A 121,896-nucleotide genomic window follows, 5' to 3' on the forward strand; every position below is an offset into this window, starting at 1 on the left:
ACACTTGCCCTCCACGACCAGATTGATGATCTGTTTGCAGCACAAAGTAAACCCATTGGTCACTGCAACACACCCACATACAAGCACACTTGCCCCCACGACCAGACTGATGATCTGTTTGCAGCACAAAGTAAACCCATTGGTCACAGCAACACACCCACATACAAGACCAATTGCCCTCAACGACCAGACTGATAATCTGTTTGCAGCACAAAGTAAACCCATTAGACACAGCTACACACCCACATACAAGCACACTTGCCCTCAACGACCAGACTGATAATCTGTTTGCAGCACAAAGTAAACCCATTAGACACAGCTACACACACACATACAAGCACACTTGCCCTCCACGACCAGACTGATGATCTGTTTACATTACAAAGTAAACCCATTTGTCACGGCAACTCACCCAAATTCAAGCACACTTGCCCTCCACGACCAGACTGATGATCTGTTTGCATCACAAAGTAAACCCATTGGTCAATGCAACACACCCACATACAAACACACTTGCCCTCCACGACCAGACTGATGATCTGTTTGCAGCCCAAAGTAAACCCATTGGTCACTGCAACACACCCACATACAAGCACACTTGCCCTCCACGACCAGACTGATGATCTGTTTGCAGCACAAAGTAAACCCATTGGTCACAGCAACACACCCACATACAAGACCAATTGCCCTCAACGACCAGACTGATAATCTGTTTGCAGCACAAAGTAAACATATTGGTCACAGCAACACACGCACATACAAGCACACTTGCCCTCGACGACCAGACTGATGATCTGTTTGCAGCACAAAGCAAACCCATTGGTCACTGCAACACACCCACATACAAGCACACTCGCCCTCCACGACCAGACTGATGATCTGTTTGCAGCACAAAGTAAACCCATTGGTCACTGCAACACACCAACATACAAGCACACTTGCCCTCCACGACCAGACTGATGATCTGTTTGCAGCACAAAGTAAACCCATTGGTCACTGCAACACACCAACATACAAGCACACTTGCCCTCCACGACCAGACTGGTGATCTGTTTGCAGCACAAAGTAAACCAATTGGTCACTGCAACTCACCCACATTCAAGCACACTTGCCCTCCACGACCAGACTGATGATCTGTTTGCAGCACAAAGTAAACCCATTGGTCACTGCAACACACCCACATACAAGCACACTTGCCCTCCACGACCAGACTGATGATCTGTTTGCAGCACAAAGTAAACCCATTGGTCACTGCAACACACCCACATAGAAACACAATTGCCCTCCACTACCAGATTGATGATCTGTTTGCAGCACAAAGTAAACCCATTGGTCACTGCAACACACCGACATACAAGCACACTTGCCCCCCACGACCAGACTGATGATCTGTTTGCAGCACAAAGTAAACCCATTGGTCACAGCAACACACCTACATACAAGACCAATTGCCCTCAACGACCAAACTGATAATCTGTTTGCAGCACAAAGTAAACATATTGGTCACTGCAACACACGCACATACAAGCACACTTGCCCTCGACGACCAGACTGATGATCTGTTTGCAGCACAAAGCAAACCCATTGGTCACTGCAACACACCAACATACAAGCACACTTGCCCTCCACGACCAGACTGACGATCTGTTTGCAGCACAGAGTAAACCCATTGGTCACTGCAACACACCAACATACAAGCACACTTGCCCTCCACGACCAGACTGATGATCTGTTTGCAGCACAAAGTAAACCCATTAGTCACTGCAACACATCCACATACAAGCACACTTGCCCTCGTCGACCAGACTGATGATCTGTTTACATTACTAAGTAAACCCATTGGTCACTGCAACACACCCACATACAAGCACACTTGCCCTCCACGACCAGACTGGTGATCTGTTTACATTACAAAGTAAACCCATTGGTCACTGCAACACAACAACATACAAGCACACTTGCCTTCCACGACCAGATTGATGATCTGTTTGCAGCACAAAGTAAACCCATTGGTCACTGCAACACACCCACATACAAGCACACTTGCCCCCCACGACCAGACTGATGATCTGTTTGCAGCACAAAGTAAACCCATTGGTCACAGCAACACACGCACATACAAGACCAATTGCCCTCAACGACCAGACTGATAATCTGTTTGCAGCACAAAGTAAACATATTGGTCACTGCAACACACGCACATACAAGCACACTTGCCCTCGACGACCAGACTGATGATCTGTTTGCAGCACAAAGCAAACCCATTGGTCACTGCAACACACCAACATACAAGCACACTTGCCCTCCACGACCAGACTGATGATCTGTTTGCAGCACAAAGTAAACCCATTGGTCACTGCAACACACCAACATACAAGCACACTTGTCCTCCACGACCAGACTGATGATCTGTTTGCAGCACAAAGAAAACCCATTAGTCACTGCAACACATCCACATACAAGCACATTTGCCCTCGACGACCAGACTGATGATCTGTTTACATTACTAAGTAAACCCATTGGTCACTGCAACACACCCACATACAAGCACACTTGCCCTCTACGACCAGACTGATGATCTGTTTACATTACAAAGTAAACCCATTGGTCACTGCAACACAACAACATACAAGCACACTTGCCCTCCACGACCAGACTGATGATCTGTTTACATTACAAAGCAAACCCATTAGTAACTACAGTACACCCACATACAAGCACACTTGCCCTCCACGACCAGACTGATGATTTGTGTGCAGCACAAAGTAAACCCATTGGTCACTGCAACTCACCCACATTCAAGCACACTTGCCCTCCACGACCAGACTGATGATCTGTTTGCAGCACAAAGTAAACCCATTGGTCAATGCAACACACCCACATACAAGCACACTTGCCCTCCACGACCAGACTGATGATCTGTTTGCAGCACAAAGTAAACCTATTGGTCACAGCAACACACCCACATACAAGCACACTTGCCCTCCACGACCAGACTGATGATCTGTTTACATTACAAAGTAAACTCATTTGTCACGGCAACTCACCCACATTCAAGCACACTTGCCCTCCACGACCAGACTGATGATCTCTTTGCATCACAAAGTAAACCCATTGGTCAATGCAACACACCCACATACAAGCACACTTGCCCACCACGACCAGACTGATGATCTGTTTGCAGCACAAAGTAAACCCATTGGTCACTGCAACACACCCACATACAAGCACACTTGCCCTCCACGACCAGACTGATGATCTGTTTGCAGCACAAAGTAAACCCATTGGTCACAGCAACACACCCACATACAAGACCAATTGCCCTCAACGACCAGACTGATAATCTGTTTGCAGCACAAAGTAAACCAATTGGTCACTGCAACACACGCACATACAAGCACACTTGCCCTCCACGACCAGACTGATGATCTGTTTGCAGCACAAAGTAAACCCATTGGTCACTGCAACACACCAACATACAAGCACACTTGCCCTCCACGACCAGACTGATGATATGTTTACATTACAAAGTAAACCCATTGGTCACTACAACTCACCCACATTCAAGCACACTTGCCCTCGACGACCAGACTGATGATCTGTTTACATTACTAAGTAAACCCATTGGTCACTGCAACACACCCACATACAAGCACACTTGCCCTCTACGACCAGACTGATGATCTGTTTACATTACAAAGTAAACCCATTGGTCACTGCAACACAACATCATACAAGCACACTTGCCCTCCACGACCAGACTGATGATCTGTTTACATTACAAAGCAAACCCATTGGTAACTACAGTACACCCACATACAAGCACACTTGCCCTCCACGACCAGACTGATGATCTGTGTGCAGCACAAAGTAAACCCATTGGTCACTGCAACTCACCCACATTCAAGCACACTTGCCCTCCACGACCAGACTGATGATCTGTTTGCAGCACAAAGTAAACCCATTGGTCAATGCAACACACCCACATACAAGCACACTTGCCCTCCACGACCAGACTGATGATCTGTTTGCAGCACAAAGTAAACCTATTGGTCACAGCAACACACCCACATACAAGCACACTTGCCCTCCACGACCAGACTGATGATCTGTTTACATTACAAAGTAAACTCATTTGTCACGGCAACTCACCCACATTCAAGCACACTTGCCCTCCACGACCAGACTGATGATCTCTTTGCATCACAAAGTAAACCCATTGGTCAATGCAACACACCAACATACAAGCACACTTGTCCTCCACGACCAGACTGATGATCTGTTTGCAGCACAAAGTAAACCCATTAGTCACTGCAACACATCCACATACAAGCACACTTGCCCTCGACGACCAGACTTATGATCTGTTTACATTACTAAGTAAACCCATTGGTCACTGCAACACACCCACATACAAGCACACTTGCCCTCTACGACCAGACTGATGATCTGTTTACATTACAAAGTAAACCCATTGGTCACTGCAACACAACAACATACAAGCACACTTGCCCTCCACGACCAGACTGATGATCTGTTTACATTACAAAGCAAACCCATTGGTAACTACAGTACACCCACATACAAGCACACTTGCCCTCCACGACCAGACTGATGATCTGTGTGCAGCACAAAGTAAACCCATTGGTCACTGCAACTCACCCACATTCAAGCACACTTGCCCTCCACGACCAGACTGATGATCTGTTTGCAGCACAAAGTAAACCCATTGGTCAATGCAACACACCCACATACAAGCACACTTGCCCTCCACGACCAGACTGATGATCTGTTTGCAGCACAAAGTAAACCTATTGGTCACAGCAACACACCCACATACAAGCACACTTGCCCTCCACGACCAGACTGATGATCTGTTTACATTACAAAGTAAACTCATTTGTCACGGCAACTCACCCACATTCAAGCACACTTGCCCTCCACGACCAGACTGATGATCTCTTTGCATCACAAAGTAAACCCATTGGTCAATGCAACACACCCACATACAAGCACACTTGCCCTCCACGACCAGACTGATGATCTGTTTGCAGCACAAAGTAAACCCATTGGTCACTGCAACACACCCACATACAAGCACACTTGCCCTCCACGACCAGACTGATGATCTGTTTGCAGCACAATGTAAACCCATTGGTCACAGCAACACACCCACATACAAGACCAATTGCCCTCAACGACCAGACTGATAATCTGTTTGCAGCACAAAGTAAACCAATTGGTCACTGCAATACACGCACATACAAGCACACTTGCCCTCGACGACCAGACTGATGATCTGTTTGCAGCAAAAAGCAAACCCATTGGTCACTGCAACACACACACATACAAGCACACTTGCCCTCCACGACCAGACTGATGATCTGTTTGCAGCACAAAGTAAACCCATTGGTCACGGCAACTCACCCACATTCAAGCACACTTGCCCTCCACGACCAGACTGATGATCTGTTTACATTACAAAGTAAACCCATTGGTCACAGCAACACACCCACATACAAGACCAATTGCCCTCAACGACCAGACTGATAATCTGTTTGCAGCACAAAGTAAACCCATTGGTAACTACAGTACACCCACATACAAGCACACTTGCCCTCTACGACCAGACTGATGATCTGTTTACATTACAAAGTAAACCCATTGGTCACTGCAACACAACAACATACAAGCACACTTGCCCTCCACGACCAGACTGATGATCTGTTTACATTACAAAGCAAACCCATTGGTAACTACAGTACACCCACATACAAGCACACTTGCCCTCCACGACCAGACTGATGATCTGTGTGCAGCACAAAGTAAACCCATTGGTCACTGCAACTCACCCACATTCAAGCACACTTGCCCTCCACGACCAGACTGATGATCTGTTTGCAGCACAAAGTAAACCCATTGGTCAATGCAACACACCCACATACAAGCACACTTGCCCTAGACGACCAGACTGATGATCTGTTTGCAGCACAAAGTAAACCCATTGGTCACTGCAACACACCAACATACAAGCACACTTGCCCTCCACGACCAGACTGATGATATGTTTACATTACAAAGTAAACCCATTGGTCACTACAACTCACCCACATTCAAGCACACTTGCCCTCGACGACCAGACTGATGATCTGTTTACATTACTAAGTAAACCCATTGGTCACTGCAACACACCCACATACAAGCACACTTGCCCTCTACGACCAGACTGATGATCTGTTTACATTACAAAGTAAACCCATTGGTCACTGCAACACAACATCATACAAGCACACTTGCCCTCCACGACCAGACTGATGATCTGTTTACATTACAAAGCAAACCCATTGGTAACTACAGTACACCCACATACAAGCACACTTGCCCTCCACGACCAGACTGATGATCTGTGTGCAGCACAAAGTAAACCCATTGGTCACTGCAACTCACCCACATTCAAGCACACTTGCCCTCCACGACCAGACTGATGATCTGTTTGCAGCACAAAGTAAACCCATTGGTCAATGCAACACACCCACATACAAGCACACTTGCCCTCCACGACCAGACTGATGATCTGTTTGCAGCACAAAGTAAACCTATTGGTCACAGCAACACACCCACATACAAGCACACTTGCCCTCCACGACCAGACTGATGATCTGTTTACATTACAAAGTAAACTCATTTGTCACGGCAACTCACCCACATTCAAGCACACTTGCCCTCCACGACCAGACTGATGATCTCTTTGCATCACAAAGTAAACCCATTGGTCAATGCAACACACCAACATACAAGCACACTTGTCCTCCACGACCAGACTGATGATCTGTTTGCAGCACAAAGTAAACCCATTAGTCACTGCAACACATCCACATACAAGCACACTTGCCCTCGACGACCAGACTTATGATCTGTTTACATTACTAAGTAAACCCATTGGTCACTGCAACACACCCACATACAAGCACACTTGCCCTCTACGACCAGACTGATGATCTGTTTACATTACAAAGTAAACCCATTGGTCACTGCAACACAACAACATACAAGCACACTTGCCCTCCACGACCAGACTGATGATCTGTTTACATTACAAAGCAAACCCATTGGTAACTACAGTACACCCACATACAAGCACACTTGCCCTCCACGACCAGACTGATGATCTGTGTGCAGCACAAAGTAAACCCATTGGTCACTGCAACTCACCCACATTCAAGCACACTTGCCCTCCACGACCAGACTGATGATCTGTTTGCAGCACAAAGTAAACCCATTGGTCAATGCAACACACCCACATACAAGCACACTTGCCCTCCACGACCAGACTGATGATCTGTTTGCAGCACAAAGTAAACCTATTGGTCACAGCAACACACCCACATACAAGCACACTTGCCCTCCACGACCAGACTGATGATCTGTTTACATTACAAAGTAAACTCATTTGTCACGGCAACTCACCCACATTCAAGCACACTTGCCCTCCACGACCAGACTGATGATCTCTTTGCATCACAAAGTAAACCCATTGGTCAATGCAACACACCCACATACAAGCACACTTGCCCTCCACGACCAGACTGATGATCTGTTTGCAGCACAAAGTAAACCCATTGGTCACTGCAACACACCCACATACAAGCACACTTGCCCTCCACGACCAGACTGATGATCTGTTTGCAGCACAATGTAAACCCATTGGTCACAGCAACACACCCACATACAAGACCAATTGCCCTCAACGACCAGACTGATAATCTGTTTGCAGCACAAAGTAAACCAATTGGTCACTGCAATACACGCACATACAAGCACACTTGCCCTCGACGACCAGACTGATGATCTGTTTGCAGCAAAAAGCAAACCCATTGGTCACTGCAACACACACACATACAAGCACACTTGCCCTCCACGACCAGACTGATGATCTGTTTGCAGCACAAAGTAAACCCATTGGTCACGGCAACTCACCCACATTCAAGCACACTTGCCCTCCACGACCAGACTGATGATCTGTTTACATTACAAAGTAAACCCATTGGTCACAGCAACACACCCACATACAAGACCAATTGCCCTCAACGACCAGACTGATAATCTGTTTGCAGCACAAAGTAAACCCATTGGTAACTACAGTACACCCACATACAAGCACACTTGCCCTCTACGACCAGACTGATGATCTGTTTACATTACAAAGTAAACCCATTGGTCACTGCAACACAACAACATACAAGCACACTTGCCCTCCACGACCAGACTGATGATCTGTTTACATTACAAAGCAAACCCATTGGTAACTACAGTACACCCACATACAAGCACACTTGCCCTCCACGACCAGACTGATGATCTGTGTGCAGCACAAAGTAAACCCATTGGTCACTGCAACTCACCCACATTCAAGCACACTTGCCCTCCACGACCAGACTGATGATCTGTTTGCAGCACAAAGTAAACCCATTGGTCAATGCAACACACCCACATACAAGCACACTTGCCCTAGACGACCAGACTGATGATCTGTTTGCAGCACAAAGTAAACCTATTGGTCACAGCAACACACCCACATACAAGCACACTTGCCCTCCACGACCAGACTGATGATCTGTTTACATTACAAAGTAAACTCATTTGTCACGGCAACTCACCCACATTCAAGCACACTTGCCCTCCACGACCAGACTGATGATCTCTTTGCATCACAAAGTAAACCCATTGGTCAATGCAACACACCCACATACAAGCACTATTGCCCTCCACGACCAGACTGATGATCTGTTTGCAGCACAAAGTAAACCCATTGGTCACTGCAACACACCCACATACAAGCACACTTGCCCTCCACGACCAGACTGATGATCTGTTTGCAGCACAAAGTAAACCCATTGGTCACAGCAACACACCCACATACAAGACCAATTGCCATCAATGACCAGACTGATAATCTGTTTGCAGCACAAAGTAAACCATTTGGTCACTGCAACACACGCACATATAAGCACACTTGACCTCGACGACCAGACTGATGATCTGTTTGCAGCACAAAGCAAACCCATTGGTCATTGCAACACACCCACATACAAGCACACTTGCCCTCCACGACCAGACTGATGATCTGTTTGCAGCACAAAGTAAACCCATTAGTCACTGCAACACATCCACATACAAGCACACTTGCCCTCCACGACCAGACTGATGATCTGTTTGCAGCACAAAGTAAACCCATTGGTCACTGCAACACACCCACATACAAACACACTTGCCCTCCACGACCAGATTGATGATCTGTTTACATTACAAAGTAAACCCATTGCTCACTGCAACACACCCACATACAAGCACACTTGCCCTTGACGACCAAACTGATGATCTGTTTGCAGCACAAAGTAAACCCATTGGTCACTGCAACACACCCACATACAAGCACACTTGCCCTCCACGACCAGACTGATGATCTGTTTGCAGCACAAAGTAAACCCATTGGTCACTACAACACACCCACACACAAGCACACTTGCCCCCCACGACCAGACTGATGAGCTGTTTGCAGCACAAAGTAAACCCATTGGTCACAGCAACACACCCACATACAAGACCAATTGCCCTCAACGACCAGACTAATAATCTGTTTGCAGCACAAAGTAAACCTTTTGGTCACTGCAACACACGCACATACAAGCACACTTGACCTCGACGACCAGACTGATGATCTGTTTGCAGCACAAAGCAAACCCATTGGTCACTGCAACACACCCACATACAAGCACACTTGCCCTCCACGACCAGACTGATGATCTGTTTGCAGCACAAAGTAAACCCATTGGTCACTGCAACACACCAACATATAAGCACACTTGCCCTCCACGACCAGACTGATGATCTGTTTGCAGCACAAAGTAAACCCATTAGTCACTGCAACACATCCACATACAAGCACACTTGCCCTCCACGACCAGACTGATGATCTGTTTGCAGCACAAAGTAAACCCATTGGTCACTGCAACACACCCACATACAAACACACTTGCCCTCCACGACCAGATTGATGATCTGTTTACATTACAAAGTAAACCCATTGCTCACTGCAACACACCCACATACAAGCACACTTGCCCTTGACGACCAAAGTGATGATCTGTTTGCAGCACAAAGTAAACCCATTGGTCACTGCAACACACCCACATACAAGCACACTTGCCCTCCACGACCAGACTGATGATCTGTTTACATTACAAAGTAAACCCATTTGTCACGGCAACTCACCCACATTCAAGCACACTTGCCCTCCACGACCAGACTGATGATCTCTTTGCATCACAAAGTAAACCCATTGGTCAATGCAACACACCCACATACAAGCACACTTGCCCTCCTCGACCAGACTGATGATCTGTTTGCAGCACAAAGTAAACCCATTGGTCACTGCAACACAACAACATACAAGCACACTTGCCCTCCACGACCAGACTGATGATCTGTTTACATTACAAAGCAAACCCATTGGTAACTACAGTACACCCACATACAAGCACACTTGCCCTCCACGACCAGACTAATGATCTGTGTGCAGCACAAAGTAAACCCATTGGTCACTGCAACTCTCCCACATTCAAGCACACTTGCCCTCCACGACCAGACTGATGATCTGTTTGCAGCACAAAGTAAACCCATTGGTCAATGCAACACACCCACATACAAGCACACTTGCCCTCCACGACCAGACTGATGATCTGTTTGCAGCACAAAGTAAACCTATTGGTCACAGCAACACACCCACATACAAGCACACTTGCCCTCCACGACCAGACTGATGATCTGTTTACATTACAAAGTAAACTCATTTGTCACGGCAACTCACCCACATTCAAGCACACTTGCCCTCCACGACCAGACTGATGATCTCTTTGCATCACAAAGTAAACCCATTGGTCAATGCAACACACCAACATACAAGCACACTTGTCCTCCACGACCAGACTGATGATCTGTTTGCAGCACAAAGTAAACCCATTAGTCACTGCAACACATCCACATACAAGCACACTTGCCCTCGACGACCAGACTTATGATCTGTTTACATTACTAAGTAAACCCATTGGTCACTGCAACACACCCACATACAAGCGCACTTGCCCTCTACGACCAGACTGATGATCTGTTTACATTACAAAGTAAACCCATTGGTCACTGCAACACAACAACATACAAGCACACTTGCCCTCCACGACCAGACTGATGATCTGTTTACATTACAAAGCAAACCCATTGGTAACTACAGTACACCCACATACAAGCACACTTGCCCTCCACGACCAGACTGATGATCTGTGTGCAGCACAAAGTAAACCCATTGGTCACTGCAACTCACCCACATTCAAGCACACTTGCCCTCCACGACCAGACTGATGATCTGTTTGCAGCACAAAGTAAACCCATTGGTCAATGCAACACACCCACATACAAGCACACTTGCCCTCCACGACCAGACTGATGATCTGTTTGCAGCACAAAGTAAACCTATTGGTCACAGCAACACACCCACATACAAGCACACTTGCCCTCCACGACCAGACTGATGATCTGTTTACATTACAAAGTAAACTCATTTGTCACGGCAACTCACCCACATTCAAGCACACTTGCCCTCCACGACCAGACTGATGATCTCTTTGCATCACAAAGTAAACCCATTGGTCAATGCAACACACCCACATACAAGCACACTTGCCCTCCACGACCAGACTGATGATCTGTTTGCAGCACAAAGTAAACCCATTGGTCACTGCAACACACCCACATACAAGCACACTTGCCCTCCACGACCAGACTGATGATCTGTTTGCAGCACAATGTAAACCCATTGGTCACAGCAACACACCCACATACAAGACCAATTGCCCTCAACGACCAGACTGATAATCTGTTTGCAGCACAAAGTAAACCAATTGGTCACTGCAATACACGCACATACAAGCACACTTGCCCTCGACGACCAGACTGATGATCTGTTTGCAGCAAAAAGCAAACCCATTGGTCACTGCAACACACACACATACAAGCACACTTGCCCTCCACGACCAGACTGATGATCTGTTTGCAGCACAAAGTAAACCCATTGGTCACGGCAACTCACCCACATTCAAGCACACTTGCCCTCCACGACCAGACTGATGATCTGTTTACATTACAAAGTAAACCCATTGGTCACAGCAACACACCCACATACAAGACCAATTGCCCTCAACGACCAGACTGATAATCTGTTTGCAGCACAAAGTAAACCCATTGGTAACTACAGTACACCCACATACAAGCACACTTGCCCTCTACGACCAGACTGATGATCTGTTTACATTACAAAGTAAACCCATTGGTCACTGCAACACAACAACATACAAGCACACTTGCCCTCCACGACCAGACTGATGATCTGTTTACATTACAAAGCAAACCCATTGGTAACTACAGTACACCCACATACAAGCACACTTGCCCTCCACGACCAGACTGATGATCTGTGTGCAGCACAAAGTAAACCCATTGGTCACTGCAACTCACCCACATTCAAGCACACTTGCCCTCCACGACCAGACTGATGATCTGTTTGCAGCACAAAGTAAACCCATTGGTCAATGCAACACACCCACATACAAGCACACTTGCCCTAGACGACCAGACTGATGATCTGTTTGCAGCACAAAGTAAACCTATTGGTCACAGCAACACACCCACATACAAGCACACTTGCCCTCCACGACCAGACTGATGATCTGTTTACATTACAAAGTAAACTCATTTGTCACGGCAACTCACCCACATTCAAGCACACTTGCCCTCCACGACCAGACTGATGATCTCTTTGCATCACAAAGTAAACCCATTGGTCAATGCAACACACCCACATACAAGCACTATTGCCCTCCACGACCAGACTGATGATCTGTTTGCAGCACAAAGTAAACCCATTGGTCACTGCAACACACCCACATACAAGCACACTTGCCCTCCACGACCAGACTGATGATCTGTTTGCAGCACAAAGTAAACCCATTGGTCACAGCAACACACCCACATACAAGACCAATTGCCATCAATGACCAGACTGATAATCTGTTTGCAGCACAAAGTAAACCATTTGGTCACTGCAACACACGCACATACAAGCACACTTGACCTCGACGACCAGACTGATGATCTGTTTGCAGCACAAAGCAAACCCATTGGTCATTGCAACACACCCACATACAAGCACACTTGCCCTCCACGACCAGACTGATGATCTGTTTGCAGCACAAAGTAAACCCATTAGTCACTGCAACACATCCACATACAAGCACACTTGCCCTCCACGACCAGACTGATGATCTGTTTGCAGCACAAAGTAAACCCATTGGTCACTGCAACACACCCACATACAAACACACTTGCCCTCCACGACCAGATTGATGATCTGTTTACATTACAAAGTAAACCCATTGCTCACTGCAACACACCCACATACAAGCACACTTGCCCTTGACGACCAAACTGATGATCTGTTTGCAGCACAAAGTAAACCCATTGGTCACTGCAACACACCCACATACAAGCACACTTGCCCTCCACGACCAGACTGATGATCTGTTTGCAGCACAAAGTAAACCCATTGGTCACTACAACACACCCACACACAAGCACACTTGCCCCCCACGACCAGACTGATGAGCTGTTTGCAGCACAAAGTAAACCCATTGGTCACAGCAACACACCCACATACAAGACCAATTGCCCTCAACGACCAGACTGATAATCTGTTTGCAGCACAAAGTAAACCTTTTGGTCACTGCAACACACGCACATACAAGCACACTTGACCTCGACGACCAGACTGATGATCTGTTTGCAGCACAAAGCAAACCCATTGGTCACTGCAACACACCCACATACAAGCACACTTGCCCTCCACGACCAGACTGATGATCTGTTTGCAGCACAAAGTAAACCCATTGGTCACTGCAACACACCAACATATAAGCACACTTGCCCTCCACGACCAGACTGATGATCTGTTTGCAGCACAAAGTAAACCCATTAGTCACTGCAACACATCCACATACAAGCACACTTGCCCTCCACGACCAGACTGATGATCTGTTTGCAGCACAAAGTAAACCCATTGGTCACTGCAACACACCCACATACAAACACACTTGCCCTCCACGACCAGATTGATGATCTGATTACATTACAAAGTAAACCCATTGCTCACTGCAACACACCCACATACAAGCACACTTGCCCTTGACGACCAAAGTGATGATCTGTTTGCAGCACAAAGTAAACCCATTGGTCACTGCAACACACCCACATACAAGCACACTTGCCCTCCACGACCAGACTGATGATCTGTTTACATTACAAAGTAAACCCATTTGTCACGGCAACTCACCCACATTCAAGCACACTTGCCCTCCACGACCAGACTGATGATCTCTTTGCATCACAAAGTAAACCCATTGGTCAATGCAACACACCCACATACAAGCACACTTGCCCTCCTCGACCAGACTGATGATCTGTTTGCAGCACAAAGTAAACCCATTGGTCACTGCAACACACCCACATACAAGCACACTTGCCCTCCACGACCAGACTGATGATCTGTTTGCAGCACATAGTAAACCCATTGGTCACAGCAACACACCCACATACAAGACCAATTGCCCTCAATGACCAGACTGATAATCTGTTTGCAGCACAAAGTAAACCTTTTGGTCACTGCAACACACGCACATACAAGCACACTTGACCTCGACGACCAGACTGATGATCTGTTTGCAGCACAAAGCAAACCCATTGGTCATTGCAACACACCCACATACAAGCACACTTGACCTCCACGACCAGACTGATGATCTGTTTGCAGCACAAAGTAAACCCATTGGTCACTGCAACACACCAACATACAAGCACACTTGCCCTCCACGACCAGACTGATGATCTGTTTGCAGCACAAAGTAAACCCATTGGTCACTGCAACACACCCACATACAAACACACTTGCCCTCCACGACCAGATTGATGATCTGTTTACATTACAAAGTAAACCCATTGCTCACTGCAACACACCCACATACAAGCACACTTGCCCTTGACGACCAAACTGATGATCTGTTTGCAGCACAAAGTAAACCCATTGGTCACTGCAACACACCCACATACAAGCACACTTGCCCTCCACGACCAGACTGATGATCTGTTTGCAGCACAAAGTAAACCCATTGGTCACAGCATCACACCCACATACAAGACCAATTGCCCTCAACGACCAGACTGATAATCTGTTTGCAGCACAAAGTAAACCAATTGGTCACTGCAACAGACGCACATACAAGCACACTTGCCCTCGACGACCAGACTGATGATCTGTTTGCAGCACAAAGCAAACCCATTGGTCACTGCAACACACACACATACAAGCACACTTGCCCTCCACGACCAGACTGATGATCTGTTTGCAGCACAAAGTAAACCCATTGGTCACTGCAACACACCAACATACAAGCACACTTGCCCTCCACGACCAGACTGATGATCTGTTTACATTACAAAGTAAACCCATTGGTCACTGCAACTCACCCACATTCAAGCACACTTGCCCTCCACGACCAGACTGATGATCTGTTTGAAGCACAAAGTAAACTCATTGGTCACTGCAACACACCCACATACAAGCACACTTGCCCTCCACGACCAGACTGATGATCTGTTTGCAGGACAAAGTAAAGCCATTTGTCACTGCAACACACCCACATACAAGCACACTTGCCCTCCACGACCAGACTGATGATCTGTTTGCAGCACAAAGTAAACCCATTAGTCACAGCAACACACCCACATACAAGACCAATTGCCAGCAACGACCAGACTGATAATCTGTTTGCAGCACAAAGTAAACCTTTTGGTCACTGCAACACACACACATACAAGCACACTTGCCCTCGACGACCAGACTGATGATCTGTTTGCAGCACAAAGTAAACCCATTGGTCACTGCAACACACCAACATACAAGCACACTTGCCCTAAACGACCAGACTGATGACCTGTTTGCAGCACAAAGTAAACCCATTAGTCACTGCAACACATCCACATACAAGCACACTTGCCCTCGACGACCAGACTGATGATCTGTTTACATTACTAAGTAAACCAATTGGTCACTGCAACACACCCACATACAAGCACACTTGCCCTCCACGACCAGACTGATGATCTGTTTACATTACAAATTAAAGCCATTGGTCACTGCAACACACCCACACACAAGCACACTTGCCCTCCACGACCAGACTGATAATCTGTTTGCAGCACAAAGTAAACCAATTGGTCACTGCAACAGACGCACATACAAGCACACTTGCCCTCGACGACCAGACTGATGATCTGTTTGCAGCACAAAGCAAACCCATTGGTCACTGCAACACACACACATACAAGCACACTTGCCCTCCACGACCAGACTGATGATCTGTTTGCAGCACAAAGTAAACCCATTGGTCACTGCAACACACCAACATACAAGCACACTTGCCCTCCACGACCAGACTGATGATCTGTTTACATTACAAAGTAAACCCATTGGTCACTGCAACTCACCCACATTCAAGCACACTTGCCCTCCACGACCAGACTGATGATCTGTTTGAAGCACAAAGTAAACTCATTGGTCACTGCAACACACCCACATACAAGCACACTTGCCCTCCACGACCAGACTGATGATCTGTTTGCAGGACAAAGTAAAGCCATTTGTCACTGCAACACACCCACATACAAGCACACTTGCCCTCCACGACCAGACTGATGATCTGTTTGCAGCACAAAGTAAACCCATTAGTCACAGCAACACACCCACATACAAGACCAATTGCCAGCAACGACCAGACTGATAATCTGTTTGCAGCACAAAGTAAACCTTTTGGTCACTGCAACACACACACATACAAGCACACTTGCCCTCGACGACCAGACTGATGATCTGTTTGCAGCACAAAGTAAACCCATTGGTCACTGCAACACACCAACATACAAGCACACTTGCCCTAAACGACCAGACTGATGACCTGTTTGCAGCACAAAGTAAACCCATTAGTCACTGCAACACATCCACATACAAGCACACTTGCCCTCGACGACCAGACTGATGATCTGTTTACATTACTAAGTAAACCAATTGGTCACTGCAACACACCCACATACAAGCACACTTGCCCTCCACGACCAGACTGATGATCTGTTTACATTACAAATTAAAGCCATTGGTCACTGCAACACACCCACACACAAGCACACTTGCCCCCCCACGACCAGACTGATGAGCTGTTTGCAGCACAAAGTAAACCCATTGGTCACAGCAACACACCCACATACAAGACCAATTGCCCTCAACGACCAGACTGATAATCTGTTTGCAGCACAAAGTAAACCAATTGGTCACTGCAACACACGCACATACAAGCACACTTGCCCTCGACGACCAGACTGATGATCTGTTTGCAGCACAAAGCAAACCCATTGGTCACTGCAACACACACACATACAAGCACACTTGCCCTCGACGACCAGACTGATGATCTGTTTGCAGCACAAAGTAAACCCATTGGTCACTGCAACACACCAACATACAAGCACACTTGCCCTCCACGACCAGACTGATGATCTGTTTACATTACAAAGTAAACCCATTGGTCACTGCAACTCACCCACATTCAAGCACACTTGCCCTCCACGACCAGACTGATGATCTGTTTACATTACTAAGTAAACCCATTGGTCACTGCAACACACCCACATACAAGCACACTTGCCCTCTACGACCAGACTGATGATCTGTTTACATTACAAAGTAAACCCATTGGTCACTGCAACACAACAACATACAAGCACACTTGCCCTCCACGACCAGACTGATGATCTGTTTACATTACAAAGCAAACCCATTGGTAACTACAGTACACCCACATACAAGCACACTTGCCCTCCACGACCAGACTGATGATCTGTGTGCAGCACAAAGTAAACCCATTGGTCACTGCAACTCACCCACATTCAAGCACACTTGCCCTCCACGACCAGACTGATGATCTGTTTGCAGCACAAAGTAAACCCATTGGTCAATGCAACACACCCACATACAAGCACACTTGCCCTCCACGACCAGACTGATGATCTGTTTGCAGCACAAAGTAAACCTATTGGTCACAGCAACACACCCACATACAAGCACACTTGCCCTCCACGACCAGACTGATGATCTGTTTACATTACAAAGTAAACTCATTTGTCACGGCAACTCACCCACATTCAAGCACACTTGCCCTCCACGACCAGACTGATGATCTCTTTGCATCACAAAGTAAACCCATTGGTCAATGCAACACACCCACATACAAGCACACTTGCCCTCCACGACCAGACTGATGATCTGTTTGCAGCACAAAGTAAACCCATTGGTCACTGCAACACACCCACATACAAGCACACTTGCCCTCCACGACCAGACTGATGATCTGTTTGCAGCACAAAGTAAACCCATTGGTCACAGCAACACACCCACATACAAGACCAATTGCCCTCAATGACCAGACTGATAATCTGTTTGCAGCACAAAGTAAACCTTTTGGTCACTGCAACACACGCACATACAAGCACACTTGACCTCGACGACCAGACTGATGATCTGTTTGCAGCACAAAGCAAACCCATTGGTCATTGCAACACACCCACATACAAGCACACTTGCCCTCCACGACCAGACTGATGATCTGTTTGCAGCACAAAGTAAACCCATTAGTCACTGCAACACATCCACATACAAGCACACTTGCCCTCCACGACCAGACTGATGATCTGTTTGCAGCACAAAGTAAACCCATTGGTCACTGCAACACACCCACATACAAACACACTTGCCCTCCACGACCAGATTGATGATCTGTTTACATTACAAAGTAAACCCATTGCTCACTGCAACACACCCACATACAAGCACACTTGCCCTTGACGACCAAACTGATGATCTGTTTGCAGCACAAAGTAAACCCATTGGTCACTGCAACACACCCACATACAAGCACACTTGCCCTCCACGACCAGACTGATGATCTGTTTGCAGCACAAAGTAAACCCATTGGTCACTACAACACACCCACACACAAGCACACTTGCCCCCCACGACCAGACTGATGAGCTGTTTGCAGCACAAAGTAAACCCATTGGTCACAGCAACACACCCACATACAAGACCAATTGCCCTCAACGACCAGACTGATAATCTGTTTGCAGCACAAAGTAAACCTTTTGGTCACTGCAACACACGCACATACAAGCACACTTGACCTCGACGACCAGACTGATGATCTGTTTGCAGCACAAAGCAAACCCATTGGTCACTGCAACACACCCACATACAAGCACACTTGCCCTCCACGACCAGACTGATGATCTGTTTGCAGCACAAAGTAAACCCATTGGTCACTGCAACACACCAACATATAAGCACACTTGCCCTCCACGACCAGACTGATGATCTGTTTGCAGCACAAAGTAAACCCATTAGTCACTGCAACACATCCACATACAAGCACACTTGCCCTCCACGACCAGACTGATGATCTGTTTGCAGCACAAAGTAAACCCATTGGTCACTGCAACACACCCACATACAAACACACTTGCCCTCCACGACCAGATTGATGATCTGTTTACATTACAAAGTAAACCCATTGCTCACTGCAACACACCCACATACAAGCACACTTGCCCTTGACGACCAAAGTGATGATCTGTTTGCAGCACAAAGTAAACCCATTGGTCACTGCAACACACCCACATACAAGCACACTTGCCCTCCACGGCCAGACTGATGATCTGTTTACATTACAAAGTAAACCCATTTGTCACGGCAACTCACCCACATTCAAGCACACTTGCCCTCCACGACCAGACTGATGATCTCTTTGCATCACAAACTAAACCCATTGGTCACTGCAACACACCCACATACAAGCACACTTGCCCTCCACGACCAGACTGATGATCTGTTTGCAGCACAAAGTAAACCCATTGGTCACAGCAACACACCCACATACAAGACCAATTGCCCTCAATGACCAGACTGATAATCTGTTTGCAGCACAAAGTAAACCTTTTGGTCACTGCAACACACGCACATACAAGCACACTTGACCTCGACGACCAGACTGATGATCTGTTTGCAGCACAAAGCAAACCCATTGGTCATTGCAACACACCCACATACAAGCACACTTGACCTCCACGACCAGACTGATGATCTGTTTGCAGCACAAAGTAAACCCATTGGTCACTGCAACACACCAACATACAAGCACACTTGCCCTCCACGACCAGACTGATGATCTGTTTGCAGCACAAAGTAAACCCATTGGTCACTGCAACACACCCACATACAAACACACTTGCCCTCCACGACCAGATTGATGATCTGTTTACATTACAAAGTAAACCCATTGCTCACTGCAACACACCCACATACAAGCACACTTGCCCTTGACGACCAGACTGATGATCTGTTTGCAGCACAAAGTAAACCCATTGGTCACTACAACACACCCACACACAAGCACACTTGCCCCCCACGACCAGACTGATGAGCTGTTTGCAGCACAAAGTAAACCCATTGGTCACAGCATCACACCCACATACAAGACCAATTGCCCTCAACGACCAGACTGATAATCTGTTTGCAGCACAAAGTAAACCAATTGGTCACTGCAACAGACGCACATACAAGCACACTTGCCCTCGACGACCAGACTGATGATCTGTTTGCAGCACAAAGCAAACCCATTGGTCACTGCAATACACACACATACAAGCACACTTGCCCTCCACGACCAGACTGATGATCTGTTTGCAGCACAAAGTAAACCCATTGGTCACTGCAACACACCAACATACAAGCACACTTGCCCTCCACGACCAGACTGATGATCTGTTTACATTACAAAGTAAACCCATTGGTCACTGCAACTCACCCACATTCAAGCACACTTGCCCTCCACGACCAGACTGATGATCTGTTTGAAGCACAAAGTAAACTCATTGGTCACTGCAACACACCCACATACATGCACACTTGCCCTCCACGACCAGACTGATGATCTCTTTGCAGCACAAAGTAAAGCCATTTGTCACTGCAACACACCCACATACAAGCACACTTGCCCTCCACGACCAGACTGATGATCTGTTTGCAGCACAAAGTAAACCCATTGGTCACAGCAACACACCCACATACAAGACCAATTGCCAGCAACGACCAGACTGATAATCTGTTTGCAGCACAAAGTAAACCTTTTGGTCACTGCCACACACACACATACAAGCACACTTGCCCTCGACGACCAGACTGATGATCTGTTTGCAGCACAAAGTAAACCCATTGGTCACTGCAACACACCAACATACAAGCACACTTGCCCTAAACGACCAGACTGATGACCTGTTTGCAGCACAAAGTAAACCCATTAGTCACTGCAACACATCCACATACAAGCACACTTGCCCTCGACGACCAGACTGATGATCTGTTTACATTACTAAGTAAACCAATTGGTCACTGCAACACACCCACATACAAGCACACTTGCCCTCCACGACCAGACTGATGATCTGTTTACATTACAAATTAAAGCCATTGGTCACTGCAACACACCCACACACAAGCACACTTGCCCCCCACGACCAGACTGATGAGCTGTTTGCAGCACAAAGTAAACCCATTGGTCACAGCAACACACCCACATACAAGACCAATTGCCCTCAACGACCAGACTGATAATCTGTTTGCAGCACAAAGTAAACCAATTGGTCACTGCAACACACGCACATTCAAGCACACTTGCCCTCGACGACCAGACTGATGATCTGTTTGCAGCACAAAGCAAACCCATTGGTCACTGCAACACACACACATACAAGCACACTTGCCCTCCACGACCAGACTGATGATCTGTTTGCAGCACAAAGTAAACCCATTGGTCACTGCAACACACCAACATACAAGCACACTTGCCCTTCACGACCAGACTGATGATCTGTTTACATTACAAAGTAAACCCATTGGTCACTGCAACTCACCCACATTCAAGCACACTTGCCCTCCACGACCAGACTGATGATCTGTTTGAAGCACAAAGTAAACTCATTGGTCACTGCATCACACCCACATACAAGCACACTTGCCCTCCACGACCAGACTGATGATCTGTTTGCAGCACAAAGTAAACCCATTTGTCACTGCAACACACCCACATACAAGCACACTTGCCCTCCACGACCAGACTGATGATCTGTTTGCAGCACAAAGTAAACCCATTGGTCACAGCAACACACCCACATACAAGACCAATTGCCAGCAACGACCAGACTGATAATCTGTTTGCAGCACAAAGTAAACCTTTTGGTCACTGCAACACACACACATACAAGCACACTTGCCCTCGACGACCAGACTGATGATCTGTTTGCAGCACAAAGCAAACCAATTGGTCACTGCAACACACCCACATACAAGCACACTTGCCCTCCACGACCAGACTGATGATCTGTTTACATTACAAATTAAAGCCATTGGTCACTGCAACACACCCACATACAAGCACACTTGCCCTCCACGACCAGACTGATGATCTGTTTACATTACTAAGTAAACCAATTGGTCACTGCAACACACCCACATACAAGCACACTTGCCCTCCACGACCAGACTGATGATCTGTTTACTTTACAAAGTAAACCCATTGGTCACTGCAACACACCCACATACAAGACCAATTGCCCTCAATGACCAGACTGATAATCTGTTTGCAGCACAAAGTAAACCTTTTGGTCACTGCAACACACGCACATACAAGCACACTTGACCTCGACGACCAGACTGATGATCTGTTTGCAGCACAAAGCAAACCCCTTGGTCACTGCAACACACCCACATACAAGCACGCTTGCCCTCCACGACCAGACTGATGATCTGTTTGCAGCACAAAGTAAACCCATTGGTCACTGCAACACACCAACATACAAGCACACTTGCCCTCCACGACCAGACTGATGATCTGTTTGCAGCACAAAGTAAACCCATTGGTCACTGCAACACACCCACATACAAACACACTTGCCCTCCACGACCAGATTGATGATCTGTTTACATTACAAAGTAAACCCATTGCTCAATGCAACACACCCACATACAAGCACACTTGCCCTTGACGACCAAACTGATGATCTGTTTGCAGCACAAAGTAAACCCATTGGTCACTGCAACACACCCACATACAAGCACACTTGCCCTCCACGACCAGACTGATGATCTGTTTGCAGCACAAAGTAATCCCATTGGTCACTACAACACACCCACATACAAGCACACTTGCCCCCCACGACCAGACTGATGATCTGTTTGCAGCACAAAGTAAACCCATTGGTCACAGCAACACACCCACATACAAGACCAATTGCCCTCAACGACCAGACTGATAATCTGTTTGCAGCACAAAGTAAACCTATTGGTCACTGCAACACACGCACATACAAGCACACTTGCCCTCGACGACCAGACTGATGATCTGTTTGCAGCACAAAGCAACCCATTGGTCACTGCAACACACACACATACAAGCACACTTGCCCTCCACGACCAGACTGATGATCTGTTTGCAGCACAAAGTAAACCCATTGGTCACTGCAACACACCAACATACAAGCACACTTGCCCTCCACGACCAGATTGATGATCTGTTTACATTACAAAGTAAACCCATTGGTGACTGCAACTTGCCCACATTCAAGCACACTTGCCCTCCACGACCAGACTGATGATCTGTTTGCAGCACAAAGTAAACCCATTGGTCACTGCAACACACCCACATACAAGCACACTTGCCCTCCACGACCAGACTGATGATCTGTTTGCAGCACAAAGTAAACCCATTTGTCACTGCAACACACCCACATACAAGCACACTTGCCCTCCACGACCAGTCTGATGATCAGTTTGCAGCACAAAGTAAACCCATTGGTCACAGCAACACACCCACATACAAGACCAATTGCCCTCAACGACCAGACTGATAATCTGTTTGCAGCACAAAGTAAACCTTTTGGTCACTGCAACACACGCACTTACAAGCACACTTGCCCTCGACGACCAGACTGATGATCTGTTTGCAGCATAAAGCAAACCCATTGGTCACTGCAACACACCCACATACAAGCACACTTGCCTTCCACGACCAGACTGATGATCTGTTTGCAGCACAAAGTAAACCCATTGGTCACTGCAACACACCAACATACAAGCACACTTGCCCTAAACGACCAGACTGATGATCTGTTTGCAGCACAAAGTAAACCCATTAGTCACTGCAACACATCCACATACAAGCACACTTGCCCTCGACGACCAGACTGATGATCTGTTTACATTACTAAGTAAACCAATTGGTCACTGCAACACACCCACATACAAGAACACTTGCCCTCCACGACCAGACTGATGATCTGTTTACATTACAAAGTAAACTCATTGGTCACTGCATCACACCCACATACAAGCACACTTGCCCTCCACGACCAGACAGATGATCTGTTTACATTACAAAGTAAACCCATTGGTCACTGCAACACACCAACATACAAGCACACTTGCCCTCCACGACCAGACTGATGATCTGTTTACATTACAAAGTAAACCCATTGGTCACTGCAACACACCCACATACAAGCACACTTGCCCTCCACGACTAGACTGATTATCTGTGTGTAGAACAAAGTAAACCCATTGGCCACTGCAACACACCCACGTACAAGCACACTTGCCACCCACGACCAGACTGATGATCTGTTTGCATCACAAAGTTAACTCATTGGTCACTGCAACACACCCACATACAAGCACACTTGCCCTCCACGACCAGACTGATGATCTGTTTACATTACAAAGTAAACCCATTGGTCACTGCAACACACCCACATACAAGCACACTTGCCCTCCACGACCAGACTGATGATCTGTGTGCAGCACAAAGTAAACCCATTGGTCACTGCAACACACACACATACAAGCACACTTGCCCTCGATGACCAAACTGATGATCTGTTTGCAGCACAAAGTAAACCCATTGGTCACTGCAACACACCCGCACACAAGCACACTTGCCCTCCACGACCAGACAGATGATCTGTTTACATTACAAAGTAAACACATTGGTCACTGCAACACACCCACATACAAGCACACTTGCCCTCGACGACCAGACTGATGATCTGTTTGCAGCAAAAAGTAAACCCATTGATCACTGCAACACATCCACATACAAGCACACTTGCCCTCGACGACCAGACTGATGATCTGTTTACATTACTAAGTAAACCAATTGGTCACTACAACACACCCACATACAAGAACACTTGCCCTCCACGACCAGACTGATGATCTGTTTACATTACAAAGTAAAGCCAATGGTCACTGCAACACACCCACTAACAAGCACACTTGCCCTCCACGACCAGACTGATGATCTGTTTGCAGCACAAAGTAAACTCATTGGTCACTGCATCACACCCACATACAAGCACACTTGCCCTCCACGACCAGACTAATGATCTGTTTACATTACAAAGTAAACCATTGGTCACTGCAACACATCCACATACAAGCACACTTGCCCTCGACGACCAGACTGATGATCTGTTTACATTACTAAGTAAACCAATTGGTCACTGCAACACACCCACATACAAGAACACTTGCCCTCCACGACCAGACTGATGATCTGTTTACATTACAAAGTAAACCCATTGGTCACTGCAACACACCCACATACAAGCACACTTGCCCTCCACGACTAGACTGATTATCTGTGTGTAGAACAAAGTAAACCCATTGGCCACTGCAACACACCCACGTACAAGCACACTTGCCACCCACGACCAGACTGATGATCTGTTTGCATCACAAAGTTAACTCATTGGTCACTGCAACACACCCACATACAAGCACACTTGCCCTCCACGACCAGACTGATGATCTGTTTACATTACAAAGTAAACCCATTGGTCACTGCAACACACCCACATACAAGCACACTTGCCCTCCACGACCAGACTGATGATCTGTGTGCAGCACAAAGTAAACCCATTGGTCACTGCAACACACACACATACAAGCACACTTGCCCTCGATGACCAAACTGATGATCTGTTTGCAGCACAAAGTAAACCCATTGGTCACTGCAACACACCCGCACACAAGCACACTTGCCCTCCACGACCAGACAGATGATCTGTTTACATTACAAAGTAAACACATTGGTCACTGCAACACACCCACATACAAGCACACTTGCCCTCGACGACCAGACTGATGATCTGTTTGCAGCAAAAAGTAAACCCATTGATCACTGCAACACATCCACATACAAGCACACTTGCCCTCGACGACCAGACTGATGATCTGTTTACATTACTAAGTAAACCAATTGGTCACTACAACACACCCACATACAAGAACACTTGCCCTCCACGACCAGACTGATGATCTGTTTACATTACAAAGTAAAGCCAATGGTCACTGCAACACACCCACTTACAAGCACACTTGCCCTCCACGACCAGACTGATGATCTGTTTGCAGCACAAAGTAAACTCATTGGTCACTGCATCACACCCACATACAAGCACACTTGCCCTCCACGACCAGACTAATGATCTGTTTACATTACAAAGTAAACCATTGGTCACTGCAACACACCCACATACAAGCACACTTGCCCTCCACGACCAGACAGATGATCTGTTTACATTACAAAGTAAACCCATTGGTCACTGCAACACACCAACATACAAGCACACTTGCCCTCCACGACCAGACTGATGATCTGTTTACATTACAAAGTAAACCCATTGGTCACTGCAACACACCCACATACAAGCACACTTGCCCTCCACGACTAGACCGATTATCTGTGTGTAGAACAAAGTAAACCCATTGGCCACTGCAACACACCCACGTACAAGCACACTTGCCACCCACGACCAGACTGATGATCTGTTTGCATCACAAAGTAAACTCATTGGTCACTGCAACACACCCACATACAAGCACACTTGCCCTCCACGACCAGACTGATGATCTGTTTACATTACAAAGTAAACCCATTGGTCACTGCAACACACCCACATACAAGCACACTTGCCCTCCACGACCAGACTGATGATCTGTGTGCAGCACAAAGTAAACCCATTGGTCACTGCAACACACACACATACAAGCACACTTGCCGTCGATGACCAAACTGATGATCTGTTTGCAGCACAAAGTAAACCCATTGGTCACTGCAACACACCCGCACACAAGGACACTTGCCCTCCACGACCAGACAGATGATCTGTTTACATTACAAAGTAAACACATTGGTCACTGCAACACACCCACATACAAGCACACTTGCCCTCCACGACCAGACTGATGATCTGTTTACATTACAAAATAAACCCATTTTTCACTGCAACACACCCACATACAAGCACACTTGCCCTCCACGACCAGACTGATGATCTGTTTGCATCATAAAGTAAACTCATTGGTCACTGCAACACACCCACATACAAGCACACTTGCCCTCCACGACCAGACTGATGATCTGTTTATATTACAAAGTAAACCCATTGGTCACTGCAACACACCCACACACAAGCACACTTGCCTTCCACGACCAGACTGATGATCTGTTTACATTACAAAGTAAACCCATTGGTCACTGCAACACACGCACATACAAGCACACTTGACCTCGACGACCAGACTGATGATCTGTTTGCAGCACAAAGCAAACCCATTGGTCACTGCAACACACCCACATACAAGCACGCTTGCCCTCCACGACCAGACTGATGATCTGTTTGCAGCACAAAGTAAACCCATTGGTCACTGCAACACACCAACATACAAGCACACTTGCCCTCCACGACCAGACTGATGATCTGTTTGCAGCACAAAGTAAACCCATTGGTCACTGCAACACACCCACATACAAACACACTTGCCCTCCACGACCAGATTGATGATCTGTTTACATTACAAAGTAAACCCATTGCTCACTGCAACACACCCACATACAAGCACACTTGCCCTTGACGACCAAACTGATGATCTGTTTGCAGCACAAAGTAAACCCATTGGTCACTGCAACACACCCACATACAAGCACACTTGCCCTCCACGACCAGACTGATGATCTGTTTGCAGCACAAAGTAATCCCATTGGTCACTACAACACACCCACATACAAGCACACTTGCCCCCCACGACCAGACTGATGATCTGTTTGCAGCACAAAGTAAACCCATTGGTCACAGCAACACACCCACATACAAGACCAATTGCCCTCAACGACCAGACTGATAATCTGTTTGCAGCACAAAGTAAACCTATTGGTCACTGCAACACACGCACATACAAGCACACTTGCCCTCGACGACCAGACTGATGATCTGTTTGCAGCACAAAGCAAACCCATTGGTCACTGCAACACACACACATACAAGCACACTTGCCCTCCACGACCAGACTGATGATCTGTTTGCAGCACAAAGTAAACCCATTGGTCACTGCAACACACCAACATACAAGCACACTTGCCCTCCACGACCAGATTGATGATCTGTTTACATTACAAAGTAAACCCATTGGTGACTGCAACTTGCCCACATTCAAGCACACTTGCCCTCCACGACCAGACTGATGATCTGTTTGCAGCACAAAGTAAACCCATTGGTCACTGCAACACACCCACATACAAGCACACTTGCCCTCCACGACCAGACTGATGATCTGTTTGCAGCACAAAGTAAACCCATTTGTCACTGCAACACACCCACATACAAGCACACTTGCCCTCCACTACCAGACTGATGATCTGTTTGCAGCACAAAGTAAACCCATTGGTCACAGCAACACACCCACATACAAGACCAATTGCCCTCAACGACCAGACTGATAATCTGTTTGCAGCACAAAGTAAACCTTTTGGTCACTGCAACACACGCACTTACAAGCACACTTGCCCTCGACGACCAGACTGATGATCTGTTTGCAGCATAAAGCAAACCCATTGGTCACTGCAACACACCCACATACAAGCACACTTGCCTTCCACGACCAGACTGATGATCTGTTTGCAGCACAAAGTAAACCCATTGGTCACTGCAACACACCAACATACAAGCACACTTGCCCTAAACGACCACACTGATGATCTGTTTGCAGCACAAAGTAAACCCATTAGTCACTGCAACACATCCACATACAAGCACACTTGCCCTCGACGACCAGACTGATGATCTGTTTACATTACTAAGTAAACCAATTGGTCACTGCAACACACCCACATACAAGAACACTTGCCCTCCACGACCAGACTGATGATCTGTTTACATTACAAAGTAAACTCATTGGTCACTGCATCACACCCACATACAAGCACACTTGCCCTCCACGACCAGACAGATGATCTGTTTACAATACAAAGTAAACCCATTGGTCACTGCAACACACCAACATACAAGCACACTTGCCCTCCACGACCAGACTGATGATCTGTTTACATTACAAAGTAAACCCATTGGTCACTGCAACACACCCACATACAAGCACACTTGCCCTCCACGACTAGACTGATTATCTGTGTGTAGAACAAAGTAAACCCATTGGCCACTGCAACACACCCACGTACAAGCACACTTGCCACCCACGACCAGATTGATGATCTGTTTACATTACAAAGTAAACCCATTGCTCACTGCAACACACCCACATACAAGCACACTTGCCCTTGACGACCAAACTGATGATCTGTTTGCAGCACAAAGTAAACCCATTGGTCACTGCAACACACCCACATACAAGCACACTTGCCCTCCACGACCAGACTGATGATCTGTTTGCAGCACAAAGTAATCCCATTGGTCACTACAACACACCCACATACAAGCACACTTGCCCCCCACGACCAGACTGATGATCTGTTTGCAGCACAAAGTAAACCCATTGGTCACAGCAACACACCCACATACAAGACCAATTGCCCTCAACGACCAGACTGATAATCTGTTTGCAGCACAAAGTAAACCTATTGGTCACTGCAACACACGCACATACAAGCACACTTGCCCTCGACGACCAGACTGATGATCTGTTTGCAGCACAAAGCAAACCCATTGGTCACTGCAACACACACACATACAAGCACACTTGCCCTCCACGACCAGACTGATGATCTGTTTGCAGCACAAAGTAAACCCATTGGTCACTGCAACACACCAACATACAAGCACACTTGCCCTCCACGACCAGATTGATGATCTGTTTACATTACAAAGTAAACCCATTGGTGACTGCAACTTGCCCACATTCAAGCACACTTGCCCTCCACGACCAGACTGATGATCTGTTTGCAGCACAAAGTAAACCCATTGGTCACTGCAACACACCCACATACAAGCACACTTGCCCTCCACGACCAGACTGATGATCTGTTTGCAGCACAAAGTAAACCCATTTGTCACTGCAACACACCCACATACAAGCACACTTGCCCTCCACTACCAGACTGATGATCTGTTTGCAGCACAAAGTAAACCCATTGGTCACAGCAACACACCCACATACAAGATCAATTGCCCTCAACGACCAGACTGATAATCTGTTTGCAGCACAAAGTAAACCTTTTGGTCACTGCAACACACGCACTTACAAGCACACTTGCCCTCGACGACCAGACTGATGATCTGTTTGCAGCATAAAGCAAACCCATTGGTCACTGCAACACACCCACATACAAGCACACTTGCCCTCCACGACCAGACTGATGATCTGTTTGCAGCACAAAGTAATCCCATTGGTCACTACAACACACCCACATACAAGCACACTTGCCCCCCACGACCAGACTGATGATCTGTTTGCAGCACAAAGTAAACCCATTGGTCACAGCAACACACCCACATACAAGACCAATTGCCCTCAACGACCAGACTGATAATCTGTTTGCAGCACAAAGTAAACCTATTGGTCACTGCAACACACGCACATACAAGCACACTTGCCCTCGACGACCAGACTGATGATCTGTTTGCAGCACAAAGCAAACCCATTGGTCACTGCAACACACACACATACAAGCACACTTGCCCTCCACGACCAGACTGATGATCTGTTTGCAGCACAAAGTAAACCCATTGGTCACTGCAACACACCAACATACAAGCACACTTGCCCTAAACGACCAGACTGATGATCTGTTTGCAGCACAAAGTAAACCCATTAGTCACTGCAACACATCCACATACAAGCACACTTGCCCTCGACGACCAGACTGATGATCTGTTTACATTACTAAGTAAACCAATTGGTCACTGCAACACACCCACATACAAGAACACTTGCCCTCCACGACCAGACTGATGATCTGTTTACATTACAAAGTAAACTCATTGGTCACTGCATCACACCCACATACAAGCACACTTGCCCTCCACGACCAGACAGATGATCTGTTTACATTACAAAGTAAACCCATTGGTCACTGCAACACACCAACATACAAGCACACTTGCCCTCCACGACCAGACTGATGATCTGTTTACATTACAAAGTAAACCCATTGGTCACTGCAACACACCCACATACAAGCACACTTGCCCTCCACGACTAGACTGATTATCTGTGTGTAGAACAAAGTAAACCCATTGGCCACTGCAACACACCCACGTACAAGCACACTTGCCACCCACGACCAGACTGATGATCTGTTTGCATCACAAAGTTAACTCATTGGTCACTGCAACACACCCACATACAAGCACACTTGCCCTCCACGACCAGACTGATGATCTGTTTACATTACAAAGTAAACCCATTGGTCACTGCAACACACCCACATACAAGCACACTTGCCCTCCACGACCAGACTGATGATCTGTGTGCAACACAAAGTAAACCCATTGGTCACTGCAACACACACACATACAAGCACACTTGCCCTCGATGACCAAACTGATGATCTGTTTGCAGCACAAAGTAAACCCATTGGTCACTGCAACACACCCGCACACAAGCACACTTGCCCTCCACGACCAGACAGATGATCTGTTTACATTACAAAGTAAACACATTGGTCACTGCAACACACCCACATACAAGCACACTTGCCCTCGACGACCAGACTGATGATCTGTTTGCAGCAAAAAGTAAACCCATTGATCACTGCAACACATCCACATACAAGCACACTTGCCCTCGACGACCAGACTGATGATCTGTTTACATTACTAAGTAAACCAATTGGTCACTACAACACACCCACATACAAGAACACTTGCCCTCCACGACCAGACTGATGATCTGTTTACATTACAAAGTAAAGCCAATGGTCACTGCAACACACCCACTTACAAGCACACTTGCCCTCCACGACCAGACTGATGATCTGTTTGCAGCACAAAGTAAACTCATTGGTCACTGCATCACACCCACATACAAGCACACTTGCCCTCCACGACCAGACTAATGATCTGTTTACATTACAAAGTAAACCATTGGTCACTGCAACACACCCACATACAAGCACACTTGCCCTCCACGACCAGACAGATGATCTGTCTACATTACAAAGTAAACCCATTGGTCACTGCAACACACCAACATACAAGCACACTTGCCCTCCACGACCAGACTGATGATCTGTTTACATTACAAAGTAAACCCATTGGTCACTGCAACACACCCACATACAAGCACACTTGCCCTCCACGACTAGACCGATTATCTGTGTGTAGAACAAAGTAAACCCATTGGCCACTGCAACACACCCACGTACAAGCACACTTGCCACCCACGACCAGACTGATGATCTGTTTGCATCACAAAGTAAACTCATTGATCACTGCAACACACCCACATACAAGCACACTTGCCCTCCACGACCAGACTGATGATCTGTGTGCAGCACAAAGTAAACCCATTGGTCACTGCAACACACCCACATACAAGCACACTTGCCCTCCACGACCAGACTGATGATCTGTTTACATTACAAAGTAAACCCATTGGTCACTGCAACACACCCACATACAAGCACACTTGCCCTCCACGACCAGACTGATGATCTGTGTGCAGCACAAAGTAAACCCATTGGTCACTGCAACACACACACATACAAGCACACTTGCCGTCGATGACCAAACTGATGATCTGTTTGCAGCACAAAGTAAACCCATTGGTCACTGCAACACACCCGCACACAAGCACACTTGCCCTCCACGACCAGACAGATGATCTGTTTACATTACAAAGTAAACACATTGGTCACTGCAACCCACCCACATACAAGCACACTTGCCCTCCACGACCAGACTGATGATCTGTTTACATTACAAAATAAACCCATTTTTCACTGCAACACACCCACATACAAGCACACTTGCCCTCCACGACCAGACTGATGATCTGTTTGCATCATAAAGTAAACTCATTGGTCACTGCAACACACCCACATACAAGCACACTTGCCCTCCACGACCAGACTGATGATCTGTTTATATTACAAAGTAAACCCATTGGTCACTGCAACATACCCACACACAAGCACACTTGCCTTCCACGACCAGACTGATGATCTGTTTACATTACAAAGTAAACCCATTGGTCACTGCAACACACCCACATACAAGCACACTTGCCCTCCACGACCAGACTGATTATCTGTGTGTAGAACAAAGCAAACCCATTGGTCACTGCAACACACCCACATACAAGCACACTTGCCACCCACGACCAGACTGATGATCTGTTTGCATCACAAAGTAAACTCATTGGTCACTGCAACACACCCACATACAAGCACACTTGCCCTCCACGACCAGACTGATGATCTTTTTACATTACAAAGTAAACGCATTGGTCACTGCAACACACCCACATACAAGCACACTTGCCCTCCACGACCAGACTGATGATCTGTGTGCAGAACAAAGTAAACCCATTGGTCACTGCAACACACCCACATACAAGCACACTTGCCCTCCACGACCAGACTGATGATCTGTTTACATTACTAAGTAAACCAATTGGTCACTGCAACACACCCACATACAAGCACACTTGCCCTCCACGACCAGACTGATGATCTGTTTACTTTACAAAGTAAACCCATTGGTCACTGCAACACACCCACATACAAGCACACTTGCCCTCCACGACCAGACTGATGATCTGTTTGCAGCACAAAGTAAACCCATTGGTCACAGCAACACACCCACATACAAGACCAATTGCCCTCAATGACCAGACTGATAATCTGTTTGCAGCACAAAGTAAACCTTTTGGTCACTGCAACACACGCACATACAAGCACACTTGACCTCGACGACCAGACTGATGATCTGTTTGCAGCACAAAGCAAACCCATTGGTCACTGCAACACACCCACATACAAGCACGCTTGCCCTCCACGACCAGACTGATGATCTGTTTGCAGCACAAAGTAAACCCATTGGTCACTGCAACACACCAACATACAAGCACACTTGCCCTCCACGACCAGACTGATGATCTGTTTGCAGCACAAAGTAAACCCATTAGTCACTGCAACACATCCACATACAAGCACACTTGCCCAACACGACCAGACTGATGATCTGTTTGCAGCACAAAGTAAACCCATTGGTCACTGCAACACACCCACATACAAACACACTTGCCCTCCACGACCAGATTGATGATCTGTTTACATTACAAAGTAAACCCATTGCTCACTGCAACACACCCACATACAAGCACACTTGCCCTTGACGACCAAACTGATGATCTGTTTGCAGCACAAAGTAAACCCATTGGTCACTGCAACACACCCACATACAAGCACACTTGCCCTCCACGACCAGACTGATGATCTGTTTGCAGCACAAAGTAATCCCATTGGTCACTACAACACACCCACATACAAGCACACTTGCCCCCCACGACCAGACTGATGATCTGTTTGCAGCACAAAGTAAACCCATTGGTCACAGCAACACACCCACATACAAGACCAATTGCCCTCAACGACCAGACTGATAATCTGTTTGCAGCACAAAGTAAACCAATTGGTCACTGCAATACACGCACATACAAGCACACTTGCCCTCGACGACCAGACTGATGATCTGTTTGCAGCACAAAGTAAACCCATTGGTCACTGCAACACACCCACATACAAGCACACTTGCCCTCCACGACCAGACTGATGATCTGTTTGCAGCACAAAGTAAACCCATTGGTCACAGCAACACACCCACATACAAGACCAATTGCCCTCAATGACCAGACTGATAATCTGTTTGCAGCACAAAGTAAACCTTTTGGTCACTGCAACACACGCACATACAAGCACACTTGACCTCGACGACCAGACTGATGAACTGGTGTGTTCTGCAATGGTTTGGCAGTAGGCTGAATATTCGTTGGAATTGGATTTCAATTAATGTTTCGGCTAGGCAAAAAATCAAGGGAAAAAGATAGAATGAACGATGGAATAAAAATGTTGATAAGCCTACTGCACGTAGCATTCCCAGCAGGTCTCCCATGCAAGTACTAACCACGCCCGATGCAGCTTAAGTTCAGTGATCGGACGAGAACTGGTGTATTCTGCAATGGTTTGGCAGTAGGCTGAATATTCGTCGGAATTGGATGTCATTTAATGCTACGGCTAGGCATTGGATGTCATTTAATGCTACGGCTAGGCAAAAAATCATGGGAAAATGTTAGTATGTAATGTGGAATAAAAATGTTGATGATCCTACTGCACGTGATATTCTCAGCCGGTCTCCCATGCAAGTACTAACCACATCCGGTGAGCTTAACTTCAGTGATCGGTCGAGAACTGGTGTATTCTGCAATGGTTTGGCAGTAGGCTGAAAATTCGTCGGAATTGGTTGACATTTAATGCTACGGCTAGGCAAGAAATCATGGGAAAAAGCTAGTATGTATGGTGGAATAAAAATGTTGATGAGCCTATTGCACGTGCTATTCTCAGCCGGTCTCCCATGCAAGTAATAACCACGTCCGGTGAGCTTAAATTCAGTGATCGGACTAGAACTGGTGTATTCTGCAATGGTTTGTCAGTAGGCTGAAAATTCGTCGGAATTGGTTAACAATTAATGCTTCGGCTAGGCAAAAAATTCCGGGCAAAAGTTAGTATGTACGGTGGAATAAAAATGGTACTGTGCCTACTGCACATGATATTCCCAGCCGGTCTCTCATGCAAGTACTGTCCACGCCCGATGAAGCTTAACTTCAGTGATCGGACGAGAACTGGTGTATTCTGAAATGGAGTGGCAGTAGGCTGAATATTCATCGGAATTGGATGTCATTTAATGCTACGGCTAGGCCAAAAATCCAGGGAAAAAGTTGGTATATACGGTAGAATCACAATGTTGATTAGCCTACTGCACGTGGTACTCCCAGCAGGTCTCCCATGCAAGTACTAACCACGCCCGATGCAGCTTAACTTCAGTGATCGGACGAGAACTTGTGTATTCTGCATTGGTTTGGTAGTAGGCTGAATATTTGTCGAATTGGATGTAATTTAGGACTTCGGCTAGGCAAACAATCCCGGGAAAAAGTTAGTATGTACGGTGGAATAAAAATGTTGATGAGCCTAATGCACGTGGTATTCCCAGCCGGTCTCCCATGCAAGTACTAACCACGCCCGATGCAGCTTAACTTCAGTGATCGGACGAGAACTGGTGTATTCTGCAATGGTTTGGCAGTAGGCTGATTATTCGTCGCAATTGGATGTCATTTAACGCTTCGGCTAAGCAAAAAATCCCGGGAAAAAGTTGCTATGTACGGTGGAATCAAAATGTTGATAAGCCTACTGCACGTGATATTCCAAGCCGGTGTCCCATGCAAGTACTAACCACGCCCGATGCAGCTTAACTTCAGTGATCGGACGAGAACTGGTGTATTCTGCAATGGTTTGGCCGTAGGCCGAATATTCGTCCGAATTGTATGTAATTTAATGCTTCGTCTAGGCAAAAAATCATGGGAAAAAGTTAGTATGTAATGTGGAATAAAAATGTTGATAAGCCTACTGCAAGTGGTTTTCCCAGCCGGTATCCCATGCAAGTACTAACCACGCCCGATGCCGCTTAACTTTAGTGATCGGACGAGAACTGGTGTATTCTGTAATGGTTTGGCAGTAGGCTGAATATTTGTCGGAATTGGATTTCAATTAATGCTTCGGCTAGGCAAAAAATCAAGGGAAAAAGATAGAATGAACGATGGAATAAAAATGTTGATAAGCCTACTGCACGTAGCATTCCCAGCAGGTCTCCCATGCAAGTACTAACCACGCCCGATGCAGCTTAAGTTCAGTGATCGGACGAGAACTGGTGTATTCTGCAATGGTTTGGCAGTAGGCTGAATATTCGTCGGAATTGGATGTCATTTAATGCTACGGCTAGGCATTGGATGTCATTTAATGCTACTGCTAGGCAAAAAATCATGGGAAAATGTTAGTATGTAATGTGGAATAAAAATGTTGATGATCCTACTGCACGTGATATTCTCAGCCGGTCTCCCATGCAAGTACTAACCACATCCGGTGAGCTTAACTTCAGTGATCGGTCGAGAACTGGTGTATTCTGCAATGGTTTGGCAGTAGGCTGAAAATTCGTCGGAATTGGTTGACATTTAATGCTACGGCTAGGCAAGAAATCATGGGAAAAAGCTAGTATGAAATGTGGAATAAAAATGTTGATGAGCCTACTGCACGTGGTATTCCCAGCCGGTCTCCCATGCAAGTACTAACCACGCCCGATGCAGCTTAACTTCAGTGATCGGACGAGAACTTGTGTATTCTGCATTGGTTTGGTAGTAGGCTGAATATTTGTCGAATTGGATGTAATTTAGGACTTCGGCTAGGCAAACAATCCCGGGAAAAAGTTAGTATGTACGGTGGAATAAAAATGTTGATGAGCCTAATGCACGTGGTATTCCCAGCCGGTCTCCCATGCAAGTACTAACCACGCCCGATGCAGCTTAACTTCAGTGATCGGACGAGAACTGGTGTATTCTGCAATGGTTTGGCAGTAGGCTGATTATTCGTCGCAATTGGATGTCATTTAACGCTTCGGCTAAGCAAAAAATCCCGGGAAAAAGTTGCTATGTACGGTGGAATCAAAATGTTGATAAGCCTACTGCACGTGATATTCCAAGCCGGTGTCCCATGCAAGTACTAACCACGCCCGATGCAGCTTAACTTCAGTGATCGGACGAGAACTGGTGTATTCTGCAATGGTTTGGCCGTAGGCCGAATATTCGTCCGAATTGTATGTAATTTAATGCTTCGTCTAGGCAAAAAATCATGGGAAAAAGTTAGTATGTAATGTGGAATAAAAATGTTGATAAGCCTACTGCAAGTGGTTTTCCCAGCCGGTATCCCATGCAAGTACTAACCACGCCCGATGCCGCTTAACTTTAGTGATCGGACGAGAACTGGTGTATTCTGTAATGGTTTGGCAGTAGGCTGAATATTTGTCGGAATTGGATTTCAATTAATGCTTCGGCTAGGCAAAAAATCAAGTGAAAAAGATAGAATGAACGATGGAATAAAAATGTTGATAAGCCTACTGCACGTAGCATTCCCAGCAGGTCTCCCATGCAAGTACTAACCACGCCCGATGCAGCTTAAGTTCAGTGATCGGACGAGAACTGGTGTATTCTGCAATGGTTTGGCAGTAGGCTGAATATTCGTCGGAATTGGATGTCATTTAATGCTACGGCTAGGCATTGGATGTCATTTAATGCTACGGCTAGGCAAAAAATCATGGGAAAATGTTAGTATGTAATGTGGAATAAAAATGTTGATGATCCTACTGCACGTGATATTCTCAGCCGGTCTCCCATGCAAGTACTAACCACATCCGGTGAGCTTAACTTCAGTGATCGGTCGAGAACTGGTGTATTCTGCAATGGTTTGGCAGTAGGCTGAAAATTCGTCGGAATTGGTTGACATTTAATGCTACGGCTAGGCAAGAAATCATGGGAAAAAGCTAGTATGTATGGTGGAATAAAAATGTTGATGAGCCTATTGCACATGCTATTCTCAGCCGGTCTCCCATGCAAGTAATAACCACGTCCGGTGAGCTTAAATTCAGTGATCGGACTAGAACTGGTGTATTCTGCATTGGTTTGTCAGTAGGCTGAAAATTCGTCGGAATTGGTTAACAATTAATGCTTCGGCTAGGCAAAAAATTCCGGGCAAAAGTTAGTATGTACGGTGGAATAAAAATGGTACTGTGCCTACTGCACATGATATTCCCAGCCGGTCTCTCATGCAAGTACTGTCCACGCCCGATGAAGCTTAACTTCAGTGATCGGACGAGAACTGGTGTATTCTGAAATGGAGTGGCAGTAGGCTGAATATTCATCGGAATTGGATGTCATTTAATGCTACGGCTAGGCCAAAAATCCAGGGAAAAAGTTGGTATATACGGTAGAATCACAATGTTGATTAGCCTACTGCACGTGGTACTCCCAGCAGGTCTCCCATGCAAGTACTAACCACGCCCGATGCAGCTTAACTTCAGTGATCGGACGAGAACTTGTGTATTCTGCATTGGTTTGGTAGTAGGCTGAATATTTGTCGAATTGGATGTAATTTAGGACTTCGGCTAGGCAAACAATCCCGGGAAAAAGTTAGTATGTACGGTGGAATAAAAATGTTGATGAGCCTAATGCACGTGGTATTCCCAGCCGGTCTCCCATGCAAGTACTAACCACGCCCGATGCAGCTTAACTTCAGTGATCGGACGAGAACTGGTGTATTCTGCAATGGTTTGGCAGTAGGCTGATTATTCGTCGCAATTGGATGTCATTTAACGCTTCGGCTAAGCAAAAAATCCCGGGAAAAAGTTGCTATGTACGGTGGAATCAAAATGTTGATAAGCCTACTGCACGTGATATTCCAAGCCGGTGTCCCATGCAAGTACTAACCACGCCCGATGCAGCTTAACTTCAGTGATCGGACGAGAACTGGTGTATTCTGCAATGGTTTGGCCGTAGGCCGAATATTCGTCCGAATTGTATGTAATTTAATGCTTCGTCTAGGCAAAAAATCATGGGAAAAAGTTAGTATGTAATGTGGAATAAAAATGTTGATAAGCCTACTGCAAGTGGTTTTCCCAGCCGGTCTCCCATGCAAGCACTAACCACGCCCGATGCCGCTTAACTTTAGTGATCGGACGAGAACTGGTGTATTCTGTAATGGTTTGGCAGTAGGCTGAATATTTGTCGGAATTGGATTTCAATTAATGCTTCGGCTAGGCAAAAAATCACGGGAAAAAGATAGTATGTATGGTGGAATAAAAATGTTGATAAGCTAACTGCACGTGGTATTCCCAGCAGGTCTCCCATGCAAGTACTAACCACGCCCGATGCAGCTTAACTTCAGTGATCGGACGAGAACTTGTGTATTCTGCATTGGTTTGGTAGTAGGCTGAATATTCGTCGAATTGGATGTAATTTAGGACTTCGGCTAGGCAAACAATCCCGGGAAAAAGTTAGTATGTACGGTGGAATAAAAATGTTGATGAGCCTAATGCACGTGGTATTCCCAGCCGGTCTCCCATGCAAGTACTAACCACGCCCGATGCAGCTTAACTTCAGTGATCGGACGAGAACTGGTGTATTCTGCAATGGTTTGGCAGTAGGCTGATTATTCGTCGCAATTGGATGTCATTTAACGCTTCGGCTAAGCAAAAAATCCCGGGAAAAAGTTGCTATGTACGGTGGAATCAAAATGTTGATAAGCCTACTGCACGTGATATTCCAAGCCGGTGTCCCATGCAAGTACTAACCACGCCCGATGCAGCTTAACTTCAGTGATCGGACGAGAACTGGTGTATTCTGCAATGGTTTGGCCGTAGGCCGAATATTCGTCCGAATTGTATGTAATTTAATGCTTCGTCTAGGCAAAAAATCATGGGAAAAAGTTAGTATGTAATGTGGAATAAAAATGTTGATAAGCCTACTGCAAGTGGTTTTCCCAGCCGGTCTCCCATGCAAGTACTAACCACGCCCAATGCCGCTTAACTTTAGTGATCGGACGAGAACTGGTGTATTCTGTAATGGTTTGGCAGTAGGCTGAATATTTGTCGGAATTGGATTTCAATTAATGCTTCGGCTAGGCAAAAAATCACGGGAAAAAGATAGTATGTATGGTGGAATAAAAATGTTGATAAGCTTACTGCACGTGGTATTCCCAGCAGGTCTCCCATGCAAGTACTAACAACGCCCGATACAGCTTAACTACAGTGATCGGACGAGAACTGCTGTATTCTGGAATAGTTTGGATGCAGGCTGAATATTCGTTGGAATTGGATGTAATTTAATACTTCGGCTAGGCAAAAAATCCTGGGAAAAAGTTAGTATGTATGGTGGAATAAAAATGTTGATGAGCCTACTGCAAGTGGTATTCCCAGCCGGTCTCCCATGCAAGTACTAACCACGCCCGATACAGTACAACTTCAGTGATAGGACGAGAACTGGTGTATTCTGCAATGGTTTGGCAGTAGGCTGAATATTCGTCCGAATTGCATGTCATTTAATGCTTCGTCTAGGCAAAAAATCATGGGAAAAAGTTAGTATGTAATGTGGAATAAAAATGTTGATGAGCCTACTGCACGTGGCATTCCCAGCCGGTCTCCCATTCAAGTACTAACCATGGCCGATGCAGATTTACTTCAGTGATCAGACGAGAACTGGTGTATTCTGCATTGGATGTCATTTAATGCTACGGCTAGGCAAAAAAAAAATTGGGGTAAAAGTTAGTATGTAATGTGGAATAAAAATGGTGATGAGCCTACTGCACATGGTATTCCCAGCCGGTCTCACATGCAAGTACTAATCATGGGAAAAAGTTAGTATGTAATGTGGAATAAAAATGTTGATGAGCCTAATGCACGTGGCATTCCCAGCCGGTCTCCCATTCAAGTACTAACCATGCCCGATGTAGCTTAACTTCAGTGATCGGACAAGAACTGGTGTGTTCTGCAATGGTTTGGCAGTAGGCTGAATATTCGTCCAAATTGCATGTCATTTAATGCTTCGTCTAGGCAAAAAATCATGGGTAAAAGTTAGTATGTAATGTGGAATAAAAATGTTGATGAGCCTACTGCACGTGGTATTCCCAGCCGGTCTCCCGTGCATGAACTAACCACGCCCAATGCGGCTTAACTTCAGTGATCGGACGAGAACTGGTGTATTCTGAAATAAAAATGTTCATCAGCCTACTGCACGTGGTATTCCCAGCCGGTCTCCCATGCAAGTACTAACCAATCCTGATGCAGCTTAACTTCAGTGATCGGACAAGAACATGTGTATTCTGCAATGGTTTGGCAGTAGGCTTAATATTCGTCGGAATTGGATGTCATTTAATGCTACGGCTAGGCATAAAATCATAGGAAAAAGGTAGTATGTAATGTGGAATAAAAATGTTGATGAGCCTACTGCACGTGGCATTCCCAGCCGGTCTCCAATTCAAGTACTTACCACGTCCAATGCAGCTTAACTTCAGTGATCGGACGAGAACTGGTGTATTCTGTAATGGTTTGGCAGTAGGCTGAATATTTGTCGGAATTGGATTTCAATTAATGCTTCGGCTAGGCAAAAAATCACGGGAAAAAGATAGTATGTATGGTGGAATAAAAATGTTGATAAGCTTACTGCACGTGGTATTCCCAGCAGGTCTCCCGTGCATGAACTAACCACGCCCAATGCGGCTTAACTTCAGTGATCGGACGAGAACTGGTGTATTCTGAAATAAAAATGTTCATCAGCCTACTGCACGTGGTATTCCCAGCCGGTCTCCCATGCAAGTACTAACCAATCCTGATGCAGCTTAACTTCAGTGATCGGACAAGAACATGTGTATTCTGCAATGGTTTGGCAGTAGGCCGAATATTCGTCCGAATTGTATGTAATTTAATGCTTCGTCTAGGCAAAAAATCATGGGAAAAAGTTAGTATGTAATGTGGAATAAAAATGTTGATAAGCCTACTGCAAGTGGTTTTCCCAGCCGGTCTCCCATGCAAGTACTAACCACGCCCGATGCCGCTTAACTTTAGTGATCGGACGAGAACTGGTGTATTCTGTAATGGTTTGGCAGTAGGCTGAATATTTGTCGGAATTGGATTTCAATTAATGCTTCGGCTAGGCAAAAAATCACGGGAAAAAGATAGTATGTATGGTGGAATAAAAATGTTGATAAGCTTACTGCACGTGGTATTCCCAGCAGGTCTCCCATGCAAGTACTAACCACGCCCGATGCAGCTTAACTTCAGTGATCGGACGAGAACTTGTGTATTCTGCATTGGTTTGGTAGTAGGCTGAATATTCGTCGAATTGGATGTAATTTAGGACTTCGGCTAGGCAAACAATCCCGGGAAAAAGTTAGTATGTACGGTGGAATAAAAATGTTGATGAGCCTAATGCACGTGGTATTCCCAGCCGGTCTCCCATGCAAGTACTAACCACGCCCGATGCAGCTTAACTTCAGTGATCGGACGAGAACTGGTGTATTCTGCAATGGTTTGGCAGTAGGCTGATTATTCGTCGCAATTGGATGTCATTTAACGCTTCGGCTAAGCAAAAAATCCCGGGAAAAAGTTGCTATGTACGGTGGAATCAAAATGTTGATAAGCCTACTGCACGTGATATTCCAAGCCGGTGTCCCATGCAAGTACTAACCACGCCCGATGCAGCTTAACTTCAGTGATCGGACGAGAACTGGTGTATTCTGCAATGGTTTGGCCGTAGGCCGAATATTCGTCCGAATTGTATGTAATTTAATGCTTCGTCTAGGCAAAAAATCATGGGAAAAAGTTAGTATGTAATGTGGAATAAAAATGTTGATAAGCCTACTGCAAGTGGTTTTCCCAGCCGGTCTCCCATGCAAGTACTAACCACGCCCGATGCCGCTTAACTTTAGTGATCGGACGAGAACTGGTGTATTCTGTAATGGTTTGGCAGTAGGCTGAATATTTGTCGGAATTGGATTTCAATTAATGCTTCGGCTAGGCAAAAAATCACGGGAAAAAGATAGTATGTATGGTGGAATAAAAATGTTGATAAGCTTACTGCACGTGGTATTCCCAGCAGGTCTCCCATGCAAGTACTAACAACGCCCGATACAGCTTAACTACAGTGATCGGACGAGAACTGCTGTATTCTGGAATAGTTTGGATGCAGGCTGAATATTCGTTGGAATTGGATGTAATTTAATACTTCGGCTAGGCAAAAAATCCTGGGAAAAAGTTAGTATGTATGGTGGAATAAAAATGTTGATGAGCCTACTGCAAGTGGTATTCCCAGCCGGTCTCCCATGCAAGTACTAACCACGCCCGATACAGTACAACTTCAGTGATAGGACGAGAACTGGTGTATTCTGCAATGGTTTGGCAGTAGGCTGAATATTCGTCCGAATTGCATGTCATTTAATGCTTCGTCTAGGCAAAAAATCATGGGAAAAAGTTAGTATGTAATGTGGAATAAAAATGTTGATGAGCCTACTGCACGTGGCATTCCCAGCCGGTCTCCCATTCAAGTACTAACCATGGCCGATGCAGATTTACTTCAGTGATCAGACGAGAACTGGTGTATTCTGCATTGGATGTCATTTAATGCTACGACTAGGCAAAAAAAAAATTGGGGTAAAAGTTAGTATGTAATGTGGAATAAAAATGGTGATGAGCCTACTGCACGTGGTATTCCCAGCCGGTCTCACATGCAAGTACTAATCATGGGAAAAAGTTAGTATGTAATGTGGAATAAAAATGTTGATGAGCCTAATGCACGTGGCATTCCCAGCCGGTCTCCCATTCAAGTACTAACCATGCCCGATGTAGCTTAACTTCAGTGATCGGACAAGAACTGGTGTGTTCTGCAATGGTTTGACAGTAGGCTGGATATTCGTCGGAATTGGATGTAATTTAATACATCGGCTAGGCAAACAATCCCGGGAAAAAGTTAGTATGTACGGTGGAATAAAAATGTTGATGAGCCTAATGCACGTGGTATTCCCAGCCGGTCTCCCATGCAAATACTAACCACGCCCGATACAGTATAACTTCAGTGATCGGACGAGAACTGGTGTATTCTGCAATGGTTTGGCAGTAGGCTGAATATTAGTCCAAATTGCATGTCATTTAATGCTTCGTCTAGGCAAAAAATCATGGGTAAAAGTTAGTATGTAATGTGGAATAAAAATGTTGATGAGCCTACTGCACGTGGTATTCCCAGCCGGTCTCCCGTGCATGAACTAACCACGCCCAATGCGGCTTAACTTCAGTGATCGGACGAGAACTGGTGTATTCTGAAATAAAAATGTTCATCAGCCTACTGCACGTGGTATTCCCAGCCGGTCTCCCATGCAAGTACTAACCAATCCTGATGCAGCTTAACTTCAGTGATCGGACAAGAACATGTGTATTCTGCAATGGTTTGGCAGTAGGCTTAATATTCGTCGGAATTGGATGTCATTTAATGCTACGGCTAGGCAAAAAATCATAGGAAAAAGGTAGTGTGTATGGTGGAATAAAAATGTTGGTAAGCTTACTGCACGTGGTATTCCCAGCAGGTCTCCCATGCAAGTACTAACCACGCCCGATACAGCTTAACTACAGTGATCGGACGAGAACTGCTGTATTCTGGAATGGTTTGGCAGCAGGCTGAATATTCGTCGGAATTGGATGTAATTTAATATTTCGGCTAGGCAAAAAATCCTGGGAAAAAGTTAGTATGTATGGTGGAATAAAAATGTTGATGAGCCTACTGCAAGTGGTATTCCCAGCCGGTCTCCCATGCAAGGGCTAACCACGCCCGATACAGCTTAACTTCAGTGAACGGACGAGAACTGGTGTATTCTGCAATAAAAAAGTTAATCAGCCTACTGCACGTGGTATTCCCAGTCCGTCTCCCATGCAAGTACTAACCACACCCGATGCAGCTTAACTTCAGTGATCGGACGAGAACTGGTGTATTACGCAATGGTTTGGCAGTAGGCTGGATATTCGTCGGAATTGGATGTAATTTAATACATCGGCTAGGCAAAAAATCCCGGAAAAAAGTTAGTATGTACGGTGGAATAAAAATGTTGATGAGCCTAATGCACGTGGTATTCCCAGCCAGTCTCCCATGCAAGTACTAACCACGCCCGATACAGTATAACTTCAGTGATCGGACGAGAACTGGTGTATTCTGCAATGGTTTGGCAGTAGGCTGAATATTCGTCCGAATTGCATGTCATTTAATGCTTCGTCTAGTCAAAAAATCATGGGAAAAAGTTAGTATGTAATGTGGAATAAAAATGTTGATGAGCCTACTGCACGTGGTATTCCCAGCCGGTCTCCCATTCAAGTACTAACCATGGCCGATGCAGATTTACTTCAGTGATCAGACGAGAACTGGTGTATTCTGCATTGGTTTGGCAGTAGGTTGAATATTCGTCGGAATTGGATGTCATTTAATGCTACGGCTAGGCAAAAAAAATGTTTGGGTAAAAGTTAGTATGTAATGTGGAATAAAAATGTTGATGAGCCTACTGCACGTGGTATTCCCAGCCGGTCTCACATGCAAGTACTAACCACGCTCGATGCAGCTTAACTTCAGTGATCGGACAAGAACTGGTGTGTTCTGCAATGGTTTGACAGTAGGCTGGACATTCGTCGGAATTGGATGTAATTTAATACATCGGCTAGGCAAACAATCCCGGGAAAAAGTTAGTATGTACGGTGGAATAAAATTGTTGAGAAGCCTACTGCACATGATATTCCCAGCCGGTCTCCCATGCAAGAACTAACCACGCCCGATGCAGCTTAACTTCAGTGATCGGACGAGAACTGGTGTATTCTGCAATGGTTTGGTAGTAGGCTGGATATTCGTCGGAATTGGATGTAATTTAATACTTCGGCTAGGCAAAAAATCCCGGAAAAAAGTTAGTATGTACGGTGGAATAAAAATGTTGATGAGCCTAATGCACGTGGTATTCCCAGCCGGTCTCCCATGCAAGTACTAACCACGCCCGATACAGTATAACTTCAGTGATGGGACGAGAACTGGTGTATTCTGCAATGGTTTGGCAGTAGGCTGAATATTCGTCCGAATTGCATGTCATTTAATGCTTCGTCTAGGCAAAAAATCATGGGAAAAAGTTAGTATGTAATGTGGAATAAAAATGTTGATGAGCCTACTGCACGTGGTATTCCCAGCCGGTCTCCCGTGCAAGAACTAACCACGCCCTATGCGGCTTAACTTCAGTGATCGGACGAGAACTGGTGTATTCTGCAATAAAAATGTTCATCAGCCTACTGCACGTGGTATTCCCAGCCGGTCTCCCATGCAAGTACAAACCATGCCTCATGCAGCTTAACTTCAGTGATCGGACAAGAACAGGTGTATTCTGCAATGGTTTGGCAGTAGGCTTAATATTCGTTGGAATTGGATGTCAATTAATGCTACGGCTAGGCAAAAAATCATAGGAAAAAGGTAGTATGTAATGTGAAATAAAAATGTTGATGAGCCTACTGCACGTGGCATTCCCAGCCGGTCTCCCATTCAAGTACTTACCACGTCCATTGCAGATTAACTTCAGTGATCGGACGAGAACTGGTGTGTTCTGCAATGGTTTGGCAGTAGGCTGAGTGTTCGTCAGAATTGGATGTCGTTTAACGCTTCGGCTAGGCAAAAAATCCCGGGAAAAAGTTAGTATGTACGGTGGAATAAAAATGTTGATGATCCTACTGCATGTAGTATTCTCAGCCGGTCTCCCTTGCAAGTACTAACCACGTCCAGTGGGCTTAACTTCAGTGATCGGAGGAGAACTGGTGTATTCTGCAATGGTTTGTCAGTAGGCTGAATATTCGTCAGAATTTGATGTAATTTAATACTTCGGCTAGTCAAAAAATCCCGGGAAAAAGTTTGTATGTATGGTGGAATAAAAATGTTGATGAGCCTAATGCACATGGTATTCCCAGCCGGTCTCCCATGCAAGTACTGACCATGGCCAATGCAGATTAACTTCAGTGATCAGACGAGAACTGGTGTATTCTGCATTGGTTTGGCAGTAGGCTGAATATTCGTCGGAATTGGATGTCATTTAATGCTACGGCTAGGCAAAAAAAAATTTTGGGTAAAAGTTAGTATGTAATGTGGAATAAAAATGTTGATGAGCCTACTGCACGTGGTATTCCCAGCCGGTCTCCCATGCAAGTACTAACCACGCCCGATGCAGCTTAACTTCAGTGATCGGAGGAGAACTGGTGTATTCCGCAATGGTTTGGCAGTAGGCTGGATATTCGTCGGAATTGGATGTAATTTAATACATCGGCTAGGCAAAAAATCCCGGAAAAAAGTTAGTATGTACGGTGGAATAAAAATGTTGATGAGCCTAATGCACGTGGTATTCCCAGCCGGTCTCCCATGCAAGTACTAACCACGCCCGATACAGTATAACTTCAGTGATCGGACGAAAACTGGTGTATTCTGCAATGGTTTGGCAGTAGGCTGAATATTCGTTCGAATTGCATGTCATTTAATGCTTCGTCTAGGCAAAAAATCATGGGAAAAAGTTAGTATGTAATGTGGAATAAAAATGTTGATGAGCCTACTGCACGTGGTATTCCCAGCCGGTCTCCCGTGCAAGAACTAACCACGCCCGATGCGGCTTTACTTCAGTGATCGGACGAGAACTGGTGTATTATGCAATAAAAAAGTTCCTCAGCCTACTGCACGTGGTATTCCCTGTCCGTCTCCCATGCAAGTACTAACCACACCCAATGCAGCTTAACTTCAGTGATCGGACGAGAACTGGTGTATTCCGCAATGGTTTGGCAGTAGGCTGGATATTCGTCAGAATTGGATGTAATTTAATACATCAGCTAGGCAAAAAATCCCGGAAAAAAGTTAGTATGTACAGTGGAATACAAATGTTGATGAGCCTAATGCACGTGGTATTCCCAGCCGGTCTCCCATGCAAGTACTAACCACGCCCGATACAGTATAACTTCTGTGATCAGACGAGAACTGGTGTATTCTGCAATGGTTTGGCAGTAGGCTGAATATTCGTCGGAATTGCATGTCATTTAATGCTTCGTCTAGGCAAAAAATCCCGGAAAAAAGTTAGTATGTACAGTGGAATAAAAATGTTGATGAGCCTACTACACGTGGTATTCCCAGCCGGTCTCCCATGCAAGTACTAACCACGCCAGATGCAGCTTAACTTCAGTGATCGGACGAGAACTGGTGTATTCTGCAATAAAAATGTTCATCAGCCTACTGCACGTGGTATTCCCAGCCGGTCTCCCATTCAAGTACTTACCACGTCCGATGCAGCTTAACTTCAGTGATCGGACGAGAACTGGTGTGTTCTGCAATGGTTTGGCAGTAGGCTGAATATTCGTCCGAATTGTATGTCATTTAATGCTACGTCTAGGCAAAAAATCATGGGAAAAAGTTAGTATGTAATGTGGAATGAAAATGTTGATGAGCCTACTGCACATGTTATTCCCAGCCGGTCTCCCATGCATGTACTAACCACGCCCGATGCAGCTTAACTTCAGTGATCGGACTTCAACTGGTGAATTATGCAATGGGTTGGCAGTAGGCTGAATATTCGTCGGAATTGGATGTCGTTTATGCTTCGGCAATGCAAAAAATCCCGCGAAAAAGTTAGTATGTACGGTGGAATAAAAATGTTGATGATCCTACTGCATGTAGTATTCTCAGCCGGTCTCCCATGCAAGTACTAACCACGTCCAGTGGGCTTAACTTCAGTGATCGGAGGAGAACTGGTGTATTCTGCAATGGTTTGTCAGTAGGCTGAATATTCGTCGGAATTTGATGTAATTTAATACTTCGGCTAGTCAAAAAATCCCGTTAAAAAGTTAGAATGTACGGTGGAATAAAAATGTTGATGAGCCTAATGCACATGGTATTCCCAGCCGGTCTCCCATGCAAGTACTAACCACGCCCGATGCAGCTTAACTTCAGCAATCGGACAAGAACTGGTGTATTCTGCAATGGTTTGGCAGTAGGCTGAATATTCGCCGGAATTGGATGTCATTTAATGCTACGGCTTGGCAAAAAATCATGGGAAAAACTTAGTATCAAATGAGGAATAAAAATGTTGATGGGCCTACTGCACATGGTATTCCCAGCCGGTCTCTCATGCAAGTACTGTCCACGCCCGATGCAGCTTAACTTCAGTGATCGGAAGAGAACTGGTGTATTCTGCAATGGAGTGGCAGTAGGCTGAATATTCGCCGGAATTGGATGTCATTTAATGCTACGGCTTGGCAAAAAATCATGGGAAAAAGTTAGTATGTAATGTGGAATAAAAATGTTGATGAGCCTACTGCACGTGATATTCTCAGCCGGTCTCCCAAGCAAGTACTAACCACGTCCGGTTAGCTTAACTTCAGTGATCAGACGAGAACTGGTGTATTTTGCAATTGTTTGGCAGTAGGCTGAATATTCGTCAGAATTGGATGTCGTTTAACGCTTTGGCTAGGCAAAAAATCCCGGGAAAAAGTTGGTATATACGGTAGAATCAAAATGTTGATAAGCCTACTGCACTTGGTACTCCCAGCAGGACTCCCATGCAAGTACTAACCACGCCCAATGCAGCTTAACTTCAGTGATCGGACGAGAACTTGTGTATTCTGCATTGGTTTGGCAGTAGGCTGAATATTCGTCGGAATTGGATGTAATTTAATACTTCGGCTAGGCAAAAAATCCCGGGAAAAAGTTAGTATGTATGGTGGAATAAAAATATTGATGAGCCTAATGCACATGGTATTCCCAGCCGGTCTCCCATGCAAGTACTGACCACGCCCGATGCAGCTTAACTTCAGTGATCGGACGCGAACTGGTGTATTCTGCAATGGTTTGGCCGTAGGCTGAATATTCGTCCGAATTGTATGTAATTTAATGCTTCGTCTAGGCAAAAAAATGATGGGAAAAAGTTAGTATGTAATGTGGAATAACAATGTTGATGAGCCTACTGCACGTGGTATTCCCAGCCGGTCTCCCGTGCAAGTACTAACCACGCCCGAAGGAGCTTAACTTCAGTGATCGGACGAGAACTGGTGTATTCTGCAATGGTTTGGCAGTAGGCTGAATATTCGTCGGAATTGGATGTAATTTAATACTTCGGCTAGGCAACAAATCCCGGGGAAAAGTTGGTATGTACGGAGGAATAAAAATGTTGATAAGCCGACTGCACGTGGTATTCCTAGCCCGTCTCCCATGCAAGTACAATCCATGCCCGATGCAGATTAACTTCAGTGATTGGACGACAACTGGTGTATTCTGCAATGGTTTGGCCGTAGGCTGAATATTCGTCCGAATTGTATGTAATTTAATGCTTCGTCTAGGCAAAAAAATGATGGGAAAAAGTTAGTATGTAATGTGGAATAAAAATGTTGATGAGCCTACTGCACGTGGCATTCCCAGCCGGTCTCCCATTCAAGTACTAACCATGGCCGATGCAGATTTACTTCAGTGATCAGACGAGAACTGGTGTATTCTGCATTGGATGTCATTTAATGCTACGGCTAGGCAAAAAAAATTTGGGGTAAAAGTTAGTATGTAATGTGGAATAAAAATGGTGATGAGCCAACTGCACGTGGTATTCCCAGCCGGTCTCACATGCAAGTACTAATCATGGGAAAAAGTTAGTATGTAATGTGGAATAAAAATGTTGATGAGCCTAATGCACGTGGCATTCCCAGCCGGTCTCCCATTCAAGTACTAACCATGCCCGATGTAGCTTAACTTCAGTGATCGGACAAGAACTGGTGTGTTCTGCAATGGTTTGACAGTAGGCTGGATATTCGTCGGAATTGGATGTAATTTAATACATCGGCTAGGCAAACAATCCCGGGAAAAATTTAGTATGTACGGTGGAATAAAAATGTTGATGAGCCTAATGCACGTGGTATTCCCAGCCGGTCTCCCATGCAAATACTAACCACGCCCGATACAGTATAACTTCAGTGATCGGACGAGAACTGGTGTATTCTGCAATGGTTTGGCAGTAGGCTGAATATTCGTCCAAATTGCATGTCATTTAATGCTTCGTCTAGGCAAAAAATCATGGGTAAAAGTTAGTATGTAATGTGGAATAAAAATGTTGATGAGCCTACTGCACGTGGTATTCCCAGCCGGTCTCCCGTGCAAGAACTAACCACGCCCTATGCGGCTTAACTTCAGTGATCGGACGAGAAATGGTGTATTCTGAAATAAAAATGTTCATCAGCCTACTGCACGTGGTATTCCCAGCCGGTCTCCCATGCAAGTACTAACCAAGCCTGATGCAGCTTAACTTCAGTGATCGGACAAGAACATGTGTATTCTGCAATGGTTTGGCAGTAGGCTTAATATTCGTCGGAATTGGATGTCATTTAATGCTACGGCTAGGCAAAAAATCATAGGAAAAAGGTAGTATGTAATGTGGAATAAAAATGTTGATGAGCCTACTGCACGTGGCATTCCCAGCCGGTCTCCAATTCAAGTACTTACCACGTCCAATGCAGCTTAACTTCAGTGATCGGACGAAAACTGGTGTGTTCTGCAATGGTTTGGCAGTAGGCTGAGTGTTCGTCAGAATTGGATGTCGTTTAACGCTTCGGCTAGGCAAACAATCCCGGGAAAATCTTGGTATGTACGGTGGAATAAACATGTTGATAAGCCTACTGCTCGTGGTATTCCCAATCGGTCTCCCATGCAAGTACTAACCACGCCAGATGCAGCTTAACTTCAGTGATCAGAAGAGAACTGGTGTATTCTGCAATGGTTTGGCAGTAGGCTGAATATTCGTCCGAATTGTATGTCATTTAATGCTTCGTCTAGGCAAAAAATCATGGGAAAAAGTTAGTATGTAATGTGGAATGAAAATGTTGATGAGCCTACTGCGCGTGTTATTCCCAGCCGGTCTCCCATGCAAGTACTAACCACGCCCGATGCAGCTTAACTTCAGTGATCGGACTTGAACTGGTGAATTATGCAATGGGTTGGCAGTAGACTGAATATTCGTCGGAATTGGATGTCGTTTATGCTTCGGCTATGCAAAAAATCCCGCGAAAAAGTTAGTATGTACGGTGGAATAAAAATGTTGATGATCCTACTGCATGTAGTATTCTCAGCCGGTCTCCCATGCAAGTACTAACCACGTCCAGTGGGCTTAACTTCAGTGATCGGAGGAGAGCTGGTGTATTCTGCAATGGTTTGTCAGTAGGCTGAATATTCGTCGGAATTTGATGTAATTTAATACTTCGGCTAGTCAAAAAATCCCGGAAAAAAGTTAGTATGTATGGTGGAATAAAAATGTTGTTGAGCCTAATGCACATGGTATTCCCAGCCAGTCTCCCATGCAAGTACTGACCGTGGCCGATGCAGATTAACTTCAGTGATCAGACGAGAACTGGTGTATTCTGCATTGGTTTGTCAGCAGGCTGAATATTCGTCGGAATTGGATGTCATTTAATGCTACGGCTAGGCAAAAAAAAAATTGGGTAAAAGTTAGTATGTAATGTGGAATAAAAATGTTGATGAGCCTACTGCACGTGGTATTCCCAGCCGGTCTCACATGCAAGTACTAACCACGCCCGATGCAGCTTAACTTCAGTGATCGGAGGAGAACTGGTGTATTCCGCAATGGTTTGGCAGTAGGCTGATATTCGTCGGAATTGGATGTAATTTAATACATCGGCTAGGCAAAAAATCCCGCAAAAAAGTTAGTATGTATGGTGGAATAAAAATGTTGATGAGCCTACTGCAAGTGGTATTCCCAGCCGGTCTCCCATGCAAGTACTAACCACGCCCGATACAGCTTAACTTCAGTGATCGGACGAGAACTGGTGTATTCTGCAATGGTTTGGCAGTAGGCTGAATATTCCTCGCAATTGGATGTCGTTTAACGCTTCGGCTAAGCAAAAAATCCCGGGAAAAAGTTGCTATGTACGGTGGAATCAAAATGTTGATAAGCCTACTGCACGTGATATTCCAAGCCGGTGTCCCATGCAAGTACTAACCACGCCCCGTGCAGCTTAACTTCAGTGATCGGATGAGAACTGGTGTATTCTGCTATGCTTTGGCAGTAGGCTGAATATTCGTCGGAATTGGATGTCATTTAATGCTACGGCTAGGCAAAAAAAATTTTTGGGTAAAAGTTAGTATGTAATGTGGAATAAAAATGTTGATGAGCCTACTGCACGTGGTATTCCCAGCCGGTCTCACATGCAAGTACTAACCACGCTCGATGCAGCTTAACTTCAGTGATCTGACAAGAACTGGTGTGTTCTGCAATGGTTTGACAGTAGGCTGGATATTCGTCGGAATTGGATGTAATTTAATACATCGGCTAGGCAAACAATCCCGGGAAAAAGTTAGTATGTACGGTGGAATAAAATTGTTGAGAAGCCTACTGCACATGATATTCCCAGCCGGTCTCCCATGCAAGAACTAACCACGCCCGATGCAGCTTAACTTCAGTGATCGGACGAGAACTGGTGTATTCTGCAATGGTTTGGTAGTAGGCTGGATATTCGTCGGAATTGGATGTAATTTAATACTTCGGCTAGGCAAAAAATCCCGGAAAAAAGTTAGTATGTACGGTGGAATAAAAATGTTGATGAGCCTAATGCACGTGGTATTCCCAGCCGGTCTCCCATGCAAGTACTAACCACGCCCGATACAGTATAACTTCAGTGATGGGACGAGAACTGGTGTATTCTGCAATGGTTTGGCAGTAGGCTGAATATTCGTCCGAATTGCATGTCATTTAATGCTTCGTCTAGGCAAAAAATCATGGGAAAAAGTTAGTATGTAATGTGGAATAAAAATGTTGATGAGCCTACTGTACGTGGTATTCCCAGCCGGTCTCCCGTGCAAGAACTAACCACGCCCTATGCGGCTTAACTTCAGTGATCGGACGAGAACTGGTGTATTCTGCAATAAAAATGTTCATCAGCCTACTGCACGTGGTATTGCCAGCCGGTCTCCCATGCAAGTACTAACCATGCCTCATGCAGCTTAACTTCAGTGATCGGACAAGAACAGGTGTATTCTGCAATGGTTTGGCAGTAGGCTTAATATTCGTTGGAATTGGATGTCATTTAATGCTAATCCTAGGCAAAAAATCATAGGAAAAAGGTAGTATGTAATGTGGAATAAAAATGTTGATGAGCCTACTGCACGTGGCATTCCCAGCCGGTCTCCCATTCAAGTACTTACCACGTCCATTGCAGATTAACTTCAGTGGTCGGACGAGAACTGGTGTGTTCTGCAATGGTTTGGCAGTAGGCTGAGTGTTCGTCAGAATTGGATGTCGTTTAACGCTTCGGCTAGGCAAAAAATCCCGGGAAAAAGTTAGTATGTACGGTGGAATAAAAATGTTGATGATCCTACTGCATGTAGTATTTTCAGCCGGTCTCCCTTGCAAGTACTAACCACGTCCAGTGGGCTTAACTTCAGTGATCGGAGGAGAACTGGTGTATTCTGCAATGGTTTGTCAGTAGGCTGGATATTCGTCGGAATTGGATGTAATTTAATACATCAGCTAGGCAAAAAATCCCGGAAAAAAGTTAGTATGTACAGTGGAATAAAAATGTTGATGAGCCTAATGCACGTGGTATTCCCAGCCGGTCTCCCATGCAAGTACTAACCACGCCCGATACAGTATAACTTCTGTGATCAGACGAGAACTGGTGTATTCTGCAATGGTTTGGCAGTAGGCTGAATATTCGTCGGAATTGCATGTCATTTAATGCTTCGTCTAGGCAAAAAATCCCGGAAAAAAGTTAGTATGTACAGTGGAATAAAAATGTTGATGAGCCTACTGCACGTGGTATTCCCAGCCGGTCTCCCATGCAAGTACTAACCACGCCAGATGCAGCTTAACTTCAGTGATCGGACGAGAACTGGTGTATTCTGCAATAAAAATGTGCATCAGCCTACTGCACGTGGTATTCCCAGCCGGTCTCCCATTCAAGTACTTACCACGTCCGATGCAGCTTAACTTCAGTGATCGGACGAGAACTGGTGTGTTCTGCAATGGTTTGGCAGTAGGCTGAATATTCGTCGGAATTGGATGTCGTTTATGCTTCGGCAATGCAAAAAATCCCGCGAAAAAGTTAGTATGTACGGTGGAATAAAAATTTTGATGATCCTACTGCATGTAGTATTCTCAGCCGGTCTCCCATGCAAGTACTAACCACGTCCAGTGGGCTTAACTTCAGTGATCGGAGGAGAACTGGTGTATTCTGCAATGGTTTGTCAGTAGGCTGAATATTCGTCAGAATTGCATGTCGTTTAACGCTTCGGTAAGGCAAAAAATCCCTGGAAAAATGTGGTATGTACGGTGGAATAAAAATGTTGAGAAGCCAACTGCACATGATATTCCCAGCCAGTCTCCCATGCATGAACTAACCACGCCCGATGCAGCTTAACTTCAGTGATCAGTCGAGAACTGGTGTATTCTGCAATGGTTTGGGAGTAGGCTGGATATTCGTCGGAATTGGATGTAATTTAATACTTCGGCTAGGCAAAAAATCCCGGAAAAAAGTTAGTATGTAGGGTGGATAAAAATGTTGATGAGCCTAATGCACGTGGTATTCCCAGCCGGTCTCCCATGCAAGTACTAACCACGCCCGATGCAGCTTAACTTCAGTGATCGGAGGAGAACTGGTGTATTCCGCAATGGTTTGACAGTAGGCTGAATATTCGTCCGAATTGTATGTCATTTAATGCTTCGTCTAGGCAAAAAATCATGGGAAAAAGTTAGTATGTAATGTGGAATGAAAATGTTGATGAGCCTACTGCACGTGTTATTCCCAGCCGGTCTCCCATGCAAGTACTAACCACGCCCGATGCAGCTTAACTTCAGTGATCGGACTTGAACTGGTGAATTATGCAATGGGTTGGCAGTAGGCTGAATATTCGTCGGAATTGGATGTCGTTTATGCTTGGGCTATGCAATAAATCCCGCGAAAAAGTTAGTATGTACGGTGGAATAAAAATGTTGATGATCCTACTGCATGTAGTATTCTCAGCCGGTCTCCCATGCAAGTACTAACCACGTCCAGTGGGCTTAACTTCAGTGATCGGTGGAGAACTGGTGTATTCTGCAATGGTTTGTCAGTAGGCTGAATATTCGTCGGAATTTGATGTAATTTAATACTTCGGCTAGTCAAAAAATCCCGTTAAAAAGTTAGAATGTACGGTGGAATAAAAATGTTGATGAGCCTAATGCACATGGTATTCCCAGCCGGTCTCCCATGCAAGTACTAACCACGCCCGATGCAGCTTAACTTCAGCAATCGGACAAGAACTGGTGTATTCTGCAATGGTTTGGCAGTAGGCTGAATATTCGCCGAAATTGGATGTCATTTAATGCTACGGCTTGGCAAAAAATCATGGGAAAAACTTAGTATGTAATGTGGAATAAAAATGTTGATGAGCCTACTGCACGTGATATTCTCAGCCGTTCTCCCAAGCAAGTACTAACCACGCCCGATACAGCTTAACTTCAGTGATCGGAAGAGAACTGGTGTATTTTGCAATTGTTTGGCAGTAGGCTGAATATTCGTCAGAATTGGATGTCGTTTAACGCTTTGGCTAGGCAAAAAATCCCGGGAAAAAGTTGGTATATACGGTAGAATCAAAATGTTGATAAGCCTACTGCACTTGGTACTCCCAGCAGGTCTCCCATGCAAGTACTAACCACGCCCAATGCAGCTTAACTTCAGTGATCGGACGAGAACTTGTGTATTCTGCATTGGTTTGGCAGTAGGCTGAATATTCGTCGGAATTGGATGTAATTTAATACTTCGGCTAGGCAAAAAATCCCGGGAAAAGATGGTATGTACGGAAGAATAAAAATGTTGATAAGCCTACTGCACGTGGTATTCCTAGCCCGTCTCCCATGCATGTACAATCCATGCCCGATGCAGATTAACTTCAGTGATTGGACGACAACTGGTGTATTCTGCAATGGTTTGGCCGTAGGCTGAATATTCGTCCGAATTGTATGTATTTTAATGCTTCGTCTAGGCAAAAAAATGATGGGAAAAAGTTAGTATGTAATGTGGAATAAAAATGTTGATGAGCCTACTGCAAGTGGTATTCCCAGCCGGTCTCCCATGCAAGTACTAACCACGCCCGATGCAGCTTAACTTCAGTGATCGGCGTCTAACTGGTGTATTCTGCAATGGTTTGGCAGCAGGCTGAATATTCGTCGCAATTGGATGTCATTTAATGCTTCGGTTAGGCAAAAAATCATGGAAAAAAGTTAGTAAGTATGGTGGAATAAAAATGTTCATCAGCCTACTGCACGTGGTATTCCCAGCCGGTCTCCCATGCAAGTACTAACCACGCCAGATGCAGCTTAACTTCAGTGATCGGACGATAACTGGAGTGTTCTGCAATGGTTTGACAGTAGGCTGAATATTCGTCAGAATTGGATGTCGTTTAACGCTTCGGCTAAGCAAAAAATCCCGGGAAAATGTTGGTATGTACGGTGGAATCAAAATGTTGATAAGCCTACTGCACGTGGTATTCCTAGCCGGTCTACATGCAAGTACTAACCGCGCCCGATGCAGCTTAACTTCAGTGATCGGACGAGAACTGGTGTATTCTGCTATGCTTTGGCAGTAGGCTGAATATTCGTCGGAATCGGATGTAATTTAGGACTTCGGCTTGGCAAAAAATCCCGGGGAAAAAGTTAGTATGTACGGTGGAATAAAAATGTTGATGAGCCTAACGCACTTGGTATTCCCAGCCGGTCTCCCATGCAAGTACTGACCACGCCCGATGCAGCTTAACTTCAGTGATCGGACGAGAACTGCTGTATTCTACAATGGTTTGTCAGTATGCTGAATATTCGTCGGAATTTGATGTAATTTAATACTTCGGCTAGGCAAAAAATCCCGGGAAAAAGTTATAATGTACGGTGGAATAAAAATGTTGATGAGCCTAATGCACGTGGTATTCCCAGCCTGTCTCCCATGCAAGTACTAACCACGCCCGATGAAGCTTAACTTCAGTGATCGGACGCTAACTGGTGTATTCTGCAATGGTTTGGCAGTAGGCTGAATATTTGTTGGAATTGGATGTAATTTAATACTTCAGCTAGGCAAAAAATCCCGGGAAAAAGGTAGCATGTACGGTGGAATAAAAATGTTGATGAGCCTAACGCACTTGGTATTCCCAGCCGGTCTCCCACGCAAGTACTGACCACGCCCGATGCAGCTTAACTTCAGTGATCGGACGAGAACTGGTGTATTCTGCAATGGTTTGGCCGTATGCTGAATATTCGTCCGAATTGTATGTCATTTAATGCTTCGTCTGGGCAAAAAAATCATGGGAAAAAGTTAGAATGTAATGTGGAATAAAAATGTTGATGGGCCTACTGCACGTGGTATTCCCAGCTGGTCTCCCGTGCAAGTCCTAACCATGCCCGATGCGGCTTAACTTCAGTGATCGGACGAGAACTGGTGTATTCTGCATTGGTTTGGCAGTAGGCTGAATTTTCGTCGCAATTGGATGTCATTTAATGCTTCGGTTAGACAAAAAATCATGGAAAAATGTTAGTAAGTACGGTTGAATAAAAATGTTCATCAGCTTACTGCACGTGGTATTCCCAGACGGTCTCCCATGCAAGTACTAACCACGCCCGATGCAGCTTAACTTAAGTGATCGGACAAGAACTGGTGTATTCTGCTATGGTTTGGCAGTAGCCTGAATATTCGTCGGAATTGGATGTAATTTAGTACTTCGGCTAGGCAAAAAATCATGGGAAAAAGTTAGTATGTAATGTCGAATAAAAATGTTGATGAGCCTACCTCACGAGGTATTCCCAGCAGGTCTCCCGTGCAAGTACTAACCACGCCCGATGGAGCTTAACTTCAGTGATCGGACGAGAACTGGTGTATTCTGCAATGGTTTGGCAGTAGGCTGAATATTCGTCGGAATTGGATGTAATTTAATACTTCGGCTAGGCAAAAAATCCCGGGAAAATGTTAGTATGTATGCTGGAATAAAAATGTTCATCAGCCTACTGCACGTGGTATTCCCAGCCGGTCTCCCATGCAAGTACTAATCACGCCCGATGCAGCTTAACTTCTGTGAACGGACGAGAACTGGTGTATTCTGCAATGGTTTGGCAGTATGCTGAATATTCGTCGGAATTGGATGTAATTTAATACTTCGGCTAGGCAAAAAATCCCGGGAAAAAGTTAGTATGTATGGTGGAATAAAAATGTTGATGAGCCTAATGCACATGGTATTCCAGGCCGGTCTCCCATGCAACCACGCCCGATGCAGCTTAACTTCAGTGATCGGACGAGAACTGGTGAATTATGCAATGGTTTGGCCGTAGGCCGAATATTCGTTGGAATTGGATGTCATTTAATGCTACGGCTAGGGAAAAATCATGGGAAAAAGTTAGTATGTAATGTGGAATAAAAATGTTGATGAGCTTACTGCACGTGGTATTCCTTGCCGGTCTCCCATGCAAGTACTCACCACGCCCGATGCAGCTTAACTTCAGTGATCGGAGGAGAACTGGTGTATTCTGCAATGGTTTGGCCGTAGGCCGAATATTCGTCCGAATTGTATGTAATTCATAATGCTTCGTCTTGGCAAAAAATGATGGGAAAAAGTTAGTATGTAATGTGGAATAAAAATGTTGATGAGCCTACTGCAAGTGGTATTCCCACCCGGTCTCCCATGCAAGTACTAACCACGCCCAATGCAGCTTAACTTCAGTGATCGGACGAGAACAGATGTATTCTGCAATGGTTTGGCAGTAGGCTGCATATTCGTCGGAATTGGATATAATTTAATACTTCGGCTAGGCAAAAGATCCCGGGAAAAAGTTAGTATGTATGGTGGAATAAAAATGTTGATGGGCCTAATGCACATGGTATTCCAGGCCGGTCTCCCATGCAACCACGCCCGATGCAGATTTACTCCAGTGATCGGACGAGAACTGGTGTACTCTGCAATGGTTTGGCAGTAGGCTGATTATTCGTCGGAATTGGATGTAATTTAATACTTCGGCTAGGCAAAAAATCCCGGGAAAACGTTAGTATGTATGGTGGAATAAATTGTTGATAAGCCTACTGCACGTGGTATTCCCAGCAGACCCCCCATGCAAGTACTAACCACGCCCGATGCAGCTTTACTTCAGTGATCGGACGAGAACTGGTGTTTTCTGCAATGGAGTGACAGTAGGCTGAATATTCGTCGGAATTGGATGTCATTTAGTGCTACAGCTAGGCAAAAAATCATGGGAAAAAGTTAGTATGTACGGTGGAATAAAAATGTTGATGAGCCTAATGCACATGGTATTCCAGGCGGTCTCCCATGCAACCACGCCCGATGCAGCTTAACTTCAGTGATCGGACGAGAACTGGTGTATTCTGCAATGGTTTGGCAGTAGGCTGAATATTCGTCCGAATTGTATGTCATTTAATGCTTCGTCAAGGCAAAAAATCATGGGAAAAAGTTAGTATGTAATGTGGAATAAAAATCTTGATGAGCTTACTGGCCGTGGTATTCCTAGCCGGTCTCCCACGCAAGTACTCACCACGCCCGATGCAGCTTAACTTCAGTGATCGGAAGAGAATTGGTGTATTCTGCTATGGTTTGGCAGTAGGCTGAATATTCGTCGGAATCGGATGTAATTTAGTACTTCGGCTAGGCAAAAAATCCCGGGAAAAGGTTAGTATGTACGGTGGAATAAAAATGCTGATGAGCCTACTGCACGTGGTATTCCCAGCCGGTCTCCCATGCAAGTACTAACCACACCAGATGCAGCTTAACTTCAGTGATCGGACAAGAACTGGTGTGTTCTGCAATGGTTTGACAGGAGGGTGAATGTTCGTAAGAAATGCATGTCGTTTAACGCTTCGGCAAGGCAAAAAATCCCGGGAAAAAGTTGGTATGTACGGTGGAATAAAAATGTTGATAAGCCTACTGCACATGGTATTCCCAGCCGGTCTCCCATGCAAGTACTAAAGACGCCCGATGCAGCTTAACTTCAGTGGTCGGACGAGAACTGGTGTATTCTGCAATGGTTTGGCAATAGGCTGGATATTCGTCGGAATTGGATGTAATTTAATACTTCGGCTAGGCAAAAAATCTCGGGAAAAAGTTAGTATGTAATGAGGAATAAAAGTGTTGATGAACCTACTGCACGTGGTATTCCCAGCCGGTCTCCCATGCAAGAACTAACCACGCCCGATGCGGCTTAACTTCAGTGATCGGACGAGAACTGGTGTACTCTGCAATGGTTTGGCAGTAGGCTGAATATTCGTCGGAATTGGATGTAATTTAATACTTCGGCTAGGCAACAAATCTCGGGAAAAAGTTAGTATGTACGGTGGAATAAAAATGTTGACAAGCCTACTGCAGGTGGTATTCCCAGCCGGTCTCCCATGCAAGTACTAACCACGCCCAATGCAGCTTAACTTCAGTGTTCCGACGAGAAATGGTGTATTCTGCAATGGTTTGGCAGTAGGCTGAATATTCGCTGAAATTGTATGTCATTTAATGCTTCGTCTTGGCAAAAAATGATGGGAAAAAGTTAGTATGTAATGTGGAATAAAAATGTTGATGAGCCTACTGCAAGTGGTATTCCCAGCCGGTCTCCCATGCAAGTACTAACCACGCCCAATGCAGCTTAACTTCAGTGATCGGACGAGAACAGATGTATTCTGCAATGGTTTGGCAGTAAGCTGAATATTCGTCGGAATTGGATATAATTTAATACTTCGGCTAGGCAAAAGATCCCGGGAAAAAGTTAGTATGTATGGTGGAATAAAAATGTTGATGGGCCTAATGCACATGGTATTGCAGGCCGGTCTCCCATGCAACCACGCCCGATGCAGCTTTACTCCAGTGATCGGACGAGAACTGGTGTACTATGCAATGGTTTGGCAGTAGGCTGATTATTCGTCGGAATTGGATGTAATTTAATACTTCGGCTAGGCAAGAAATCCCGGGAAAACGTTAGTATGTATGGTGGAATAAAATGTTGATAAGCCTACTGCACGTGGTATTCCCAGCAGACCCCCCATGCAAGTACTAACCACGCCCGATGCAGCTTTACTTCAGTGATCGGACGAGAACTGGTGTATTCTGCAATAGAGTGGCAGTAGGCTGAATATTCGTCGGAATTGGATGTCATTTAGTGCTACGGCTAGGCAAAAAATCATGGGAAAAAGTTAGTATGTATGGTGGAATAAAAATGTTGATGAGCCTAATGCACATGGTATTCCAGGCGGTCTCCCATGCAACCACGCCCGATGCAGCTTAACTTCAGTGATCGGACGAGAACTGGTGTATTCTGCAATGGTTTTGCAGTAGGCTGAATATTCGTCCGAATTGTATGTCATTTAATGCTTCGTCAAGGCAAAAAATCATGGGAAAAAGTTAGTATGTACGGTGGAATAAAAATGTTGATGAGCCTACTGCACATGGTATTCCCAGCCGGTCTCCCATGCAAGTACTAACCACGCCCGATGCAGCTTAACTTCAGTGATCGGACAAGAACTGGTGTGTTGTGCAATGGTTTGACCGTAGGCTGAATATTCGTCAGAATTGCATGTCGTTTAACGCTTCGGCAAGGCAAAAAATCCCGAGAAAAAGTTGGTATGTACGGTGGAATAAAAATGTTGATAAGCCTACTGCACATGGTATTCCCAGCCGGTCTCCCATGCAAGTACTAACCACGCCCGACGCAGCTTAACTTCAGTGATCGGACGATAACTGGTGTATTCTGCAATGGTTTGGCAGTAGGCTGAATATTCGTCAGAATTGCATGTCGTTTAACGCTTCGGCAAGGCAAAAAATCCCGAGAAAAAGTTGGTATGCACGGTGGAATAAAAATGTTGATGAGCCTAAGGCACGTGGTATTCCCAACCAGTCTCCCATGCAAGTACTAACCACGCCTGATGCAGCTTAACTTCAGTGATCGGACGAGAACTGGTGTGTTCTGCAATAAAAATGTTTATCAGCCTACTGCACGTGGTATTCCCAGCCGGTCTCCCATGCAAGTACTAACCACACCCGATGCAGCTTAACATCAGTGATCGGACGAGAACTGGTGTATTCCGCAATGGTTTGGCAGTAGGCTGGATATTCGTCGGAATTGGATGTAATTTAATACATCGGCTAGGCAAAAAATCCCGGAAAAAAGTTAGTATGTACGGTGGAATAAAAATGTTGATGAGCCTAATGCACGTGGTATTCCCAGCCGGTCTCCCATTCAAGTACTTACCACGTCCAATGCAGCTTAACTTCTGTGATCGGACGAGAACTGGTGTGTTCTGCAATGGTTTGGCAGTAGGCTGAATATTCGTCAGACTTGCATGTCGTTTAACGCTTCGGTAAGGCAAAAAATCCCGTGAACATTTTGGTATGTACGGTGGAATAAAAATGTTGATAAGCCTACTGCAATGGTATTCCCAACCGGTCTCCCATGCAAGTACTAACCACGCCAGATGCAGCTTAACTTCAGTGATCGCACAAGAACTGGTGTATTCTGCAATGGTTTGTCAGTAGCCTGAATATTCGTCCGAATTGTATGTCATTTTATGCTTCGTCTAGGCAAAAAATCATAGGAAAAATTTAGTATGTAATGTGGAATAAAAATGTTGATGAGCCTAATGCACGTGGTATTCCCAACCAGTCTCCCATGCAAGTACTAACCACGCCCGATGCAGCTTAACTTCAGTGATCGGACGAGAACTGGTGTATTCTGCAATAAAAATGTTCATCAGCCTACTGCACGTGGTATTCCCAGCCGGTCTCCCATGCAAGTACTAACCACGCCCGATGCAGCTTAACTTCAGTGATCGGACAAGAACTGGTGTATTCTGCATTGGTTTGTCAGTAGGCTGAATATTCGTCGGAATTAGATGTCATTTAATGCTACGGCTAGGCAAAAAAATCATAGGAAAAAGTTAGTATGTAATGTGGAATAAAAATGTTGATGAGCCTACTGCACGTGGTATTCCCAGCCGGTCTCCCATGCAAGTACTAACCACGCCCGATGCAGCTTAACTTCAGTGATCGGACGAGAACTGGTGTATTCTGGATTGGTTTGGCAGTAGGCTGAATATTCGTCGGAATTGGATGTCGTTTATGCTTCGGCTATGCAAAAAAATCCAGCGAAAAAGCTAGTATGTACGGTGGAATAAAAATGTTGATGTACAGCATGTGGTATTCTCAGCCGGTCTCCCTTGCAAGTACTAACCACGTCCATTGGGCTTAACTTCAGTGATCGGAGGAGAACTGGTGTATTCTGAAATGGTTTTGCATTGGGCTGAATATTCTTCGGAATTGGATGTCATTTAATGCTACGGCTAGGCAAAAAATCATGGGTAAAAGTTAGTATGTAATGTGGAATAAAAATGTTGATGACCTACTGCACGTGGTATTCCCATCCGGTCTCCCATGCTAGTACTAACCACGCCCGATGCAGCTTAACTTCAGTGATTGGACAAGAACTGGTGTGTTCTGCAATGGTTTGACAGTAGGCTGGATATTCGTTGGAATTGGATGTAATTTATTACTTCGGCTAGGCAAAAAATCCCGGGAAAAAGTTAGTATGTACGGTGGAATAAAATTGTTGAGGTGCCTAATGCACGAGGTTTTCCCAGCTGGTCTCCCATGCAAGTACTAACCACGCCCGATGCAGCTTAACTTCAGTGATCGGACGAGAACTGGTGTATTATGCAATTAAATAGTTCATCAGCCTACTGCACGTGGTATTCCCAGCCGGTCTCCCATGCAAGTACTAACCACGCCCGATGCAGCTTAACTTCAGTGATCGGACGAGAACTGGTGTATTCTGCAATGGTTTGGTAGTAGGCTGGATATTCGTCGGAATTGGATGTAATTTAATACATCGGCTAGGCAAAAAATTCCGGGAAAAAGTTAGTATGTACGGTGGAATAAAAATGTTGATGAGCCTAATGCACGTGGTATTCCCAGCCCGTCTCCCATGCAAGTACTAACCACGCCCAATGCAGCTTAACTTCAGTGATCGGACGAGAACTGGTGTATTCTGCAATCGTTTGGCAGTAGGCTGAATATTCGTTCGAATTGTGTGTCATTTAATGCTTCGTCTAGGCAAAAAATCATAGGAAAAAGTGAGTATGTAATGTAGAATAAAAATGTTGATGAGCCTACTGCACGTGGTATTCCCAGCCGGTCTCCCGTGCAAGTACTAACCAAGCCTGATGCAGCTTAACTTCAGTGATCGGACGAGAACTGGTGTATTCTGCAATGCATTGGCAGTAGAATGAATTTTCGTCGCAATTGGATGTCATTTAATGCTTCGGCTAGGCAAAGTATCCATGAAAAATTTTACTATGTACTGCGGAATAAAATTGTTGATGAGCCTACTGCCCGTGGTATTCCCAGCCGGTCTCCCACGCAAGTACTAACCATGCCCGATGCAGATTAACTTCAGTGATCGGACGAGAACTGGTGTATTCTGCATTGGTTTGGCAGTAGACTGAATATTCGTCGCAATTGGATGTCATTTAATGCTTCGGCGAGGAAAAAAATCATGGAAAAAAGTTTGTATGTACGGTGGAATAAAAATGTTCATCAGTCTACTGCACGTGGTATTCCCAGCCGGTCTCCCATGCAAGTACTAACCACGCCCGTTGCAGCTTATCTTCAGTGATTGGACGAGAACTGGTGTATTTTTTTTTCTCTTTTATTAAAAGACTGACCCACTGGACAGCCTTGTTAAAAAGACATATTGCACATTCTGTTATTCTTATTGAATATAAAGTTTACATAACTATGACATGAGTTTTTATAAAAACAGTATTAATTATTACACACATTAGCGCTTGTTCCGTTGGTTAAATTCCCGGATTAATAATAAACGTTCATAGGAATACAATGTCAAATTGTGGTGCAAATCCTATCGACGATGGAAAACGTGGAATGAGGCTGAGCGTGATAGCTGTTTGTTTGTAATTCTAGTAGTACCTTGAGGGCACCCTTTTTAACCCAGAGCGATTACAGTAATTGTAATTAGTAATAACAGTAATAAAAATAAGTAAACTCTGTACAGATTCCGATGATTGAATTCCCGGATTATAAATAAACGTTCATAGGAATACAATGTCAAATTGTGGTGCAAATCCTATCGACGATGGAAACGTGGAATCGGCATGTTGTAACCATTAATAATACATGTTGAATTTCGCATCAGAGGTTGTGCATTGTGGGTAAGCTATGTGATGTTTACTTCGTATCCCTGAGTATCGACATGTTTCACTATGTGAGTGTCTTGGAAGAGACACTGGAATTGTAACAGATCATCATGATGCACAAAGCGATCATATTCAAATTTAAGCTTAGCTTTTAGCTTATACTTAAAATATGGAATGAGCTGCATTGTTTTACTGTGCTTTCGCTGAAACAGATGCCGTGCATTAATGGAGTATTTTCCCAGACCTATTAGAAAATTTATGACCGCCCATTCGTATTTGTCCGATTTATCAAGGAAACCAAAAATAATTAATTCTTGCTTATTTGCACTAGAAATTCCTTTACAAATTTTGACGATAATACTGAACACGTATGTCCATAATTCCTGTACTGTTGTACATTCAGTGAACGCGTGCAAAATACTATCGTTGTCAGACGTGCAGAAATTACATAAAGGGCTGTCTATAATTTTGGCATTATATAGGGTAGCGTTTGTTACAAGTGAATTATGAACAATAAGATATTCTAGGTCACAACTAATATTTTCTTTTATGCCTCCGTATATATTTTTCCAAATTCTGTCTAAGTGAACATTTGGAAATTTCTCAGCCCAATAATTAATGCAAGCTGGCTTAAATAATTGTGGAGAGCTGGATTTCTGACACGAGCGAACAAGGGCAGTTAGTTGTTTAGTTGTCATTTGCATAATATCGATATTATTTGTTTCTATTTGCAATGTGACAGAAAGCGTGTCGCGCTCGTTCGAGCAGGCATTCTCAAAACAATATTGTAACCAATCACGTGGTAATGATTTTAGAAGAACTCTGTATTTATCATAAACCTGTCCCTGTCCACTCGCTTCAGAAGTTGATGTTGCAGTTACAAGCTCTGAAATAGTAGAAAATGGTAGAAAACCCGGTATAACTTCATATGTCAGGTCCTTAACCTGAACAATCCTGGCGTTAATAAAGTCTTGAAAAAATAATGACTTGTTCTTGTGAACAATAAAAGGGTTACAGAATAATGGCTCGTACATTATTTGGTATGAAGGTTCAGGTTGACTACGGTTTTGCCGTTGGCGACCATTCCCCATGCCTTGAGAATTTCAGCATAGAATGGCGGAATATCCAATATTTTATTATTATCGAAATTAATCTTCAGGATACTTTTGCCAAGTTGCAAGTTTCTGTACTTATTCAAGTAGAATAACATTAAGTGTTTAAATTTATGTTGTGAATCGGCGTTCATGAGTTGTTTAAGCCATTTTAAACGAAACGCCATTTGTTTAAATTCTATATTTACAAGATTGTGCCCGCCTTCAGAGATAGGACCCGTGATCACTTGGTATTTTATTTGATGCCTCTTGTTACTCCAACAGAAATCTACAATACTGTTTTTAATTTTCGCTGTGTAATATTCGGGCATGCTCGAAACAGATAACGTGTACCACAGGGTCGATGAAACCAAGGCATTAGCAACAAGTGTTTTGCCGCGGAAAGTTAATTTCCGGTGGCTCCACCTTTTTAAAATGTGAAGGCATTTGTTTACCCTGTTTTCCCAGTTTTGACATTGCACTGAGCTTTTATTATTTCCCATTACAATACCTAGGATAGTTATGGCGTCGGTACAACGCTTGCAAGGATAGGGACTCTCTGAACGGTTTTTATTACTGCCGAACATGAGATATTCTGACTTATCGATATTTAGTTTAGCACCCGACGCTTTTTCGTATCGTTGCATTATGTCAAGTGTGTGGTCAACAGATCGGTCATCCCTAATTGTGAGAGTGGTGTCGTCTGCGTGCTGGTAAACTAAAGAAGTGTCAATTGAACCGGGAAATTTGATACCATGTATATCAGTACAAGCTTTGATGGCAGCATTTAATGGTTCAGCGGATAGCACAAATAGAATTGCAGAGATTGGGCAGCCTTGTCTAATTCCACGAGTAACAGGAAACAAATCCGAAACAAACCCGTTTGACTTAACACAACTTTGAGCATTGTTATAGAGCACATTAATCCAATTAATAAAGACGGGTCCGAAATTGAAGGCGTTCAGCACGTTATTAAGATACATGTGTTCAACACGATCAAAAGCTTTTAACTAATCTAATTTAAGAATGACACCTGCTTTGTTTGTTTCATTAATATAATTAATTACGTCGCTTATACAAAGTACGTTATCCGCTATGTCTCTTCCCGGTATGCAACACGTTTGGTCAACGGATATGATAGACGAAATTACATTACGCAAACGACAAGCCAGTGTTTTAGAAAGAATTTTGTAGTCCACCTTCATTAGGCTAATTGGCGCCAGTTTTTCAACATTCTTTTGTCGCGACCCAGTTTGGGGACGAGCGTGATAACTGCTTTTTGCGTGCTGGGAGGGAGAAGACCATGATTCTAGCGATAGATTGTAAATATTCATGAGATCCTGTCCTATTATGTCCCAAAAATGCTTATACCAGGCCGCTGTGAGGCCGTCAGTACCGGGACTTTTATTGTTGTCCGTGCAAGTAAGGGATTGATAAATCTCGTTTAAGCAAAGGGGTTTGTCACACGCATGATTGTCATCCGTGGTCAATTTAGCTGTAAGAAATCTTATGAAATTATCAATATCCGATTGTAGAGGGGGAACTTTCCGGTATAGGTTTGAGTAAAATAATGCGGTTTCTGCTAGAATATTGTCGCTGGTATTTAGTGTATTACCATTATCAGTTATTAAAGTTTTCATACTTTTCTGCTCTTGGCGTGATTTTTCTAAGTTGAAGAAAAATTTTGTACTTTTTTCTCCCTCCTCGAAAAACCGCACCTTGCTCCTAATTATAGCGCCGTCGATCTTACGCTGGATGTGTAATTCTAGTTCATTTTCTAATTGTTTTAGTTTTGTTATATCATAATTACTGTATTTTCCTGCCTTCTTATACTCAAACTTGATTTGTTTTTCTAGCTTCTTTTTAGATTTTTTGTTTAATTTGCTTTTATTTTTGGCGAATTTAATTGCGTGTTTTCGAATGCCACTTTTGATGGTTTCCCACCACTCAATTTTATTTTGTTCATAGAGTTCGAGATTTTTAGACTGAGCAATTAATTGTTTGACTTCGCAGTCATAAGTACCGTCATCTAGAAGTGCGTTATTAAACTTCCAAGTACCCGGTCCTCGAGAAACATTTTCAAAGTTCATCGCGTATTTAATAGCGTCATGGTCGCTGTAAGGAAAAGCTAGTATTTCGGTTGAAATGCAGTAATGTAGATTATTTGTTTCTAAAAGGGCGTAATCAATTCGACTTTGGTGTAGTGTATCATTTATGCTGTCGTATCGCCTCCATGTGAACTGTGTCACGTGAAGATGCTGATAGCGCCATACATCTACAAAATTATTGTTGCACATAAATTTTTGGAGATGCCTACGTGACAGATCATTGTCTGTACGAATAGTTACTGAATTGTCTTTTGATGGCATTTGTTTGCAGTTAAAATCGCCGATATATATATTCACAGCATTTCTGTCAACATACTGCTCAAGACTGTCGAAAAAATTACAGCGGTCTCTGACGTTATTTGGCGCGTAAACGTTGACAATGTTTACTAAACGATCATCAATATCACAAGAGAGCTGTAAAACACGCCCTTGATGGTCTAAATTAGTTTTATGAACATTGATTCCAGATGTTTTCCTAACTAGGCAACACACACCCCGCCTCCCATGGGGCGCTATGCAGTTGTTAAAATATACATCAAAATCATTTTGAAAATAAGATACAAACTTAGCTACATTATTATCGGACCAAAATGTCTCTTGAATACATACTAAATCATAGTGACGTATCTTGAAGAGATGTAGTGAGTTCTTTATCTTGACTGGGTTGCATAATCCGTTCACGTTGATTGAGGTGATAATTACCATGATTGTTTTGATGTAACAGGTCATTTTGGTTGTCCTGAATCTTCCATGTTACCGTCTTCGTTCTGATCCTCGCGCATGGTATTTGCAGTGTCTTTGGATCTGAATGCGTTCCTCGCCTTTTCAGTATTAGGTTTTGGAGTGAGTTTCTTACGTCTGTTGATTGTATCGGTGCAAGTGGAGTCCGATGAGGAGTCGTGATGCCGTTTGTTGCATAATTTACCTCCGATTTGAGGTGATTTTGCAATGGCTCCATTATCCGGGGGTTGTGTTGTTGTAAAACAGGTTAGGTCGAGTGCTAAATGTTCATTGTTTTCAGTCTTGTCATCTTTATTTTCGTTGGGCATGTAGTCGGAATCGGCAATGGTGTCAGGCGGAGTCTGGTCGTTGTCGTTATGAACATCATCAGAAATACTAGAGCCCGGCTTATTGATTCCAAGACAGGGGCTTCACGCTTCTGATTAAGTGGTGTATCACAATCACGTGAAATGTGGCCAAATTGACCACATGTGAAGCATTTCTGTGATCTACATTTGCGCTCAGTATGGCCTTGTTTATGGCATAAATTGCATTCGTACGTCGGGCATTGGTGAATTATATGCTCATCACTGAGGCAATGGTTACACACCTTTCTTTGGTTGTTGTGGATTAATTTCACATAATGTCCATTTTCCTCAAACTTGACAGCGTACGGTAGAGATTTGATTCGGGCCGGAAATTCAACTCGTACAAAACGAATACCATTTTCAACAGTTGGAGCTTCCTTAAAGAATTTGTGAATCACAGGGCTGCGAATCATGCAACCAAAGTGTGAAAGTTTATCAATAACAGCGTCGTCGTGGATATAGAGTGGTAGATTTAGAAATGAGACAGTAGTGAAGTGTCTGGAGATACCTCGGACTTCAACCTCGCTATCTCTAATAGAAACACCTTGTTCCAATAGTAGCTCAGTAGATTCAGGCGATATCATTGTCAATTGCCAGATCCCATTAATATTCATGCATCCGATCACAGATCCCTTTGATGCTGCTAATTCAACTGACGATATTACTTCTAGAGCGGTATAGTTGTCGTCGATCAGGCTGACAGTGTTTGAATTAGTCACAATATGTCTCACACTCGGCGAGGCGGCCATCTTGGCCGACAACCCAGCCTGAACAGAATATCTGAACAGGCTGGCAGTAGCTTTCCCAGAGCACAATTACACTAAATTCTGTGCTGAGTAGTAGGAGAAACAGCTGTTCATAAAATTCCGAAAAATATAGACGTTGGATGCCTTACACACGCAAGGATGACAACGGATTTCAGGAGCACCGGTCTGAGGCGTCCATCTTGGACGAGAACTGGTGTATTCTGCAATGCTTTGGCAGAAGACTGAAAATTCGTCGGAATTGGATGTAATTTAATGCTACGGCTAGGCAAAAAATCATGGGAAAAAGTTAGTATGTAATGTGGAATAAAAATGTTGATGAGACTACTGCACGTGATATTCTCAGCCGGTCTCCCATGCAAGTACTAACCACGTCCGGTGAGCTTTACATCAGTGATCGGACGAAAACTGGTGTATTCTGCAATGGTTTGGCAGTAGGCTGAAAATTCGTCGGAATTGGATGACATTTAATGCTTCGGCTAGGCAAAAAATCATGGGAAAAAGTTAGTATGTACGGTGAAATAAAAATGTTGATGAGCCTATTGCACGTGGTATTCTCAGCCGGTCTCCCATGCAAGTACTAACCACGTCCGGTGAGCTTAGCTTCAGTGATCGGACTAGAACTGGTGCATTGTGCAATGGTTTGTCAGTAGGATGAAAATTCGTCGGAATTGGATGCCATTTAATGCTTCTGCTAGGCTAAAAATCACGGGGAAAAGTTAGTATGTGCAGTGAAATAAAAATGTTAATGTGCCTACTGTACGTGATATTCTCAGCCGGTGTGCCATGCAAGTACTCACCACGTCCGGTGAGCTTAACTTCAGTGATCGGACGAGAACTGGTGTATTCTGCAATGGTTTGGCAGTAGGCTGAAGATTCGTCGGAATTGCATGTCATTTAATGCTACGGCTAGGCAAAAAATCATGGGTAAAAGTTAGTATGTAAAGTGGAATAAAAATGTTGATGAGCCTACTGCACGTGGTATTCCAGGCCGGTCTCCCATGCCACCACGCCCGATGCACGCCCGATGCAGCTTAACTTCAGTGATCGGACGTGAACTGGTGTATTCTGCAATGGTTTGGCAGTAGGCTGAATATTCGTTGGAATTGGATTTCAATTAATGTTTGGGCTAGGCAAAAAATCAAGGGAAAAAGATAGAATGAACGATGGAATAAAAATGTTGATAAGCCTACTGCACGTAGCATTCCCAGCAGGTCTCCCATGCAAGTACTAACCACGCCCGATGCAGCTTAACTTCAGTGATCCGACGAGAACTGGTGTATTCTGCAATGGTTTGGCAGTAGGCTGAGTATTCGTCGGAATTGGATGTCATTTAATGCTACGGCTAGGCAAAAAATCATGGGTAAAAGTTAGTATATAATGTGGAATAAAAAAGTTGATGAGCCTACTGCACGTGGTATTCTCAGCATGTCTCCCATGCAGGTACTAACCACGCCCGATGCAGCTTAACTTCAGTGATCGAACGGGAACTGGTGTGTTCTGCAATGGTTTGACAGTAGGCTGAATATTCGTCAGAATTGCATGTCGTTTAACGCTTCGGCTAGCCAAAAAACACGGGAAAAAGATAGTATGTATGGTGGAATAAAAATGTTGATGAGCCTAATGCACATGATATTCCAGGCCGGTCTCCCATGCAACAACGCCCGATGCAGCTTAACTTCAGTCATCGGACGAGAACTGGTGTATTCTGCAATGGTTTGGCAGTAGGCTGAGTATTCGTCAGAATTGGATGTCATTTAATGCTACGGCTAGGCAAAAAATCATGGATAAAAGTTAGTATATAATGTGGAATAAAAAAGTTGATGAGCCTACTGCACGTGGTATTCTCACCAGGTCTCCCATGCAAGTACTAACCACGCCCGATGCAGCTTAACTTCAGTGATCGAACGGGAACTGGTGTGTTCTGCAATGGTTTGACAGTAGGCTGAATATTCGTCAGAATTGCATGTCGTTTAACGCTTCGGCTAGGCAAAAAATCCCGGGAAAAATTTGGTATGTACGGTGGAATAAAAATGTTGATGAGCCTAATGCACATGTTATTCCAGGCCGGTCTCCCATGCAACCACGCCCGATGAAGCTTAACTTCAGTGATCGGACGAGAACTGGTGTATTCTGCAATGGTTTGGCAGTAGGCTGAATATTCGCCCGAATTGTATGTCATTTAACGCTTCGTCTAGGCAAAAAACACGGGAAAAAGATAGTATGTATGGTGGAATAAAAATGTTCATCAGCCTACCGCACGTGGTATTCCTAGCCGGTCTACCATGCAAGTACTAACAACGCCCTATGTGGCTTAACTTCAGTGATCGGACGAGAACTGGTGTATTCTGCAATAAAAATGTTCACCAGTCTACTGCACGTGGTATTCCCACCCGGTCTCCCATGCAAGTACTAACCACGCCCGATGCAGCTTAACTTCAGTGATCGGACGAGAACTGGTGTATTCTGCAATGGTTTGGCAGTAGGCTGAATATTCGCCCGAATTGTATGTCATTTAACGCTTCGTCTAGGCAAAAAACACGGGAAAAAGATAGTATGTATGGTGGATTAAAAATGTTGATAAGCCTACTGCACGTAGCATTCCCAGCAGGTCTCCCATGCAAGTACTAACCACGCCCGATGCAGCTTAATTTCAGTGATCGGACGAGAACTGGTGTATTCTGCTATGGTTTGGCAGTAGGCTGAATATTCGTCGGAATTGGATGTAATTTAATACTTCGGCTAGGCAAAAAATCCCGGGAAAACGTTAGTATGTACGGTGGAATAAAAATGATGATGAGCCTAATGCACGTGGTATTCTCAGCCTGTCTCCCATGCAAGTACTAACCACGCCCGATGCAGATTAACTTCAGTGATCGGACGAGAACTGGTGTATTCTGCATTGGTTTGGCAGTAGGCTGAATATTCGTCGCAATTGGATGTCATTTAATGCATCGGCGAGGAAAAAAAAATCATTGAAAAAAGTTTGTATGTACGGTGGAATAAAAATGTTCATCAGTCTACTGCACGTGGTATTCTCAGCCGGTCTCCCATGCAAGTACTAACCACGTCCGGTGAGCTTAGCTTCAGTGATAGGACTAGAACTGGTGCATTCTGCAATGGTTTGTCAGTACGATGAAAATTCGTCGGAATTGGATGCCATTTAATGCTTCGGCTAGGCTAAAAATCACGGGAAAAAGTTAGTATGTGCAGTGAAATAAAAATGTTAATGTGCCAACTGTACGTGATATTCTCAGCCGGTCTCCCATGCAAGTACTCGCCATGTCCGGTGAGCTTAGCTTCAGTGATCGGACTAGAACTGGTGCATTCTGCAATGGTTTGTCAGTAGGATGAAAATTCGTCGGAATTGGATGCCATTTAATGCTTCGGCTAGGCTAAAAATCACGGGAAAAAGTTAGTATGTGCAGTGAAATAAAAATGTTAATGTGCCAACTGTACGTGATATTCTCAGCCGGTCTCCCATGCAAGTACTCACCACGTCCGGTGAGCTTAACTTCAGTGATCGGACGAGAACTGTTGTATTCTGCAATGGTTTGTCAGTAGGCTGAAAATTCGTCGGAATTGGATGACATTTAATGCTTCGGCTTGGCAACAAATCATGGAAAAATGTTAGTGTGTACGGTGGAATAAAAATGTTCATCAGCCTACTGCACGAAGTATTCCCAGCCGTTCTCCAATGCAAGTACTAACCAAGCCTGATGCAGCTTAACTTCAGTAATCGGATGAGAACTGGTGTATTCTGCAATGGTTTGGCAGTAGGCTGAATATTCGTCGGAATTGGATGTCATTTAATGCTACGGCTAGGCAAAAAATCATGGGTAAAAGTTAGTATGTAATGTGGAATAAAAATTTTGATGAGCCTACTGCACGCGGTATTCCCAGCCGTTCTCCCGTGCAAGTCCTAACCATGGCCGATGCGGCTTAACTTCAGTGATCGGACGAGAACTGGTGTATTCTGCAATGGTTTAGCAGTAGGCTGAATATTCGTCGGAATTGGATGTCATTTAATGCTACGGCTAGGCAAAAAATCATGGGTAAAAGTTAGTATATAATGTGGAATAAAAAAGTTGATGAGCCTACTGCACGTGGTATTCTCAGCCGGTCTCCCATGCAAGTACTAACCACGCCCAATGCAGCTTAACTTCAGTGATCGAATGGGAACTGGTGTGTTCTGCAATGGTTTGACAGTAGGCTGAATATTCGTCAGAATTGCACGTCGTTTAACGCTTCGGCTAGGCAAAAAATCCCGGGAAAAATTTGGTATGTACGGTGGAATAAAAATGTTGATGAGCCTAATGCACATGATATTCCAGGCCGGTCTCCCATGCAACCACGCCCGATGCAGCTTAACTTCAGTTATCGGACGAGAACTGGTATATTCTGCAATGGTTTGGCAGTAGGCTGAATATTCGTCCGAATTGTATGTCATTTAACGCTTCGTCTAGGCAAAAAACACGGGAAAAAGATAGTATGTATGGTGGAATAAAAATGTTCATCAGCCTACTGCACGTGGTATTCCCAGCCGGTCTTCCATGCAAGTACTAACCACGCCAGATGCAGCCTAACTTCAGTGATCGGACGAGAACTGGTGTATTCTGCAATGGTTTGGCAGTAGGCTGAATACTCGTCGGAATTGGATGTCATTTAATGCTACGGCTAGACAAATAATCATGGGAAAATTTAGTATGCAATGTGAAATAAAAATGTTGATGAGCCTACTGCACGTGGTATTCCCAGCGGGTCTCCCATGCAAGTACTAAACACGCCCGATATAGCTTAACTTCAGTGATCGGACGAGAACTTGTGTACTCTGCAAAGGTTTGGCAGTAGGCTGAATATTCGTCGGAATTGGATGTAATTTAATACGTCGGTTAGGCAAAAAATCCCGGGAAAAAATTGGTATGAACGGTGGAATGAAAATGTTGATAAGCCTACTGCACGTGGTATTCCCAACCGGTCTCCCATGCAAGTACTAACCACGTCCTATGCAGCTTAACTTCAGTGATCGGACGAGAACTGGTGTATTCTGCTATGGTTTGGCAGTAGGCTGAATATTCGTCGGAATTGGATGTAATTTAATACTTCGGCTAGGCAAAAAATCCCGGGAAAACGTTCGTATGTACGGTGGAATAAAAATGATGATGAGCCTAATGCACGTGGTATTCGCAGCAATGTCTCCCATGCAAGTACTAACCACGCCCGATGCAGCTTAACTTCAGTGATCGGACGAGAACTGGTGTATTCTGCAATGGTTTGGCAGTAGGCTGAATATTCGTCGGAATTGGATGTCATTTAATGCTACGGCTAGGCAAAAAATCATGGGTAAAAGTTAGTATATAATGTGGAATAAAAAAGTTGATGAGCCTACTGCACGTGGTATTCTCAGCCGGTCTCCCATGCAAGTACTAACCACGCCCGATGCAGCTTAACTTCAGTGATCAAACGGGAACTGGTGTGTTCTTCAATGGTTTGACAGTAGGCTGAATATTCGTCAGAATTGCATGTCGTTTAACGCTTCGGCTAGGCAAAAAATCCCGGGGAAAATTTGGTATGTGCAGTGGAATAAAAATGTTGATGAGCCTAATGACATGATACTCCAGGCCGGTCTCCCATGCAACCACCCCTGATGCAGCTTAACTTCAGTGATCAGACGAGAACTGGTGTATTCTGCAATGGTTTGGCAGTAGGCTGAATATTCGTCCGAATTGTATGTCATTTAACACTTCGTCTAGGCAACAAACACGGGACTAGATAGTATGTATGGTGGAATAAAAATGTTCATCAGCCTACTGCACGTGGTATTCCCAGCCGGTCTACCATGCAAGTACTAACCACGCCCGATGCAGCTTAACTTCAGTGATCGGACGAGAACTGGTGTATTCTGCAATGGTTTGGCAGTAGGCTGAATACTCGTCGGAATTGGATGTCATTTAATGCTACGGCTAGACAAATAATCATGGGAAAAATTTAGTATGCAATGTGAAATAAAAATGTTGATGAGCCTACTGCACGTGGTATTCCCAGCTGGTCTCCCATGCAAGTACTAACCACGCCCGATACAGCTTAACTTCAGTGATCAGACGAGAACTTGTGTACTCTGCAATGGTTTGGCAGTAGGCTGAATATTCGTTGGAATTGGATGTAATTTAATACGTCGGTTAGGCAAAAAATCCCGGGAAAAAATTGGTATGAACGGTGGAATGAAAATGTTGATAAGCCTACTGCACGTGGTATTCCCAACCGGTCTCCCATGCAAGTACCAACCACGTCCTATGCAGCTTAACTTCAGTGATCAGACGAGAACTGGTGTATTCTGCTATGGTTTGGCAGTAGGCTGAATATTCGTCGGAATTGGATGTAATTTAATACTTCGGCTAGGCAAAAAATCCCGGGAAAACGTTAGTATGTATGGTGGAATAAAAATGATGATGAGCCTAATGCACGTGGTATTCCCAGCAATGTCTCCCATGCAAGTACTAACCACGCCCGATGCAGCTTAACTTCAGTGATCAAACGGGAACTGGTGTGTTCTTCAATGGTTTGACAGTAGGCTGAATATTCGTCAGAATTGCATGTCGTTTAACGCTTCGGCTAGGCAAAAAATCCCGGGGAAAATTTGGTATGTGCAGTGGAATAAAAATGTTGATGAGCCTAATGACATGATACTCCAGGCCGGTCTCCCATGCAACCACCCCTGATTCAGCTTAACTTCAGTGATCAGACGAGAACTTGTGTATTCTGCAATGGTTTGGCAGTAGGCTGAATATTCGTCCGAATTGTATGTCATTTAACGCTTCGTCTAGGCAAAAAACACGGGAAAAAGATAGTATGTATGGTGGAATAAAAATGTTCATCAGCCTACTGCACGTGGTATTCCCAGCCGGTCTACCATGCAAGTACTAACCACGCCCGATGCAGCTTAACTTCAGTGATCGGACGAGAACTGGTGTATTCTGCAATGGTTTGGCAGTAGGCTGAATACTCGTCGGAATTGGATGTCATTTAATGCTACGGCTAGACAAATAATCATGGGAAAAATTTAGTATGCAATGTGAAATAAAAATGTTGATGAGCCTACTGCACGTGGTATTCCCAGCTGGTCTCCCATGCAAGTACTAACCACGCCCGATACAGCTTAACTTCAGTGATCAGACGAGAACTTGTGTACTCTGCAATGGTTTGGCAGTAGGCTGAATATTCGTTGGAATTGGATGTAATTTAATACGTCGGTTAGGCAAAAAATCCCGGGAAAAAATTGGTATGAACGGTGGAATGAAAATGTTGATAAGCCTACTGCACGTGGTATTCCCAACCGGTCTCCCATGCAAGTACCAACCACGTCCTATGCAGCTTAACTTCAGTGATCAGACGAGAACTGGTGTATTCTGCTATGGTTTGGCAGTAGGCTGAATATTCGTCGGAATTGGATGTAATTTAATACTTCGGCTAGGCAAAAAATCCCGGGAAAACGTTAGTATGTATGGTGGAATAAAAATGATGATGAGCCTAATGCACGTGGTATTCCCAGCAATGTCTCCCATGCAAGTACTAACCACGCCCGATGCAGCTTAACTTCAGTGATCAAACGGGAACTGGTGTGTTCTTCAATGGTTTGACAGTAGGCTGAATATTCGTCAGAATTGCATGTCGTTTAACGCTTCGGCTAGGCAAAAAATCCCGGGGAAAATTTGGTATGTGCAGTGGAATAAAAATGTTGATGAGCCTAATGACATGATACTCCAGGCCGGTCTCCCATGCAACCACCCCTGATTCAGCTTAACTTCAGTGATCAGACGAGAACTTGTGTATTCTGCAATGGTTTGGCAGTAGGCTGAATATTCGTCCGAATTGTATGTCATTTAACGCTTCGTCTAGGCAAAAAACACGGGAAAAAGATAGTATGTATGGTGGAATAAAAATGTTCATCAGCCTACTGCACGTGGTATTCCCAGCCGGTCTACCATGCAAGTACTAACCACGCCCGATGCAGCTTAACTTCAGTGATCGGACGAGAACTGGTGTATTCTGCAATGGTTTGGCAGTAGGCTGAATACTCGTCGGAATTGGATGTCATTTAATGCTACGGCTAGACAAATAATCATGGGAAAAATTTAGTATGCAATGTGAAATAAAAATGTTGATGAGCCTACTGCACGTGGTATTCCCAGCTGGTCTCCCATGCAAGTACTAACCACGCCCGATACAGCTTAACTTCAGTGATCGGACGAGAACTGGTGTATTCTACATTGGTTTGACAGTAAGCTAAATATTCGTCGGAATTGGATGTAATTTAGTACTTCGGTTAGGCAAAAAATCATGGAAAAAAGTTAGTAAGTACGGTGGAGTAAAAATGTTGATGAGCCTACTGGACATATTATTCCCAGCCGGTCTCCCATGCAAGTACTAACCACGCCCGATGGAGCTTAACTTCAGTGATCGGACGAGAAGTGGTGTATTCTGCAATGGTTTGGCAGTAGGCTGAATATTCGTTGGAATTGGATGTAATTTAATACTTCGGCTAGGCAAAAAATCCCGGGAAAAAGTTAGTATGTATGGTGGAATAAAAATGTTCATCAGCCTTCTGCACGTGGTATTCCCAGCCGGTCTCCCATGCAAATACTAACCACGCCCGATGCAGCTTAACTTCAGTGATCGGACGAGAACTGGTGTATTCTGCAATGGTTTGGCAGTAGGCTGAATATTTGTCGGAATTGGATTTCAATTAATGCTTTGGCTAGGCAAAAAATCAGGGGAAAAAGATAGTATGTATGGTGGAATAAAATGTTCATCAGCCTACTGCACGTGGTATTCCCAGCCGGTCTCCCATGCAAGTACTAACCATGCCCGATAAAGCTTAACTTCAGAGATCGGACGAGAACTGGTGTATTCTGCAATGGTTTGGCAGTAGACTGAATATTCGTCGGAATTTGATGTAATTTAATACTTCGGCAAGGCAAACAATCCCGGGAAAACGTTAGTATGTACGGTGGAATAAAAATGTTGATGAGCCTAATGCACGTGGTATTCCCAGCCTGTCTCCCATGCAAGTACTAACCACGCCCGATGCAGCTTAACTTCAGTGATCGGACGAGAACTGGTGTATTCTGCAATGGTTTGGCAGTAGGCTGAATATTCGTCGGAATTGGATGTCATTTAATGCTACGGCTAGGCAAAAAATCATGGGTAAAAGTAAGTATGTAATGTGGTATAAAAAAGTTGATGAGCCTACTGCACGTGGTATTCTCAGCCGGTCTCCCATGCAAGTACTAACAACGCCCGATGCAGCTTAAATTCAGTGATCGAACGGGAACTGGTGTGTTCTGCAATGGTTTGACAGTAGGCTGAATATTCGTCAGAATTGCATGTCGTTTAACGCTTCCGCTAGGCAAAAAAATCCCGGGAAAAATGTGGTATGTACGGTGGAATAAATATGTTGATGAGCCTAATCACATGGTATTCCAGGCCGGTCTCACATGCAACCACGCCCGATGAAGCTTAACTTCAGTGATCGGACGAGAACTGGTGTATTCTGCAATGGTTTGGCAGTAGGCTGAATATTCGTCGGAATTGGATGTCATTTACTGCTACGGCTCGGCAAAAAATCCCGGGAAAACGTTAGTATGTACGGTGGAATAAAAATGTTGATGAGCCTAATGCACGTGGTATTCCCAGCCTGTATCCCATGCAAGTACTAACCACGCCCGATGCAGCTTAACTTCAGTGATCGGACGAGAACTGGTGTATTCTGCAATGGTTAGGCAGTAGGCTGAATATTTGTCCGAATTGTATGTCATTTAATGATTCGTCTAGGCAAAAAATCATGGGAAAAAGTTAGTATGTAATGTGGAATAAAAATGATGATGAGCCTACTGCACGTGGTATTCTCAGCCGGTCTCCCATGCAAGTACTAACCACGCCCGATGCAGCTTAACTTCAGTGATCGAACGGGAACTGGTGTGTTCTGCAATGGTTTGACAGTAGGCGGAATATTCGTCAGAATTGCATGTCGTTTAACGCTTTGGCTAGGCAAAAAATCCCGGGAAAAATTTGGTATGTACGGTGGAATAAAAATGTTGATGAGCCTAATGCACATGATATTCCAGGCCGGTCTCCAATGCAACCACGCCCGATGTAGCTTAACTTCAGTGATCGGACGAGAACTGGTGTATTCTGCGATGGTTTGGCAGTTGGCTGAATATTCGTCCGAATTGTATGTCATTTAATGCTTCGTCTAGGCAAAAAACACGGGAAAAAGATAGTATGTATGGTGGAATAAAAATATTCATCAGCCTACTGCACGTGGTATTCCCAGCCGGACTCCCATGCAAGTACAAACCACGCCCGATGCAGCTTATCTTCAGAGATCGGACGAGAACTGGTGTATTCTGCAATGGTTTGGCAGTAGACTGAAAATTTGTCGGAATTGGATTTCAATTAATGCTTCGGCTAGGCAAAAAATCCCGGGAAAAATTTAGTATGTACGGTGGAATAAAAATGTTCATCAGCCTACTGCACGTGGTATTCCCAGCCGTTCTCCCATGCAAGTACTAACCATGCCCGATAAAGCTTAACTTCAGTGATCGGACGAGAACTGGTGTATTCTGCAATGGTTTGGCAGTAGGCTGAATATTCGTCGGAATTGGATGTCATTTACTGCTACGGCTAGGCAAAAAATCCCGGGAAAACGTTAGTGTGTACGGTGGAATAAAAATGTTGATGAGGCTAATGCACGTGGTATTCCCAGCCTGTCTCCCATGCAAGTACTAACCACGCCCGATGCAGCTTAACTTCAGTGATCGGACGAGAACTGGTGTATTCTGCAATGGTTAGGCAGTAGGCTGAATATTCGTCCGAATTGTATGTCATTTAATGCTTCGTCTAGGCAAAAAACACGGGAAAATGATAGTATGTATGTTGGAATAAAAATATTCATCAGCCTACTGCACGTGGTATTCCCAGCCGGTCTCCCATGCAAGTACAAACCACGCCCGATGCAGCTTATCTTCAGAGATCGGACGAGAACTGGTGTATTCTGCAATGGTTTGGCAGTAGACTGAATATTTGTCGGAATTGGATTTCAATTAATGCTTCGGCTAGGCAAAAAATCCCGGGGAAAATTTAGTATGCACGGTGGAATAAAAATGTTCATCAGCCTACTGCACGTGGTATTCCCAGCCTGTCTCCCATGCAAGTACTAACCACGCCCGATGCAGCTTAACTTCAGTGATCGGACGAGAACTGGTGTATTCTGCAATGGTTTGGCAGTAGGCTGAATATTCGTCGGAATTGGATGTCATTTAATGCTACGGCTAGGCAAAAAATCATGGGTAAAATTAGGTATGTAATGTGGTATAAAAAAGTTGATGAGCCTACTGCACGTGGTATTCTCAGCCGGTCTCCCATGCAAGTACTAACAACGCCCGATGCAGCTTAAATTCAGTGATCGAACGGGAACTGGTGTGTTCTGCAATGGTTTGACAGTAGGCTGAATATTCGTCAGAATTGCATGTCGTTTAACGCTTCGGCCAGGCAAAAAATCCCGGGAAAAATTTGGTATGTACGGTGGAATAAAAATGTTGATGAGCCTAACGCACATGGTATTCCAGGCCGGTCTCCCATGCAACCACGCCCGATCCAGCTTAACTTCAGTGATCGGACGAGAACTGGTGTATTCTGCAATGGTTTGGCAGTAGGCTGAATATTCGTCTGAATTGTATGTCATTTAATGCTTCGTCTAGGCAAAAAATCATAGGAAAAATTTAGAATGTAATGTGGAATAAAAATGTTGATGGGCCTACTGCACGTGGTATTCCCAGCCGGTCTCCCGTGCAAGTCCTAACCATGCCCGATGCAGCTTAACTTCAGTGATCGGACGAGAACTGGTGTATTCTGCAATGGTTTGGCAGTAGGCTGAATATTTGTCGGAATTGGATTTCAATTAATGCTTCGGCTAGGCAAAAAATCCCGGGAAAAAGTTAGTATGTACGGTGGAATAAAAATGTTCATCAGCCTACTGCACGTGGTATTCCCAGCCGGTCTCCCATACAAGTACTAACGACGCCCGATGCAGCTTAACTTCAGAGATCGGACGAGAACTGGTGTATTCTGCAATGGTTTGGCAGTAGACTGAATATTCGTCGGAATTTGATGTAATTTAATACTTCGGCAAGGCAAACAATCCCGGGAAAACGTTAGTATGTACGGTGGAATAAAAATGTTGATGAGACTAATGCACGTGGTATTCCCAGCCTGTCTCCCATGCAAGTACTAACCACGCCCGATGCAGCTTAACTTCAGTGATCGGACGAGAACTGGTGTATTCTGCAATGGTTTGGCAGTAGGCTGAATATTCGTCGGAATTGGATGTCATTTAATGCTACGGCTAGGCAAAAAATCATGGGTAAAAGTAAGTATGTAATGTGGTATAAAAAAGTTGATGAGCCTACTGCACGTGGTATTCTCAGCCGGTCTCCCATGCAAGTACTAACAACGCCCGATGCAGCTTAAATTCAGTGATCGAACGGGAACTGGTGTGTTCTGCAATGGTTTGACAGTAGGCTGAATATTCGTCAGAATTGCATGTCGTTTAACGCTTCGGCTAGGCAAAAAATCCCGGGAAAAATTTGGTATGTATGGTGGAATAAAAATGTTGATGAGCCTAACGCACATGGTATTCCAGGCCGGTCTCCCATGCAACCACGCCCGATCCAGCTTAACTTCAGTGATCGGACGAGAACTGGTGTATTCTGCAATGGTTTGGCTGTAGGCTGAATATTCGTCTGAATTGTATGTCATTTAATGCTTCGTCTAGGCAAAAAATCATGGGAAAAATTTAGAATGTAATGTGGAATAAAAATGTTGATGGGCCTACTGCACGTGGTATTCCCAGCCGGTCTCCCATGCAAGTACTAACCATGCCCGATAAAGCTTAACTTCAGTGATCGGAAGAGAACTGGTGTATTCTGCAATGGTTTGGCAGTAGGCTGAATATTCGTCGGAATTGGATGTCATTTACTGCTACGGCTAGGCAAAAAATCCCGGGAAAACGTTAGTGTGTATGGTGGAATAAAAATGTTGATGAGGCTAATGCACGTGGTATTCCCAGCCTGTCTCCCATGCAAGTACTAACCACGCCCGATGCAGCTTAACTTCAGTGATCGGACGAGAACTGGTGTATTCTGCAATGGTTAGGCAGTAGGCTGAATATTCGTCCGAATTGTATGTCATTTAATGCTTCGTCTAGGCAAAAAACACGGGAAAATGATAGTATGTATGTTGGAATAAAAATATTCATCAGCCTACTGCACGTGGTATTCCCAGCCGGTCTCCCATGCAAGTACAAACCACGCCCGATGCAGCTTATCTTCAGAGATCGGACGAGAACTGGTGTATTCTGCAATGGTTTGGCAGTAGACTGAATATTTGTCGGAATTGGATTTCAATTAATGCTTCGGCTAGGCAAAAAATCCCGGGGAAAATTTAGTATGCACGGTGGAATAAAAATGTTCATCAGCCTACTGCACGTGGTATTCCCAGCCTGTCTCCCATGCAAGTACTAACCACGCCCGATGCAGCTTAACTTCAGTGATCGGACGAGAACTGGTGTATTCTGCAATGGTTTGGCAGTAGGCTGAATATTCGTCGGAATTGGATGTCATTTAATGCTACGGCTAGGCAAAAAATCATGGGTAAAATTAGGTATGTAATGTGGTATAAAAAAGTTGATGAGCCTACTGCACGTGGTATTCTCAGCCGGTCTCCCATGCAAGTACTAACAGCGCCCGATGCAGCTTAAATTCAGTGATCGAACGGGAACTGGTGTGTTCTGCAATGGTTTGACAGTAGTCTGAATATTCGTCAGAATTGCATGTCGTTTAACGCTTCGGCCAGGCAAAAAATCCCGGAAAAAATTTGGTATGTACGGTGGAATAAAAATGTTGATGAGCCTAACGCACATGGTATTCCAGGCCGGTCTCCCATGCAACCACGCCCGATCCAGCTTAACTTCAGTGATCGGACGAGAACTGGTGTATTCTGCAATGGTTTGGCAGTAGGCTGAATATTCGTCTGAATTGTATGTCATTTAATGCTTCGTCTAGGCAAAAAATCATAGGAAAAATTTAGAATGTAATGTGGAATAAAAATGTTGATGGGCCTACTGCACGTGGTATTCCCAGCCGGTCTCCCGTGTAAGTGCTAACCACGCCCAATGCAGCTTAACTTCAGTGATCGGACAAGAACTGGTGTATTCTGCAATGGTTTGGCAGTAGGCTGAATATTTGTCGGAATTGGATTTCAATTAATGCTTCGGCTAGGCAAAAAATCCCGGGAAAAAGTTAGTATGTACGGTGGAATAAAAATGTTCATCAGCCTACTGCACGTGGTATTCCCAGCCGGTCTCCCATACAAGTACTAACGACGCCCGATGCAGCTTAACTTCAGAGATCGGACGAGAACTGGTGTATTCTGCAATGGTTTGGCAGTAGACTGAATATTCGTCGGAATTTGATGTAATTTAATACTTCGGCAAGGCAAACAATCCCGGGAAAACGTTAGTATGTACGGTGGAATAAAAATGTTGATGAGCCTAATGCACGTGGTATTCCCAGCCTGTCTCCCATGCAAGTACTAACCACGCCCGATGCAGCTTAACTTCAGTGATCGGACGAGAACTGGTGTATTCTGCAATGGTTTGGCAGTAGGCTGAATATTCGTCGGAATTGGATGTCATTTAATGCTACGGCTAGGCAAAAAATCATGGGTAAAAGTAAGTATGTAATGTGGTATAAAAAAGTTGATGAGCCTACTGCACGTGGTATTCTCAGCCGGTCTCCCATGCAAGTACTAACAACGCCCGATGCAGCTTAAATTCAGTGATCGAACGGGAACTGGTGTGTTCTGCAATGGTTTGACAGTAGGCTGAATATTCGTCAGAATTGCATGTCGTTTAACGCTTCGGCTAGGCAAAAAATCCCGGGAAAAATTTGGTATGTATGGTGGAATAAAAATGTTGATGAGCCTAACGCACATGGTATTCCAGGCCGGTCTCCCATGCAACCACGCCCGATCCAGCTTAACTTCAGTGATCGGACGAGAACTGGTGTATTCTGCAATGGTTTGGCTGTAGGCTGAATATTCGTCTGAATTGTATGTCATTTAATGCTTCGACTAGGCAAAAAATCATGGGAAAAATTTAGAATGTAATGTGGAATAAAAATGTTGATGGGCCTACTGCACTTGGTATTCCCAGCCGGTCTCCCGTGCAAGTTCTAACCATGCCCGATGCAGCTTAACTTCAGTGATCGGACGAGAACTGGTGTATTCTGCATGGTTTGGCAGTAGGCTGAATATTTGTCGGAATTGGATTTCAATTAATGCTTCGGCTAGGCAAAAAATCCCGGGAAAAAGATAGTATGTACGGTGGAATAAAAATGTTCATCAGCCAACTGCACGTGGTATTCCCAGCAGGTCTCCCATACAAGTACTAACCACGGCCGATGCAGCTTAACTTCAGAGATCGGACGAGAACTGGTGTATTCTGCAATGGTTTGGCAGTAGACTGAATATTCGTCGGAATTGGATGTCATTTATTTCTACGGCTAGGCAAAAAATCATGGGTAAAAGTAAGTATGTAATGTGGTATAAAAAAGTTGATGAGCCTACTGCACGTGGTATTCTCAGCCGGTCTCCCATGCAAGTACTAACCACGCCCGATGCAGCTTAAATTCAGTGATCGAACGGGAACTGGTGTGTTCTGCAATGGTTTGACAGTAGGCTGAATATTCGTCAGAATTGCATGTCGTTTAACGCTTCGGCTAGGCAAAAAATCCCGGGAAAAATTTGGTATCTACGGTGGAATAAAAATGTTGATGAGCCTAATCACATGGTATTCCAGGCCGGTCTCCCATGCAACCACGCCCAATGCAGCTTAACTTCAGTGATCGAACGAGAACTGGTGTATTCTGCAATGGTTTGGCAGTAGGCTGAATTTTCGTCCGAATTGTATGTCATTTAATGCTTCGTCTAAGCAAAAAAGCATGGGAAAAATTTAGAATGTAATGTGGAATAAAAATGTTGATGGGCCTACTGCACGTGGTATTCCCAGCCAGTCTCCCGTGCAAGTCCTAACCATTCCCGATGCAGCTTAACTTCAGTGATCGGACGAGAACTGGTGTATTCTGCAATGGTTTGGCAGTAGGCTGAATATTCGTCGGAATTGGATGTAATTTAATACTTCGGCTAGGCAAAAAATCCCGGGAAAATGTTTGTATGTACGGTGGAATAAAAATGTTCATCAGCCTACTGCACGTGGTGTTCCCAGCCGGTCTCCCATGTAAGTGCTAACCACGCCCTATGCAGCTTAACTTCAGTGATCGGACAAGAACTGGTGTATTCTGCAATGGTTTGGCAGTAGGCTGAATATTTGTCGGAATTGGATTTCAATTAATGCTTCCGCTAGACAAAAAATCACGGGAAAACGATAGTATGTATGGTGGAATAAAAATGTTGATAAGCCTACTGCACGTGATATTCTCAGTCGGTCTCCCATGCAAGTACTAACCACGTCCGGTTAGCTTAACTTCAGTGATCAGACGAGAACTGGTGTATTCTGCAATGGTTTGGCAGTAGGCTGAATATTCGTCGGAATAGGATTTCAATTAATGTTTCGGCTAGGCAAATAATAAAGGGAAAAAGATAGTATGTGCGGTGGAATAAAAATGTTGATAAGCCTACTGCACGTGGCATTCCCAGCAGGTCTTCCATGCAAGTACTAACCACGCCCGATGCAGCTTAACTTCGGCGATCGGATGAGAACTGGTGTATTCTGCAATGGTTTGGCAGTAGGCTGAATATTCGTCGGAATTGGATGTCATTTAATGCTACGGCTAGGCAAAAAATCATGGGTAAAAGTTAGTATGTAATGTGAATAAAAATGTTGATGAGCCTACTGCACGTGGTATTCCCAGCCGGTCTCCCATGCAAGTACTAACCACGCCCGATGCAGCTTAAATTCAGTGATCGGACGAGAACTGGTGTGTTCTGCAATGGTTTGACAGTAGGCTGAATATTCGTCAGAATTGCCTGTGGTTTAACGCGTTGGCTAGGCAAAAAATCCCGGGAAAAATTTGGTATTTACGGTGGAATAAAAATGTTGATAAGCCTACTGCACGTGGTATTCCCAGCCGGTCTCCCATGCAAGTACTAACCATGCCCGATGCAGCTTAACTTCAGTGATCGGACGAGAACTGGTGTATTCTGCAATGGTTTGGCAGTAGGCAGAATTTTCGTCCGAATTGTATGTCATTTAATGCTTCGTCTAAGCAAAAAAGCATGGGAAAAATTTAGAATTTAATGTGGAATAAAAATGTTGATGGGCCTACTGCATGTGGTATTCCCAGCCAGTCTCCCGTGCAAGTCCTAACCATTCCCGATGCAGCTTAACTTCAGTGAACGGACGAGAACTGGTGTATTCTGCAATGGTTTGGCAGTAGGCTGAATATTCGTCGGAATTGGATGTAATTTAATACTTCGGCTAGGCAAAAAATCCCGGGAAAATGTTAGTATGTACGGTGGAATAAAAATGTTCATCAGCCTACTGCACGTGGTGTTCCCAGCCGGTCTCCCATGTAAGTGCTAACCACGCCCTATGCAGCTTAACTTCAGTGATCGGACGAGAACTGGTGAATTCTGCAATGGTTTGGCAGTAGGCTGAATATTTGTCGGAATTGGATTTCAATTAATGCTTCCGCTAGACAAAAAATCACGGGAAAACGATAGTATGTATGGTGGAATAAAAATGTTGATAAGCCTACTGCACGTGATATTCTCAGTCGGTCTCCCATGCAAGTACTAACCACGTCCGGTTAGCTTAACTTCAGTGATCAGACGAGAACTGGTGTATTCTGCAATGGTTTGGCAGTAGGCTGAATATTGGTCGGAATAGGATTTCAATTAATGTTTCGGCTAGGCAAACAATAAAGGGAAAAAGATAGTATGTACGGTGGAATAAAAATGTTGATAAGCCTACTGCACGTGGCATTCCCAGCAGGTCTTCCATGCAAGTACTAACCACGCCCGATGCAGCTTAACTTCGGCGATCGGATGAGAACTGGTGTATTCTGCAATGGTTTGGCAGTAGGCTGAATATTCGTCGGAATTGGATGTCATTTAATGCTACGGCTAGGCAAAAAATCATGGGTAAAAGTTAGTATGTAATGTGGAATAAAAATGTTGATGAGCCTACTGCACGTGGTATTCCCAGCCGGTCTCCCATGCAAGTACTAACCACGCCCGATGCAGCTTAAATTCAGTGATCGGACGAGAACTGGTGTGTTCTGCAATGGTTTGACAGTAGGCTGAATATTCGTCAGAATTGCCTGTGGTTTAACGCGTTGGCTAGGCAAAAAATCCCGGGAAAAATTTGGTATGTACGGTGGAATAAAAATGTTGATAAGCCTACTGCACGTGGTATTCCCAGCCGGTCTCCCATGCAAGTACTAACCATGCCCGATGCAGCTTAACTTCAGTGATCGGACGAGAACTGGTGTATTCTGCAATGGTTTGGCAGTAGGCAGAATTTTCGTCCGAATTGTATGTCATTTAATGCTTCGTCTAAGCAAAAAAGCATGGGAAAAATTTAGAATGTAATGTGGAATAAAAATGTTGATGGGCCTACTGCATGTGGTATTCCCAGCCAGTCTCCCGTGCAAGTCCTAACCATTCCCGATGCAGCTTAACTTCAGTGAACGGACGAGAACTGGTGTATTCTGCAATGGTTTGGCAGTAGGCTGAATATTCGTCGGAATTGGATGTAATTTAATACTTCGGCTAGGCAAAAAATCCCGGGAAAATGTTAGTATGTACGGTGGAATAAAAATGTTCATCAGCCTACTGCACGTGGTGTTCCCAGCCGGTCTCCCATGTAAGTGCTAACCACGCCCTATGCAGCTTAACTTCAGTGATCGGACGAGAACTGGTGAATTCTGCAATGGTTTGGCAGTAGGCTGAATATTTGTCGGAATTGGATTTCAATTAATGCTTCCGCTAGACAAAAAATCACGGGAAAACGATAGTATGTATGGTGGAATAAAAATGTTGATAAGCCTACTGCACGTGATATTCTCAGTCGGTCTCCCATGCAAGTACTAACCATGTCCGGTTAGCTTAACTTCAGTGATCAGACGAGAACTGGTGTATTCTGCAATGGTTTGGCAGTAGGCTGAATATTCGTCGGAATAGGATTTCAATTAATGTTTCGGCTAGGCAAATAATAAAGGGAAAAAGATAGTATGTACGGTGGAATAAAAATGTTGATAAGCCTACTGCACGTGGCATTCCCAGCAGGTCTCCCGTGCAAGTACTAACCACGCCCAATGCAGCTTAACTTCAGTGATCTGACGAGAACTGGTGTATTCTGCAATGGTTTGGCAGTAGGCTGAATATACGTCGGAATTGGATGTCAATTAATGCTACGGCTAGGCAAAAAATCATGGGTAAAAGTTAGTATGTAATGTGGTATAAAAAAGTTGATGAGCCTACTGCACGTGGTATTCTCAGCCGGTCTCCCATGCAAGTACTAACCACGCCCGATGCAGCTTAAATTCAGTGATCAAACAGGAACTGGTGTGTTCTGCAATGGTTTGACAGTAGGCTGAATATTCGTCAGAATTGCCTGTGGTTTAACGCGTTGGCTCGGCAAAAAATCCCGGGAAAAATTTGGTATGTACGGTGGAATAAAAATGTTGATAAGCCTACTGCACATGGTATTCCCAGCCGGTTTCCCATGCAAGTACTAACCACGTCCGATGGAGCTTAACTTCAGTGATCGGACAGGAACTGGTGTGTTCTGCAATGGTTTGACAGTAGGCTGAATATTCGTCAGAATTGCATGTCGTTTAACGCTTCGGCAAGGCAAAAAATCCCGGGAAAAAGTTGGTATGTGCGGTGGAATAAAAATGTTGATAAGCCTACTGCACATGGTATTCCCAGCCGTTTTCCCATGCAAGTACTAACCACGCCCGATGCAGCTTAACTTCAGTGATCGGACGAGAACTGGTGTATTCTGCAATGGTTTGGCAGCAGGCTGAATATTCGTCCGAATTGTATGTCATTTAATGCTTCGTCTAGGCAAAAAATCATGGACAAAAGTTAGTATGAAATGTGGAATAAAAATGTTGATGAGCCTACTGCACGTGGTATTCCCAGCCGGTCTCCCGTGCAAGAACTAACCATGCCCGATGCGGCTTAACTTCAGTGATCGGACGAGAACTGGTGTATTCTGCAATAAAAATGTTCATCAGCCTACTGCACGTGGTATTCCCAGCTGGTCTCCCAGGCAAGTACTAAAAACGCCCGATGCAGCTTAACTTCAGTGATGCGATGAGAACTGGTGTATTCTGCAATGGTTTGGCAATAGGCTGAATATTCGACGGAATTGGATGTCATTTAATGCTACGGCTAGGCAAAAAACAATTTTGGGTAAAAGTTAGTATGTAATGTGGAATAAAAATGTTGATGAGCCTACTGCACGTGGTATTCCCAGCCGGTCTCCCATGCAAGTACTAAGCATGCCCGATGGAGCTTACTTCAGTGATCGGACAAGAACTGGTGTGCTCTGCAATGGTTTGACAGTAGGCTGAATATTCGTCAGAATTGCATGTCGTTTAACGCTTCGGCTAGGCAAAAAATCCCGGGAAAAATTTGGTATGTACGGTGGAATAAAAATGTTGATGAGCCTAATGCACATGATATTCCAGGCCGGTCTCCCATGCAACCACGCCCGATGCAGCTTAACTTCAGTGATCGGACGAGAACTGGTGTATTCTGCAATGGTTTGGCAGTAGACTGAATATTCGTCGGAATTTGATGTAATTTAATACTTCGGCAAGGCAAAAAATCCCGGGAAAACGTTAGTATGTACGGTGGAATAAAAATGTTGATGAGCCTAATGCACGTGGTATTCCCAGCCTGTCTCACATGCAAGTACTAACCTCGCCCGATGCAGCTTAACTTCAGTGATCGGACGAGAACTGGTGTATTCTGCAATGGTTTGGCAGTAGGCTGAATATTCGTCGGAATTGGATGTCATTTAATGCTACGGCTAGGCAAAAAATCATGGGTAAAAGTTAGTATGTAATGTGGTATAAAAAAGTTGATGAACCTACTGCACGTGGTATTCTCAGCCGGTCTCCCATGAAAGTACTAACCACGCCCGATGCAGCTTAAATTCAGTGATCGAACGGGAACTGGTGTGTTCTGCAATGGTTTGACAGTAGGCTGAATATTCGTCAGAATTGCATGTCGTTTAACGCTTCGGCTAGGCAAAATATCCCGGGAAAAATTTGGTATGTACGGTGGAATAAAAATGTTGATGAGCCTAATGCACATGGTATTCCAGGCCGGTCTCCCATGCAACCACGCCTGATGCAGCTTAACTTCAGTGATCGGACGAGAACTGGTGTATTCTGCAATGGTTTGGCAGTAGGCTGAATATTCGTCGGAATTGGATGTAATTTAATACTTCGGCTAGGCAAAAAATCCCGGGAAAATGTTAGTATGTACGGTGGAATAAAAATGTTCATCAGCCTACTGCACGTGGTATTCCCAGCCGGTCTCCCATGCAAGTACTAACCACGCCTTATGCAGCTTAACGTCAGTGATCGAACGAGAACTGGTGTATTCTGCAATGGTTTGGCAGTAGGCTGAATATTTGTCAGAGTTGGATTTCAATTAATGCTTCGGCTAGACAAAAAATCACGGGAAAAAGATAGTATGTATGGTGGAATAAAAATGTTGATAAGCCTACTGCACGTGATATTCTCAGCCGGTCTCCCATGCAAGTACTAACCACGCCTGATGCAGCTTAAATTCAGTGATCGGACGAGAACTGGTGTGTTCTGCAATTGTTTGACAGTAGGTTGAATATTCGTCAGAATTGCCTGTGGTTTAACGCGTTGGCTAGGCAAAAAATCCTGGGAAAAATTTGGTATGTATGGTGGAATAAAAATGTTGATAAGCCTACTGCATGTGGTATTCCCAGCCGGTCTCCCATGCAAGTACTAACCACGCCCGATGCAGCTTAACTTCAGTGATCGGACGAGAACTGGTGTATTCTGCAATGGTTTGGCAGTAGTCTGAATATTCGTCGGAATTGGATGTCATTTACTGCTACGGCTAGGCAAAAAATCCCGGGAAAACGTTAGTATGTACGGTGGAATAAAAATGTTGATGAGCCTAATGCACGTGGTATTCCCAGCCTGTCTCCCATGCAAGTACTAACCACGCCCGATGCAGCTTAACTTCAGTGATCGGAGAGAACTGGTGTATTCTGCAATGGTTTGGCAGTAGGCTGAATATTCGTCCGAATTGTAGGTCATTTAATGCTTCGTCTAGGCAAAAAATCATGGGGAAAAGTTAGTATGTAATGTGGAATAAAAATATAGATGAGCCTACTGCACGTGGTATTCTCAGCCGGTCTCCCATGCAAGTACTAACCACGCCCGATGCAGCTTAACTTCAGTGATGGAACGTGAACTGGTGTGTTCTGCAATGGTTTGACAGTAGGCTGAATGTTCGTCAGAATTGCATGTCGTTTAACGCTTCGGCTAGGCAAAAAATCCAGGGAAAAATTTAGTATGTACGGTGGAATAACAATGTTGATGAGCCTAATGCACATGATCTTCCAGGCCGGTCTCCCATGCAACCACGCCCGATGCAGCTTAACTTCAGTGATCGGAGGGGAACTGGTGTATTCTGCAATGGTTTGGCAGTAGGCTGAATATTCGTCCGAATTGTATGTCATTTAATGCTTCGTCTAGGCAAAAAATCATGGGAAAAATTTAGAATGTAATGTGGAATAAATATGTTGATGGGCCTACTGCACGTGGTATTCCCAGCCGGTCTCCCGTGCAAGTCCTAACCATGCCCGATGCAACTTAACTTCAGGGATCGGATGAGAACTGGTGTATTCTGCAATGGTTTGGCAGTAGGCTGAATATTCGTCGGAATTGGATGTAATTTAATACTTCGGCTAGGCAAAAAATCCCGGGTAAAAGTTAGTATGTACGGTGGAATAAAAATGTTCATCAGCCTGCTGCACGTTGTATTCCCAGCCGGTCTCCCATGCAAGTACTACCACGCCCTATGCAGCTTACCTTCAGTGATCGGACGAGAACTGGTGTATTCTGCAATGGTTTGGCAGTAGGCTGAATATTTGTCGGAATTGGATTTCAATTAATGCTTCGGCTAGACAAAAAATCACGGGAAAAAGATGGTATGTATGGTGGAATAAAAATGCTGATAAGCCTACTGCACGTGATATTCTTAGCCGGTCTCCCATGCAAGTACTAACCACGTCCGGTTAGCTTAACTTCGCTGATCAGACGAGAACTGGTGTATTCTGCAATGGTTTGGCAGTAGGCTAAATATTCGTCGGAATTGGATGTCATTTAATGCTACGGCTGGGTAAAAAATCATTGGCAAAAGTTAGTATGTAATGTGGAATAAAAATGTTGATAAGCCTAATGCACGTGGTATTCCCAGCCGGTATCCCATGAAAGTACTAACCACGCCCGATGCAGCTTAACTTCAGTAATCGGACGAGAACTGGTGTATTCTGCATTGGTTTGGCAGTAGGCTGAATATTCGTCGGAATTGGATGTCATTTAATGGTACGGCTAGGGAAAAAATCATAGGAAAAAGTTAGTATGTAATGTGGAATAAAAATGTAGATGAGCCTACTGTACGTGGTATTCCCAGCCGGTCTCCCATGCTAGTACTAACCACGCCCGATGCAGCTTAACTTCAGTGATCCGACGAGAACTGGTGTATTCTGCAATAGTTTTGCAGTAGGCTGAATATTCGTCGGAATTGGATGTCATTTAATGCTACGGCTGGGTAAAAAATCATTGGCAAACGTTAGTATGTAATGTGGAATAAAAATGTTGATAAGCCTAATGCACGTGGTATTCCCAGCCTGTCTCCCATGCAAGTACTAACCATGCCCGATGCAGCTTAACTTCAGTGATCGGACAAGAACTGGTGTGTTCTGCAATGGTTTGACAGTAGGCTGAATATTCGTCAGAATTGCATGTCATTTAACGCTTCGGTAAGGCAAAATATCTCGGGAAAAAGTTGGTATGTACGGTGGAATAAAAATGTTGATAAGCCTACTGCACATGGTATTCCCAGCCGGTCTTCCATGCAAGTACTAACCAGGCCCGATGCAGCTTAACTTCAGTGATCGGACGAGAACTGGTGTATTCTGCAATGGTTTGGCAGTAGGCTCGATATTCGTCGGAATTGGATGTAATTTAATACTTCGGCTAGGCAAAAAATCCAGGGAAAAAGTTAGTATGTACGGTAGAATAAAAATGTTGATGAGCCTAATGCACGTGGTATTCCCAGCCGGTCTCCATGCAAGTACTAACCACGCCCGATGCAGCTTAACTTCAGTGATTGGACGAGAACTGGTGTATTCTGCAATAAAAATGTTCATCAGCCTACCGCACGTGGTATTCCCAGCCGGTCTCCCATGCAAGTACTGACCACGCCCGATGCGGCATAACTTCAGTGATCGGACGAGAACTGGTGTATTCTGCAATGGTTTGGCAGTAGGCTGGATATTCGTTGGAATTGGATGTAATTTATTACTTTGGCTAGGCAAAAAATCCCGGGAAAAAGTTAGTATGTACGGTGGAATAAAAATGTTGATGAGCCTAATGCACGTGGTATTCCCAGCCGGTCTCGCGTGCAAGAACTAACCACGCCCGATGCAGCTTAACTTCAGTGATCGGACAAGAACTGGTGTGATCTGCAATGGTTTGACAGTAGGCTGAGTATTCGTCAGAATTGGATGTCGTTTAACGCTTCGGGTAGGCAAAAAATCCAGTGAAAATGTTGGTATATATGGTGGAATAAAAATGTTGATAAGCCTACTGCACGTGGTATTCCCAGCCGGTCTCCCATGCAAGTACTAACCACGCCAGATGCAGCTTAACTTCAGTGATCGGACGGGAACTGGTGTATTCTGCAATGGTTTGGCAGTAGGCTGGATATTCGTCCGAATTGTATGTCATTTAATGCTTCGTCTAGGCAAAAAATCATGGGAAAAAGTTAGTATGTAATGTGGAATAATAATGTTGATGAGCCTAATGCACGTGGTATTCCCAGCCGGTCTCCCATGCAAGTACTAACCACGCCCGATGCAGCTTAACTTCAGTAATCGGACGAGAACTGGTGTATTCTGCATTGGTTTGGCAGTAGGCTGAATATTCGTCGGAATTGGATGTCATTTAATGGTACGGCTAGGGAAAAAATCATAGGAAAAAGTTAGTATGTAATGTGGAATAAAAATGTAGATGAGCCTACTGTACGTGGTATTCCCAGCCGGTCTCCCATGCTAGTACTAACCACGCCCGATGCAGCTTAACTTCAGTGATCCGACGAGAACTGGTGTATTCTGCAATAGTTTTGCAGTAGGCTGAATATTCGTCGGAATTGGATGTCATTTAATGCTACGGCTGGGTAAAAAATCATTGGCAAACGTTAGTATGTAATGTGGAATAAAAATGTTGATAAGCCTAATGCACGTGGTATTCCCAGCCTGTCTCCCATGCAAGTACTAACCATGCCCGATGCAGCTTAACTTCAGTGATCGGACAAGAACTGGTGTGTTCTGCAATGGTTTGACAGTAGGCTGAGTATTCGTCAGAATTGGATGTCGTTTAACGCTTCGGGTAGGCAAAAAATCCAGTGAAAATGTTGGTATATATGGTGGAATAAAAATGTTGATAAGCCTACTGCACGTGGTATTCCCAGCCGGTCTCCCATGCAAGTACTAACCACGCCAGATGCAGCTTAACTTCAGTGATCGGACGGGAACTGGTGTATTCTGCAATGGTTTGGCAGTAGGCTGGATATTCGTCCGAATTGTATGTCATTTAATGCTTCGTCTAGGCAAAAAATCATGGGAAAAAGTTAGTATGTAATGTGGAATAATAATGTTGATGAGCCTACTGCACGTGGTATTCCCAGCCGGTCTCCCATGCAAGTACTAACCACGCCCGATGCAGCTTAACTTCAGTAATCGGACGAGAACTGGTGTATTCTGCATTGGTTTGGCAGTAGGCTGAATATTCGTCGGAATTGGATGTCATTTAATGGTACGGCTAGGGAAAAAATCATAGGAAAAAGTTAGTATGTAATGTGGAATAAAAATGTTGATAAGCCTACTGCACGTGGTATTCCCAGCCTGTCTCCCATGCAAGTACTAACCATGCCCGATGCAGCTTAACTTCAGTGATCGGACAAGAACTGGTGTGTTCTGCAATGGTTTGACAGTAGGCTGAGTATTCGTCAGAATTGGATGTCGTTTAACGCTTCGGTAAGGCAAAATATCTCGGGAAAAAGTTGGTATGTACGGTGGAATAAAAATGTTGATAAGCCTACTGCACATGGTATTCCCAGCCGGTCTCCCATGCAAGTACTAACCAGGCCCGATGCAGCTTAACTTCAGTGATCGGACGAGAACTGGTGTATTCTGCAATGGTTTGGCAGTAGGCTCGATATTCGTCGGAATTGGATGTAATTTAATACTTCGGCTAGGCAAAAAATCCAGGGAAAAAGTTAGTATGTACGGTAGAATAAAAATGTTGATGAGCCTAATGCACGTGGTATTCCCAGCCGGTCTCCATGCAAGTACTAACCACGCCCGATGCAGCTTAACTTCAGTGATTGGACGAGAACTGGTGTATTCTGCAATAAAAATGTTCATCAGCCTACCGCACGTGGTATTCCCAGCCGGTCTCCCATGCAAGTACTGACCACGCCCGATGCGGCATAACTTCAGTGATCGGACGAGAACTGGTGTATTCTGCAATGGTTTGGCAGTAGGCTGGATATTCGTTGGAATTGGATGTAATTTATTACTTTGGCTAGGCAAAAAATCCCGGGAAAAAGTTAGTATGTACGGTGGAATAAAAATGTTGATGAGCCTAATGCACGTGGTATTCCCAGCCGGTCTCGCGTGCAAGAACTAACCACGCCCGATGCAGCTTAACTTCAGTGATCGGACAAGAACTGGTGTGATCTGCAATGGTTTGACAGTAGGCTGAGTATTCGTCAGAATTGGATGTCGTTTAACGCTTCGGGTAGGCAAAAAATCCAGTGAAAATGTTGGTATATATGGTGGAATAAAAATGTTGATAAGCCTACTGCACGTGGTATTCCCAGCCGGTCTCCCATGCAAGTACTAACCACGCCAGATGCAGCTTAACTTCAGTGATCGGACGGGAACTGGTGTATTCTGCAATGGTTTGGCAGTAGGCTGGATATTCGTCCGAATTGTATGTCATTTAATGCTTCGTCTAGGCAAAAAATCATGGGAAAAAGTTAGTATGTAATGTGGAATAATAATGTTGATGAGCCTACTGCACGTGGTATTCCCAGCCGGTCTCCCATGCAAGTACTAACCACGCCCGATGCAGCTTAACTTCAGTGATCGGACGAGAACTGATGAATTCTGGAATGGGTTGGCAGTAGGCTGAATATTCGTAGGAATTGGATGTCATTTAGTGCTACGGCTAGGCAAAAAATCATAGGTAAAAGTTAGTATGTAATGTGGAATAAAAATGTTGATGAGCCTACTGCACGTGGTATTCACAGCCGGTCTCCCATGCAAGTACTAACCACGCCCGATGCAGCTTAACTTCAGTGATCGTACAAGAACTGGTGTGTTCTGCAATGGTTTGACAGTAGGCTGAATATTCGTCAGAATTGCATGTCGTTTAACGCTTCGGTAAGGCAAAAAATCCGGGAAAAAGTTGGTATGTACGGTGGAATAAAAATGTTGATAAGCCTAATGCACATGGTATTCCAAGCCGGTCTCCCATGCAACCACGCCCGATGCAGCTTACCTTCAGTGATCGGACGAGAACTGGTGTATTCTGCAATGGTTTGGCAGTAGGCTGAATATTCGTTCGAATTGTATGTCATTTAATGACTTCGTCTAGGCAAAAAATCATGGGAAAAATTTAGAATGTAATGTGGAATAAAAATGTTTATGGGCCTACTGCACGTGGTATTCCCGGTCGGTCTCCCGTGCAAGTCCTAACCATGCCCGATGCAGCTTAACTTCAGTGATCGGACGAGAACTGCTGTATTCTGCAATGGTTTGGCAGTAGGCTGAATATTCGTCGGAATTGGATGTAATTTAATACTTCGGCTAGGCAAAAAATCCCGGGAAAAGTTAGTATGTACGGTGGAATAAAAATGTTCACCAGCCTACTGCATGTGGTATTCCCAGCCGGTCTCCCATGCAAGTACTAACCACGCCCTATGCAGCTTAACTTCAGTGATCGGACGAGAACTGGTGTATTCTGCAATGGTTTGGCAGTAGGCTGAATATTCGTCGGAATTGGATGTAATTTAATACTTCGGCTAGGCAAAAAATCCCGGGAAAACGTTAGTATGTACGGTGGAATAAAAATGTTGATGAGCCTAATGCACGTGGTATTCCCAGCCTGTCTCCCATGCAAGTACTAACCACGCCCGATGCAGGTTAACTTCAGTGATTGGACGAGAACTGGTGTATTCTGCAAGGGTTTGGCAGTAGGCTGAATATTCGTCGGAATTGGATGTCATTTCATGCTACGGCTAGGCAAAAAATCATAGGAAAATGTTAGTATGTAATGTGGAAGAAAAATGTTGATGAGCCTACTGCACGTGGTATTCCCAGCCGGTCTCCCATGCAAGTACTAACCACGCCAGATGCAGCTTAACTTCAGTGATCGGACGAGAATTCGTGTGTTATGCAATGGTTTGGCAGCAGGCTGAATATTCGTCGGAATCGGATGTCGTTTAACGCTTCGGCTAGGCAAAAAATACCGGGAAAATGTTGGTATGTACGGTGGAATCAAAATATTAAAAAGCCTACTACACGTGGTATTCCAAACCGATCTCCCATGCAAGTACTAACCACGCCCGATGCAGCTTAACTTCAGTGATGCGACGAGAACTGGTGTATTCTGCAATGGTTTGGCAATAGGCTGAATATTCGAAGGAATTGGATGTCATTTAATGCTACGGCTAGGCAAAAAACCATTTTGGGTAAAAGTTAGTATGTAATGTGGAATAAAAATGTTGATGAGCCGACTGCACGTGGTATTCCCAGCCGGTCTCCCATACAAGTACTAACCACGCCAGATGCAGCTTAACTTCAGTGATCGGATGAGAACTGGTGTATTCTGCAATGGTTTGGCAGTAGGCTGAATATTCGTCGGAATTGGATGTCGTTTATGCTTCGGCTATGCAAAAAATCCCGCGAAAATGTTAGTATGTACGGTGGAATAAAAATGTTGATGAGCCTAATGCACGTGGTATTCCCAGCCGGTCTCGCATGCAAGTACTCACCACGCCCGATGCAGCTTAACTTCAGCGATCGGACGTGAACTGGTGTATTCTGCAATGGTTTGGCAGTAGGCTGAATATTCGTCGGAATTGGATGTCGTTTATGCTTCGGCTATGCAAAAAATCCCGCGAAAATGTTAGTATGTACGGTGGAATAAAAATGTTGATGAGCCTAATGCACGTGGTATTCCCAGCCGGTCTCGCATGCAAGTACTCACCACGCCCGATGCAGCTTAACTTCAGCGATCGGACGTGAACTGGTGTATCATGCAATGGTTTGGCAGTAGGCTGAATATTCGATCGAATTGTATGTCATTTAATGCTTCGTCTAGGCAAAAAATCATGGGAAAATGTTAGTATGTAATGTGGAATAAAAATGTTGATGAGCCTACTGCACATGGTATTCCCAGCCGGTCTCCCATGCAAGTAATAACCACGCCCGATGCAACTTAACTTCAGTGATCGGAAGAGAATTGGTGTATTCTGCAATGGGTTGGCAGTAGGCTGAATATTCGTTGGAATTGGATGTCGTTCAATGCTTCGGCTAGGCAAAAAATCCAGCGAAAAAGTTAGTATGTACGGTGGAATAAAAATGTTGATGAGCCTACTGCATGTGGTGTTCTCTGCCGGTCTCCCATGCAAGTACTAACCACGTCCGGTGGGCTTTACTTCAGTGATCAGACGAGAACTAGTGTATTCTGCAATGGTTTGTCAGTAGGCTGAAAATTCGTCGGAATTGGATGACATTTAATGCTTCGGCTAGGCAAACAATCCCTGGAAAAAGTTAGAATGTACGGTAGAATAAAAATGTTAATGATCCTACTATACGTGGTATTCCCAGCCGGTCTCCCATGCAAGTACTAACCACGCCCGATGCAGCTTAACTTCAGTGATCGGACGAGAACTGGTGTATTCTGCAATGGTTTGGCACTAGGCCGAATATTCGTCGGAATTGGATGTCATTTAATAATACGGCTAGGCAAACAATCATGGGAAAAAGTTAGTATGTAATGTGGAATAAAAATGTTGATGAGCCTACTACACGTGATATTCTCAGCCGGTCTGCCATGCAAGTAATAACCACGTCCGGTGAGCTCAACTTCAGTGATCGGACGAGAACTGGTGTATTCTGCAATGGTTTGTCAGTACCCTGAAAATTCGTCGGAATTGGATGACATTTAATGCTTCAGCTAGGCAAAAAATTCCGGGAAAAAGTTAGTATGAACTACGGAATAAATATTTTTATGAGCCTACTACACGTGGTATTCCCAACCGGTCTCCCATGCAAGTACTAACCACGCCCTATGAAGCTTAACTTCAGTGATCGGACGAGAACTGGTGTATTCTGCAATGGTTTGGCAGTAGGCTGAATATTCGTCAGAATTGGATGTCGTTTAATGCTTCGGCTAGGCAAAAAATGACTGGAAAAATTTGGTATGTAAGGTGGAATGACAATGTTGATAAGCATACTGCACGTGGTATTCCCAGCCGGTCTCCCATGCAAGTACTAACCACGCCCGATGCAGCTTAACTTGAGTGATCGGACGAGAACTGGTAATGGCAAACTACTGAAAAGTAGTGGCAAAGTACTGAGAAGCAGTGGCAAAGTACTGAAAAGGGTGGCAAAGTACTGAAAGTTGTGGCAAAGTCGTGGCAAAATACTGAAAAGTGTGGCAAAGTACTGAAAGGTTGTGGCAAAGTGCTGTAAATTAGTTGCAAAGTACTGATAAGCAGTGGCAAAGTGTTGAAAAGTGTGACAAAGTGATGAAAAGTAGTGGCAAAGTACTGAAAAGTTGTGGCAAAGTGCTGAAAATTAGTGGCAATGTCCTGAAAAGTGTGGCAATGTACTCAAAAGTTGTGGCAATGTTGAGGCAAAGTACTGAAAAGTGTGGCAAAGTACTGAAAAGTTGTGGCAAAGTGCTGTAAAGTAGTGGCAATGTACTGAAAAGCAGTGGCAAAGTCCTGAAAAGTGTGGCCAAGTACTGAAACGTTGTGACAAAGTCGTGGCAAAGTACTGAAAAGTGTGGCAAAGTACTGAAAAGTTGTGGCACAGTCGTGGCAAAGTACGTAAAATTGTGGCAAAGTACTGAAAAGTTGTGGCAAAGTGCTGAAAAGTAGTGGCAAAGAACTGGAAAGTAGTGGCAAAGTGCTGAAAAGTGTGGCAAAGTACTGAAAAGTTGTGGCAAAGTGCTGAAAATTAGTGGCAAAGTACTGAAAGGCGGTGGCGAATTGCTGAAAAGTTGTGGCAAAGTACTGAAAAAGCGTGGCAAAGTACTGAAAAGTTGTGGCAAAGTGCTGCAAAGTTGTGGCAAAGTACTGACAATCAGTGGCAAAGTACTGAAAAGTGTGGAAAAGTACTGAAAAGTTGTGGCAAAGTCGTGGCAAAGTACTGAAAAGTGTGGCAAAGTACTGAAAAGTTGTGCCAAAGTGCTGAAAAGTAGAGGCAATGTACTGAAAAGTTTGGCAAATTACTGAAACGTTGTGGCAAAGTGCTGAAAAGTAGTGGCAAAGTAGTGAAAAGTAGTGGCAAAGTACTGAAAAGTTGTGGCAAAGTGCTGAAAATTAGTGGCAAAGTCCTGAAAAGTGTGGCAATGTACTCAAAAGTTTTGGCAATGTCGAGGCAAAGTACTGAAAAGTGTGGCAAAGTACTGAAAAGTTGTGGCAAAGTGCTGAAAAGTAGTGGCAATGTACTGAAAAGCAGTGGCAAAGTCCTGAAAAGTGTGGCCAAGTACTGAAAAGTTGTGACAAAGTCGTGGCAAAGTACTGAAAAGTGTGGCAAAGTACTGAAAAGTTGTGGCAAAGTCGTGGCAAAGTACTTAAAATTGTGGCAAAGTACTGAAAAGTTGTGGCAAAGTGCTGAAAAGTAGTGGCAAAGAACTGAAAAGTAGTGGCAAAGTGCTGACAAGTGTGGCAAAGTACTGAAAAGTGGTGGCAAAGTGCTTAAAAGTAGTGGCAAAGTACTGAAAGGCGGTGGCGAATTGCTGAAAAGTTGTGGCACAGTACTGAAAAAGCGTGGCAAAGTACTGAAAAGTTGTGGCAAAGTGCTGCAAAGTTGTGGCAAAGTACTGACAATCAGTGGCAAAGTACTGAAAAGTGTGGAAAAGTACTGAAAAGTTGTGGCAAAGTCGTGGCAAAGTACTGAAAAGTGTAGCAAAGTAGTGAAAAGTTGTGGCAAAGTGCTGAAAAGTAGAGGCAATGTACTGAAAAGTGTGGCAAAGTACTGAAAAGTTGTGGCAAAGTGCTGCAAAGTAGTGGCAAAGTAGTGAAAAGTAGTGGCAAAGTACTGACAAGTGTTGCAAAGTACTGAAAAGTTGTGGCAATGTACTGAAAAGTGTGGCAAAGTACAGAAAAGTTGTGGCAAAGTGCTGAAATATAGAGGCAAAGTACTGAAAAGTAGTGGCAAAGTGCTGAAAAGTGTGGCAAAGTACTGAAAAGTTGTGGCAAAGTCGTGGCAAAGAGCTGAAAAGTAGTGGCAAAGTACTGAAAAGTAGTGGCAAAGTGCTGAAAAGTGTGGCAAAGTACTGAAAAGTTGTGGCAAAGTGCTGACAATTAGTGGCAAAGTACTGAAAAGGGTGGCAAAGTACTGCAAAGTTGTGGCAAAGTCGTGGCAAAGTACTGAAAAGTGTGGCAAAGTACTGAAAAGTTGTGGCAAAGTGCTGAAAATTAGTGGCAAAGTACTGAAAAGCAGTTGCAAAGTACTGAAAAGTTATGGGAAAGTCGTGGAAAAGTACTGAAAAGTGTGGCAAAGTACTGAAAAGGGTGGCAAAGTACTGCAAAGTTGTGGCATAGTCGGGGCAAAGTACTGAAAAGTGTGGCAAATTACAGAAAAGTTGTGGCAAAGTGCTGAAAAGTGTGGCAAAGTACTGAAAAGTTGTGGCAAAGTGCTGAAAATTAGTGGCAAAGTACTGAAATGTTGTGGCAAAGTGCTGAAAAGTGTGGCAAAGTACTGAAAAGTTGTGGGAAAGTCGTGGAAAAGTACTGAAAAGTGTGGCAAAGTATTGAAAAGTGTGGCAAAGTACTGAAAAGTTGTGGCAATGTTGTGGCAAAATACTGAAAAGTGTGGCAAAGTACTGAAAAGTTGCGGCAAAGTTCTGAAAAGTAGTGGCAATGTACTGAAAGGTAGTGGCAAAGTGCTGAAAAGTGTGGCACAGTACTGAAAAGTTGGGGCAAAGTGCTGAAAAATGGTGGCAAAGTACTGAAAAGCAGTGGCAAAGTACTGAAAAGTGTGGCAAAGTACTGAAAAGTTTTGGCAAAGTCGTGGCAAAGTACTGAAAAGTGTGGCAAAGTACTGAAAAGTTTTGTCAAAATGCTGAAAAGTAGTGGCAAAGTCCTGAAAAGTGTGGCAAAGTACTGGAAAGTTGTGGCAAAGTACTGAAAGTAGTGGCAAAGTGCTGGAAAGTGTGGCAAAGTACGGAAAAGTTGTGGCAAAGTGCTGACAATTAGTGGCAAAGTACTGAAAAGCAGTTTCAAAGTACTGAAAAGGGTGGCAAAGTACTGCAAAGTTGTGGCAAAGTCGGGGCAAAGTACTGAAAAGTGTGGCAAATTACAGAAAAGTTGTGGCAAAGTGCTGAAAAGTGTGGCAAAGTACTGAAAAGTTGTGGCAATGTCGTGGCAAAGTACGGAAAAGTGTGGCAAAGTATTGAAAAGTTTTGTCAAAATGCTGAAAAGTAGTGGCAAAGTCCTGAAAAGTGTGGCAAAGTACTGGAAAGTTGTGGCAAAGTACTGAAAAGTAGTGGCAAAGTGCTGGAAAGTGTGGCAAAGTACTGAAAAGTTGTGGCAAAGTGCTGACAATTAGTGGCAAAGTACTGAAAAGCAGTTGCAAAGTACTGAAAAGGGTGGCAAAGTACTGCAAAGTTGTGGCATAGTCGGGGCAAAGTACTGAAAAGTGTGGCAAATTACAGAAAAGTTGTGGCAAAGTGCTGAAAAGTGTGGCAAATTACTGAAAAGTTGTGGCAAAGTGCTGAAAATTAGTGGCAAAGTACTGAAAAGCAGTTGCAAAGTACTGAAAAGGGTGGCAAAGTACTGCAAAGTTGTGGCAAAGTCGAGGCAAAGTACTGAAATGTTGTGGCAAAGTGCTGAAAAGTGTGGCAAAGTACTGAAAAGTTGTGGGAAAGTCGTGGAAAAGTACTGAAAAGTGTGGCAAAGTATTGAAAAGTGTGGCAAAGTACTGAAAAGTTGTGACAATGTTTTGGCAAAATACTGAAAAGTGTGGCAAAGTACTGAAAAGTTGCGGCAAAGTTCTGAAAAGTAGTGGCAATGTACTGAAAGGTAGTGGCAAAGTGCTGAAAAGTGTGGCACAGTACTGAAAAGTTGGGGCAAAGTGTTGAAAAATAGTGGCAAAGTACTGAAAAGCAGTGGCAAAGTACTGAAAAGTGTGGCAAAGTACTGAAAAGTTTTGACAAAGTCGTGGCAAAGTACTGAAAAGTGTTGCAAAGTACTGAAAAGTTTTGTCAAAATGCTGAAAAGTAGTGGCAAAGTCCTGAAAAGTGTGGCAAAGTACTGGAAAGTTGTGGCAAAGTACTGAAAAGTAGTGGCAAAGTGCTGGAAAGTGTGGCAAAGTACGGAAAAGTTGTGGCAAAGTGCTGACAATTAGTGGCAAAGTACTGAAAATCAGTTGCAAAGTACTGAAAAGGGTGGCAAAGTACTGCAAAGTTGTGGCAAAGTCGGGGCAAAGTACTGAAAAGTGTGGCAAATTACAGAAAAGTTGGGGCAAAGTACTGAAATGTGTGGCAAAGTACTGAAAAGTTGTGGCAAAGTGCTGAAAATTAGTGGCAAAGTACTGAAAAGCAGTTGCAAAGTACTGAAAATGGTGGCAAAGTACTGCAAAGTTGTGGCAAAGTCGCGGCAAAGTACTGAAATGTTGTGGCAAAGTGCTGAAAAGTGTGGCAAAGTACTGAAAAGTTGTGGCAAAGTCGTGGAAAAGTACTGAAAAGTGTGGCAAAGTACTGAAAAGTGTGGCAAAGTACTGAACAGTTGTGGCAAAGTTCTGAAAAGTAGTGGCAAAGTACTGAAAGGTAGTGCCGAAGTGCTGAAAAGTGTGTCAAAGTACTGAAAAGTTGTGGCAAAGTGCTGAAAAATAGTGGCAAAGTACTGAAAAGCAGTGGCAAAGTACTGAAAAGTGTGGCAAAGTACTGAAAAGTTTTGGCAAAGTCGTGGCAAAGTACTGAAAAGTGTGGCAAAGTACAGAAAAGTTGTGGCAAAGTGCTGAAAAGTGTGGCAAAGTACTGAAAAGTTGTGGCAAAGTGCTGAAAATTAGTGGCAAAGTACTGAAATGTTGTGGCAAAGTGCTGAAAAGTGTGGCAAAGTACTGAAAAGTTGTGGGAAAGTCGTGGAAAAGTACTGAAAAGTGTGGCAAAGTATTGAAAAGTGTGGCAAAGTACTGAAAAGTTGTGGCAATGTTGTGGCAAAATACTGAAAAGTGTGGCAAAGTACTGAAAAGTTGCGGCAAAGTTCTGAAAAGTAGTGGCAATGTACTGAAAGGTAGTGGCAAAGTGCTGAAAAGTGTGGCACAGTACTGAAAAGTTGGGGCAAAGTGCTGAAAAATGGTGGCAAAGTACTGAAAAGCAGTGGCAAAGTACTGAAAAGTGTGGCAAAGTACTGAAAAGTTTTGGCAAAGTCGTGGCAAAGTACTGAAAAGTGTGGCAAAGTACTGAAAAGTTTTGTCAAAATGCTGAAAAGTAGTGGCAAAGTCCTGAAAAGTGTGGCAAAGTACTGGAAAGTTGTGGCAAAGTACTGAAAGTAGTGGCAAAGTGCTGGAAAGTGTGGCAAAGTACGGAAAAGTTGTGGCAAAGTGCTGACAATTAGTGGCAAAGTACTGAAAAGCAGTTTCAAAGTACTGAAAAGGGTGGCAAAGTACTGCAAAGTTGTGGCAAAGTCGTGGCAAAGTACTGAAAAGTGTGGCAAAGTACTGAAAAGTTGTGGCAAAGTGCTGAAAATTAGTGGCAAAGTACTGAAAAGCAGTTGCAAAGTACTGAAAAGTTATGGGAAAGTCGTGGAAAAGTACTGAAAAGTGTGGCAAAGTACTGAAAAGGGTGGCAAAGTACTGCAAAGTTGTGGCATAGTCGGGGCAAAGTACTGAAAAGTGTGGCAAATTACAGAAAAGTTGTGGCAAAGTGCTGAAAAGTGTGGCAAAGTACTGAAAAGTTGTGGCAAAGTGCTGAAAATTAGTGGCAAAGTACTGAAATGTTGTGGCAAAGTGCTGAAAAGTGTGGCAAAGTACTGAAAAGTTGTGGGAAAGTCGTGGAAAAGTACTGAAAAGTGTGGCAAAGTATTGAAAAGTGTGGCAAAGTACTGAAAAGTTGTGGCAATGTTGTGGCAAAATACTGAAAAGTGTGGCAAAGTACTGAAAAGTTGCGGCAAAGTTCTGAAAAGTAGTGGCAATGTACTGAAAGGTAGTGGCAAAGTGCTGAAAAGTGTGGCACAGTACTGAAAAGTTGGGGCAAAGTGCTGAAAAATGGTGGCAAAGTACTGAAAAGCAGTGGCAAAGTACTGAAAAGTGTGGCAAAGTACTGAAAAGTTTTGGCAAAGTCGTGGCAAAGTACTGAAAAGTGTGGCAAAGTACTGAAAAGTTTTGTCAAAATGCTGAAAAGTAGTGGCAAAGTCCTGAAAAGTGTGGCAAAGTACTGGAAAGTTGTGGCAAAGTACTGAAAGTAGTGGCAAAGTGCTGGAAAGTGTGGCAAAGTACGGAAAAGTTGTGGCAAAGTGCTGACAATTAGTGGCAAAGTACTGAAAAGCAGTTTCAAAGTACTGAAAAGGGTGGCAAAGTACTGCAAAGTTGTGGCAAAGTCGGGGCAAAGTACTGAAAAGTGTGGCAAATTACAGAAAAGTTGTGGCAAAGTGCTGAAAAGTGTGGCAAAGTACTGAAAAGTTGTGGCAATGTCGTGGCAAAGTACGGAAAAGTGTGGCAAAGTATTGAAAAGTTTTGTCAAAATGCTGAAAAGTAGTGGCAAAGTCCTGAAAAGTGTGGCAAAGTACTGGAAAGTTGTGGCAAAGTACTGAAAAGTAGTGGCAAAGTGCTGGAAAGTGTGGCAAAGTACTGAAAAGTTGTGGCAAAGTGCTGACAATTAGTGGCAAAGTACTGAAAAGCAGTTGCAAAGTACTGAAAAGGGTGGCAAAGTACTGCAAAGTTGTGGCATAGTCGGGGCAAAGTACTGAAAAGTGTGGCAAATTACAGAAAAGTTGTGGCAAAGTGCTGAAAAGTGTGGCAAATTACTGAAAAGTTGTGGCAAAGTGCTGAAAATTAGTGGCAAAGTACTGAAAAGCAGTTGCAAAGTACTGAAAAGGGTGGCAAAGTACTGCAAAGTTGTGGCAAAGTCGAGGCAAAGTACTGAAATGTTGTGGCAAAGTGCTGAAAAGTGTGGCAAAGTACTGAAAAGTTGTGGGAAAGTCGTGGAAAAGTACTGAAAAGTGTGGCAAAGTATTGAAAAGTGTGGCAAAGTACTGAAAAGTTGTGACAATGTTTTGGCAAAATACTGAAAAGTGTGGCAAAGTACTGAAAAGTTGCGGCAAAGTTCTGAAAAGTAGTGGCAATGTACTGAAAGGTAGTGGCAAAGTGCTGAAAAGTGTGGCACAGTACTGAAAAGTTGGGGCAAAGTGTTGAAAAATAGTGGCAAAGTACTGAAAAGCAGTGGCAAAGTACTGAAAAGTGTGGCAAAGTACTGAAAAGTTTTGACAAAGTCGTGGCAAAGTACTGAAAAGTGTTGCAAAGTACTGAAAAGTTTTGTCAAAATGCTGAAAAGTAGTGGCAAAGTCCTGAAAAGTGTGGCAAAGTACTGGAAAGTTGTGGCAAAGTACTGAAAAGTAGTGGCAAAGTGCTGGAAAGTGTGGCAAAGTACGGAAAAGTTGTGGCAAAGTGCTGACAATTAGTGGCAAAGTACTGAAAATCAGTTGCAAAGTACTGAAAAGGGTGGCAAAGTACTGCAAAGTTGTGGCAAAGTCGGGGCAAAGTACTGAAAAGTGTGGCAAATTACAGAAAAGTTGGGGCAAAGTACTGAAATGTGTGGCAAAGTACTGAAAAGTTGTGGCAAAGTGCTGAAAATTAGTGGCAAAGTACTGAAAAGCAGTTGCAAAGTACTGAAAATGGTGGCAAAGTACTGCAAAGTTGTGGCAAAGTCGCGGCAAAGTACTGAAATGTTGTGGCAAAGTGCTGAAAAGTGTGGCAAAGTACTGAAAAGTTGTGGCAAAGTCGTGGAAAAGTACTGAAAAGTGTGGCAAAGTACTGAAAAGTGTGGCAAAGTACTGAACAGTTGTGGCAAAGTTCTGAAAAGTAGTGGCAAAGTACTGAAAGGTAGTGCCGAAGTGCTGAAAAGTGTGTCAAAGTACTGAAAAGTTGTGGCAAAGTGCTGAAAAATAGTGGCAAAGTACTGAAAAGCAGTGGCAAAGTACTGAAAAGTGTGGCAAAGTACTGAAAAGTTTTGGCAAAGTCGTGGCAAAGTACTGAAAAGTGTGGCAAAGTACAGAAAAGTTGTGGCAAAGTGCTGAAAAGTGTGGCAAAGTACTGAAAAGTTGTGGCAAAGTGCTGAAAATTAGTGGCAAAGTACTGAAATGTTGTGGCAAAGTGCTGAAAAGTGTGGCAAAGTACTGAAAAGTTGTGGGAAAGTCGTGGAAAAGTACTGAAAAGTGTGGCAAAGTATTGAAAAGTGTGGCAAAGTACTGAAAAGTTGTGGCAATGTTGTGGCAAAATACTGAAAAGTGTGGCAAAGTACTGAAAAGTTGCGGCAAAGTTCTGAAAAGTAGTGGCAATGTACTGAAAGGTAGTGGCAAAGTGCTGAAAAGTGTGGCACAGTACTGAAAAGTTGGGGCAAAGTGCTGAAAAATGGTGGCAAAGTACTGAAAAGCAGTGGCAAAGTACTGAAAAGTGTGGCAAAGTACTGAAAAGTTTTGGCAAAGTCGTGGCAAAGTACTGAAAAGTGTGGCAAAGTACTGAAAAGTTTTGTCAAAATGCTGAAAAGTAGTGGCAAAGTCCTGAAAAGTGTGGCAAAGTACTGGAAAGTTGTGGCAAAGTACTGAAAGTAGTGGCAAAGTGCTGGAAAGTGTGGCAAAGTACGGAAAAGTTGTGGCAAAGTGCTGACAATTAGTGGCAAAGTACTGAAAAGCAGTTTCAAAGTACTGAAAAGGGTGGCAAAGTACTGCAAAGTTGTGGCAAAGTCGGGGCAAAGTACTGAAAAGTGTGGCAAATTACAGAAAAGTTGTGGCAAAGTGCTGAAAAGTGTGGCAAATTACTGAAAAGTTGTGGCAAAGTGCTGATAATTAGTGGCAAAGTACTGAAAAGCAGTTGCAAAGTACTGAAAAGGGTGGCAAAGTACTGCAAAGTTGTGGCAAAGTCGAGGCAAAGTACTGAAATGTTGTGGCAAAGTGCTGAAAAGTGTGGCAAAGTACTGAAAAGTTGTGGGAAAGTCGTGGAAAAGTACTGAAAAGTGTGGCAAAGTATTGAAAAGTGTGGCAAAGTACTGAAAAGTTGTGACAATGTTTTGGCAAAATACTGAAAAGTGTGGCAAAGTACTGAAAAGTTGCGGCAAAGTTCTGAAAAGTAGTGGCAATGTACTGAAAGGTAGTGGCAAAGTGCTGAAAAGTGTGGCACAGTACTGAAAAGTTGGGGCAAAGTGCTGAAAAATAGTGGCAAAGTACTGAAAAGCAGTGGCAAAGTACTGAAAAGTGTGGCAAAGTACTGAAAAGTTTTGACAAAGTCGTGGCAAAGTACTGAAAAGTGTTGCAAAGTACTGAAAAGTTTTGTCAAAATGCTGAAAAGTAGTGGCAAAGTCCTGAAAAGTGTGGCAAAGTACTGGAAAGTTGTGGCAAAGTACTGAAAAGTAGTGGCAAAGTGCTGGAAAGTGTGGCAAAGTACGGAAAAGTTGTGGCAAAGTGCTGACAATTAGTGGCAAAGTACTGAAAAGCAGTTTCAAAGTACTGAAAAGGGTGGCAAAGTACTGCAAAGTTGTGGCAAAGTCGGGGCAAAGTACTGAAAAGTGTGGCAAATTACAGAAAAGTTGTGGCAAAGTGCTGAAAAGTGTGGCAAATTACTGAAAAGTTGTGGCAAAGTGCTGAAAATTAGTGGCAAAGTACTGAAAAGCAGTTGCAAAGTACTGAAAAGGGTGGCAAAGTACTGCAAAGTTGTGGCAAAGTCGAGGCAAAGTACTGAAATGTTGTGGCAAAGTGCTGAAAAGTGTGGCAAAGTACTGAAAAGTTGTGGGAAAGTCGTGGAAAAGTACTGAAAAGTGTGGCAAAGTATTGAAAAGTGTGGCAAAGTACTGAAAAGTTGTGACAATGTTTTGGCAAAATACTGAAAAGTGTGGCAAAGTACTGAAAAGTTGCGGCAAAGTTCTGAAAAGTAGTGGCAATGTACTGAAAGGTAGTGGCAAAGTGCTGAAAAGTGTGGCACAGTACTGAAAAGTTGGGGCAAAGTGCTGAAAAATAGTGGCAAAGTACTGAAAAGCAGTGGCAAAGTACTGAAAAGTGTGGCAAAGTACTGAAAAGTTTTGACAAAGTCGTGGCAAAGTACTGAAAAGTGTTGCAAAGTACTGAAAAGTTTTGTCAAAATGCTGAAAAGTAGTGGCAAAGTACTGAAAAGTAGTGGCAAAGTGCTGGAAAGTGTGGCAAAGTACGGAAAAGTTGTGGCAAAGTGCTGACAATTAGTGGCAAAGTACTGAAAATCAGTTGCAAAGTACTGAAAAGGGTGGCAAAGTACTGCAAAGTTGTGGCAAAGTCGGGGCAAAGTACTGAAAAGTGTGGCAAATTACAGAAAAGTTGTGGCAAAGTGCTGAAATGTGTGGCAAAGTACTGAAAAGTTGTGGCAAAGTGCTGAAAATTAGTGGCAAAGTACTGAAAAGCAGTTGCAAAGTACTGAAAATGGTGGCAAAGTACTGCAAAGTTGTGGCAAAGTCGCGGCAAAGTACTGAAATGTTGTGGCAAAGTGCTGAAAAGTGTGGCAAAGTACTGAAAAGTTGTGGCAAAGTCGTGGAAAAGTACTGAAAAGTGTGGCAAAGTACTGAAAAGTGTGGCAAAGTACTGAACAGTTGTGGCAAAGTTCTGAAAAGTAGTGGCAAAGTACTGAAAGGTAGTGCCGAAGTGCTGAAAAGTGTGTCAAAGTACTGAAAAGTTGTGGCAAAGTGCTGAAAAATAGTGGCAAAGTACTGAAAAGCAGTGGCAAAGTACTGAAAAGTGTGGCAAAGTACTGAAAAGTTTTGGCAAAGTCGTGGCAAAGTACTGAAAAGTGTGGCAAAGTACTGAAAAGTTTGTCAAAATGCTGAAAAGTAGTGGCAAAGTACTGAAAAGTAGTGGCAAAGTGCTGACAATTAGTGGCAAAGTTTTGAAAAGTAGTGGCAAAGTGCTGGAAAGTGTGGCAAAGTACTGAAAAGTTGCGGCAAAGTGCTGACAATTAGTGACAAAGTACTGAAAAGCAGTTGCAAAGTACTGAAAAGGGTGACAAAGTACTGCGAAGTTGTGGCATAGTCGTGGCAAAGTACTGAAAAGTGTGGCAAAGTACTGAAAAGTTGTGGGAAAGTCGTGGAAAAGTACTGAAAAGTGTGGCAAAGTATTGAAAAGTGTGGCAAAGTACTGAAAAGTTGTGGCAATGTTGTGGCAAAATACTGAAAAGTGTGGCAAAGTACTGAAAAGTTGCGGCAAAGTTCTGAAAAGTAGTGGCAATGTACTGAAAGGTAGTGGCAAAGTGCTGAAAAGTGTGGCACAGTACTGAAAAGTTGGGGCAAAGTGCTGAAAAATGGTGGCAAAGTACTGAAAAGCAGTGGCAAAGTACTGAAAAGTGTGGCAAAGTACTGAAAAGTTTTGGCAAAGTCGTGGCAAAGTACTGAAAAGTGTGGCAAAGTACTGAAAAGTTTTGTCAAAATGCTGAAAAGTAGTGGCAAAGTCCTGAAAAGTGTGGCAAAGTACTGGAAAGTTGTGGCAAAGTACTGAAAGTAGTGGCAAAGTGCTGGAAAGTGTGGCAAAGTACGGAAAAGTTGTGGCAAAGTGCTGACAATTAGTGGCAAAGTACTGAAAAGCAGTTTCAAAGTACTGAAAAGGGTGGCAAAGTACTGCAAAGTTGTGGCAAAGTCGGGGCAAAGTACTGAAAAGTGTGGCAAATTACAGAAAAGTTGTGGCAAAGTGCTGAAAAGTGTGGCAAAGTACTGAAAAGTTGTGGCAATGTCGTGGCAAAGTACGGAAAAGTGTGGCAAAGTATTGAAAAGTTTTGTCAAAATGCTGAAAAGTAGTGGCAAAGTCCTGAAAAGTGTGGCAAAGTACTGGAAAGTTGTGGCAAAGTACTGAAAAGTAGTGGCAAAGTGCTGGAAAGTGTGGCAAAGTACTGAAAAGTTGTGGCAAAGTGCTGACAATTAGTGGCAAAGTACTGAAAAGCAGTTGCAAAGTACTGAAAAGGGTGGCAAAGTACTGCAAAGTTGTGGCATAGTCGGGGCAAAGTACTGAAAAGTGTGGCAAATTACAGAAAAGTTGTGGCAAAGTGCTGAAAAGTGTGGCAAATTACTGAAAAGTTGTGGCAAAGTGCTGAAAATTAGTGGCAAAGTACTGAAAAGCAGTTGCAAAGTACTGAAAAGGGTGGCAAAGTACTGCAAAGTTGTGGCAAAGTCGAGGCAAAGTACTGAAATGTTGTGGCAAAGTGCTGAAAAGTGTGGCAAAGTACTGAAAAGTTGTGGGAAAGTCGTGGAAAAGTACTGAAAAGTGTGGCAAAGTATTGAAAAGTGTGGCAAAGTACTGAAAAGTTGTGACAATGTTTTGGCAAAATACTGAAAAGTGTGGCAAAGTACTGAAAAGTTGCGGCAAAGTTCTGAAAAGTAGTGGCAATGTACTGAAAGGTAGTGGCAAAGTGCTGAAAAGTGTGGCACAGTACTGAAAAGTTGGGGCAAAGTGCTGAAAAATAGTGGCAAAGTACTGAAAAGCAGTGGCAAAGTACTGAAAAGTGTGGCAAAGTACTGAAAAGTTTTGACAAAGTCGTGGCAAAGTACTGAAAAGTGTTGCAAAGTACTGAAAAGTTTTGTCAAAATGCTGAAAAGTAGTGGCAAAGTCCTGAAAAGTGTGGCAAAGTACTGGAAAGTTGTGGCAAAGTACTGAAAAGTAGTGGCAAAGTGCTGGAAAGTGTGGCAAAGTACGGAAAAGTTGTGGCAAAGTGCTGACAATTAGTGGCAAAGTACTGAAAATCAGTTGCAAAGTACTGAAAAGGGTGGCAAAGTACTGCAAAGTTGTGGCAAAGTCGGGGCAAAGTACTGAAAAGTGTGGCAAATTACAGAAAAGTTGTGGCAAAGTGCTGAAATGTGTGGCAAAGTACTGAAAAGTTGTGGCAAAGTGCTGAAAATTAGTGGCAAAGTACTGAAAAGCAGTTGCAAAGTACTGAAAATGGTGGCAAAGTACTGCAAAGTTGTGGCAAAGTCGCGGCAAAGTACTGAAATGTTGTGGCAAAGTGCTGAAAAGTGTGGCAAAGTACTGAAAAGTTGTGGCAAAGTCGTGGAAAAGTACTGAAAAGTGTGGCAAAGTACTGAAAAGTGTGGCAAAGTACTGAACAGTTGTGGCAAAGTTCTGAAAAGTAGTGGCAAAGTACTGAAAGGTAGTGCCGAAGTGCTGAAAAGTGTGTCAAAGTACTGAAAAGTTGTGGCAAAGTGCTGAAAAATAGTGGCAAAGTACTGAAAAGCAGTGGCAAAGTACTGAAAAGTGTGGCAAAGTACTGAAAAGTTTTGGCAAAGTCGTGGCAAAGTACTGAAAAGTGTGGCAAAGTACAGAAAAGTTGTGGCAAAGTGCTGAAAAGTGTGGCAAAGTACTGAAAAGTTGTGGCAAAGTGCTGAAAATTAGTGGCAAAGTACTGAAATGTTGTGGCAAAGTGCTGAAAAGTGTGGCAAAGTACTGAAAAGTTGTGGGAAAGTCGTGGAAAAGTACTGAAAAGTGTGGCAAAGTATTGAAAAGTGTGGCAAAGTACTGAAAAGTTGTGGCAATGTTGTGGCAAAATACTGAAAAGTGTGGCAAAGTACTGAAAAGTTGCGGCAAAGTTCTGAAAAGTAGTGGCAATGTACTGAAAGGTAGTGGCAAAGTGCTGAAAAGTGTGGCACAGTACTGAAAAGTTGGGGCAAAGTGCTGAAAAATGGTGGCAAAGTACTGAAAAGCAGTGGCAAAGTACTGAAAAGTGTGGCAAAGTACTGAAAAGTTTTGGCAAAGTCGTGGCAAAGTACTGAAAAGTGTGGCAAAGTACTGAAAAGTTTTGTCAAAATGCTGAAAAGTAGTGGCAAAGTCCTGAAAAGTGTGGCAAAGTACTGGAAAGTTGTGGCAAAGTACTGAAAGTAGTGGCAAAGTGCTGGAAAGTGTGGCAAAGTACGGAAAAGTTGTGGCAAAGTGCTGACAATTAGTGGCAAAGTACTGAAAAGCAGTTTCAAAGTACTGAAAAGGGTGGCAAAGTACTGCAAAGTTGTGGCAAAGTCGGGGCAAAGTACTGAAAAGTGTGGCAAATTACAGAAAAGTTGTGGCAAAGTGCTGAAAAGTGTGGCAAATTACTGAAAAGTTGTGGCAAAGTGCTGAAAATTAGTGGCAAAGTACTGAAAAGCAGTTGCAAAGTACTGAAAAGGGTGGCAAAGTACTGCAAAGTTGTGGCAAAGTCGAGGCAAAGTACTGAAATGTTGTGGCAAAGTGCTGAAAAGTGTGGCAAAGTACTGAAAAGTTGTGGGAAAGTCGTGGAAAAGTACTGAAAAGTGTGGCAAAGTATTGAAAAGTGTGGCAAAGTACTGAAAAGTTGTGACAATGTTTTGGCAAAATACTGAAAAGTGTGGCAAAGTACTGAAAAGTTGCGGCAAAGTTCTGAAAAGTAGTGGCAATGTACTGAAAGGTAGTGGCAAAGTGCTGAAAAGTGTGGCACAGTACTGAAAAGTTGGGGCAAAGTGCTGAAAAATAGTGGCAAAGTACTGAAAAGCAGTGGCAAAGTACTGAAAAGTGTGGCAAAGTACTGAAAAGTTTTGACAAAGTCGTGGCAAAGTACTGAAAAGTGTTGCAAAGTACTGAAAAGTTTTGTCAAAATGCTGAAAAGTAGTGGCAAAGTCCTGAAAAGTGTGGCAAAGTACTGGAAAGTTGTGGCAAAGTACTGAAAAGTAGTGGCAAAGTGCTGGAAAGTGTGGCAAAGTACGGAAAAGTTGTGGCAAAGTGCTGACAATTAGTGGCAAAGTACTGAAAATCAGTTGCAAAGTACTGAAAAGGGTGGCAAAGTACTGCAAAGTTGTGGCAAAGTCGGGGCAAAGTACTGAAAAGTGTGGCAAATTACAGAAAAGTTGTGGCAAAGTGCTGAAATGTGTGGCAAAGTACTGAAAAGTTGTGGCAAAGTGCTGAAAATTAGTGGCAAAGTACTGAAAAGCAGTTGCAAAGTACTGAAAATGGTGGCAAAGTACTGCAAAGTTGTGGCAAAGTCGCGGCAAAGTACTGAAATGTTGTGGCAAAGTGCTGAAAAGTGTGGCAAAGTACTGAAAAGTTGTGGCAAAGTCGTGGAAAAGTACTGAAAAGTGTGGCAAAGTACTGAAAAGTGTGGCAAAGTACTGAACAGTTGTGGCAAAGTTCTGAAAAGTAGTGGCAAAGTACTGAAAGGTAGTGCCGAAGTGCTGAAAAGTGTGTCAAAGTACTGAAAAGTTGTGGCAAAGTGCTGAAAAATAGTGGCAAAGTACTGAAAAGCAGTGGCAAAGTACTGAAAAGTGTGGCAAAGTACTGAAAAGTTTTGGCAAAGTCGTGGCAAAGTACTGAAAAGTGTGGCAAAGTACTGAAAAGTTTGTCAAAATGCTGAAAAGTAGTGGCAAAGTACTGAAAAGTAGTGGCAAAGTGCTGACAATTAGTGGCAAAGTTTTGAAAAGTAGTGGCAAAGTGCTTGAAAGTGTGGCAAAGTACTGAAAAGTTGCGGCAAAGTGCTGACAATTAGTGACAAAGTACTGAAAAGCAGTTGCAAAGTACTGAAAAGGGTGATAAAGTACTGCGAAGTTGTGGCAAAGTCGTGGCAAAGTACTGAAAACTGTGGAAAAGTACTGAAAAGTTGTGGCAAAATTCTGAAAAGTAGTGGCAAAGTACTGAAAGGTAGTGGCAAAGTGCTGAAAAGTGTGGCAAAGTACTGAAAAGTTGTGGCAAAGTGCTGAAAATTAGTGGCAAAGTACTGAAAAGCAGTTGCAAAGTACTGAAAACGGTGTCAAAGTACTGCGAAGTTGTGGCAAAGTCGTGGCAAAGTACTGAAAACTGTGGCAAAGTACTGAAAAGTTGTGGCAAAGTTCTGAAAAGTTGTGGCAAAGTGCTGAAAATTAGTGGCAAAGTACTGAAAAGCAGTTGCAAAGAACTGAAAAGGGTGGCAAAGTACTGCAAAGTTGTGGCAAAGTCGTGACAAAGTACTGAAATGTTGTGGCAAAGTGCTGAAAAGTGTGGCAAAGTACTGACAAGTTGTGGCAAAGTCGTGGCAAAGTAATGAAAAGTGTGGCAAAGTACAGTAAAGTTGTGGCAAAGTGCTGACAAGTAGTGGCAAAGTACTGAAAAGTGTGGCAAAGTACTGAAAAGTTGTGGCAAAGTGCTGAAAAATAGTGGCAAAGTACTGAAAAGCAGTGGCAAAGTACTGAAAAGTGTGGCAAAGTACTGAACAGTTGTGGCAAAGTTCTGAAAAGTAGTGGCAAAGTTCTGAAAGGTAGTGCCAAAGTGCTGAAAAGTGTGTCAAAGTACTGAAAAGTTGTGGCAAAGTGCTGAAAAATAGTGGCAAAGTACTGAAAAACAGTGGCAAAGTACTGAAAAGTGTGGCAAAGTACTGAAAAGTTTTGGCAAAGTCGTGGCAAAGTACTGAAAAGTGTGGCAAAGTACTGAAAAGTTTGTCAAAATGCTGAAAAGTAGTGGCAAAGTACTGAAAAGTAGTGGCAAAGTACTGAAAAGTAGTGGCAAAGTGCTGGAAAGTGTGGCAAAGTACTGAAAAGTTGTGGCAATGTGCTGGCAATTAGTGGCAAAGTTTTGAAAAGTAGTGGCAAAGTGCTGGAAAGTGTGGCAAAGTACTGAAAAGTTGCGGCACAGTGCTGACAATTAGTGACAAAGTACTGAAAAGCAGTTGCAAAGTACTGAAAAGGGTGACAAAGTACTGCGAAGTTGTGGCAAAGTCGTGGCAAAGTACTGAAAACTGTGGCAAAGTACTGAAAAGTTGTGGCAAAATTCTGAAAAGTAGTGGCAAAGTACTGAAAGGTAGTGGCAAAGTGCTGAAAAGTGTGGCAAAGTACTGAAAAGTTGTGGCAAAGTGCTGAAAATTAGTGGCAAAGTACTGAAAAGCAGTTGCAAAGTACTGAAAACGGTGTCAAAGTACTGCGAAGTTGTGGCAAAGTCATGGCAAAGTACTGAAAACTGTGGCAAAGTACTGAAAAGTTGTGGCAAAGTTCTGAAAAGTTGTGGCAAAGTGCTGAAAATTAGTGGCAAAGTACTGAAAAGCAGTTGCAAAAAACTGAAAAGGGTGGCAAAGTACTGCAAAGTTGTGGCAAAGTCGTGACAAAGTACTGAAATGTTGTGGCAAAGTGCTGAAAAGTAGTGGCAAAGTGCTGAAAAGTGTGTCAAAGTCGCGGCAAAGTACTGAAATGTTGTGGCAAAGTGCTGAAAAGTGTGGCAAAGTACTGAAAAGTTGTGGCAAAGTCGTGGAAAAGTAATGAAAAGTGTGGCAAAGTACTGAATAGTGTGGCAAAGTACTGAAAAGTTGTGGCAATGTCGTGGCAAAGTACTGAAACGTGTGGCAAAGTACTGAAAAGTTGTGGCAAAGTTCTGAAAAGTAGTGGCAAAGTACTGAAAGGTAGTGGCAAAGTGCTGAAAAGTGTGTCAAAGTACTGAAAAGTTGTGGCATAGTGCTGAAAAATAGTGGCAAAGTACTGAAAAGCAGTGGCAAAGTACTGAAAAGTGTGGCAAAGTACTGAAAAGTTTGTCAAAATGCTGAAAAGTAGTGGCAAAGTACTGTAAAGTGTGACAAAGTACTGAAAAGTAGTGGCAAAGTACTGAAAAGTAGTGGCAAAGTGCTGGAAAGTGTGGCAAAGTACTGAAAAGTTGTGGCAAAGAGCTAACAATTAGTGGCAAAGTACTGAAAAGCAGTTGCAAAGTACTGAAAAGGGTGGCAAAGTACTGCGAAGTTGTGGCAAAGTCGTGGCAAAGTACTGAAAACTGTGGCAAAGTACTGAAAAGTTGTGGCAAAGTTCTGAAAAGTAGTGGCAAAGTACTGAAAGGTAGTGTCAAAGTGCTGAAAAGTGTGGCAAAGTACTGAAAAGTTAAGGCAAAGTGCTGAAAATTAGTGGCAAAGTACTGAAAAGCAGTTGCAAAGTACTGAAAAGGGTGGCAAAGTACTGCAAAGTTGTGGCAAAGACGTGGCAAAGTACTGTAATGTTTTGGCAAAGTGCTGAAAAGTGTGGCAAAGTACTGACAAGTTGTGGCAAAGTCGTGGCAAAGTAATAAAAAGTGTGGCAAAGTACAGAAAAGTTGTGGCAAAGTGCTGAAAAGTAGTGGCAAAGTATTGAAAAGTGTGGCAAAGTACTGAAAAGTTGTGGCAAATTCGTGGCAAAGTGCTGAAAAGTAGTGGCAAAGTACTGAAAAGTAGTGGCAAAGTGCTGAAAAGTGTGGCAAAGTCGTTGCAAAGTACTGAAATGTTGTGGCAAAGTGCTGAAAAGTGTGGCAAAGTACTGAAAAGTTGTGGCAAAGTCGTGGAAAAGTACTGAAAAGTGTGGCAAAGTACTGAAAAGTTGTGGCAATGTCGTGGCAAAGTACTGAAAAGTGTGGCAAAGTACTGAAAAGATGTGGCAAAGTTCTGAAAAGTAGTGGCAAAGTACTGAAAGGTAGTGGCAAAGTGCTGAAAAGTGTGTCAAAGTACTGAAAAGTTGTGGCAAAGTGCTGAAAAATAGTGGCAAAGTACTGAAAAGCAGTGGCAAAGTACTGAAAAGTGTGGCAAAGTACTGAAAAGTTTTGGCAAAGTCGTGGCAAAGTTTTGGCAAAGTCGTGGCAAAGTACTGAAAAGTTTGTCAAAATGCTGAAA

At 44.1% G+C, this 121,896-nt stretch overlaps 1 non-coding gene and 207 pseudogenes across 1 annotated transcript; all 208 read right to left on the bottom strand.

The window, feature by feature from the left end:
* Positions 1-35,684: 35,684 nt before the first annotated feature.
* Positions 35,685-35,804, bottom strand: LOC146734714 (5S ribosomal RNA; annotated as a pseudogene).
* A 556-nt stretch (positions 35,805-36,360) lies between these two features.
* On the bottom strand, positions 36,361-36,480 carry LOC146734715 (5S ribosomal RNA; annotated as a pseudogene).
* Positions 36,481-36,576: 96 nt separating this feature from the next.
* Positions 36,577-36,696, bottom strand: LOC146734716 (5S ribosomal RNA; annotated as a pseudogene).
* Positions 36,697-36,791: 95 nt separating this feature from the next.
* Positions 36,792-36,911, bottom strand: LOC146734717 (5S ribosomal RNA; annotated as a pseudogene).
* A 96-nt stretch (positions 36,912-37,007) lies between these two features.
* On the bottom strand, positions 37,008-37,127 carry LOC146734718 (5S ribosomal RNA; annotated as a pseudogene).
* A 96-nt stretch (positions 37,128-37,223) lies between these two features.
* Positions 37,224-37,343, bottom strand: LOC146734719 (5S ribosomal RNA; annotated as a pseudogene).
* Positions 37,344-37,439: 96 nt separating this feature from the next.
* On the bottom strand, positions 37,440-37,559 carry LOC146734720 (5S ribosomal RNA; annotated as a pseudogene).
* Positions 37,560-37,900: 341 nt separating this feature from the next.
* On the bottom strand, positions 37,901-38,020 carry LOC146734721 (5S ribosomal RNA; annotated as a pseudogene).
* A 95-nt stretch (positions 38,021-38,115) lies between these two features.
* Positions 38,116-38,235, bottom strand: LOC146734722 (5S ribosomal RNA; annotated as a pseudogene).
* Positions 38,236-38,331: 96 nt separating this feature from the next.
* On the bottom strand, positions 38,332-38,451 carry LOC146734723 (5S ribosomal RNA; annotated as a pseudogene).
* Positions 38,452-38,547: 96 nt separating this feature from the next.
* On the bottom strand, positions 38,548-38,667 carry LOC146734724 (5S ribosomal RNA; annotated as a pseudogene).
* A 96-nt stretch (positions 38,668-38,763) lies between these two features.
* On the bottom strand, positions 38,764-38,883 carry LOC146734725 (5S ribosomal RNA; annotated as a pseudogene).
* Positions 38,884-39,439: 556 nt separating this feature from the next.
* Positions 39,440-39,559, bottom strand: LOC146734726 (5S ribosomal RNA; annotated as a pseudogene).
* Positions 39,560-39,655: 96 nt separating this feature from the next.
* LOC146734727 (5S ribosomal RNA) lies at positions 39,656-39,775 on the bottom strand (annotated as a pseudogene).
* A 95-nt stretch (positions 39,776-39,870) lies between these two features.
* Positions 39,871-39,990, bottom strand: LOC146734728 (5S ribosomal RNA; annotated as a pseudogene).
* Positions 39,991-40,086: 96 nt separating this feature from the next.
* Positions 40,087-40,206, bottom strand: LOC146734729 (5S ribosomal RNA; annotated as a pseudogene).
* Positions 40,207-40,302: 96 nt separating this feature from the next.
* LOC146734730 (5S ribosomal RNA) lies at positions 40,303-40,422 on the bottom strand (annotated as a pseudogene).
* Positions 40,423-40,518: 96 nt separating this feature from the next.
* Positions 40,519-40,638, bottom strand: LOC146734731 (5S ribosomal RNA; annotated as a pseudogene).
* Positions 40,639-40,733: 95 nt separating this feature from the next.
* On the bottom strand, positions 40,734-40,853 carry LOC146734732 (5S ribosomal RNA; annotated as a pseudogene).
* A 96-nt stretch (positions 40,854-40,949) lies between these two features.
* On the bottom strand, positions 40,950-41,069 carry LOC146734733 (5S ribosomal RNA; annotated as a pseudogene).
* A 96-nt stretch (positions 41,070-41,165) lies between these two features.
* LOC146734734 (5S ribosomal RNA) lies at positions 41,166-41,285 on the bottom strand (annotated as a pseudogene).
* Positions 41,286-42,092: 807 nt separating this feature from the next.
* LOC146734735 (5S ribosomal RNA) lies at positions 42,093-42,212 on the bottom strand (annotated as a pseudogene).
* Positions 42,213-42,642: 430 nt separating this feature from the next.
* On the bottom strand, positions 42,643-42,762 carry LOC146734736 (5S ribosomal RNA; annotated as a pseudogene).
* Positions 42,763-43,192: 430 nt separating this feature from the next.
* Positions 43,193-43,312, bottom strand: LOC146734737 (5S ribosomal RNA; annotated as a pseudogene).
* Positions 43,313-43,408: 96 nt separating this feature from the next.
* LOC146734738 (5S ribosomal RNA) lies at positions 43,409-43,528 on the bottom strand (annotated as a pseudogene).
* Positions 43,529-43,623: 95 nt separating this feature from the next.
* On the bottom strand, positions 43,624-43,743 carry LOC146734739 (5S ribosomal RNA; annotated as a pseudogene).
* A 96-nt stretch (positions 43,744-43,839) lies between these two features.
* Positions 43,840-43,959, bottom strand: LOC146734740 (5S ribosomal RNA; annotated as a pseudogene).
* A 96-nt stretch (positions 43,960-44,055) lies between these two features.
* LOC146734741 (5S ribosomal RNA) lies at positions 44,056-44,175 on the bottom strand (annotated as a pseudogene).
* Positions 44,176-44,982: 807 nt separating this feature from the next.
* On the bottom strand, positions 44,983-45,102 carry LOC146734742 (5S ribosomal RNA; annotated as a pseudogene).
* Positions 45,103-45,198: 96 nt separating this feature from the next.
* LOC146734743 (5S ribosomal RNA) lies at positions 45,199-45,318 on the bottom strand (annotated as a pseudogene).
* A 430-nt stretch (positions 45,319-45,748) lies between these two features.
* LOC146734744 (5S ribosomal RNA) lies at positions 45,749-45,868 on the bottom strand (annotated as a pseudogene).
* Positions 45,869-46,082: 214 nt separating this feature from the next.
* On the bottom strand, positions 46,083-46,202 carry LOC146734745 (5S ribosomal RNA; annotated as a pseudogene).
* Positions 46,203-46,298: 96 nt separating this feature from the next.
* Positions 46,299-46,418, bottom strand: LOC146734746 (5S ribosomal RNA; annotated as a pseudogene).
* Positions 46,419-46,514: 96 nt separating this feature from the next.
* On the bottom strand, positions 46,515-46,634 carry LOC146734747 (5S ribosomal RNA; annotated as a pseudogene).
* A 99-nt stretch (positions 46,635-46,733) lies between these two features.
* On the bottom strand, positions 46,734-46,853 carry LOC146734748 (5S ribosomal RNA; annotated as a pseudogene).
* Positions 46,854-46,949: 96 nt separating this feature from the next.
* LOC146734749 (5S ribosomal RNA) lies at positions 46,950-47,069 on the bottom strand (annotated as a pseudogene).
* Positions 47,070-47,165: 96 nt separating this feature from the next.
* Positions 47,166-47,285, bottom strand: LOC146734750 (5S ribosomal RNA; annotated as a pseudogene).
* A 214-nt stretch (positions 47,286-47,499) lies between these two features.
* On the bottom strand, positions 47,500-47,619 carry LOC146734751 (5S ribosomal RNA; annotated as a pseudogene).
* A 96-nt stretch (positions 47,620-47,715) lies between these two features.
* Positions 47,716-47,835, bottom strand: LOC146734752 (5S ribosomal RNA; annotated as a pseudogene).
* A 311-nt stretch (positions 47,836-48,146) lies between these two features.
* On the bottom strand, positions 48,147-48,266 carry LOC146734753 (5S ribosomal RNA; annotated as a pseudogene).
* A 99-nt stretch (positions 48,267-48,365) lies between these two features.
* Positions 48,366-48,485, bottom strand: LOC146734754 (5S ribosomal RNA; annotated as a pseudogene).
* A 96-nt stretch (positions 48,486-48,581) lies between these two features.
* Positions 48,582-48,701, bottom strand: LOC146734755 (5S ribosomal RNA; annotated as a pseudogene).
* Positions 48,702-48,915: 214 nt separating this feature from the next.
* LOC146734756 (5S ribosomal RNA) lies at positions 48,916-49,035 on the bottom strand (annotated as a pseudogene).
* Positions 49,036-49,131: 96 nt separating this feature from the next.
* On the bottom strand, positions 49,132-49,251 carry LOC146734757 (5S ribosomal RNA; annotated as a pseudogene).
* Positions 49,252-49,465: 214 nt separating this feature from the next.
* On the bottom strand, positions 49,466-49,585 carry LOC146734758 (5S ribosomal RNA; annotated as a pseudogene).
* Positions 49,586-50,111: 526 nt separating this feature from the next.
* LOC146734759 (5S ribosomal RNA) lies at positions 50,112-50,231 on the bottom strand (annotated as a pseudogene).
* Positions 50,232-50,327: 96 nt separating this feature from the next.
* Positions 50,328-50,447, bottom strand: LOC146734760 (5S ribosomal RNA; annotated as a pseudogene).
* Positions 50,448-50,543: 96 nt separating this feature from the next.
* On the bottom strand, positions 50,544-50,662 carry LOC146734761 (5S ribosomal RNA; annotated as a pseudogene).
* A 96-nt stretch (positions 50,663-50,758) lies between these two features.
* On the bottom strand, positions 50,759-50,878 carry LOC146734762 (5S ribosomal RNA; annotated as a pseudogene).
* A 96-nt stretch (positions 50,879-50,974) lies between these two features.
* LOC146734763 (5S ribosomal RNA) lies at positions 50,975-51,094 on the bottom strand (annotated as a pseudogene).
* Positions 51,095-51,191: 97 nt separating this feature from the next.
* LOC146734764 (5S ribosomal RNA) lies at positions 51,192-51,311 on the bottom strand (annotated as a pseudogene).
* A 591-nt stretch (positions 51,312-51,902) lies between these two features.
* On the bottom strand, positions 51,903-52,022 carry LOC146734765 (5S ribosomal RNA; annotated as a pseudogene).
* Positions 52,023-52,118: 96 nt separating this feature from the next.
* Positions 52,119-52,238, bottom strand: LOC146734766 (5S ribosomal RNA; annotated as a pseudogene).
* A 214-nt stretch (positions 52,239-52,452) lies between these two features.
* Positions 52,453-52,572, bottom strand: LOC146734767 (5S ribosomal RNA; annotated as a pseudogene).
* Positions 52,573-52,668: 96 nt separating this feature from the next.
* LOC146734768 (5S ribosomal RNA) lies at positions 52,669-52,788 on the bottom strand (annotated as a pseudogene).
* Positions 52,789-52,884: 96 nt separating this feature from the next.
* Positions 52,885-53,004, bottom strand: LOC146734769 (5S ribosomal RNA; annotated as a pseudogene).
* A 96-nt stretch (positions 53,005-53,100) lies between these two features.
* Positions 53,101-53,220, bottom strand: LOC146734770 (5S ribosomal RNA; annotated as a pseudogene).
* A 528-nt stretch (positions 53,221-53,748) lies between these two features.
* LOC146734771 (5S ribosomal RNA) lies at positions 53,749-53,868 on the bottom strand (annotated as a pseudogene).
* A 95-nt stretch (positions 53,869-53,963) lies between these two features.
* LOC146734772 (5S ribosomal RNA) lies at positions 53,964-54,083 on the bottom strand (annotated as a pseudogene).
* A 96-nt stretch (positions 54,084-54,179) lies between these two features.
* On the bottom strand, positions 54,180-54,299 carry LOC146734773 (5S ribosomal RNA; annotated as a pseudogene).
* Positions 54,300-54,398: 99 nt separating this feature from the next.
* On the bottom strand, positions 54,399-54,518 carry LOC146734774 (5S ribosomal RNA; annotated as a pseudogene).
* Positions 54,519-54,614: 96 nt separating this feature from the next.
* LOC146734775 (5S ribosomal RNA) lies at positions 54,615-54,734 on the bottom strand (annotated as a pseudogene).
* A 96-nt stretch (positions 54,735-54,830) lies between these two features.
* Positions 54,831-54,950, bottom strand: LOC146734776 (5S ribosomal RNA; annotated as a pseudogene).
* Positions 54,951-55,164: 214 nt separating this feature from the next.
* LOC146734777 (5S ribosomal RNA) lies at positions 55,165-55,284 on the bottom strand (annotated as a pseudogene).
* Positions 55,285-55,380: 96 nt separating this feature from the next.
* LOC146734778 (5S ribosomal RNA) lies at positions 55,381-55,500 on the bottom strand (annotated as a pseudogene).
* A 311-nt stretch (positions 55,501-55,811) lies between these two features.
* LOC146734779 (5S ribosomal RNA) lies at positions 55,812-55,931 on the bottom strand (annotated as a pseudogene).
* A 96-nt stretch (positions 55,932-56,027) lies between these two features.
* On the bottom strand, positions 56,028-56,142 carry LOC146734780 (5S ribosomal RNA; annotated as a pseudogene).
* Positions 56,143-56,145: 3 nt separating this feature from the next.
* On the bottom strand, positions 56,146-56,265 carry LOC146734781 (5S ribosomal RNA; annotated as a pseudogene).
* Positions 56,266-56,790: 525 nt separating this feature from the next.
* Positions 56,791-56,910, bottom strand: LOC146734782 (5S ribosomal RNA; annotated as a pseudogene).
* A 96-nt stretch (positions 56,911-57,006) lies between these two features.
* Positions 57,007-57,126, bottom strand: LOC146734783 (5S ribosomal RNA; annotated as a pseudogene).
* Positions 57,127-57,436: 310 nt separating this feature from the next.
* Positions 57,437-57,556, bottom strand: LOC146734784 (5S ribosomal RNA; annotated as a pseudogene).
* Positions 57,557-57,652: 96 nt separating this feature from the next.
* Positions 57,653-57,772, bottom strand: LOC146734785 (5S ribosomal RNA; annotated as a pseudogene).
* Positions 57,773-57,868: 96 nt separating this feature from the next.
* LOC146734786 (5S ribosomal RNA) lies at positions 57,869-57,988 on the bottom strand (annotated as a pseudogene).
* A 312-nt stretch (positions 57,989-58,300) lies between these two features.
* On the bottom strand, positions 58,301-58,420 carry LOC146734787 (5S ribosomal RNA; annotated as a pseudogene).
* A 96-nt stretch (positions 58,421-58,516) lies between these two features.
* LOC146734788 (5S ribosomal RNA) lies at positions 58,517-58,636 on the bottom strand (annotated as a pseudogene).
* Positions 58,637-58,732: 96 nt separating this feature from the next.
* Positions 58,733-58,851, bottom strand: LOC146734789 (5S ribosomal RNA; annotated as a pseudogene).
* Positions 58,852-59,164: 313 nt separating this feature from the next.
* LOC146734790 (5S ribosomal RNA) lies at positions 59,165-59,284 on the bottom strand (annotated as a pseudogene).
* A 96-nt stretch (positions 59,285-59,380) lies between these two features.
* On the bottom strand, positions 59,381-59,500 carry LOC146734791 (5S ribosomal RNA; annotated as a pseudogene).
* Positions 59,501-59,597: 97 nt separating this feature from the next.
* LOC146734792 (5S ribosomal RNA) lies at positions 59,598-59,717 on the bottom strand (annotated as a pseudogene).
* A 96-nt stretch (positions 59,718-59,813) lies between these two features.
* Positions 59,814-59,933, bottom strand: LOC146734793 (5S ribosomal RNA; annotated as a pseudogene).
* A 96-nt stretch (positions 59,934-60,029) lies between these two features.
* Positions 60,030-60,149, bottom strand: LOC146734794 (5S ribosomal RNA; annotated as a pseudogene).
* Positions 60,150-60,245: 96 nt separating this feature from the next.
* Positions 60,246-60,365, bottom strand: LOC146734795 (5S ribosomal RNA; annotated as a pseudogene).
* Positions 60,366-60,669: 304 nt separating this feature from the next.
* On the bottom strand, positions 60,670-60,789 carry LOC146734796 (5S ribosomal RNA; annotated as a pseudogene).
* A 98-nt stretch (positions 60,790-60,887) lies between these two features.
* Positions 60,888-61,007, bottom strand: LOC146734797 (5S ribosomal RNA; annotated as a pseudogene).
* A 304-nt stretch (positions 61,008-61,311) lies between these two features.
* On the bottom strand, positions 61,312-61,431 carry LOC146734798 (5S ribosomal RNA; annotated as a pseudogene).
* A 520-nt stretch (positions 61,432-61,951) lies between these two features.
* Positions 61,952-62,071, bottom strand: LOC146734799 (5S ribosomal RNA; annotated as a pseudogene).
* Positions 62,072-62,167: 96 nt separating this feature from the next.
* On the bottom strand, positions 62,168-62,287 carry LOC146734800 (5S ribosomal RNA; annotated as a pseudogene).
* A 96-nt stretch (positions 62,288-62,383) lies between these two features.
* On the bottom strand, positions 62,384-62,503 carry LOC146734801 (5S ribosomal RNA; annotated as a pseudogene).
* Positions 62,504-62,599: 96 nt separating this feature from the next.
* LOC146734802 (5S ribosomal RNA) lies at positions 62,600-62,719 on the bottom strand (annotated as a pseudogene).
* Positions 62,720-62,815: 96 nt separating this feature from the next.
* Positions 62,816-62,935, bottom strand: LOC146734803 (5S ribosomal RNA; annotated as a pseudogene).
* Positions 62,936-63,239: 304 nt separating this feature from the next.
* Positions 63,240-63,359, bottom strand: LOC146734804 (5S ribosomal RNA; annotated as a pseudogene).
* A 304-nt stretch (positions 63,360-63,663) lies between these two features.
* On the bottom strand, positions 63,664-63,783 carry LOC146734805 (5S ribosomal RNA; annotated as a pseudogene).
* Positions 63,784-63,879: 96 nt separating this feature from the next.
* Positions 63,880-63,999, bottom strand: LOC146734806 (5S ribosomal RNA; annotated as a pseudogene).
* Positions 64,000-64,213: 214 nt separating this feature from the next.
* Positions 64,214-64,333, bottom strand: LOC146734807 (5S ribosomal RNA; annotated as a pseudogene).
* A 96-nt stretch (positions 64,334-64,429) lies between these two features.
* Positions 64,430-64,549, bottom strand: LOC146734808 (5S ribosomal RNA; annotated as a pseudogene).
* Positions 64,550-64,978: 429 nt separating this feature from the next.
* LOC146734809 (5S ribosomal RNA) lies at positions 64,979-65,098 on the bottom strand (annotated as a pseudogene).
* Positions 65,099-65,195: 97 nt separating this feature from the next.
* LOC146734810 (5S ribosomal RNA) lies at positions 65,196-65,315 on the bottom strand (annotated as a pseudogene).
* Positions 65,316-65,621: 306 nt separating this feature from the next.
* Positions 65,622-65,741, bottom strand: LOC146734811 (5S ribosomal RNA; annotated as a pseudogene).
* Positions 65,742-65,955: 214 nt separating this feature from the next.
* On the bottom strand, positions 65,956-66,075 carry LOC146734812 (5S ribosomal RNA; annotated as a pseudogene).
* A 96-nt stretch (positions 66,076-66,171) lies between these two features.
* Positions 66,172-66,291, bottom strand: LOC146734813 (5S ribosomal RNA; annotated as a pseudogene).
* Positions 66,292-66,387: 96 nt separating this feature from the next.
* Positions 66,388-66,507, bottom strand: LOC146734814 (5S ribosomal RNA; annotated as a pseudogene).
* A 96-nt stretch (positions 66,508-66,603) lies between these two features.
* LOC146734815 (5S ribosomal RNA) lies at positions 66,604-66,723 on the bottom strand (annotated as a pseudogene).
* Positions 66,724-73,674: 6,951 nt separating this feature from the next.
* LOC144352844 (5S ribosomal RNA) lies at positions 73,675-73,794 on the bottom strand (annotated as a pseudogene).
* A 96-nt stretch (positions 73,795-73,890) lies between these two features.
* Positions 73,891-74,010, bottom strand: LOC146734816 (5S ribosomal RNA; annotated as a pseudogene).
* A 304-nt stretch (positions 74,011-74,314) lies between these two features.
* Positions 74,315-74,434, bottom strand: LOC144359836 (5S ribosomal RNA; annotated as a pseudogene).
* Positions 74,435-74,856: 422 nt separating this feature from the next.
* On the bottom strand, positions 74,857-74,976 carry LOC146734817 (5S ribosomal RNA; annotated as a pseudogene).
* A 95-nt stretch (positions 74,977-75,071) lies between these two features.
* On the bottom strand, positions 75,072-75,191 carry LOC146734818 (5S ribosomal RNA; annotated as a pseudogene).
* Positions 75,192-75,287: 96 nt separating this feature from the next.
* Positions 75,288-75,407, bottom strand: LOC146734819 (5S ribosomal RNA; annotated as a pseudogene).
* A 1,175-nt stretch (positions 75,408-76,582) lies between these two features.
* On the bottom strand, positions 76,583-76,702 carry LOC146734820 (5S ribosomal RNA). Its single transcript, XR_014931442.1, has one exon. It is a non-coding gene; the product is annotated as a 5S ribosomal RNA (ribosomal RNA).
* Positions 76,703-77,006: 304 nt separating this feature from the next.
* Positions 77,007-77,126, bottom strand: LOC146734821 (5S ribosomal RNA; annotated as a pseudogene).
* A 95-nt stretch (positions 77,127-77,221) lies between these two features.
* Positions 77,222-77,341, bottom strand: LOC146734822 (5S ribosomal RNA; annotated as a pseudogene).
* A 96-nt stretch (positions 77,342-77,437) lies between these two features.
* LOC146734823 (5S ribosomal RNA) lies at positions 77,438-77,557 on the bottom strand (annotated as a pseudogene).
* A 96-nt stretch (positions 77,558-77,653) lies between these two features.
* Positions 77,654-77,774, bottom strand: LOC146734824 (5S ribosomal RNA; annotated as a pseudogene).
* A 96-nt stretch (positions 77,775-77,870) lies between these two features.
* LOC146734825 (5S ribosomal RNA) lies at positions 77,871-77,990 on the bottom strand (annotated as a pseudogene).
* Positions 77,991-78,292: 302 nt separating this feature from the next.
* LOC146734826 (5S ribosomal RNA) lies at positions 78,293-78,412 on the bottom strand (annotated as a pseudogene).
* A 96-nt stretch (positions 78,413-78,508) lies between these two features.
* LOC146734827 (5S ribosomal RNA) lies at positions 78,509-78,628 on the bottom strand (annotated as a pseudogene).
* A 96-nt stretch (positions 78,629-78,724) lies between these two features.
* Positions 78,725-78,844, bottom strand: LOC146734828 (5S ribosomal RNA; annotated as a pseudogene).
* A 96-nt stretch (positions 78,845-78,940) lies between these two features.
* LOC146734829 (5S ribosomal RNA) lies at positions 78,941-79,061 on the bottom strand (annotated as a pseudogene).
* A 303-nt stretch (positions 79,062-79,364) lies between these two features.
* Positions 79,365-79,484, bottom strand: LOC146734830 (5S ribosomal RNA; annotated as a pseudogene).
* A 96-nt stretch (positions 79,485-79,580) lies between these two features.
* Positions 79,581-79,700, bottom strand: LOC146734831 (5S ribosomal RNA; annotated as a pseudogene).
* A 96-nt stretch (positions 79,701-79,796) lies between these two features.
* Positions 79,797-79,916, bottom strand: LOC146734832 (5S ribosomal RNA; annotated as a pseudogene).
* Positions 79,917-80,012: 96 nt separating this feature from the next.
* Positions 80,013-80,133, bottom strand: LOC146734833 (5S ribosomal RNA; annotated as a pseudogene).
* Positions 80,134-80,436: 303 nt separating this feature from the next.
* Positions 80,437-80,556, bottom strand: LOC146734834 (5S ribosomal RNA; annotated as a pseudogene).
* Positions 80,557-80,652: 96 nt separating this feature from the next.
* LOC146734835 (5S ribosomal RNA) lies at positions 80,653-80,772 on the bottom strand (annotated as a pseudogene).
* Positions 80,773-80,868: 96 nt separating this feature from the next.
* LOC146734836 (5S ribosomal RNA) lies at positions 80,869-80,988 on the bottom strand (annotated as a pseudogene).
* A 96-nt stretch (positions 80,989-81,084) lies between these two features.
* Positions 81,085-81,204, bottom strand: LOC146734837 (5S ribosomal RNA; annotated as a pseudogene).
* A 95-nt stretch (positions 81,205-81,299) lies between these two features.
* On the bottom strand, positions 81,300-81,419 carry LOC146734838 (5S ribosomal RNA; annotated as a pseudogene).
* A 96-nt stretch (positions 81,420-81,515) lies between these two features.
* LOC146734839 (5S ribosomal RNA) lies at positions 81,516-81,635 on the bottom strand (annotated as a pseudogene).
* A 96-nt stretch (positions 81,636-81,731) lies between these two features.
* Positions 81,732-81,851, bottom strand: LOC146734840 (5S ribosomal RNA; annotated as a pseudogene).
* Positions 81,852-82,156: 305 nt separating this feature from the next.
* LOC146734841 (5S ribosomal RNA) lies at positions 82,157-82,276 on the bottom strand (annotated as a pseudogene).
* Positions 82,277-82,372: 96 nt separating this feature from the next.
* Positions 82,373-82,492, bottom strand: LOC146734842 (5S ribosomal RNA; annotated as a pseudogene).
* A 304-nt stretch (positions 82,493-82,796) lies between these two features.
* Positions 82,797-82,916, bottom strand: LOC146734843 (5S ribosomal RNA; annotated as a pseudogene).
* A 96-nt stretch (positions 82,917-83,012) lies between these two features.
* LOC146734844 (5S ribosomal RNA) lies at positions 83,013-83,132 on the bottom strand (annotated as a pseudogene).
* Positions 83,133-83,228: 96 nt separating this feature from the next.
* Positions 83,229-83,348, bottom strand: LOC146734845 (5S ribosomal RNA; annotated as a pseudogene).
* Positions 83,349-83,443: 95 nt separating this feature from the next.
* On the bottom strand, positions 83,444-83,563 carry LOC146734846 (5S ribosomal RNA; annotated as a pseudogene).
* A 96-nt stretch (positions 83,564-83,659) lies between these two features.
* LOC146734847 (5S ribosomal RNA) lies at positions 83,660-83,779 on the bottom strand (annotated as a pseudogene).
* A 96-nt stretch (positions 83,780-83,875) lies between these two features.
* On the bottom strand, positions 83,876-83,995 carry LOC146734848 (5S ribosomal RNA; annotated as a pseudogene).
* Positions 83,996-84,300: 305 nt separating this feature from the next.
* LOC146734849 (5S ribosomal RNA) lies at positions 84,301-84,420 on the bottom strand (annotated as a pseudogene).
* A 96-nt stretch (positions 84,421-84,516) lies between these two features.
* Positions 84,517-84,636, bottom strand: LOC146734850 (5S ribosomal RNA; annotated as a pseudogene).
* A 96-nt stretch (positions 84,637-84,732) lies between these two features.
* LOC146734851 (5S ribosomal RNA) lies at positions 84,733-84,852 on the bottom strand (annotated as a pseudogene).
* Positions 84,853-84,948: 96 nt separating this feature from the next.
* On the bottom strand, positions 84,949-85,068 carry LOC146734852 (5S ribosomal RNA; annotated as a pseudogene).
* A 305-nt stretch (positions 85,069-85,373) lies between these two features.
* LOC146734853 (5S ribosomal RNA) lies at positions 85,374-85,493 on the bottom strand (annotated as a pseudogene).
* A 96-nt stretch (positions 85,494-85,589) lies between these two features.
* LOC146734854 (5S ribosomal RNA) lies at positions 85,590-85,709 on the bottom strand (annotated as a pseudogene).
* Positions 85,710-85,804: 95 nt separating this feature from the next.
* On the bottom strand, positions 85,805-85,924 carry LOC146734855 (5S ribosomal RNA; annotated as a pseudogene).
* Positions 85,925-86,020: 96 nt separating this feature from the next.
* On the bottom strand, positions 86,021-86,140 carry LOC146734856 (5S ribosomal RNA; annotated as a pseudogene).
* A 96-nt stretch (positions 86,141-86,236) lies between these two features.
* Positions 86,237-86,356, bottom strand: LOC146734857 (5S ribosomal RNA; annotated as a pseudogene).
* A 305-nt stretch (positions 86,357-86,661) lies between these two features.
* LOC146734858 (5S ribosomal RNA) lies at positions 86,662-86,781 on the bottom strand (annotated as a pseudogene).
* A 96-nt stretch (positions 86,782-86,877) lies between these two features.
* Positions 86,878-86,997, bottom strand: LOC146734859 (5S ribosomal RNA; annotated as a pseudogene).
* Positions 86,998-87,093: 96 nt separating this feature from the next.
* Positions 87,094-87,213, bottom strand: LOC146734860 (5S ribosomal RNA; annotated as a pseudogene).
* Positions 87,214-87,309: 96 nt separating this feature from the next.
* LOC146734861 (5S ribosomal RNA) lies at positions 87,310-87,429 on the bottom strand (annotated as a pseudogene).
* Positions 87,430-87,734: 305 nt separating this feature from the next.
* On the bottom strand, positions 87,735-87,853 carry LOC146734862 (5S ribosomal RNA; annotated as a pseudogene).
* A 96-nt stretch (positions 87,854-87,949) lies between these two features.
* Positions 87,950-88,069, bottom strand: LOC146734863 (5S ribosomal RNA; annotated as a pseudogene).
* A 96-nt stretch (positions 88,070-88,165) lies between these two features.
* Positions 88,166-88,285, bottom strand: LOC146734864 (5S ribosomal RNA; annotated as a pseudogene).
* Positions 88,286-88,589: 304 nt separating this feature from the next.
* Positions 88,590-88,709, bottom strand: LOC146734865 (5S ribosomal RNA; annotated as a pseudogene).
* A 96-nt stretch (positions 88,710-88,805) lies between these two features.
* On the bottom strand, positions 88,806-88,925 carry LOC146734866 (5S ribosomal RNA; annotated as a pseudogene).
* Positions 88,926-89,021: 96 nt separating this feature from the next.
* On the bottom strand, positions 89,022-89,140 carry LOC146734867 (5S ribosomal RNA; annotated as a pseudogene).
* Positions 89,141-89,236: 96 nt separating this feature from the next.
* Positions 89,237-89,356, bottom strand: LOC146734868 (5S ribosomal RNA; annotated as a pseudogene).
* A 95-nt stretch (positions 89,357-89,451) lies between these two features.
* On the bottom strand, positions 89,452-89,571 carry LOC146734869 (5S ribosomal RNA; annotated as a pseudogene).
* A 96-nt stretch (positions 89,572-89,667) lies between these two features.
* Positions 89,668-89,787, bottom strand: LOC146734870 (5S ribosomal RNA; annotated as a pseudogene).
* Positions 89,788-90,099: 312 nt separating this feature from the next.
* LOC146734871 (5S ribosomal RNA) lies at positions 90,100-90,219 on the bottom strand (annotated as a pseudogene).
* Positions 90,220-90,315: 96 nt separating this feature from the next.
* LOC146734872 (5S ribosomal RNA) lies at positions 90,316-90,434 on the bottom strand (annotated as a pseudogene).
* A 96-nt stretch (positions 90,435-90,530) lies between these two features.
* LOC146734873 (5S ribosomal RNA) lies at positions 90,531-90,650 on the bottom strand (annotated as a pseudogene).
* A 96-nt stretch (positions 90,651-90,746) lies between these two features.
* LOC146734874 (5S ribosomal RNA) lies at positions 90,747-90,866 on the bottom strand (annotated as a pseudogene).
* A 96-nt stretch (positions 90,867-90,962) lies between these two features.
* LOC146734875 (5S ribosomal RNA) lies at positions 90,963-91,082 on the bottom strand (annotated as a pseudogene).
* A 312-nt stretch (positions 91,083-91,394) lies between these two features.
* LOC146734876 (5S ribosomal RNA) lies at positions 91,395-91,514 on the bottom strand (annotated as a pseudogene).
* Positions 91,515-91,610: 96 nt separating this feature from the next.
* Positions 91,611-91,729, bottom strand: LOC146734877 (5S ribosomal RNA; annotated as a pseudogene).
* Positions 91,730-91,825: 96 nt separating this feature from the next.
* LOC146734878 (5S ribosomal RNA) lies at positions 91,826-91,945 on the bottom strand (annotated as a pseudogene).
* Positions 91,946-92,041: 96 nt separating this feature from the next.
* On the bottom strand, positions 92,042-92,161 carry LOC146734879 (5S ribosomal RNA; annotated as a pseudogene).
* A 96-nt stretch (positions 92,162-92,257) lies between these two features.
* On the bottom strand, positions 92,258-92,377 carry LOC146734880 (5S ribosomal RNA; annotated as a pseudogene).
* Positions 92,378-92,473: 96 nt separating this feature from the next.
* Positions 92,474-92,593, bottom strand: LOC146734881 (5S ribosomal RNA; annotated as a pseudogene).
* Positions 92,594-92,807: 214 nt separating this feature from the next.
* On the bottom strand, positions 92,808-92,927 carry LOC146734882 (5S ribosomal RNA; annotated as a pseudogene).
* Positions 92,928-93,450: 523 nt separating this feature from the next.
* Positions 93,451-93,570, bottom strand: LOC146734883 (5S ribosomal RNA; annotated as a pseudogene).
* A 96-nt stretch (positions 93,571-93,666) lies between these two features.
* LOC146734884 (5S ribosomal RNA) lies at positions 93,667-93,786 on the bottom strand (annotated as a pseudogene).
* A 305-nt stretch (positions 93,787-94,091) lies between these two features.
* On the bottom strand, positions 94,092-94,211 carry LOC146734885 (5S ribosomal RNA; annotated as a pseudogene).
* A 96-nt stretch (positions 94,212-94,307) lies between these two features.
* LOC146734886 (5S ribosomal RNA) lies at positions 94,308-94,427 on the bottom strand (annotated as a pseudogene).
* Positions 94,428-94,523: 96 nt separating this feature from the next.
* LOC146734887 (5S ribosomal RNA) lies at positions 94,524-94,643 on the bottom strand (annotated as a pseudogene).
* Positions 94,644-94,739: 96 nt separating this feature from the next.
* LOC146734888 (5S ribosomal RNA) lies at positions 94,740-94,858 on the bottom strand (annotated as a pseudogene).
* Positions 94,859-94,954: 96 nt separating this feature from the next.
* On the bottom strand, positions 94,955-95,074 carry LOC146734889 (5S ribosomal RNA; annotated as a pseudogene).
* Positions 95,075-95,379: 305 nt separating this feature from the next.
* On the bottom strand, positions 95,380-95,499 carry LOC146734890 (5S ribosomal RNA; annotated as a pseudogene).
* A 96-nt stretch (positions 95,500-95,595) lies between these two features.
* LOC146734891 (5S ribosomal RNA) lies at positions 95,596-95,714 on the bottom strand (annotated as a pseudogene).
* Positions 95,715-96,025: 311 nt separating this feature from the next.
* On the bottom strand, positions 96,026-96,145 carry LOC146734892 (5S ribosomal RNA; annotated as a pseudogene).
* A 96-nt stretch (positions 96,146-96,241) lies between these two features.
* On the bottom strand, positions 96,242-96,361 carry LOC146734893 (5S ribosomal RNA; annotated as a pseudogene).
* A 96-nt stretch (positions 96,362-96,457) lies between these two features.
* LOC146734894 (5S ribosomal RNA) lies at positions 96,458-96,577 on the bottom strand (annotated as a pseudogene).
* A 96-nt stretch (positions 96,578-96,673) lies between these two features.
* LOC146734895 (5S ribosomal RNA) lies at positions 96,674-96,793 on the bottom strand (annotated as a pseudogene).
* Positions 96,794-97,006: 213 nt separating this feature from the next.
* On the bottom strand, positions 97,007-97,126 carry LOC146734896 (5S ribosomal RNA; annotated as a pseudogene).
* Positions 97,127-97,438: 312 nt separating this feature from the next.
* Positions 97,439-97,558, bottom strand: LOC146734897 (5S ribosomal RNA; annotated as a pseudogene).
* Positions 97,559-97,654: 96 nt separating this feature from the next.
* On the bottom strand, positions 97,655-97,774 carry LOC146734898 (5S ribosomal RNA; annotated as a pseudogene).
* Positions 97,775-97,870: 96 nt separating this feature from the next.
* LOC146734899 (5S ribosomal RNA) lies at positions 97,871-97,990 on the bottom strand (annotated as a pseudogene).
* A 96-nt stretch (positions 97,991-98,086) lies between these two features.
* LOC146734900 (5S ribosomal RNA) lies at positions 98,087-98,206 on the bottom strand (annotated as a pseudogene).
* A 96-nt stretch (positions 98,207-98,302) lies between these two features.
* On the bottom strand, positions 98,303-98,422 carry LOC146734901 (5S ribosomal RNA; annotated as a pseudogene).
* Positions 98,423-98,518: 96 nt separating this feature from the next.
* On the bottom strand, positions 98,519-98,638 carry LOC146734902 (5S ribosomal RNA; annotated as a pseudogene).
* Positions 98,639-98,734: 96 nt separating this feature from the next.
* On the bottom strand, positions 98,735-98,854 carry LOC146734903 (5S ribosomal RNA; annotated as a pseudogene).
* Positions 98,855-98,950: 96 nt separating this feature from the next.
* LOC146734904 (5S ribosomal RNA) lies at positions 98,951-99,070 on the bottom strand (annotated as a pseudogene).
* Positions 99,071-99,283: 213 nt separating this feature from the next.
* LOC146734905 (5S ribosomal RNA) lies at positions 99,284-99,403 on the bottom strand (annotated as a pseudogene).
* A 312-nt stretch (positions 99,404-99,715) lies between these two features.
* LOC146734906 (5S ribosomal RNA) lies at positions 99,716-99,835 on the bottom strand (annotated as a pseudogene).
* A 96-nt stretch (positions 99,836-99,931) lies between these two features.
* Positions 99,932-100,051, bottom strand: LOC146734907 (5S ribosomal RNA; annotated as a pseudogene).
* Positions 100,052-100,147: 96 nt separating this feature from the next.
* Positions 100,148-100,267, bottom strand: LOC146734908 (5S ribosomal RNA; annotated as a pseudogene).
* A 305-nt stretch (positions 100,268-100,572) lies between these two features.
* On the bottom strand, positions 100,573-100,692 carry LOC146734909 (5S ribosomal RNA; annotated as a pseudogene).
* A 95-nt stretch (positions 100,693-100,787) lies between these two features.
* Positions 100,788-100,907, bottom strand: LOC146734910 (5S ribosomal RNA; annotated as a pseudogene).
* Positions 100,908-101,003: 96 nt separating this feature from the next.
* LOC146734911 (5S ribosomal RNA) lies at positions 101,004-101,123 on the bottom strand (annotated as a pseudogene).
* Positions 101,124-101,219: 96 nt separating this feature from the next.
* LOC146734912 (5S ribosomal RNA) lies at positions 101,220-101,339 on the bottom strand (annotated as a pseudogene).
* A 96-nt stretch (positions 101,340-101,435) lies between these two features.
* LOC146734913 (5S ribosomal RNA) lies at positions 101,436-101,555 on the bottom strand (annotated as a pseudogene).
* Positions 101,556-101,654: 99 nt separating this feature from the next.
* Positions 101,655-101,774, bottom strand: LOC146734914 (5S ribosomal RNA; annotated as a pseudogene).
* Positions 101,775-101,869: 95 nt separating this feature from the next.
* Positions 101,870-101,989, bottom strand: LOC146734915 (5S ribosomal RNA; annotated as a pseudogene).
* A 95-nt stretch (positions 101,990-102,084) lies between these two features.
* On the bottom strand, positions 102,085-102,204 carry LOC146734916 (5S ribosomal RNA; annotated as a pseudogene).
* A 96-nt stretch (positions 102,205-102,300) lies between these two features.
* On the bottom strand, positions 102,301-102,420 carry LOC146734917 (5S ribosomal RNA; annotated as a pseudogene).
* A 311-nt stretch (positions 102,421-102,731) lies between these two features.
* Positions 102,732-102,851, bottom strand: LOC146734918 (5S ribosomal RNA; annotated as a pseudogene).
* Positions 102,852-103,162: 311 nt separating this feature from the next.
* Positions 103,163-103,282, bottom strand: LOC146734919 (5S ribosomal RNA; annotated as a pseudogene).
* Between the last annotated feature and the right edge of the window lie 18,614 nt (positions 103,283-121,896).

This window comes from Saccoglossus kowalevskii, chromosome 13, assembly GCF_978046115.1.
Source record: "Saccoglossus kowalevskii chromosome 13, keSacKowa6.1, whole genome shotgun sequence".
Taxonomy (NCBI): domain Eukaryota; kingdom Metazoa; phylum Hemichordata; class Enteropneusta; family Harrimaniidae; genus Saccoglossus; species Saccoglossus kowalevskii.